This window comes from Anopheles moucheti, chromosome 3 (genome assembly GCF_943734755.1).
Source record: "Anopheles moucheti chromosome 3, idAnoMoucSN_F20_07, whole genome shotgun sequence".
In the NCBI taxonomy this organism is placed as follows: Eukaryota; Metazoa; Arthropoda; class Insecta; order Diptera; family Culicidae; genus Anopheles; species Anopheles moucheti.
In genome coordinates, this window is record NC_069141.1 from 5072610 (window position 1) to 5194505 (window position 121896).

The 121896-nt window shown below is 44.7% G+C and overlaps 19 protein-coding genes and 1 pseudogene across 20 annotated transcripts; 6 read left to right on the forward strand and 14 right to left on the reverse strand.

The window, feature by feature from the left end:
* Window positions 1–3738: 3738 nt before the first annotated feature.
* On the reverse strand, window positions 3739–8355 carry LOC128304338 (EGFR adapter protein-like). The gene is made up of 3 exons (XM_053041516.1): window positions 7818–8355; window positions 5972–6577; window positions 3739–3936 (listed from the first exon to the last, which is right to left on the reverse strand). The coding sequence occupies exons 1-3, from the start codon at window positions 8100–8102 to the stop codon at window positions 3739–3741; spliced, it is 1089 nt and encodes a 362-aa protein (XP_052897476.1). The 5' UTR covers window positions 8103–8355.
* Window positions 8356–55249: 46894 nt separating this feature from the next.
* Window positions 55250–57102, reverse strand: LOC128304440 (putative uncharacterized protein DDB_G0291608). The gene has a single exon (XM_053041627.1). The coding sequence runs from the start codon at window positions 57100–57102 to the stop codon at window positions 55390–55392; it is 1713 nt and encodes a 570-aa protein (XP_052897587.1). The 3' UTR covers window positions 55250–55389.
* A 636-nt stretch (window positions 57103–57738) lies between these two features.
* LOC128300326 (secretion-regulating guanine nucleotide exchange factor) lies at window positions 57739–59100 on the reverse strand. Its single transcript, XM_053036345.1, has 3 exons — window positions 59080–59100; window positions 58041–58990; window positions 57739–57968 (listed from the first exon to the last, which is right to left on the reverse strand). Exons 1-3 carry the CDS (start codon window positions 59089–59091, stop codon window positions 57887–57889), a joined length of 1044 nt encoding a protein of 347 aa, XP_052892305.1. The 5' UTR covers window positions 59092–59100; the 3' UTR covers window positions 57739–57886.
* Window positions 59101–59423: 323 nt separating this feature from the next.
* LOC128300329 (uncharacterized) lies at window positions 59424–60439 on the forward strand. The gene is made up of 2 exons (XM_053036349.1): window positions 59424–59761; window positions 59827–60439. Exons 1-2 carry the CDS (start codon window positions 59539–59541, stop codon window positions 60345–60347), a joined length of 744 nt encoding a protein of 247 aa, XP_052892309.1. The 5' UTR covers window positions 59424–59538; the 3' UTR covers window positions 60348–60439.
* On the reverse strand, window positions 60377–62275 carry LOC128300322 (zinc finger protein 674-like). Its single transcript, XM_053036342.1, has 2 exons — window positions 62028–62275; window positions 60377–61947 (listed from the first exon to the last, which is right to left on the reverse strand). Exons 1-2 carry the CDS (start codon window positions 62145–62147, stop codon window positions 60697–60699), a joined length of 1371 nt encoding a protein of 456 aa, XP_052892302.1. The 5' UTR covers window positions 62148–62275; the 3' UTR covers window positions 60377–60696.
* A 562-nt stretch (window positions 62276–62837) lies between these two features.
* On the forward strand, window positions 62838–74495 carry LOC128300323 (protein pelota). 2 transcript variants are annotated; one of them, XR_008287333.1, is made up of 9 exons: window positions 62838–63078; window positions 63162–63258; window positions 63319–63465; window positions 63544–63951; window positions 64017–64086; window positions 64158–64350; window positions 73096–73202; window positions 73273–73456; window positions 74073–74495. XR_008287333.1 is itself a non-coding variant. In XM_053036343.1 (8 exons), exons 1-8 carry the CDS (start codon window positions 63038–63040, stop codon window positions 73371–73373), a joined length of 1164 nt encoding a protein of 387 aa, XP_052892303.1. In that variant the 5' UTR covers window positions 62838–63037; the 3' UTR covers window positions 73374–74495. The 2 variants fall into 2 exon arrangements, 1 of the variants encoding a protein (XP_052892303.1); XM_053036343.1 differs by having other exon boundaries at window positions 73273–74495.
* On the reverse strand, window positions 64450–70314 carry LOC128300328 (uncharacterized). The gene is made up of 3 exons (XM_053036347.1): window positions 70265–70314; window positions 67009–67922; window positions 64450–64613 (listed from the first exon to the last, which is right to left on the reverse strand). Exons 2-3 carry the CDS (start codon window positions 67656–67658, stop codon window positions 64493–64495), a joined length of 771 nt encoding a protein of 256 aa, XP_052892307.1. The 5' UTR covers window positions 67659–67922; window positions 70265–70314; the 3' UTR covers window positions 64450–64492.
* Window positions 74496–78595: 4100 nt separating the features above from the next.
* Window positions 78596–79723, reverse strand: LOC128300330 (fatty acid hydroxylase domain-containing protein 2-like; annotated as a pseudogene).
* A 697-nt stretch (window positions 79724–80420) lies between these two features.
* Window positions 80421–89292, reverse strand: LOC128300307 (maternal protein tudor). Its single transcript, XM_053036324.1, has 8 exons — window positions 89166–89292; window positions 88407–88562; window positions 86387–88311; window positions 86173–86313; window positions 85430–86088; window positions 85130–85358; window positions 84293–85055; window positions 80421–84178 (listed from the first exon to the last, which is right to left on the reverse strand). Exons 3-8 carry the CDS (start codon window positions 88255–88257, stop codon window positions 82298–82300), a joined length of 5544 nt encoding a protein of 1847 aa, XP_052892284.1. The 5' UTR covers window positions 88258–88311; window positions 88407–88562; window positions 89166–89292; the 3' UTR covers window positions 80421–82297.
* Window positions 89293–89645: 353 nt separating this feature from the next.
* On the forward strand, window positions 89646–91845 carry LOC128300318 (ran GTPase-activating protein). Its single transcript, XM_053036338.1, has 3 exons — window positions 89646–89877; window positions 89995–90317; window positions 90383–91845. Exons 1-3 carry the CDS (start codon window positions 89772–89774, stop codon window positions 91703–91705), a joined length of 1752 nt encoding a protein of 583 aa, XP_052892298.1. The 5' UTR covers window positions 89646–89771; the 3' UTR covers window positions 91706–91845.
* LOC128300331 (uncharacterized) lies at window positions 91754–92737 on the reverse strand. The gene is made up of 2 exons (XM_053036350.1): window positions 92263–92737; window positions 91754–92198 (listed from the first exon to the last, which is right to left on the reverse strand). Exons 1-2 carry the CDS (start codon window positions 92556–92558, stop codon window positions 91883–91885), a joined length of 612 nt encoding a protein of 203 aa, XP_052892310.1. The 5' UTR covers window positions 92559–92737; the 3' UTR covers window positions 91754–91882.
* Window positions 92738–92999: 262 nt separating this feature from the next.
* Window positions 93000–96942, reverse strand: LOC128300334 (uncharacterized). Its single transcript, XM_053036353.1, has 5 exons — window positions 96471–96942; window positions 96267–96399; window positions 94691–96203; window positions 93842–94633; window positions 93000–93787 (listed from the first exon to the last, which is right to left on the reverse strand). The coding sequence occupies exons 1-5, from the start codon at window positions 96794–96796 to the stop codon at window positions 93000–93002; spliced, it is 3552 nt and encodes a 1183-aa protein (XP_052892313.1). The 5' UTR covers window positions 96797–96942.
* Window positions 96943–97423: 481 nt separating this feature from the next.
* On the forward strand, window positions 97424–100599 carry LOC128300314 (uncharacterized). The gene is made up of 7 exons (XM_053036333.1): window positions 97424–97807; window positions 97877–98023; window positions 98098–98250; window positions 98313–98454; window positions 98525–99855; window positions 99927–100029; window positions 100088–100599. Exons 1-7 carry the CDS (start codon window positions 97535–97537, stop codon window positions 100543–100545), a joined length of 2607 nt encoding a protein of 868 aa, XP_052892293.1. The 5' UTR covers window positions 97424–97534; the 3' UTR covers window positions 100546–100599.
* A 187-nt stretch (window positions 100600–100786) lies between these two features.
* Window positions 100787–102690, forward strand: LOC128300320 (serine--tRNA ligase, cytoplasmic). Its single transcript, XM_053036340.1, has 2 exons — window positions 100787–102280; window positions 102346–102690. The coding sequence occupies exons 1-2, from the start codon at window positions 100922–100924 to the stop codon at window positions 102496–102498; spliced, it is 1512 nt and encodes a 503-aa protein (XP_052892300.1). The 5' UTR covers window positions 100787–100921; the 3' UTR covers window positions 102499–102690.
* A 96-nt stretch (window positions 102691–102786) lies between these two features.
* On the reverse strand, window positions 102787–105193 carry LOC128300327 (palmitoyltransferase ZDHHC23-B). The gene is made up of 5 exons (XM_053036346.1): window positions 104831–105193; window positions 104389–104622; window positions 103733–104320; window positions 103580–103655; window positions 102787–103518 (listed from the first exon to the last, which is right to left on the reverse strand). Exons 2-5 carry the CDS (start codon window positions 104592–104594, stop codon window positions 103411–103413), a joined length of 978 nt encoding a protein of 325 aa, XP_052892306.1. The 5' UTR covers window positions 104595–104622; window positions 104831–105193; the 3' UTR covers window positions 102787–103410.
* LOC128300333 (uncharacterized) lies at window positions 105177–105589 on the reverse strand. The gene is made up of 2 exons (XM_053036352.1): window positions 105408–105589; window positions 105177–105269 (listed from the first exon to the last, which is right to left on the reverse strand). The coding sequence occupies exons 1-2, from the start codon at window positions 105587–105589 to the stop codon at window positions 105212–105214; spliced, it is 240 nt and encodes a 79-aa protein (XP_052892312.1). The 3' UTR covers window positions 105177–105211.
* A 467-nt stretch (window positions 105590–106056) lies between these two features.
* LOC128300313 (pre-mRNA-processing factor 40 homolog A) lies at window positions 106057–109170 on the forward strand. Its single transcript, XM_053036332.1, has 3 exons — window positions 106057–108323; window positions 108405–108719; window positions 108798–109170. Exons 1-3 carry the CDS (start codon window positions 106188–106190, stop codon window positions 109017–109019), a joined length of 2673 nt encoding a protein of 890 aa, XP_052892292.1. The 5' UTR covers window positions 106057–106187; the 3' UTR covers window positions 109020–109170.
* LOC128300312 (uncharacterized) lies at window positions 108972–112224 on the reverse strand. Its single transcript, XM_053036331.1, is given in 4 exon segments — window positions 108972–109438; window positions 109494–109648; window positions 109722–112059; window positions 112061–112224. Coding segments are annotated over 4 exon segments (2805 nt in total). The 3' UTR covers window positions 108972–109290.
* A 104-nt stretch (window positions 112225–112328) lies between these two features.
* On the reverse strand, window positions 112329–113439 carry LOC128305856 (lactosylceramide 4-alpha-galactosyltransferase-like). The gene is made up of 2 exons (XM_053043474.1): window positions 112754–113439; window positions 112329–112689 (listed from the first exon to the last, which is right to left on the reverse strand). The coding sequence occupies exons 1-2, from the start codon at window positions 113437–113439 to the stop codon at window positions 112329–112331; spliced, it is 1047 nt and encodes a 348-aa protein (XP_052899434.1).
* A 1043-nt stretch (window positions 113440–114482) lies between these two features.
* Window positions 114483–116538, reverse strand: LOC128300324 (lactosylceramide 4-alpha-galactosyltransferase-like). Its single transcript, XM_053036344.1, has 2 exons — window positions 115747–116538; window positions 114483–115681 (listed from the first exon to the last, which is right to left on the reverse strand). The coding sequence occupies exons 1-2, from the start codon at window positions 116448–116450 to the stop codon at window positions 115318–115320; spliced, it is 1068 nt and encodes a 355-aa protein (XP_052892304.1). The 5' UTR covers window positions 116451–116538; the 3' UTR covers window positions 114483–115317.
* Window positions 116539–121896: the final 5358 nt, after the last annotated feature.

Consider the following 121896-nt stretch of genomic DNA (forward strand, 5'->3'; position numbering starts at 1 on the left):
TCGCGTAATGTTGGGCTTTCGGAAGTTTTGCAGTCCCGGTTTTGCAGTTTTGGTTTTGGTGCGAGGAAAAAAACTATGTCCGTTTTACACCGACTCGTCTGGGAAAGTTTTTTTTTCCTTCCGTAGTGAGGGGGTGTGAGTTATCTTGCACTGATGCACTTTCGTTTGGAACTATTTTTCAATTATGTCTTAATGCTCACTGTGTTGTAGTACAATCGACAGGCCAAATGCCATGAGCTGGAACGAGGAACTCAACAAAAAGCTTCATTTGAACATTTTTTATTGATAAATATGTTTTCATTCATATGCTTTAAAAGATTTATGAAAAGCGATAATCGAAACTAATTTATTGCAATTGAATAACTGCAATGATGTTTTGAGAAACTCATTTTAAACTCCATTTAAGTTAAGTTGATATCAGACATGGGATGGCAGGGTGGTATATTAGTAGAGGTGCCAATCACGACAGTACCGGCCCAAAATCCCATCTGGAGCATTCCTCCGTCCAATCTAGGACTTGACAGAAATGGCAGACCTGTACCTCTTGAGGTTGTTGTGCCGATAAAGAAGAAAAAGATATCAGACATAATAAAATGACTTTAAGTCGTATTAATATTCATAATACAAGTGGAACAATTTAGATAGTTCAAAACTTAACGACCACTTGGAAGAGCGCATACACACTTTTGAGGTCTTCATGGACTCTTCACTACCATAATAGATTTACTTACTTATCATGACAAAAGTTTAACATAAAATTTTATTTTATTTTTTTTTTCGACAAACGTATACCCAAACAAAAAAGATCACAACCACTTTAGTAAATACCTAAACCACCCGATGTAATATTTCGACATCTCCTGCAACATTACTTCAACAAACAAGAGTTCAATCACCAAAGCGCTTTCAGTCATTGCTCGAAATTGTCCTCCATTCCAGTGAGAGTACTCGTTCTTTTTTCTGCATTACAAAGTATGCCGACCGTGTCGCGCTTGTCTGCTAAAGTCATCCTCATCGTTCCATCATCATCCTGCAACACCTTGAAAAGTACCACTCGACCGTACTAACACAATAAATTCTAGCACCGTGACACACTAAGAAGCACCTTCGGAGGGCACATTCCACTAGCAACTACTAAAAAAACCCCTTTTCGGCTCTCACCAAACCCGGTACGTATCCATTATCCCGAGTCATCCTTACCGTGCAACGAGTTAAGGTTACGAGCAACCTCATCCACGGTGTGTGGCATCTGGCACCACTTCCCGAATACCCGAACGCCTCGTGACGGCAGGAAGGCAAGAACCATACACGGTCACAGCTAGTAAGTGCAAATGTTATTTTACAATTATTTCTCAAGTGGCCACGCTTGCAAAAAAAAGACATCCCCGGCAGTGAGCCGGCAGTGTTCTCGAGATAATGGGATAATAAAAACGAGCAGGCAAACACGGCGGGTTCTGGGGTTCTGAATAACAGAAGGAAAACGAAAAAACCAACAAGGAAGGATGCTTCACTCTTCTTGCGCCGTGTTTCCTGCGTGTGAATTCTTGCAGTTCCCGGGCATGTAGCCCGTGAGTAGATACACTCGAACGAAATAATGTCATCAGAAGTTCCGTCGAAAGCTTTACCGGTTCGGGTACTTAACTCTCGCCGGTCCGACTTTGAGTAGGATCCCTTTTTATATTACGCCCCCAGTCGCTGGTAACTTGCCAGCATACTAAGCACCCCACTCCAGGGAGATTGCTTGTCCAACGCACACGGCCAAGTTCCTGCGCGTCCCCAAGCATCGTCGAAAGCAGCCCCACAAACCCGCCTGATGACAATTTAACATTATTTACCAACTGCTTTGGACAATTTAGCCACAACTCGTTCCCAGTGGCCAACCGCTGAGGTGGGGGTTCGAAAACACTCGCCACAGATGCCGCTTCGGGGAAAGAATGGGTGACCTGCGAACCTGCTGCGTTTTTGGGACGTCCGAAACAAAAAGCTTGTTTGGATCAACGTCACGTTTCCATCATTATTATCATCGACGAGGGGCAAGCTTCCGGGACATTTGGGAGAAAGTCGGGCCTGGAAAGCTTGAAATGATAAAGAAGTCAGCCCGTTGCCGAACCGTACTGTTCGTATTCCATTCCCGTCTTCCATCAAGCATCCTCAAGCATTCGCGGAAACTCACCGACAAGGAGATCCGTTTTTAATCAAGCACTTAGCTGAGACATTATTAGCGCCAAGTTCCGCCGGGAGTTTGGTAAGTGTTAATCTGACATTTCCAAAGTAGAAGAAAGCAATACTTCAGTTTTAAGTTGTACGCATCGGATGAAGAAAAGCGGAAAAGAATCGTTCTAATGTCTACATTTGAAGTCTATTTCCGGCGACAGTGAAGAAGCGATGAAGAGCTGTTACCGAAAGAATAGTGTCCCTTGCATGGTGACGAGTTCCGGTACTTGTGGAATGTAATCAAAAACTCGTTAACTTCAAGCGCGTCGCAACCATCGCGACAATAAAGAGTCGCTCAAGAATAATGGTACACTTTTTATGATACGCTGGCCAGCTTTGGACGATGGAAGATGATGGTGATGTAAATGTTTTGTAACGTCAAACCCTATGCCATCGTTGTCTATCGTTGTGTGGTCGCCACAGGAAGTGGCGTAAAGATACAGAACGGAAATGAAACGACCCGTTGTGCGAGAGATGAAATGCAAGATAATGTGATAACGTGAAACTAAGTACGCAAATTGAATGTGACCTCTGACAAACCAATTCGGCAACGTTGGGACACAACGTAAGGGAGGAAATTAAATCTGCAAATAGTTTTACTTCGTGGACTTGGAATGGAGCTAAAGTTTTCGGATTGCGGCACGATGTACAAACACCAAACTGGCGTACTTTCGCTATGCTTAACTTTACAAGTCATTTATTTATCCGTTTACGCCAATGTACGAACACATACATATATTTATCCACTTAGTGTATACTTGGGAGGGGGATACGCGTACGCAGTATATTCTAGGGCACATATTCCAGTACTCAACGTCCAGCCGACGGTGGACGTTCCGTTCTTAAATCAACGCTCAATCTAAACAAACGATTGTGGCCGCTCTATACCCTCGTTTGCGCTGTCTTCTTGATGGCAACAAAATAGCAGCAGCAGAGAGAGGGTGGTAACGTTCGGTTCTCTATATCACAATATCCAAAACAGGGCTACTGCCGACGAGAAGAAGGATCACTCTTTACCGTGCCTTTGGTATAAGTACCGTACTGAATCGTGCCACAACCTTCAACCGCCAGCATCGGCTGCTCTTGACGCTTCAGTACATTTTGATTGTTATTCTGTTACCAGCCATGGGGCCAAGACGACAGTAGCCTTTTCCCCGCGCAGTACTGGCAACCCGTACACATGTTGGGAACTTCCGCACCGAAACTTTCCTGCAAGCCGCCATCACTCCGTCACAGGCACTATTTACACGCAGCTATTTGACACGCTATTTACAAACTCATCAGGAAGCTGACTTCCACAGTGCTGATGCCGCCGCTCGCATCTAACCTGGTCTCCATATGTCACCACCGGCGTAACCGCGGGTGATATCACCCGCTGAACCTCAATACTTTCTCAGCACGAAGCGAATGAGGCGCTCATCGTTCCTGGTCGACTAAATTTTATCAAAATGTTCCAAAAACACCTACTTCAGCTTCCGGGGTTCCATCCAGCACCCCCCGCAACACCGCAGCACCGCAGCCTAACTACGAACAGATGTCTAGGTCGGAGAACAGCTTGGAGAACTCGTTCAGCGCGCTGAAGGTATCGTAGTCGTCCGTGTGTTTGCACTTCATCGGGATGTTTTGCGGTCGTGGCAGTGACAGCGGAACCGGAAGCATCTCCGGCATCACCGAATGGTGCGTTATCAGAGCGCGCAGCGAGGAAAATTCCTTCGTGAAGCCCTGGGAATGAGAAACAGGTATGAGGTATGAGTTTTATTTCGCTACGGGACGGGACGAGTTCGTGCCATGGCGGCTGTGTTTTCTTAACGGTTAGGAGTGGCGTGTGGCGCACGATATGCGTGGTATGTGGATAAATCCAAACAAGAATGTCAAATTCAACACGCTTTTCAAGATTGCAAGGGAAAGTTTTGTATCCAGCGGTATTGCGAAGGGAATGTTGTGAAAAACGATTAGGAATTGAAGATACAACGCGATTACGCAACACAAAACAAAGAAGGACAGCCATATGGCCATACATACTTCTCAGCAAAAAATGGAGGAAACATACAAATATAGTCAATAGGACTGATATTAAAACACGGCAAGTAATGATAGACATTAATTGGAATTTCCTGAAGAATTTCAATGGATTCTTTAATCTGATTAGAAATCCTAGACATATGCGGATAGTGCGTTAAATTGATTCGATATTTGAATATAAATTTCGTTCGTGACGTTGACGTTTTTAACTTCCTTAACAATTCTAAAACTTTACTTTGTTGGTTATATTATTTAAAAAATATAACTAAAACTAAAGCTTGAATTCAACGCCACTAGTAATGAGCTTAAATGTTCTCCCAAATACATTATTCATCCATCGATGTCGCTATGCGTTAAAGCGCACAGATGAATTCATCGTTTAAAAGCAATTTTAATTTGCGCAACACCGGCGTGCGAATAAAGTTTTCGCAAATCCTAGCTCGTTTAGTTTATTCTCTCGCACCGCACCATCGCGTCTATTGCGCACTGTTCCAAACGCTAGGCTTTAAATGCATGATTTATGGAACGGATGAATGCGCACACATATATTCATTGCAAATTTATAGCTATTTATGCACCAATCCTTTGCACCCGCCACAGCTGAGCTGTGAAATGGAACACACACACAAAAAATACTAAAATGGATGATAAACATGTTTTTCAGCTCGCTACCCTTTTAACTTGGTTTCAGATTTCCGAACACGTCCAGACTGGTGTCCCACTATACAATAGCGTGTGATTAGCAGGACACACCGTCAGGGCCCGGCATGTAAATAAGCTGCAAATGACACCCATTTATACGTCCAGGAATACATTATTGGTTACAAATTGAATATAATGTTCCTATCCAACAGGAGAAGGAGTGTTTAGTGAAAGGACTCCTAACTCTGGTCCAGATTCAGTTTTAAGTTAGAAAGCTCTTAAAACTCTTAAAACGGCATCTGTCAAAGAACCCAGATACAAGGATGTCTCCACTTTCCACACTTTCTTATTCGCAATCAAAGTGAAAGGAAATAAAGAGAATAAATGAACTTTAAATGACCGTTTCAAAAACGATTACCATTGCACGAAAACAAAACAATTAAATATCAATCGAATTAATCAGATATGAAGCGCCCAAAGTCCCATATGTTAAAATGCTTCTATAAAACCTTGTGGAAAGTATGATCTGGCACTCTGGTGAGAATTATTTTGCTGTACGTAATATACCCACGATCCACTTAAATCAGCTAATATTCACGCGAGGGAATGTTTCCTTCCGGTTCGTTAAACCTTGTAGCCGTGATTAGTAGCTGATGTTGCTACAGAAATTACATTAATTTGAGTCACTAACTTTACGTCCATATTAATCCCAAATTCCTCACCCGACAAGCGTTCGGTAAGCTATAATGGGTTGCCTTTACGTCGCGCTGACCAATTAAGAGACATTTTCCAACGCTTCATAGTCATTTAGAACAGCCCTACACGGAAAGCGTGTAATTTAAATTTCGGTTTTCCCCTTCTGCTGTATGTGTGTGTTAGTTGGTGTGTGTGTGCAGCAACAGTCTGACATTACCCGTGACCAAAATTAAGCTTCCGGTACAAATCCTGCCGGAAATAGGTACCCACGGTAATGATGATGCAAAATTGCCACCTGTACTCACACACGCTCGAAAAAACCCCCATACGATGCAACCGCGTTTGAACGGACATCCCCTAAAGTCCCACGCTAAAGGTACGGTGTGCAATAAATTACCTTAATTTTATATCCACGCTCGGTTTTCATAATTAAATAGTGCACCACCTTCGGACCCGGTCCGGGTGGTACGCGCAAGGATAACGCGAAGCAACCGTGCTTGGTGGTGCTTCGCCGCACGAGAAACGCACCGGGGCTCTGCTGCGTCAGCACCTCCAGGGATAGTTCGCGCGGCAGTCCCGCCTGGAACCAGGACGCCCGGTTCAACTCCTCGCTGTCCTCGCCCAGGCTAACGCTGTTTAGACTGTCGGCATGTTTCGGTGGCGTTACCGTCGGGAAGCGCTTCGGGCTCGAGCTGGCACTGTTTGTCTGTCGGATCAGGTTCCGCTTGAACTCGTACTCCAAACCGTCGGCCACCGTTGTCGTCGTCGCCGGTACCGTCGACACCGTCGTTCCAATGCCGCCGGGCAGTAAACGTGTCGAACCGGCGAACGATTGCTTGCACGAGTCGCCAAACTTACTCGACACGATCTGGTCCAGCGTGTAGATGTCCTCGGACAGGATGTCGTTAAGCTTCTTCTGCGGCGAGGTGGGCGATGATTTATGGCACATCAGCGGCAAACTTTCCTCGGTGCTACGCAGAAACCCGAGGGCGAACCGTTTGATCTGGTGCGGCGCAAATGGGTCGGAAAATGGAAAAGAGAGATGTAACGTGCACTGGGCATTAGAAATTGGCGACCGACGGCATTAAAGCCCGATACTGGATGGCTGAAGTGCGATATCGCGATTTTGGGGCATGGTTTATCGCGCACAGCACTGCGTGATTTGATCTACCGTACGCACTTGGATCGGTACTGCATAACCGTAAGCGCCAAGGGCTATTTGGCAGAATGTTTGCTTTCGGTCTGTCAGAACCGAACCGGTCACATGTGTGTTTTTAGCCAGGTTTGAGAAACAATATCAATTACCATCATTTGTCTCCCGGTGAAGCTCGCTTGTAGCTCACCACCGTCTGTGACCAGACGACTACAGATGTTGATTGAGAGCGAGATAAATGGCAGGTCTGCTTATGAGAACTGCAAACCGAGATTTCAAAATATGGATGGTGGGCCCTTTTTGGTTTGGTAGCAGTAATTTGTCCAGCAATTGCTTAGGCACGTATCGTGGCGTCATGTGAATAGTGGTCGTGATTAAAAATCCAGAGAGTATTGTAATAAATGAGCCTGTAATGTCGTACAATCTTGTACCATCCATCATGTATGTCCGATCTCGCAGTTTAAAGGGCATCTTTCTAATTTCTCCCCAAAATAAATGTACAACATTAAATACTTATTCAATACAGTCTAACTAGGAAAAGTATGATATGCGCATTGCATAGCTTTAGGCGTTTATCAACATGTGAATTATTCTGATTATTTGAGAGCTAAGTCGAGTATTTTTTTAATCTTTGCCATCGTTATATTAAATTGCTTAATAACAAATCATGTTGTTTTCAAAATCATCGAACAGTGCATTAACATATTGAAACCCTCACTATCAACAACGTAATATTGATACCGTCAATATGGGAGCACGGTCTATCTTTAAGCAATAAATAATATTTAAATCACGAGTTACAACTGTAACGACATCAAAAGCCACATGTTACGTCCCATAATACTGAACCTGAACCACCAAACCCCGTGCCGACCCAAGCGCAGCAAACCAAATCGGCCCCAAATCTGACAGAAGCAATCCTGCAGGAATGAATTTATCTTGCGCTCAGTTAGCACCAGCAAGAAACGCACGTTCTTGTAAAATAATCCAAACACACGACTTCGTACGGCAATCGGAAAACCGAGCTACCGAGTCCATCTGTTACCGTCGCTGGATGCGGCGAGCATATCCACCCAATAAAATCACTTACCAGTGCCGGTTTCTCCATGAACTTGATGCAATTATTCATCTCGCCCGTCGGCGACCCGCTGCTATCCTCGTCGGATGAAGTGAGCAGCAGTGGATCCGCGGTGTAATTTACATTTTCATCGCATTTGTTATACGCGGCGGTGCGGTGATGTTGGGGCGTTTGCCGGCCTGGTAGGACGTCCGGCCCATCCAGCAAGTCGTAGCTGCACTTGCGTGGATGCTTGCGCTCCATTCGCTCCGTACTGATGGCGGTGGTTGTGTCGTTAAAATATTCCACTTCCTGCATGTCCGAACAAGCGCGGAAGGGGCTTTTTTCCTTTTCTTTGCGACGATCGTGTGTCCCGTAACCCGCAAGGGCACTATTGTTTCCCCGGGAACGGGAGAACGGGTCTTTTTTGTCTCCCCCCGGTCGTCTCGTTTGCTTTTCGCTTTCAATTTCACAATTCCGGTCCGGCTCGGCTGGTCGGGTTAAGCTCACTTGTTCCGTCGCACAACGGCAGGATCCGTACTACTCAGCACACTGGGGTGCAATATCCAACCCAAACCGACCGCGAACCAAGTGCCCCAAGTTCTCCTGGTGAGCGTTTAACCGATGCCACCTATTGACTAGTTTCTCGAACCGGATGTCTATCGCGTTCTCTTTTTGTGCAACCATACACTTTATCCCTGCACCGGGAGATCCACTTTTACTAGCCCTATTCTATAGCAATACATTTTATTCAAACCCCTGCCAAACAATCCACCCAACCACCACCCCGAGGATCCACTTGAACCATCGGCCTTTTGTTCAAGGATTTGTACGGGCCGTGTGGGTCGGTTGGCGATCTTGTTTAAAATTATTTTCACTCTCCACCTGCACGTGAACTGCAACGCGAAAGTGGATCAACTGTGTTTCTGTGATTATTTGTGTTTGCGTTCTTTGTGCCTCAACATTCGTCCGGCGGCCGAGCGTACTCATCGGCTGACCGATGCTCGGAAAATCTGTTTCACGGAAAACTCTTCCGCAGCACCATCACCACACGTCCCCAACCATCTTACGTGCGGACTTCGATTGTGATCCTCTTTTTGTGTGCGGGGGTTTTTTTTGTTTGTTTGCAACGCCGCTTTCCACTGAATCCTTCTGCAGGGATACACGCTTTTTATCTCCTATTAATTTATTGCTCTCTATCATGCGAACCGACACCGGAACCCGGGATTGGAAGAGCTCGCAACCGCAACAACTACACCGCCGGAGCGACACACGGTGCGCTGGTCCTGGCTTTCTTTCGGGGCACGGGTAATTTATTCGTTCCCGTGCTCGGTGGCTTTTTTAAAGATTTATATTTTTACCACCACCCTTCAATTGCACCACTAAACCACCATATATTCCGGCGGTTCCATCTTTTTTTTCTAGTTTAATTTTTTCCAGCCACTTTAGTCCGCGAGGTCACAAACTGCAGACTCAACTGCAAATCTGCTGTAAACCAACACCAATTCATCCGATGAAAAATTCTACGCCTGTGGAGTTTGTTTTCTGCGGTGGTTGTCTGACTTTTTTTTCACCTCACTTTGTTATCAGCCCATCCGTTTTGAATTTTTCTTCAACTATGCTTGCGCATGACTTATACGATACTATCAGCCCGGATTACAATTTATACGAAATCACTCGTCCCGGTACGGTGGATTTATTTTGAAGGGGTTTGTATTTCACCGGCCACAAAACACTCGCACCAAGGTTGATTGGATGAGATTATATATCGCGCGAATGGAAAGTGCAGTCTGGAAAAAAATCATAAAAGAGATATGAAAAATCGTTAGTGCACTGTTAAGGTAAACCATCAATATCTATCAATTGAAGGGTGAAGAGGAAAATAATCTATGGTTTTTAGTTGCAATGACAAACTTAAATATTTTTACCAAATTTTATAAAAATGCAAGCATTCCACAAGTGGTTCTATAGTTTCTCAATAGTTTTAAAATACCATTTTCTACACTATCTTCATCTTTGTTAATAATCTCTGAAAGTTTGAAAAGGATCGATTAACTATGTAATTTCTACAGCATTTCAACCATTATGTTTAACATTTTTTATTGTACTCTGGTCTGACTTTCTCCTATTATGAGCGCCATTATCACTATTTAACAACAAAAACTGTAAAACCTCATCATATTGCCATTTGTTTTCGACACCACGTACGGAACCGGAACTGTACAGCCAATTAGATGTAATTTTTATTATCACGCTCAAATCGGTTCTGCTGTTAACACTGATTAGTAAATTCCACAAACCAGCTATTGCGTCCCTTTTTCTAACATGAACGCTATTTAAGGTCACAAAAAACAGAAACTGTACCATTACAACACCACCTCCCGTTGTGTTTCACGCTTCGAAAAGCTTTTTTCCCCTTAATCTCCACTCGCTTGGGTGGAAAAGTGTCGTTTTCTCAGTCTTTCTCCTTCTTTTCGCGTTGCAATTATTAAACAGAAAAAATAAGCAAAATGTTTTCATAAATTGATCCTATTTACGGCACGGTGTGTGGCAAAATACACCATCACAAAGTTTGCATACGCTGCACAAACACACCCCGGTACTGGTGCTGGCATTATCCTGCGCTCAAACGAAATACCGCACAAGGTGGGTATGGCACACCGGCAAAAGGATAATAAGCACCAGAAAAATGGCACTCGAGGAAGGAAAAATCCAACGCTAATTTGTTCTCACTCCGCTGCCAGCATTCGCCTTCCCTACAGTTGCATTCAGCGTGGTTTGGATTCTTTTCTTGCATCCGCGAAAAGACGCTCCTTTCCACCTGTCCGGAAGGTTCGTCGCCTAATAACCCCCACCAGAAAGGATTCGGGGTGTCAGTTAGCGTTTCGCGCTGGATGGCTGTGCACTAAACGTGCATCCTATTCAGGTTTGCCTTCTTCAATTTAATGCTGCCACCCACACCTACACAGCTTAGCATTTCAGCACACCAAACTACCAATTGAGCAACCTTTAGGTAGCCTTTAACCCGCTTCTCATTCGACTTAAGCCACGGAATGCGGGGATGAGTGTGACTCGTAGTGATATCTCGCCCAAACCAGCTATACACGTCGCATGTGCAATTTGTGATCTTCTTTTTTCCCGTCAGCTGTATTCCGATGCACGTCAGTGGCAAACAGAAGAAGAGGCAAAAAAACACGATTCCGAATAAGGAACACCTCCGATCGACCGTATCCATATCGCGCGAGTTGGTATAATGGAATGGATTAAATCTCATTTCTCGCTCTTATTCCACTGGGGTTGCACCGTCCTTCGCGATTCATGCGATGGGTTTCGGTTAGCTTTCTTTAATTTACCCCCGACCAGCTTAAGTATCTCATCAGACTCGTCTGCCTCATTCAAGAAGGGTTGCTCTACGGGAAAGAATATACAAAGAAAGAACACAAACTTCTCAGCGCCAAACGGCACCCGTCTAGCCTGTACTTCCCGTTCAACGAGGACTTCTTCCGAAGCACACCAATCACAACTAAAAATTCCAAACCACACTACCTAGCCTTCGTCTACGGACCGAGTACACCAGCAGCCCGGCTTCCTGTTTGGATTCATTTGTAAGGATTCTCCAATTCGTGTGCAACTATTTCCTGCCCGTTTGATTCCATTTTCCACCGCACGAACAATCCTCCAAGCTTCGAAGCTTCGGGCACCGTCCAGAAAGAAGGGTACGTATGAAAACGATCGTAAAGATGAAAAACAACTTCTGCACAAGTCTCTGTCGTAGAAGTGACGGTTTGTAAGAAGCTCAATGTGACGAAAAGAGGAAGTAAAGCGAATGGAGAAAAGACCACCTTCATCTACAACTTCACGAGGAAGTGGTTTTCTTTGAAACACTCTTCGTCGGTGGGGCAAGCAAGAATCGGAGGAAAAAGTGCAACCAACTACCGGTTGAAATGATGTGCTGCATACTCCAGCACCGACCGCGTTGGGGATGGAGAAAGCAACGAATGATGGAAGAATAAAACCACCCCGTACCCGGTACCGAAGAGATTCTTCAATAGCAGAGATTAAACTCTCGACTGCTCGCTGCCTTGGAAAGATGTAAAATTAATCAAGCGAAATTGACGGAAAACAGCAAGAGGTAAATGAAAAATAAAACTCCTCTGCCCCACCCGAACTGTCCTGCATTTTCACCGCTTTTTACTGCAAATAACTCGAGAACGGGCAAACGAGAAGACGGAGCAAATCCACTACCAACTGCGTCAATCTTTCGATACCACACTGTAAAAAAATGGGAACATTCCGTACGTTGACGTTCACGGGAAAATGTGCTTCAAACACGCGGGGAAAAACCTCGGTCACGAGAACCGGTGTCTGAGTTAATTACAAGATTTGCAGGACTTCAAACATGCCCATATCATGCCCGATAAAGCAAGATAGCACGGTAAACAGTGCCACACAATGAAACGGGAGATAAGATCGGTGAAGATCGCATTAGTAGAATGCGCGGCAACGCTACGAACGGGCCGCAATTCAGCTCTAGAAGGACGTGCCCTGTTTTTGCCCTGCAGTGGGAGATATCCATTCCCCTTTTTCTGCACTACGGTAAAAATACTTTGAAGGATGCTTGTATGCATGCTCTACGGTTATCACGGCGCGAGGTAGAACGGAAACCAGCGGTAAGTTTTCAAGCAGATCAATTTAATTATGAAATGAGATGCTTGGGCCGTTGGATGGAGGCTCCCAGTACCCTGTGACCTGCGGAGATGATGAGCATGATCCTTGGGAAAGTATCCTTGAGAAAAGGTGCCGCTTTACCAAGCGTGAAAAGCTACCTCGTTCAATGGTTCTTGAGGCATCGTCAAGATGGGTTTGTAAGCAAGGAAAATGTGTTGTCATGTTCGGCGTGTGCTTCGAGTATGAGAAATCGCTTCGAATGTTCTGATTTCAAAAATACGACAACTCCTCTCGGACGGCGGAGACAAGGACTTTCCGGTCATCAACGGGCACCATTCACCTCATCCCAAACTTGGTTTTATACCTTTTGTGGTAGAAAAGGTCTTTGCCAAGTTTGATTATCATCGAAAATTTATAAGCTGACTCGACTCGGGTGGTTAATTAAGGCTATTAATTATTATTACTTTGCAGAACATGATTTAATTATCATATAATTATGTTCTCTCGAATGATAATGTTATTCCAACAAAATGTAAACCCTTTATATTTAAACACAAACATTCTTTTTATCATTGCAGTTCCTCTTTGCTGGTTCAAATTACTCAACAAAACACCTAAAGGTAAGCAATTTGTACAACATTTAATCGATTCTCACTCTATTGCCATCTGTATGCTTATAAGGAAGATATCAGGATTAAATTATTCACATATCGAAAAGATGATAAACATTCACATTTTTTAAATTTAAATTCTATATTTGCACCATAGCTACAAACAAACCATTTCAAGATAAAAAGCAATGTCGATAAAAGCAAATGAAATTGATTTGGAAAGAAATTAGTCCATTTCAACCTCCTAATAAATAACCGTAAAATAGCTCCATCGCTTCACAATAGCTCATCTACTCTCAGCTAGGGCGGTACATTATTTAAGAGCCCTTTGGACCATCATGCCCATCGAAATCAGGTTGGTCCAGCTAGGAGCCCCTTACCCGTGTGCCATAACTTTTCCACACATCTCGTAAAACCTTCTTCCGAACCCTCGCGCATGGCTTTAAACGTAGCCTTCCCTTTTTACACCCAACAAAGTGGGTACGATTTCCTGGCAATTTGTTTTCATTACCTACCTATTGCACTCCGTATCGTTGCTGCATGACAGTTACAGAGCGCTGTACACCATGCACAAACCATGAACGCTCAACATCGCACATGCACCCATATACTGCCAATCGTAAACATTACCCAGACACAATAAATCGAATACCGGTTATCACACATTTAGCAAAAACGATAACATTAATGGCTGGGCAATGGCCACACGGCCACAGACATTTCACTGGTTCGGTGGGGTGGTTTACCCCCTGCCTGGTGGGCTACTCTGAATCCGACGCGTCGGCAACGATTTATCCGACCTCCCCTCGCTGCCCGCTAAATGGTTTGGAAAAGCCGGAAAAGCTGTGAAGTTAAAGCGAACAGCAGAAAAAGCCGTTCCGGTGTGACGGTGTGAGAAACTCCGGAAGTGAGCAAACCACCACACACGTGTCCCGGGATCGGATAAAAGGCGGTAGGACAATTGCGCGATAAGATCTGTGAGCTGTGTCGTTGGGTAGAGGCCGACAACCGAGGCCTTCGGTGAGATCATCATTCCATGCTTGCTTGTTAGCAGCGCTTGCAACCGAATGAAGATGAGCCTTTTTTGTAGTTAAAAAAGTAAAATACAAAAAACTGAACAACCACAGTCACTTCCAGACACTGAAATGGTTTCTTGCTTGGCCATTTTGTTCCCCGTGTTCGTGCGGGATAGAGTGCCTTACATTCTCCAGTGACATGAGCTCCACGGGGAAATGGAAGAGGATGGTAAGAAGAACCATGCTAGAAAATGGGCTATCACCGCTTTCTTGTGGTCGTTCGTGCCGGATCGCCAACTAGCTGACCACTGAAGGAACAAGACAAGTCGCATAGAAACACAAGCACACTACTATCGCTCACACGCGTCGTCGACCCCAGTCCCGTGGGAGATGAACAATGAAGACATGCGAGAACCTTACGGTAAAGCCAACCCTAAGCACGATAACGAGTGGACAAAACCTCTACAAAAGAAATCTTGCCCCACTTCCTTCTTCGCCGTTTGTTGTTCCCAGCATGTCCCTTTCCGCTCGGTACCACCCTTTAGTGTCCAACCAGGCCGCAGTTAAAAGTCATGTTAGAACTGACCGTTTCGGACCGGCTCGGTCGAAGGAATTTACGATGACGACGATGAAACGGTACGGAACCATAACCGAAGCACATGCACTGGGGTTGGATAAAAATAGCCAAACGTACGGCGGGGGGTTTCGTACCATTTTTCCTCGCACTACTACTTCGTTGGCATTTTATTCTCCTAGCCATCCGACTCTTGCCCTCAACCTTCCGTACCTCAACACAAAAAAAAAACCTTCCGTTAGCACTTCATCTCCCGGCTAAGGCTGGGGCCATTTGTTATCAGGACAGGGCGGACAAAATTGAAAATATATGGCCCATTAGGACAAGTGTTCCCTTCCAGCTCCCGTGCTTCTTCGACTGCGTTTGCCACATATCCCCGTTAGATCAAATTCTTAACACAGTAAGCGGTATCACACACACACACACTTACACATATGGTAGAAAAAAAGAAAGAGCAAAAAAATGGTGCTTACTCAAAAACCACAAGCAACCTTCTACCGTTGTTTCGCTGGCGTCACTAGTTTTTGCGTCCGCCATTCGAGGAGGACCCTTTTGAGAGGAATTTTCACACTAGCGACTCTTTCATCGAACACCCTGAAACGGTTCTAGCTAAGCAGTCATCTTGAATGGGACATTCCAGATCCTTATTCCCAACCGCTCCCACCAGCAGAGATAATTGAGTCATTTAATTACTCGATGGACGGAAACCAGCACCCGCTGAACGATAGCCTGCCGAATTTGGCTGTCTTCAAGCCATTGCGATTATTGACTAACACTCACAACAACCTAATGCTTCACCCTGTCAGATGAAAGTACGAACCCGGAATCCGGAACGGTCAACGTAAATCCCCGTCCCAAGCTGCCACCGCCAGACCTGAACGTTCCATTTCCATGCCCATTACGGGGGTTGTTGCAAAACTCACTGCAGTATCAATTTGCCAAATGGAGTGGCTGATGGCACATCGTATGTGTGCCACACAAAAAAGGGGCCTTACATTTCCACCCTTCCATCGTTGCGGGCATCAAAGCGAGTAAACGACGCTAAAGTTGGGAAGAGATTTTCCCCTTGATTGAGCCGGCCATTCAGCAAAACCGATTGAACCGGTCCCGTGTTCGCGACACACTACATGCTGCCAACGTTAAGAGTTAACGATACCAAAAATTGGAAACCAAATGTACTAAACATCATGCACGATTAGAAACAGAATGTACTATGGGCGAAAGTGGTTCCAGTGGATGGGAAAACAAACCTGCCTCACTTGTTTCGCATGGTTCAAAACATTTTATGGTTGCATGTTTATGCATGTTTCTTGCAACTGGTGAGAACAGCAATAAAGGATCAAAGTTTATTCTTGCTTTAATATAAAAACAAACAAACTCCAACGACTTCCAGTAAAATAGAACTCTTGAAACAATCCGCATCTTCGTGTTGGCAACACTGTTCTATAAAGGGAAGCAGTAACAAATATTTAAAATGAATTTTTCATTGTTTTTTTGATAAGCATCCCACATTCAATATTTCACTCTCCGTTTACACTCACTCGTTTGATGCTCTGTACCCTTTAACAAGGCACCCCCCTGTTCGGATATGACTCTGAGTGGAAAATCTAAACCACTCTTCGGCGTACACGCTGTGGCAAACTTCTTTTTTGGTCTACTATAAGCTTGTTCACAAAATATTATTATGAACGAATGCATGTTTTCCCCTGTTTTGCCTCTCAAAAACCATTCGAGAAAATCGACAGTTATGGTAGCGTGTGGTGGGGCTTTTTATTAAATTTTATTTGCAAAGGCAACCAGATCAAACATGACGAACTACTAACCATTACCATACAGGGCAACGATGTTTATTTCACGCTGGAACAATGTTTTCATCATACGGAAAACTCCGCTCTAAAACATTTGAGATTGGAAAAAATAATTCATGGAAACTATTATTGAAACGTTGTCAAAATTACTTTTCATGTTAAATAATTACACTAGACACACCGTTAGTGTTTGCAACAAAATCTCTTTTAGATTAGGATTATTACAAAGTTTACATGAAACATGTGTTGGAGGTGGATTTCCAAGTATATTGTTTGCTTTTATTGCACATCATATTCTAATATGACCAACCTTGACCGTTTTTGTTCCAGTACCTTCATAAAGCAACTGAAAAGCTTCTCATTTTCAGAGATAAATGACACATTTTGTAACGAAAAGCAATGTTACTTACAATGAAACATTTTCCTTCATAACGTCTATCGAAGACAAAGAATCCTTGGGAAAGTCTTTCCAACCAACCATGTTCCTCCACTCAGTAACAATGATTGATAATGCATCGGTCAAACTTACCACTACGGCCAATCAATATGCCAGTGAATAACGTTACAGCCCCCGGAATCCTCTCCTATACCACACTATATTTTTTGCAAAAGAAAACTTCCTTGAGCAGTTCCGGTACCACGTCATCTCGGGATTTCCGACCACGTCTAGCATTCTAGCAGTCCTTTTCAATATCCTGCTCAATGTTATTTTGTTATCCCAACCACTCTAGCCTTAGCTGTGTGAGGCTAATCGTTGCTGTAGTGTTAGTGTTGTGACTGGTAACGCAAGGAACTGACTAGTCAGAGTATTTCATCAACATCAACATGACAGGAAGCCATCACCGGGAGCGACAATTTGGTTCCGGGCTAAAAGCAAAACAAAGTTCCCTTCCAGCCAGTCAGCGCGTCAACTATATCAAGACAATGAAACTGTAAACAAAGTCAACTCGCTGAAAAGACTGGGATGGGATAATGTGCAGTGCTATTCAATCCATTGCGAGGCAAAAAAGAACATAGACAAGACATAGAATATTACATTCATTTCCGATATTCCTGAAGACAACCTGTCCCCAAGATACTTCAACTGTCTGTCCTTTCTTTGTCGATAAATCGAGGAATATCGTACTACAACTCTCGTCAAGTCTGAACTCCAAAACTTTTTTTTTAACATAAAACCGGGTGCAATTCCTGGAAGAGTATAAAATTTTAGGGAGAAGTTCCTTGGAGAATTGCCACGAAAAGAAAGCAAAACAAAAACAAACCCACTATCCCTTGTCTAAATATTGATTGGCTACTTGCATCACTGTCGCCATGCTCTTGTCGCACATACGACAGAGAATACCACGCTGATTCAATCAAGAAAGGATCACCCGGATACGGGTGCAGCGGAGTAAACCAACCAAAATAAAGGACCAGAAAATGGTTCTTTTACTCCAGCAAAAGCCCCGACGGCGATGCCTCGAAACAAGAACTCCTAGAAGAATTCCTTTTGCTGAGAAGATTGGGGGACTGGCATCGCAACAAAAAAATGAAGGGTAAACCACGACCAGCATCTCATAAACCACAATTCGATAGCTGATAGACGTTTGACATTAATTCATTTATCACCGGCTAAACTCGCCGCCTCGGCAGCTCTCGCTGCGTCTCCGTCTTCGAGCAGGGTTTTGTCTGGCCAGTCGAAGCACGACAGCTGGTCAGATCACTTTGCCAACGTTTAACATTAACCATTCTTGGCATCATGCTGCATAGATTGATTTCCGATTCCCGCCCAGAGTTCAAAGCCGCACTCCGGCTCCATTACAGTCTCGAATGATGAAAACGCCACCGCACGGATCCCTCCCCACGAGGATCGGCATGGGCACCATTTTGTTCGCAATAAAATTGATTAAATTGAAATCAAATGCAGGAACGGCACAATCTGCGGGGAACCTGAGGTTGGCATTTTATGAATCACCACCGATTCATCCCACGCCATGGGTTTGGGGCCACCGTGCCCGAAGAAGCAAGCTTTATGTTTTGCCAAACAAATCGTCCCAAAAACAAACAGGATGGCGATAACCCGAAGATTGGGGTTATGCGGTTCGGTTATCGTGGTATAAGGTGGTAGATTTTACGACACATCAATATTCCTTTTTCTCCATCTTTTTTTGTAATATGAATAGTCGGGAGAAAAGTTGGATTTAGTATGTCTTGACGAGGCTCCGGAGCAAGTTATACCTTTTTAGTTATATTTGTAATATTTGTAAGATATATAACATTGCAAACATCTATTTTTGATGTACTTAAGAACTATTTAATTTTCAATATAGCTCCAACTGGTGACTTTCGTACTTGAAAAAAACATTTTTAAGTAAATTCAATCGGTCATTAAATCACTATTTCTCATTATTATATTCAACTCAAATACGTGTTATCGCAAGCAAGATTCAAGTTTTTTGCCATTTATGCAGTACTACTTACAGCACTACAAATGGAAACAATTTCTCAACTCCTAACTATATTTATAACACAACCATGTTTAACATGATTGCGCATACCTTCCGCACCGACACCTTCACTTACTTTCTAGTTTCAACGAAGGTTAGGTGTCGTTGCTAAACCACTTGTAATGCACCATCCGAGTCAAGGATATTATAAACTTTCGCCAGCTCGAATAACAAGGACGCTCGTTCCATTCTCATCGTCACCAACAAAAAGCGGTTTGCCTGTTGTTTCAATTACAGGTACCTATTTTCACCCACTTTCTGACTCTCCCTGTTCTATTTTTTTTGTTAGTTGCCATTCAAAAACCACAACAAGGATTTTCCATTGCTCACTAATCCTTCCCTTCATAGCTTGTAAAAGGGCCCAACTTCCCCCAAAGTGCAACAAAGCAAAGCTGCAGATGCACCAGCAGCTCCAGCAATCTCCATTGCAGTAATCGAAACATTCATGTTCGTTACTTATTTGCGGTTTATTTACGTTCCGGTGGGACTATAACGCTTCGGGGAGTGTACAAAAAAACCACCATCCTTGTGCCGTTTTTTTCTCCGCTCGTTCGTGTTTACATCATCTGTTCGTAGAATAAGAACCATCGGATTGGAGCTTCAAACACCTGCTCTTTAACCACCAAAAATTGGGACCAACAAAAACCGCAATCCTTTTGCACCCATTGCCAGGGAAGAAATGCATCCAACCGGTCCGAAGCACGAGAAAAGTCAGAACCTTTTTTCCCTTCAGATGAAGTTGCTATGCTCCACATTCTCTGCAGTTGTGACATTATGTTTTTACTTTGCAATAGCTTACTGGTCGTACATTTGACAATTGTTTATGGGGATCACAATGCAAACGAGTGCAACGCTACGGGGAGCTACAGGAGGGGGAAAAACCTCACTCATCCTACACCACATCATCGGTTCTGCGCCATATCGTGAGTATTCATTTTAATATTTTCCCACCAACTTTTGTGAGCTTTTCGTTTTACAGTGAAGAGCGTTTTTTGAGCGTCAGGCACCAACAAAAATGGGTGGAAATAAAACGAGCACGGAATTGCTTTCTACGCTATCTGCGGTACCAAACAGTTTCGTTCGGTAGAAACTATGCCTATATTACACAAAGCCCGAGGCCATCTTTCATAAAGCCAGACGGATGGGATCCTTAATTTTGGGAATGGAGTGAAAAAACCATCCCACACCTGGGCTCGTTTCGCACACTGCAGCGCTATCCGGGTCCAGGAACTCTGCAGAAGCAGAAAATCTGTATCGAGAGCCATCAACCCATTTCAGCTACAGGGTGTGAATGTGTTTCCCATGAAACGAACACTCTATGGTGCAGTTTTTCTTTGGAGCTTACCATTTTTCCCGCCAAACAGTCAAACAGCAGCAACAACATGTCTTATTGTTTTTCCGCATGCATTCAGTCGCTGGGAAAACGTGATTCGCGGTACCCCACAATGGAATGTAAACGCGAACTTTTGCGTGATGTGAAAGAAGGATATTCGGACCCATTTTGTGGTGTACATGTGTACAAGGGCGGTATGGGCAAGGCCGACCTACAAATGACCTAAAACCATTGGTATCCTGCTGCAAAACGGACCATGAAAATGCAACGGGTGAGATTAATTTTTACAAATTTTTAGAGTGAAATTCGTCAATTAAAAAGAATTTCAACACATTGGAGTGTAAACTCCCAAACCAAAAAATTATAATAAAAACAATTAAAACATCACAGCATGTTTCACCGTGAGCTGATTTCAGTCCGCAGGATTTTGATGAGCGAATTGCATACTTTTAGGCGACTATGCGTTATCGGGTTTTTGGACGCACACATGAAACAATTTATCTGGAACAAGAAACACACACTCAAACGCAACCCCCAACTTTGGGCACATTTTTTATCCACAACTTGGCTCATTGTGCCACAGTACAACGGTGAGAACGTTTAAAATGAAAAACGATACTTTTACAAGCTACTACTGTAACTGCCGATCCGCATTCCCGCGCTGGCACCAATTCGAAAGTGCCTCCAATCACGCTGCAGATACGGCCGAGATGCAAATGCACATTTTCCTTTTCCGAGAGGCCAAGAGAACGCCACAGTTGTAGATGGTTTATGTCGGAGAGGGTGTTTTTTGCTTTCCTTTATGTTTTGTTCACCTTGTGTATATTTTTAGCACTCTATTCACCGGACCGAAACTCAATCCAATCGTAGGACACAGCTTTCGCATCGCTGCCGGCATCCTTCGGAGCCCTTGCGTACGCGGTCGGCAGCCCGGTCGGCGGGCAAGTTTCTGCGGGAAAATGGCGATATTCATTACCGTGCTTTCGTGGACCGGTGGACGTGGTGCAAAATGCAAACACGTAAAAGGTGAAAACACCCGTTGTACTAAAACGGCAACAAATGTGAAACTTTAAACACACAATAGTTCAACGGGGTTTCCCCCACTGTACCGCAGCAGCAAAACAAAAACGATTGCACAGAGTGTCTGCAATGGAATGAATGGCCCCCGGGGGCCACTACCGCGATCCGGCACGGCCCCATTGGAAAAAGGCAGGAAGTAATAATCGTGCTGCCAGCGCGGGTATTCATTTCCATCCGATTTTTCCTGTTGCATTCGCGAGCTTTTATCATCGCGCAAATCTCGCTTTTAACAACGCTGAATTTTGTACATGCGTTTCTCCATGTGGCTGTATGCTGTTTGTTGCCGGGTTTTGTTTTTCCTCTTTTGTGTGCTATTGTATTTCTTCAACTGTGGTTATATTATCGATTTACTTTGTATTTAGTGCTCTGTTTCGCACAACTCTTTGACCTTTTTTCGATGGTTTGCACATTTGAATAGGAATTGTTTACTTCCACTTGGCTATGACATTGCATGAGCATTCGCAAACTGCTGCTTCTTTCCCCTTATGCTGCAGTTTCTGGAGAACCATTGCATCGCCTTTGATGGCGGAATATGGGAAAAGTTTTCCTAATGGCAGATGAGGAAAAACTTTTTTCCCCTTGTTTGTCTCTCGAGCAACCCCACGAGCAACTTGTTGGGCCGTGGATGGAAATTGGATGTTGCTCAGTTGTGTGAAAACCACACGCATACCCTCATACACGTTCGTCCTGACGGACGGCAAAGTTGGAGAGTTTTGCAAATCAAATGTATTATTGAGCAGAGATATCACTTCCAAACCTCAAGTCACTTCGAATCACCGGCAAAACGACAATCGATCGACCCACACGGTGAACAGTGCCGTGACGGAACGCTAGTAAAGAATCTTTGCAGAACAACAAAAACTATAAGAAACGCTGCTAAAAACAAGAACACCCAAGCAATACCAAACTTTGTCTTCTGCCGAACTCGGCCGCATCCGTACCGTTACCGTCGTAAATGAAGTTTGGGACAAAGTTTCGAGCACGACCACCCCCGAAATCGGAACCGAACCGGAAGAATGGCAATGGAAAAATCACCAAACGTTCAGCAAACTTATTCGTAAGGGAGTAATTCGGTGGACGGAGCAAATGAGCCGTACCTGGAGCTGATAGTTGCATCAACGGAAAGAGATCTCGATATCGTTGCGCAGCCAGTAACGAGCGGTCGGGAACTGTTGTGTAACAGATCTATTTGCATTACAATTAGCAACGTGAAATATAAAGAGAAAAACATATCCGTAGAGAAAGATCGCCCCTAGCTTCGTGTAACGGCTAATGGTGGTAGCTCAAACAAAATTTGTTTAAAGTACATCAATAGTTCAAAAGAAACTTTCCTGAGGATTCCCTTACTTTGAGAGGTTTACTAACAACAACAACTTCCATGCTTTTATAGCGCATAACGAAGATTTTTCTTGGCATACAGATCTTGTAGGTCTGGGTAATATCTACCATTTTAGAGGAATGAGATTTTATAATGGTTCTGTCGTGTGGAAAACAAGCACCTCTACCTTGTACGCCCAAATTACGGACGAAGAGCCTTACATGTGTATTCATAATGCAATATATACGCCTCTGAGACTTGGACTTTATCCAAAACTAACGAAATCCTCTTAGTAGAATTGGAGAGGAAGATAGCCAGAAAGATTTTTGGCCTCTTATATGTATGAAAGACAATAGCTGTACGACGAGCTCACTGTCGCACAGCGAATTAGACTCACAGTGCTCCAGTGGGCTGATAATGTCATGAGAATGACACCGGACCAGACCAAGATCGCGAGGCACCGTTGTAGCGCTTGATATGTAAACAAGTTTTTTCTATAACACTCATAACGATGATTGCAAAACCTACCATCAGCCTGAGTGCCTTTTTTAAATAATCCTCCATATGAAGGGATTACATTCTTGACAGTGTGCATTTTTTTCATAGTTCTAAACTTTTCCATAGCACAAAAACAAACAGGATTGCATCCCAAATGGCGAATGCCTATTCAGACCGTACACAGTCCAAGCCAGTCACGTACACGATTGATGCACTTTCGGTTAACTTCATTATGCTTCCCACGCGTTACATTTGCATAGATGCGGACGTGTGCATACGGCTTAATTTTCCTTTCCACGGCATAACAACGCGCAGGAAGAAAATCCGAGAACTTGGTGCATTCATACCCGTACGGTAACAGCGAACACACCATGTAATTATAATGTTCTGCTGCATACACAAAAAAATACCTTGGCACACCGTACCAACTTACAGCAGATAGAGATTTAATCCCGTGAAAAAATCCCCACTACACTCAGCCCCACATTCCAGCGGTATTTCGCTAAAGTTCTCTGGAAAAACAGTCCTCGACAGTTGAGCATGCCGGGAGTCTCGGTACCCGCCATAATCAATGATAGGATTAAATTTCACCAAACTTTTTAAGTAATTAGAAAGCCATCCGTTGCATACATTCATCCCTGTTGGTGGCTCATCACGCAAAGCCTTTGCGAGCCGGTCGCAACAAGCGCGAAAGTTACCCGGACGCCCTTAGCAGTGTTGCGCAGCGTTGACAGTGACGCACGGTAACCGATACACTGAGCTTCAAATTTTACTTCCATTTTCCAAAAGCCAACTCATCCCCAATGTCATCACCGTCATCATCATCATCATCGTCATCGACGATATTATCACCTCCTGATGGATGTTTCCTATTCTAACCGAACTGTGAACAAGGAAGGTCCTCATTTCCATCTAAACACGGAACAGTTTCGAAGTTTTACCGACAACCCCGAAACCAAGGATTATTAAACGCTGTTGCAGCGTTGTTTTAGGCGTGTGTATTTCTGTACGTGTGTGTGTCGAGTCAAGCTTCGATGCCCGTCATACAACGTAATTCACAGGATCAGTAACGTTAAGCAGATTTGAGCCAACACTGCGTATTTGTGATGTTTATGGTCGGTGGAGCTGTAACGAAAACTTAACCACCGGAAAATCCATATCTTTGATAATAAAACACTTTCGGCAAAGTGAGTTTTTACCGTTCAAAAAAATGAAGAAACCGAAAACTTCCATAATATACCTGCCACATCCAGTACCGTTTAATCACACCGTATCGTGAAATGAAACGTAAGCGATACGAACGTAAACGGTTCGACGTGCCTCAAGTAAAGGGGTTGAGTAATATCGCGGTTTTATCGTTTCAACCGTAGTGAAGCGTTAAATCCCGGATACTTCCCTGAGCACTTCAAACGGGTACTACAAAAAAGAGACACCGACAGAGTGAAGGAAAGAGAAACGCCTTTTCTCTTCAAAACAACAAAGCACTAAAACTGTCCACGTGACAAGTTTAAAAAGGGTTCTACTTGTCTGCATTTATTATTTGAAACGCTTTTTTATTATCCTAAAATATTAAATTTGATGATAATTTTAACTTATTTCAAAATAACATTGAATGTAAAGCATAATAAAGCTATAAAGCTTGAAAAGCTTATTGGTAATCTAAGAGAAAATGTTTAAGCCAATAGTGCTTGCAGATTGCATACTTTAAGGCTCAATATACATAAATATCTTTTATAATTCATAATTATTTTTTAAACGTCCAAAAAAAATCATAACCATGATTTTAATCAAAATATTTTGCTAACAACTGGATAGAAGAATGCATAACAAAACAAATTATAACACATTATATTCCTTGAAAGCATCTTCGCGAATTTTTCACCCTTCGTTAGATATTCTTTGCGTGAAAATGTTTCTTTGGCCATAAGCAAGGACACTAACAGGGCACAATTATCTCTTTCTACTTTTTCTCCCTTCGTCGTCACCGCCTGCCACACGTCTGACATGGACGCAATGGATTGGGTGATTTCAATTTTCGTAATCCTAACATAATTAATATCAATTTCATTACGACTGACTAGGAAAGTAGTAGTAAGGGACAGCGTTACAAAAAAAACCCTGGCCAAAACAACTCTCTCCTCCAAATCATTATCCCTTGTGTGCGCATCAGTACGCATATAGAAAAAAGGGTCCGGTTCCCGAGCACGAAAAGACGTGCCAGAAATTATACCCCACAAAAAAGCAGCAGGAAACGGATCCATTTGTTTCCCTCCCAGAAAAGAGGTTGGGCGCCAATTTCCGGCAAGGATTTCTCCTTTTTCCGGTTGAAAGAACTTTCCCCCGAGACTGCATCACCTGACGGAGTAAAAAGGCGCGCCTTGTAAAACCTCCCAGCCCGGAGAGTTTCGTGGGTTGATGTCCTGCGTTTTTTTTTTATATACCCTCTCCATCCAACAACGGAAGCCTATCCTCCCGGTGCTGCTAATTCCTTGTATAATGTGTTTGGGTTTTTCCTTTTTTTTACTATTTTTGGCAGGCGGTTAGGAATGCTCTTAGGATGCGGTCGAGCCAATGTCGAACAAACGAAGCAAGAAAATGAAAGAATCGGTAAAGAACCGCACAAAAAGGGGCATCCTCATCATTGCCGCCATCGGTCGCGAATGTTATTAACGTTCATCATCATCATAATAACAATCAGCACCATTACTCTCCTTTGGTCTAACATTGGAGTGAGTCTTCTTTTTTTTCTTCAACACCATGCCCACAACTGGCGAACGGATTACGGTCGATTTGCCCCAACCTCGGTCTCGTACAAGGTGGTGTGGCGCGTGAAAAATGAATTATGATTATGCATAAAATAAATTTCGCCTTCGCCTTTGCATACCTTCAGGCGCTTCGGTGAGCGCCCGAGTTACAGTGATGCGGCAGAAAAACCGGCTTTGAAATATCATCGAAAAATTATCGTTTACTATTATTACATCGGCCGCTATGTGCGGTCTCATTCGGCTAATGATAATTGCCGGGTTTAGCACAATTAAATTTAACCAGAAAACCTGCCTCGTAAACAGCACCACTTGCAGGGGTTTCCCAAGCCGCCATCAAACGGAGAGATTAAAGTTAGTATAATTAAATCAAGAAAAAAAACACATGAAATATGTGAACCGAGACGCACGAAACAGGTGATAGAAAAGGAAAAACCCAACCTCACAAAGGACAGCGCACCATCCGAGCGCGCTTCCGAAAAAGAAAGACAACCGACAATAAAAGGCTTCAAATCGCATCATCCGCCATAGTTCACGGAACGTATTATCGTTCAACAATGGACGTCCGTTTTGAAGCGTAAAGCGTACCAGATTATATTCATCCAATGTAATTAATTGCCATCATCGCCACAGCTTCTTCCGTGGTGCACGTTCAAACACACGCCAGCGGACTGGCCTACCCGGATCCCTTTTTTTGTGTCATTGTAATATTTATGAAAATTCCGCACGCCAATTGGGGAATGTCAGTGCGTTCCGGTTTCTGTGCGCACGGGGCGAAAAAAGCAAAAGATTTCGATGTGCATTTGAACGAACCTTTTAAAAACTCGAACTTAATATTTTTTTACTATTTTTACACACACACAAACTCAGAGAGCTTCTGTTCCATTTGATAAGCTTTCGTGCATACCATTGTAAGATAGAGGAATTATTCATTACCATTAGCGTGCGCTTTTAGTCCAGCGCTCCCGCACGGCGAACACTGGAATCGCTATCTTAACGACGGAACAAATGAATCGCAGTAGCCTGCACACCCTCGCCACAGCCGGGATGCAGTGCGTCCGCGTTTGTCCCGGGAAAATTAAGCGACGATATTTATCGTTCGGACGTGATTTTATGGGTAGTCATGTTTCACTGATGCTGTAGCAAAACGGCAAAACCACCGTGTAAAAAAGGGGTTTTCTCCCCTGGTGTCCACTCCCCGATTTCGCACGCCACGACCCGAAAGGGCTTCAGTGTAATTAGATGCATCCTCAGGTTTCCAGGGAGCAATTATGACGAATTAATGGGCTGCTGGTTGTCGTAATTGTATGGCGAAATGGCGAACGAAGGAAGCAGCAACCACCAGTTTTCCGATAGTAAATAATCGCTAGGACACATGGCTAGGGCGAACACTCGAGTTGGATGGTCCTTCACTACCCAACCGAACGCAGACCAGTGTCCTAAGTCCTGCTGTAAGTAGTAGCACGCAACAAAAGCTCATAAATAATAGCCTTTCAATTTTCTTTCCCCTGTTTGTGTGGGGTTTTGCATCCACAGTGGTGTTGCCCTTTTTTTTTCAATGTCCCTTCACTTTAAAGTGAAATATATAACGAACATCTCTGCACCTCGCTCTGTAACGACGTTGAAAGGACCTTTAATTGCGCATCTATTGACAAGCGGTTGTCCTATTTAAGTCGTTCATTAATTATCGCTTCATTACAACGCACACTCATCATTGGTTTCATTCACTGTCACCTTCCACCGTCTTTGAACCTCATCCACCTATTGGGCCGCATAATGAGACCATCGTTACACTTAACCTACACTATGAGTGTAATTCGCTAACATCGAAAACATACAGTTTCCTTCTGTCGTATACCAGGAATTCCTTCACACAATTAAACAGATCGCTGTAACTAAAGGATAACTAAACTACAAACTAAACCACCACAGCCAATTAAATCACTCAATGTGGGTTCATTTGTGTCAAAGCGACCACACCTGACAGGTTTCCTAGAATTGTGGTACACACAGAATCAATATGTCCCTGACGATATCAAACATTCAACCACTGTGTTGCTGCTGTGAAACTCTGCCAAATGGCAACTCAAACCATTTCTCAAACAATCTCACCCAAACCCCCGAGAACCTCGTCCCAGTGATCGTCAACATCTGGAACGGTTGCTCGTAGTTTGCCCAGTACCGAACGCGCTAAGAAGCTTTTGTGTGAAGCAATTATTAATTACAGTCTCCTGCACATTAAAGTGTGATACCGACCGGCTTCCCGAGGAAAACTCATTGTGTTGCGTCGATAATAAATGAGCTGCCAGTCGGTGAGCTGCCAACTCATAAGGACTTTACCAACCACAACACGGTCGCTGCTCGGTAAAACACACTCCGAAGACACTCACTCTTCTTCAAACTTCAACGATTTGTTTCCCCGATCCGAGACGCTTGGGCTTGGGCGGCAAGAAGCTACCAAACTCGTTAGTCAGTTGATCGAAAGTTAAGAGCCGGCTGGAGTGGATTGTGTTCATGGCCGAACGCGCCATCACAACGCACTCGTTGCTGTGAAGGGAGAAACTTCAAGAAAGGCATCGGGATTACAAAAAGTAAATACCATTCTCCCACCGACCGGTGCTCATCTTTCTCCTTTTGCAAAAGGGATTAAATGCCCCGCTGGGACGAACGCACACGATATGGTGCAATTTTCCACCTGCAGGTCTTCCTCAGTACATCTCAATTAAATCTCATACGTGATGCAGGCAATTTCTTGGATCCTTTTGTACTCGCCACTTTAGCCTCCATAAACGATCCTTTTCGCACAACAGCTTACCAATCCCTTCGCTCTAATTTGGTGCCGTTTACTCGAGCTGGCAAATTGCACCGACAATGTCCTTCCCATTGTCATCGGTTCTGTTCGGTTCGGGAGCAGGAGCCGCCTGCAGTTCGCTGCCTAAAGAACTCCATGCGACTGGGGACCAAAATTTAATTCCCATTTCCTTGCAATTCTAATTGAATCAAAAGCCTGCGTTTGTGGCAGACGGCTTTATGGGCGAATGCCCCGGCAGGGTTGGGCGCAAGATATCACATTGACTGTGATCAGCCCGGCCCGGCACCGTACCGCAGCAGAACTTCACCGATACCGACGCGATGCAGATAATGTGTGTCAATGAGTAGAATGTAAATAAAGCGGGATGATAATTATAATTATCTACGCTTACTTGACGGTAAGTGGATTAAAAGAGGTAAACGCTTTGCAAACGCTCTGCAGCAGCCTCCTTCACACAGAACCCGTATCACACAGCCGCCGTGATTATGTCGGATCGTTCCAAGCTCGACTGCACCGGCTGGTAGGGCGATGAGGATGATGATGATGATGATGCGCCTCGTAATCAACTACAGCCTGATGCAGAATGTGCATCATGTGCAACCGAGAGGATCAAGTGCTTATTTGGCTTTCATCAGACCGATCCGCTACCGTCATGCCGACGCTTATCACCTATGTTGTCAGAAGCTTCCCGTTAATAACGACCACAAAAGGGATGAACGAAGCGTTGACGGTCCACCGTAACGAAGCGTGTGGCGTAGGAGGAGTGTATTGTTTATCGTAAACAAAAGACCACCATTGTTGAGATGTTTGCCGAACTTATCTTTAACCGTTTGCTGCCTGATGGAAACTTCTCACCGGTTTTCCCTGCGCGAAGAGTTCCCGAATGTTCTCTCCCATCTGTCGCCCTATGGTAAATATCTCAACCAGTAATGATTCACATTTTGCCTCATTCTATTCATCCTTGTCAACTCACATTATGTAACGGCTAAAATACAGAGTGAAAGCTTTCCCGTTGACAAACACTGCGCTCACAACGTGTGTCCACATTTGGATGGGCGTTGATAAACTTTACCTTTCGGTAAAGCCCTACAGTCCCACACACACGCACATGTATGCAGAAGGAAATTTTGTAACATTTTAGTAAAGAACAACTTTACGTGCTTTTTTCTTAACAGATTTCAGGGTTTCTTTTTCCTTTCCGTGCAACGCTTGTTGCTTTGATGTTTCGCTTTTGCTAAATCGTGGTACCTTCAAAGTCACCATAATGTCGACTACGACCGACTCCTCCGCCTGGTCGGAGATGCGTTTCTGGAAGTGGAAAAGTTCAAATGGCACACTGAACGTTAGCGAAGAAAAATTGCCTAAAAGTGCAATCCCAGGTAACGCAGCACAAAACAGCTCAAAAACAGTCGTTCAAAGTTCAGCGGAAGCCTGACAAGTACCCGCTCTCGTTATGCTGTTTCTTGATGCGCAAATTTAACTTTGCCGTTGCGTGGTGCGATTGAAACGTAGAATTGGGTTGCTCGTTCGGGTGTTTTGGGGAATAAAATTTCGTTCAAAACATTTTCCGCGTTTGCAGGAAATGTTTGCCAATTTAAACGCCTGAAAGTAGGCAACATTTGAACGTGATAGCAATAATAAGGCTATACTACTGCTAGAAGTGATGCAGAAGATTAAAAATTAAACACTCTTTTGAACGGAGAGTACGATATGTATATTTTCTGTGCATTGTGTTCAGTTCGACAAACACTTCATTCAAAATCATCTTAATATTACTCACAGAAAATTTAATGCGTGAACGACTGGGCGTCTCCATCGTTCAGCTAATTGCGTCCCAAAACATCTACACCGTGTCAAACAAGAGCAATAAATAAAATGTTGTAGAGAGCTCAAGAAAAACAATTCCAAATATGGCAATTAAAATATTTCATTTCGCACCAAATGCCATCCGATATCATCAGCACAAGCATTTCCATTCGCAATAACGAAGCGTTACCTTACCGAAGCGAACAATATTCCACCCAAAAACCGATACAACGCAAATAAATCATAGACCGTGGCGATACGCACCGGAAAGGCAACAAAATATGATTTCATCACCCTGTGTAGCGTCGTGGCTCTCGAAGGCCAACGATGGTAATATTCTACTCGTACCCCAACAGCCCAACATAACACTCCCGGCATAACAAATTTCCACCATTGACGAAAGTATGCGATTTGTATTTCTTGGCATTTTTTTTTCTTGCGTTTCCAATCCAGAATTATTCATTCCCGGTTTGCCCCATCCTGTGGGTGACAAAGCAAAAGCGCGCGTAAAGCACTGACAAGGACAAGGGCAGAATCGTGCATAATCTATTACCTTTTCTGTTCCCAAACGGTTCCTTCCTGCTGGAGGGAATTCTTGCCAAGAACGAAACAACAACATTAGCAAAAAAAAAACAATCGTCTCCATCGTCACCCTCTCTCTCTCTCTCTCTCCCTCCTTCTACCACCTATTCCCTCCGACCAACATGACTTTTTATTTCTATAGTCGTTGGGGTCCTCCGCCCCAGAAGATCCCCGTGGACTGGCGAGCGCGTTCAAGCGCAAGAAATGTGTATTGATGAAAAGCGGGAAAGCGATTTATCGGAAAAGTTGTACCACCAGCTCCCTGTTTTATTTTTCTTCTATTCTACAGTTCCGATTCCTTCCATTCCGCCTATTCTGGAGGGTTCCATTCAGCCAAAACGCTCGATACAAGCCGGTTGTGGCGGTCTGTGACGATTTATTTTTATTACGCTGGAAAGAAATTCCAACTACATGGTGCCGTGGCACGATACGGACCAAAGTGCGCTGCAGACCACCAAGACAAAGAGCGTCATTTTGCCTTTCACTATGCTTTAGTTATGCTCTTTTTTCGCATTTTCATCAGTGCCCCACCAATGCGGGGCGTCAAAATGATTCACGGTTCTGGTGGTGATGCAAAATGATATTCATAAAGAATTTTTGTCGCTTTAATTTTTCCTGTTCTCAGGTGAAATAATTGCAAAAAAAGATCAACGAAACAGTGTAAAGCATTTTGTATCCAATAAATTCTCCAGCGTTGCCATGTTGCTACTTCCTTTACAAGAAACGAATTTAAGAAATGAAACAAATCTGAGTCTCTCATATCAAACAAAAACTAATTGTAAGAAAATAACTTTGAATAATATTTTATGAAGCTTCTCTCATATTTCAAATATCTTCAAGCGCACAATAACATTCAAATATTGACAACTCCTATAAAATTGTCGTTAATATCCATACCTCCATAAAACGCTTCTAATATTGATCTTCTTTATTTGTTCGCTCTTTTCTCCCTGTTTTTCCAACAACCTGCTTTTCATACCTTCACCCATACCATTCGTCTATCAAATCAAATGCACAGCGAATATCCATGCTGTGCCGTTGACAATTTTCCGACGCGGACAAACCGTCATCACGCCATCCTAGCCTGGGTGAAAGTATGAAAGTTATAAACAGCTATTGATTGCAATGGCTCGATAGCATTACAACGCAGCATGGAGCCACGCGGACAAACTCCGCAAAGGAAGAAAGTTCTTTTTCCGTCTTTACGCCCGTGGCACAAATCGCGAAATCGAGCCTATTTTCCATCGCGAACGGCCCTTTGCACAGTGAACCCAATGTACGGCACGTTACATTGCTCCGAGAGTGCTCTTTGCTTTCTGTTGATTCATTCCTAATCGTGCCTAGCTACCGTCTCGCGATGAAGGACAAATCGAAATAAAACCGTAACAAATCCCCCCGATACATGGCGGAGCCTTCATGGTGGCTCCGTGTACGCGACTGCTTCGGGATTTATTTTCCCGCCCGCCTTGGAGAACCGTGTCTTTATCTGTGTTTCGTTTTGTGCTTGCCATTTATTTATCCACTTCCTTTTTTTATTGGCTCAAATAATTTGATAAAGATTTGGAAGCGGAAAATTCTGTCGACACAAGCACAAGACGATGGCCCAAAGAGGGTGAATTTTGCTTTTCCCCCACGAAAAAGTCTTCCTCGAAAAGATGAATCAAAAATGGGTGGCAAGCTGGAACACGCAAAGCTGAAGATAGAAAACAGAGAAGACAGTTCGAAGTAAATCCTAGCCCATCTTCATCGTGTGCACCCTACGCAAAGACGGAACGAATCTATTTGAACCTTTGTTTGCATCGATAATTTATGGTGTCACGCGTGCGGAATACACCCAGGAACGGCACCATGGGAACTGCAAATTTGTTTTTAATTCACAACCACACGTGTCAAGTGTCATCGCGAGCGGGCCCATTGTGCGTGATAACAGGGAGAAACAACAAAACAGGGACAAATGATATCTTCGTTCTTTGGTATTATTTTTGCATGACCCTTTTTCAAAAAGGTTCCAGAGAGAATTCGCTTCCTCATTCGGTGTAACTCTCGGGGTTCAAGTCTCTCCCCTCCCGGTGTCGGTAGTGGCGTAATTGAATTTTTAAACCCAATCCACTTACTTATCTACTTTTTGGCAAGTGATTACGAGCTTACTCCACTTGCACATCGTTCCAAGACCAAGGGAAATTTATTGCAAATATTGTACGAACAATGAATAATCGGCTTTTAGCCAGCTGGTAGCGAAAATCTCTGCGTAGCACGCAGTTGAGTAGCAATATCTACAGTGTGTTGCAAAAAAACACATCGACGCAATGACGTTGTTTTTTCGGGAAAAATAATATTTGCAAACTACAACTGTAGGCATTTTTAAATTACTCTGTAATACAATTAAAGGATTATTTCAACACTTGGAAGCGTTAACACTACTTTACATAAATTGTTACAAAATAATCAACCTTACACCACCGAGGAAGAACGCACTGTACCTCTAAAACTGCAACAGCCACACCACATCTGAACTTAATCCCACCACACGACGCAAATGCACGCGTCTGCGATAAATTAGCTACCATGTTAGCGTACACAAATTAATTAATTTATTTGCATACTCCTCACTGCACTGCTTCACGAGATTAAGAACCCGCCCGCCGCACAGCGTGGAAGGGTAGGTAACGGGATGGAAAGTTTTTAGCTATCGCCGGCCAACAAACTTCCCAGTCCCTGGGCTTTGGTGCCCAAACATCTCAACCGACACGTTCCGAGGATTCGAGAGCGCGCGGTGGAAATTCGTGGAAAATGCATCCACCCCATGCCATAATAAGAAGGACCTACCCTAGTGTCGGGTGCTGTCGGGTTCGCAACCACAGTACCCGTGGCTCTTCTCCCCTGGTGGGGCCGTCGGTATTTAAAACGGAACATCCTAACCGAAGAGGATACTGTAATCAGTGTGGTGTGGTTGTAAAAGTTTTTGCGTGCCTCATCTCGCTAACCGGTTGCCGGCATTATTCACTAAACTGTCTTACCTTCCCTCCGCTGGTCGCTGGCTGTTGCTGCGTGGATTTTCCAGGCACTCCACAATTTTCGGCTACTTTTTTTTGGTCTATCTTCCCATCCACCGTAAACTCAGCCCCGTTTCCAACGGTATGGCCGGGGTGGTTGGGCTGGCACACTGGGTTTTCGTATGCTGCTCGCCAGAAACGCTGTAAAATGGGATGAACAGGAAAACTCATAAGTCAAAGTTTATTTTCCACGCGATTTTATCTTCGGTGCTTTTGCGCTGTTGCATCCGGGTGGCGCGTGTGGTGCGAGTCTTTTGCACTTCTTCACGGCTTTGCCCACCAGCAACGGGAAGTCAAAAATGTTACTAAATCTGATCGTTCAAGTGGATTTCCTAGGTACGGTCCCGAGATGCTCTCGATGTTTTTTTTTGTTTGTCTCCCAAGCAAACGCCGTCTCCGTCCAGGAGTTCTGGATTACGGTGCTCCCTTTTTTTTTGTTGGCACCATTTTCATGTGTGAACACGCTGCACAGAAATCAACGTACCGCACACAGAGATCGGTTCGGTGGAAATTCTATCCAGAAGCTGGCTACACATTGCCACCCGGCGTTCCTTCCGCCCATGTGCTCACCTTTCACACTTCACTAGATTCAGGAGAAAGTGGATTGGTTGTGACTTTTTTATGATGTCATTTCAGAAAACCCGGAACTGTCCGAAACCGTGTCGTTCGTGAGGCAACAGACATTGGCCGTGTGACATTTGATGTTCAAGCCGTTCCGTGCATAGAGTGTGAGCAAAAGGAAGCCCACGAACAAGACGCAACCAATGGAACGTGGTAGCTAATGGATTAAAGATTATGATCGTGGACCGTTCAAGAACCGTAAAGTGACTGCTGTGCCGTGTGCTTCGCGGGTTTGGTGTTGTAAAATTTGCCCAATCACTCCGGCACGAGAAACTTAAATTTTAATGTCTGTACAGGCTTTGTTTTGAAAGCTTTTTCCCCGCTCACTTTAAACGGGATGACTCTCTATTGGGGGATATCGGGACCTCTGGTGACAGGAATCTACTAGAAGTAACACTTTGTTTGTCACAACAAAGATACACAACTTCAAATCACTATTTACATATGATGCATTATATAAGTTGCTACGGTCAAAATTGTTGAATGTTTCATGTTCCCTGAAATACTATATTTATCAGAATTTTTTAAATATATTTCAAATGTAATTTCTAATTATACACGTTTATCAAAGATGGCACTGTATTTGGCAGTTATTAACTTATTTGACAACGATTAACCGAGAATTACGATATCTTTATTTATGTTAATCTTACACTAACTTATGCGATGTCATTTCTTTCTATTTTAAACAATTTAATTATTGTGTTAAACCTGGGCAAGTAAGAAATACTAATTTAAAAGTAATAAAACATAATTTAATACTTATCAATGAACAATACCTTCCATATTATCAATTTTCATAAATAGCGTGTGTTTTATCATAGAAAATATTCAACTCTCCAACGCAATGTAAAACAATGGTCCTTCATAAATCTGTTTTTTTATGCATTCATAACGAGAATATTATTTTTCTTTCATCTTGCACCATCCAATAGCCTCCCATTTATTACAAATAAACGGTCTCTTTATCGCACTTTATACCACATCCGGAAACTCAACCATCCGGACTTAATAACAACAACGACAAAAAATTCCAACAAACACACACACACATACACATATACACGCTCACGGCATACAAAGTGATTTCCTTTTGCGCCTTTAATCATTCATTTTGCGCCCCATTTGCATTGGGCGCCTCCTGCACAAACAATGAAAATGCATCATTTAGCCGTGCATTTAAGCTGCACAAGCTGCACATCCGAACAATTCCATCATCGTAATCGATGTACCCGGTGTGCCGGCGGCTTAATTAAACTCTGTTTTCATAGAACACAATTCAATGTGGCGAATGGTATTAATAATTCAACAGGACAGATTGTGGAGGGCCTTGGTAGCTTGTTAACGATGAGTGGGCATTTTAGAGAGGTTTTAAAACATTCAAGTGATGCTACAATGTGCTGGTTTCTGGGTCTGTTACATTCCAATGAAGTTGATACATTCATTTATTAAATCATAATTTCCTTCGCTTTGTTCTTCGCACGGTGCATGTGTACATAATGTAGTTGGGAAATATGTACGTATGATCGCTTCAGTAGTTTGGGACCGGAATGAGCATTACCTGTGCTTTCCTTCTGCTCGCACATCAGATGGTTTATGTTGACGAGCTGTTTCCCTTTCTCTGTACACCTTTTCGCCGAGTGTCCAACGTGCTGACGGTAGGGTTAAGTTTACTCATCACTTTACCATCCCCAGCATCATGTCGGCAAGCTGTCACCAGTGTCAATATTGGACTTTTCATTAACTGGAAAGCATCAATTTGGGTCATAAAAGCCAGATTTCAGCCAGCATTCCGGTTTTCCCATTTTCATTCCGTTCAGTGCATGGTTCGTCCTACAGCACAGCCGACCGGATTGTCTCCTGTAAAAGGTAGCTTAATGACAGAAATGGGCTACTCTCTCATCCGCTCCACCATCAAGAACATCATCAACTGGCTCGTTATCATCGTCATGATCTTCATCGTAATTATTATCGTTATGATCTGAAAGTAATCTCAGAAGTTTACCCGGCAAAGCCCGGGAACATATTTTGCATTTTGCAAACAACTACCAACGTCCACATTTCCACTATTCCGTATCACGGTCACCGTCGGAAAGCGCTAAACATTGTACACAAACTGCACCAAACAGTATACTTTGGAGGGGAGTTTTTGTTGCTCATGAAGCGTGCACAAATATTTGCCACATCGGCTTAACCATAAACCTGACCTGTCCCATCGCCTCCCATTGGGCCGCTCTTCAGTCTCGGTGAAACTTTTCCGCCTTTTCCGGTAACCGATAACTTTGCCATCCGCGTCCGGTTTCGTGATTTCCTCTTGCCTAGCAACAGGCGAGGGTCCCATTCGGCACTGCAACAAGATGCAATAGCCCTACAGCGTATCTCACAAGGACGCATAACTTTTGCGCCAGGCACTGACCTCCATCTGCGCTACGCTCACCTGAACGCTAGCTTCCACGGACACAAGTCTTCATCCATTGGTAAAACTTTTCATCTTAAATCATTGCCCCCGTACCACACGCGTGTAACAGTGCAGTTGGAGAAGGAGTTGAACGAGTTATGCAACGCACCTCGCGTGCGCTGGAGTGAAAGTGCTAGGACTTCTGAGGGAGAAACTTTTGCTTTCTTCCACCCGGATCCGAGAAAGCCAGACGGGAGCGACCCACCGTCGTCGCACAAAAGCTGGTGGTATAAATATTAAAAATCATTGCCCCACGCTGACCGGGTGCCGAGTGCTCTCACTTCTAGGTTGCATTATTATTTACGATTTGCTTGCCCCGCCATGACTTCTTGTCTAGGGCTCCGTGACAGCCCAGCCTGAAGAATGTCATCCCCACGCTCGGGGAACACTAGGTAGATGGTAGGGTTTCCGGGAGAAATTCACTTCCTTTCACTCGAAAAGACCCTCTCAAACCGGAGGTCAACCGATGTTGGACTTTCCCGGCCACGGAATCCATTTTGTCTTGGTACGACCCCGCGCAACACAGCGTTCACTCTCGCTTGTATCGATGGCAACTACTCCAAAAGTGCACCGAATGCACTCGGAGCACTCCTGCCAGAGTGTAGTAGACATGGGAAACTTTTTCCATTTATGACTTTACTCTCACACTCCTCGATGACGAACAGCGGTATAAAGGACTTCGGGCCCCGAATGCTCAACGCTGAGAGTTGCCCCGTTCAAAAACCTTCCGTTTCAGCTTCATTGAGCTTCGGGCAGCCCTCCCACGCCAGGGTACTTTCAACCGCAGGAAAGTAATATCTCTTTACGCACAGTCAAGCAGCAGTCGCACTCAACAACTCATCGTTAACGGTGTGCACTTGCTGTGGGGCCCTGTAGCACCGGACCATGTTTCGGGTGGAATTGATGATGGAAAGTTCAAAAATTGTATTATGAATCACGTCCGCACCTCGGGATGTTACGAATAGTAGCTCCTACGGGAAAGGGCATTGAAGATGCCATAAATTGTTGCAAGAACTTTTGCCATGAATTGAAAAATGTCTCAAAGCAAAAGAGCATCGATGAATTATTATTCCGTTGTTTTCTGGTGGGAACTTTAACTGATTCTTCCACACAAAATAACTAGTAAAGGTAAGTTTAACGCAACAAAATTAATCATTTTAATGGTTCTTACAAATCAACACAATTTGTGATGCAAATTGCATAACTTTAGGCATTCTGTAATTTAGAATTAACTGCTTTAGAATCTATTCCACCAAAAACCTTGGGCACTAACCTCCAGATATCCTGTCTAACGGAGAGCAACTTGGTAACTACTCCTTATCAAATCGGCACTACGATAACAAATTTTTGTAATGGAAGGAAGAAAATGTGTCCGGCTCCTCAAACGAGACAAACTCATTACCACAATTGCCTTTGAGACATTACATATGCTCCGATAGGATGTCCATTATGCTTTTTGCGTTGTCAGTAACAACAACCACATGCGACGGTAGGGTGACGGATCTCCACATATTCAACCCATATTGTCCTCCCTTGTAAAACACACCACTCTGCACGTCGAGTAGGGAGCAGCCATTGTACTACGCTCCCTAGACTTGATTATTACTGAGCACACAAATGCGAATAATGTGGCAAGTGATAGCAGAAATCACATCAAAGAAATCCACTCCCAACCATTATCGCTCCAGTACCATTCCATCAGGCCAGTCCGAAAGAGAACGTAGAAAAAGTAAATTAATTGGGTACTAAATGGGAGTGTGTGTGCTAAAGGAGAGCTAGTACACAACCTTTTTCGATGCACTCCAACCACTTCGCCCAGTAATTGTCCAGTCAACTTAACGTGGTGGATGGACGACTCGAACGAACGCAAGTACTTTGGGATAACCGTTCAGATTTGGAATAGTAATTTAGTTAGGTATTAATTAAATCACTCGCAACTGAAACTTTGTCCACCAGCACTGTCATCTGGCGGTGGTTCGCAACGCCAACGGGCAAAACCCGCTAGGGATTCCGTACAATCAACATCGTTACACGAACCATAGCACAGGAAATCATGACAATTGAATCATCCACATCACAAGATTACAACCGGTCGGGTTTGGTTGGTTTAGATGACCGGCGAAATTTCGCCACCATTGACATTCAGCCATGATCCGGCAATGAATGCTGTTAGACCGTTCCGTTCATACTCATCCATCTACACATCCCGACAAACGCGTCAAAAGCGGCTCATGATTTATTCCCATTTCCACATGGCGTGAAAAAGGACGCCTCTTATGCCCCATGCATACACCAGACGCCCTTCATCTGCAAAAGCAAACGCAAAACCATCAGTCAAAGCGCTAATGTAAATAGGCTTCCACGTAAAAGCGCAACGCAACACATAGATTAGTGGAACTGAACCTACCGGGAACCTACCGGGGGAAACACGACCCCTCGTTGCCCTGCTCAATACGGCAGTCGACAGCCCGGGCGCCTTCGTCAAACAGGGCGCAGTAACACACATTATACCGCCTCTTAGCTACTTAGCTTCCTTTCTTACAATTCGCCAATGCATGATCCGCCGTGCTCCGTACATATTTACGAAACAATTAGTGCTGTCAGTATCAATTTATCTCGAACATGAAAACTTAATTCCGTTAAGCAGGATCCCGTTCGTACCTTACGTTGCGCAACGCTCCACACCGCTCCATGTCGTTAAGATTACGGTCCTGGATATGGGTTTCGGATGGCGTAGAAGCCACATTCATAGCCGTGAACCGTGTGCGGTACAGGGAATGACTTTGCCAAACATCTCACAAGCGAAGAATGCGTGGGGATTTTCCTCGCATCCGGGCAAAACAGCAGCAAAGCCCTTTGGACTTTCCACACACGGCACGGGAACCTTTTTCCCGGAGCATAAGAATGTTTCTTTATAAGCCCCAAAATGGGAACAAGCTGAAAAGTCTGCATCGCGCCACCGTACCGATAAGCAGCCAGAATTCCATCCGCTTCCGTTTTTTTCCGGTCAATGGTACCCTGTCACTCAACCGTCCATCGTCGTTACGCAACTGAAAGGAAATCGAAGTGAACGCGCGTCCGTGGAGCCCTGGAGGGATGCCTTCCCGTGATCAAACTGTTCGGTACGATTATTTAAAACGTACCGTCAAGAAGCCGTCCGTAAGGCAAACATTGGAAAATCATCCCAAAACACTCGGTCACATTCACGGTGGATGTGTTTTCATTTCCCGGAAGATGATTTCCTCTCAACAGCTGCGTATGCGTAAAAGATTCTTCACCGATGGTGCGAGATGCGCAGTCCATAAGTAATGGTCCATGTTGTTCAAATTGTGTGCGTCTTTTTGGCAGTGTACTAAAAGCGAAACAACAAAAGAATCAGGGTTTGTTTTTCTAACTCTATGCCTCCTTTTTATTTGTTTTTATTTGGTAGCTAAATGGCTGGAAGTTTACGTGAAAACCTTTGCCTTTCCATGGGTCCAATGGGGTAAGTGTTTAAGCCTGTCAACCTAGGGACCATTTTTGGTCCTTGATTCTTCTCTCCGGTATTGTGACCCATTGTTAACAAATTGTCGTGGGTGTTTGTTTGAGCGGAAGATTTGTTTGTCGGACGGCATATTACCCAGCATTTTTATTCAAATTGAAATATTTTAGCCTAATTTATTATCATGTTTTTTCTCCTCAATTGCCAGTCTTCTGTGCAGCAGAAATGATAAATACCTGCTGCTATCGAAAGCTCTCTGTTATTTCCATTTCAATCTTCATCCACCCCATTGACTGAAGGCTCTAGAGAGATTTGTCGCTCCTTGGGGATACGGACCAGTTTCCATCAATTCCATGTTTATCATACCAACCACACCCTGCCAGCAACAAGTTTCTGTGTTCCATCGTAAATAAGCTAAAATTACGACTGTGCCACGGCTACGCTATCCCTACGCCCAATATCTCTAACTGCACTTCCGGCAACGGCAACCCTCACGGCGTACCATAATGCAGTAGCTGTTTACGGTGCAAAACGCACACCGTACAACCAGAACCGGTGCCATTTGATAGCCCGCAGCCACATCATCATCATCATCATCATCTTCGCCATCATCGTGAACATTGGCTATATCCGTACGAAGACATAACTACCAGCCCCAGCTCCTGCCCAGCGTAAGAGCTATTCGAAACGGATCACCTCCGCCCCAAAAAGAAGCAGACCTTTTAAGCGCACGAAAAGAAATAACAGGCCCCGTCCACGAAGATAAACTTTACCATCCAAATCTGCGTACCCGTGGCTCGTGCGGAATGCCATCATCGGTATGCCTGCCGCTTAATGGCACATGAAAAATGAATATCCAATCTTTCACTAGCAGTTCACTTTACGGTGAACGAGCACGAGCCTCGCTGCAGGATACCGGCCGGAATACGCATTTGCGGAAGTAGCGAACGGCTCACAGCTCGCACGGTTGTGTGCTACGGTTCGAATTACCATTTCCCCGACGATGACACGGTTTACGGCCCTCACAGGCCAGGGTGGATAAGCGAAAAACAGCCGTAAACCGATATCTGCTCGGTGTACACTCTCGCAAACCAGCGATAGATAAGGCACAGCCCGAGCGCAAAGATTATATCGATGAGTTAATTCTTTTCACAGCCATGGCCTGGTCTGGCTCATGTTTGGAAAGCGGCTCTGCCCATTGTCAGACAGTCAATGTCGATTTACTTTCACGAGCTGCCCGTGGCATTTCGCTCGGGTTGGGTCCAATTATTTTCTTTCGAATTTTGATTTATAAAAAAAATTATGCCTTCCGGTACAGTCGCGGAACCAGACTGGCGCGGAAGCACACCATTAGTGGATGCTTAATGCCTACGCACACAAGAAGCACAACCAGCACATGGTGACGTCCTATTCAATTAGGATTTAAGCAACAAGATGATGGCAAAGTCATAAAAATGGTTTGATTGATTGACATTCATTCCCGGTTGCGCTGGGTAACTTCTGAGCAGTGCCTCGAGCAATTCATGTCCCCAAGTGGTACAACATCACCAAACCACCGTAATAATCTGCAGCCGTACAGACACAAGGCCCGCCAGGGAAAAGGGGTTGCGATACAGGAAAAAAAACCCAGCTTTCCACATCATTTACTCTTGGAAAATTTCAAGAAAGTAAGGTTATGTGTTCAAACCCAGTTCACTCTCCCTAGTTCCTGTCACTTCAACGCTACCGCTTCCCACTTCGATAATCGACCACCACGCGGAAAGTCGGATGAAAGTGTAGTGGAACCCGGGGACGGAGACTCTCAGACCCGGCGAAAATTTATCATTTACAGACAACAAAGAATGACAGCGTGTCAGCGTGGCACTGACAAACATTGTGTCCTGGCGGTGGTGCTGTGCTGTCTGCCTGGCGCACAACCCGGAAGCGGCACGGTGTGGCGAAACTGTATCATGAGCATCGTGAGCAGCGATAATGGGTGGAAGTAGAATTTTTCCACCGAAAAAAAAACAAACATTAAAGAGACCTACGGTGGGTGGCCCAGGGCGGATGGTTTACGCCGTCTGGACGAGACGAGAGAAGTTTATTATAACTGAGATGGAGGAGAGCAAAAAAAAAAGTCTCAATTCTCCCTTCACTATATACACCCCCGAACAAATTCACCCCCGTGAGGGGTTTTTTCTGTTTGTTTCGTCGTCTATTTGTTTCACTGTCCTTTTTTTCAAACTCACACACTCACACACACACACACGTCAGGATATTATTGGGCGGCTTTATCGTTGCTCATTTGGTTGGGCATTAAATGGGGATTTTTTGTTGTTGTGTGGCGTTGTGTGATGCTGTGGGCCCGTTTTTCCGGCTTCTTTGCAATCGTCCGTAGTGGAAAAATGAGGCAACAACGAAAAGCTGTCGAAGCGGAGGAGTGAGGATGAGCTGATGTCGACGATGACGCGCCCGTATGATGTGGTCGCCTTGTGGAAATGACATATTTCCCTTATCCGTGCACTTGCCGCTTGTTCCCCAGTCTCTTTGCTGCGTTTGCTAAACGAACGAAACGAATTTTTTATACCGATATCGAAGAGGGCCATGCTTATGGAGCTGTAACGCCTTCGTGTGGTGTTATTAGGCAGTTAATAAGATTTTGGAATGTGGAAGATATTTGAAAAAGGAAATTCTTTCACTCCTCGTGAAAATTCCAACGCTGCCCATATCGCTCGTTGGAGATAAGACTTGAGAGACTAATCGTCTTATTGGGCGAACGATAAGAGGATTACCTTGAAGATTTGAAACATTTTAGGGAAATAGTCCCACAGACATTCAACAATAAATGAGGACTCGTTTTACAATATTTTTTTAAATTAAATAGTACTCCAGGGGACTTACTTCGGCAACTGCAACTGTGCTGTACAGCATATTCTTACAATTTTGAATGATGCTATGTTCTTCACAAAGTTCTCTGCTTGTTTCACAATGTTTCACATTCAATGTTTCACAAAACAATTTTCATGTTTTCTCCTCCTTGTCTTATGACCCCTCGGGCATGCCTGCATGAAATCAGGCTCGTATGTTCTGGCGGCGAATGCATAAAATGCAACATGGTAATAAAACTTTCCCACCAAATTGTTCCTCGAACACGATACCATCATCATCATCATGGTATCGGAAACCTTCTCAAAAACTTCCACCCTGCCATAACGCTTGTGGGCAATTTATTAATACTAACACCGCCTCACTAAACGCCGACCTTAACACCCAACGGATAAGTTCAGTCTCTAATAACCTCCTTCTTTAGCTCGCCATTTTTTTGTTTCGGGTGCACACGCTTGGCTGATCAACACTACTCATCCCATGTTAAGGCTAACTAGTTCCATCCAAATCAATGCTGCTGCTACCGAACCATTGAGTTTTTCTCTACATCAACCGAATGTCGAACCAACCGCCTCCAAATAGCCGAATTCCTGCAGCAGACGTACGGGCAGGTGATGAGGTGATTGCCATGCCGCCATTTTCCCATGGCTTCACTGAACCGTACCATCTCGGGGAAGGATTTCGGTTTTCCGTGACGGAGAAATTAACTGAACTGTGTAGCGCAACTTCATCCACGGCTCCATCGTCTCCACCCCTGCCCTTGGTTTGGGTGCAAGGATTCACTGGCCATAAAAAAGGGATATCCGAGGAGTTTCGCAGCCTATCCGCCAACTTCTGTACTTTGAACCTGCCTGTCTAGTGTGGGGGCCCTTATCGATGACTCATCCTTATGGTGGGCGATACGATGGCGATGATATTTGCAATATCCGTTTTTTGTCCGATCGTTAGCTAAGGTTCCACATCGGAAAGTTCCCACACAACCCGAAACCTTTACTGCGAGGAAAGGAGTCCTTCTCACAGCGCGTTGTACACCGTACACATGGCCCTGAATGGTACGGCGACGCTATAATCGATGGCAGCACACATACTAACCGCAGACGCGACGAACACCCGTTCCCATCTGTTTGTACAAGGAATTACCGGGATTGTAGTCTGGGATCTTGCTACGGCTCTTTTTGTAGCTTATGCCGGCACGGTGACTAAAACACCACCGACAGGGCACACCGATAAAGGACAACGCCAACTCCCACGGACGAGGGAGCCATGAAGGAGTTCCGGAGGTTGTTGCAAAAGTCGTCGCAACTCGAGACTAAATTTAGCGTTCTTCGCCCCACTACACATGGAAGAACACGACTAACTGCCGCTGTGTGTTGCAGGTACAAACCGTGGACCGTTCCCAAGGTTTCTTCCACGCGTTCAAGGTTCCGTTTGCTAACCGCCCTGTGCTGACGAGGCGGAAACAGTGGCAGAGGATTATCATTCCGAGATCGAAATGTAATATCTTATCAAAATAAACCGTAAGCCGTTTTTATGAACTTCGATCCGCGTCATCTTTGGAGAACTCTTTTCAAAAAGCGAAAAAAAATGTCGAGCCTCCCTGCTGCGTTACGAAACGAGAATTTCCTGGCTCAGCTGACATATGCCCCGAAGATAGCATAAGCCGTCTCGCAAACCATAGGTGTACAAATAGGCCCGGCGGATTGGTAGAATTATAATACGCCGGCACGAGCGCCATCTCGCCGTATGGCTTATGGTTCGAGTTTTGATATTCGTATGACGGATTAGACTTCACCAGTAGGCAGATTTCCCAGGCGATGTTTCACGTGCAATATGAATAGGTAGCACCGACAGAACCGCAAATGTCAGGACGAGAGTTTGGTTTTGTTGAGCTCCCCGTCTCTCTCAATCTCCCTGGATAAAAGGGGGAAGTTGATAAAGGCCCCACAGGGAATATCATAATTCTCTTCCCACATCCGGCAGACTATTTTGGGTGAATGTGTAGATGATGGAACGTTTATTAAAATTTTAATTCATCATCTTCATCGTTTTCCACCCGACCGGCCGGCCGGGATGGGGTACCTCCGGCTGCCGCCACCAACTTCGTCCACTGATTATCAAAAGGGAATTTCCATTCAATTCAAGAAATGCATAATGATAACTTCACTTCCCCGTACTCCGGTAGGCCCGTGCAGTCGATCCAATCATCAAAAACCATTTCCCACCCGGGGATGGTATCGGTATGGGTGGGATTTATTTTTGGTGAGTCGTATTTGCATCCGCGCTTTATCTTGCACCCTTTAGTGCACGGTACACCGAACAAGCTTCCCAAAACCTTTCCACAGATATGCATTTTGAGGGGTAACACATTTCGGCATTCCACCAGTAAGTCCTTATGCCCGCATGGTTTGGGGCGGGGTGGATGTTCGTTTTTTGGAGACAGTGGTTGAAGCCAGCACGCTTTGTGCGGGATATTTCGGTGGTGCACATATGTATGTTCAGTCATTACGAATATTTATTCATATGATGATGGGGTGCTGGAAGCAAAAGAGCGACGAGATGGAGCTCGTAATCTGACACCGAACAGAAACCTCCAACCCATGCATTTGGGGCGGAAGATGCGGATACTGCTACACCTTCACGTGGCAGGCACCGAGCAACCCCAAAAATGAATGAATGAGTTGCAGCGTTCGGGAATGAATGCAGATGGCTAAAACTGTCGGTAGACAAACGTTGATACAAAAGCAAAATTTGGCCAAGCCAAGACCCAAATGTGAGCTTTCCAAACCCTTCGCTCTGTCTCCGCGTTTGCCGTGTAAGGACGGCACAGAAATATGCATCCGGTACCTAGCGGTTAAAGTAATATGTAAAATAGTTTTACCTTTCCATCTTTTGTTTCACTCACCTTCACGTTCGTGCCTTTGTTTTCTTTTAGTTTCCTGCATACACAACTAACGCCCATTGTGAATGCATTTCCCACCCCACAAACACACACACCCACACGGCACGGAATGATTGCAAACACCAGCCAGCACCGGGACATTTGGCTATTTGCTTTACGAAAAACCGGAAGAAAAAATCATAAATCTCCCACACAACAACAACACAACACACTGCACAAACACTGGTGGCTACAGAACGGGCCACAATGGGATACACCGGTATGGGTTAAGCCGAGTCCCGTAGATGGACTCCACTTGGACCATCTCGATGTCGACCGGTGCAGACGACGACCTGTCCTGACTGCCAGTCATCCTTAAGTAATAAATGACGTTGATACGTTGGAATCTTAGCACCACGTGTATGGGATCTTGCCAATGTGCCGAGTGCGGGACAACATTGCGGTGACGTGCGGGAAATGCACCAACCATTTCCATTGCCTTCGGGTAAGCCGTAACGACACTCCATCTTGTTGCTCCGCAACCGAACATCGAGTGATATTTCATATGCATAAATCTAATGAACGAATGGAAGTAGCGGTGGAAGGTCTACGAAGGGTGATCTGCCCAACACGGCATGACACGACCGCTAACGTGAGCGTGTTGGGTACACGCCGTCATACCGATCGTTAGACGAATGTGTAAAACAGTACTTACTTCTTAAATGCATACTAAATCGTTGCACAACAAGACGAAAACAAGCCCATTTTAACGATCGAGGCTTAGAGATGCTTGTTACCATGCAGGGATGTGCGGAGAGGTAATGCTATCGCACTGTTAACATCGGCCACTCCAGGCTCCGGTTTAGGTCCTTTTCTTCCAAACGGCCCCAGTAAACGGAACCAGCCATCCGGAAAAATCGCTCCCGGTACGCAGTGCTCTCGAGTTTATCGGATAGTTATCAAAAACATGTTCGAAAGATGTAATCCCACGGACCCCAATCGGCTCCCATAAGCTCTCGCCCATTGCACCACAGAGCGCAAGTGACTGCGACATGTGGGCCACATTGTGAGATTATTTATGGCTTCGAGGGATTATATTGTTACGATTTGGAGTACAGCAATACGGAACACCAAACACTACGTAAATGTACTTGGATTACCGTAGCTGTCTGAGTGGTAGCCTCCCGTAGGCTGTGGTTTGCACTGGCATGGCACATTGAACAGGAACAATAAACAGGGTACGGAAATGTTACAGTACATCAATCGAGGTTACTCGATTCGATTGGACATGGACATTGTGATTTTATTGTTTTACGCGCAGTGGTGTGCGTGTCAGAGTCCCTTAAACAATTAAAGCTTTAAGCTATTCCAACGTGTAGGCACCGAATAGTGTCAGATAAATTTTTATCATGCACTTTAGACTGATTGCACCACACCTCGGTGTTTGATTTATCAATTTTAATTACTTCTGACACTTCCCTTCCGACTACGCATCAGCGCAATGTGGTACACTATCACGCCATCAGATTCCAATATGCAAATATTTTGCCATGTCTCGCTGGCTAGAGATAAAGTTGAGCTGTATTCTCCGTATTGTCGAACATGACAAACATAAAAAAACGGGTTTGTTGGTGCTGTGGTTTCCCTCTATATCTGTGGGCCAATATTTGTGGCACAATATCCACCAACATTCCCATCGATTGCCCACAATAGGAACAATCTCATATCGTGCCCACTGCAATACAATGGTTTCGATTCTTTGCAATCGATATACCAAAATGTGACAAACGAATGAATAAACTGCCAACGAATCCCCACTCCCCGCCATTGGTTCCAATATTGGAGACCTTTGCTGGCGTAATCCTATCCCGTCGCGAAATTCTACACCCTCGACCACCGGTCAATAAGCAATAACTGGTCGACCAACGACTCCGAACAAACCCGCACAGAATCGAAATGAAGGGATTAACCGGGATTGTGGAGGGTATGGGGAGTTGGTCCGAGCAAGATGGTCCGGCCCAAAACAGTACCAATATAAACCCGCGGCTGTTGGTGGCATTTACAACATGATTTACGGGCCCGTCCACTGCCACCGTCGCGAAACTCGGCCAAAACGGCAAAGCAATCAAAGAAAGAGATGTCTACAGCCGGGTTCAATCGCTCTAATCCCCATCTAAAATCTGGCCGTCTATTTTTCGGCAACAAACGATTGTGCAGTTATGAATTTCGGAAAATTCTCGCCCTTGGCTGTCCTCCGTCCGGGTGTTCATTTATTGTTCCGCAAATGCAAAGAAAATGCGCACCCGCCAGATAGGTAGACGCAGTCGAAAGGGCGAGAACTCCAGTGCAGTGTGAGCACATCTCTTGCCGGACATTCGGATGCCGAAATTTATGACGGATGATGAAAACGACAACAAAAAACCCCCCGGCCATCTCTGTTCCAATGCGAGTGGCCAGTAGCGATACCGGATGCCTGGAACTCCCACTCCGGTGCATCCCATCGCTGTACGACCTGCCGGGCTGGACGGCAACGCACGTCAATCCTTTCCGAACGACACTCTACACGACATGCGACTTAATCATAGTGCCGTTTTCTGGGAAAACAGTACTAAAAACCACGGACCGGGATCCGGTACGCACACACGTGTGCCGAGAGCCATGCCAACACTCCATCATTGGAGGACAGCCAGCCAGGCCCGGGTACGGCAACAATGTCATCCCGAACGTTGCTCGACGATAAAGCGACTATACTTTCGGTTCGGAAACTGTCTGGACCATCCAACGGCAACGTCCTCGTCGAAACGTAATCCTAAGTGTGACATGCTCGGCTGTTTCCAGCCCCGAAGAAGATGAGTTTGAGTAAACAAAAACCCCCATCCCCATACCGCTGCATTCACGGATGGGTATGGCCAAAAACCAGGCACGGTCGTGTGAACTTCGCCGGTACAGGGATTCAACCAGCAGAAGAACTGAATAAAAAAGAAACAGCTCACCTCCAGCTCACTGACGAGCAGCTCCACGAAACCCATTCGCAAACGGAACCTTCACGTTCATGTTCGATTTTGATTTATAACCCGTGACGGGCGCACGCGACCCCCCATTTTTGGGGCGGCAATGTTTGGTGAAGAAAATTAAATTGAACAGTATATATGCATTTTACCAGTTTTGACAGACAAACAGAGATTCCACACATCTTCCGTACCAGATCTTGTATACGATGCCCGGGTGAAGTTCGGGAAGGTAGCCGTCGGTTCCTAGTGTGTTTGTCTGCGAGTTGATAGTGACCGAACGGAAGTGGGCAGTACATCATCCATGTCTGCTTTCACATCCCGATAGATCAAATGGCAGCATTTTGATGGATTTACGCTTGTGAATGCATCTACAGATTGCAGTGATAAGCTTCAAGATTACTGAGAAGCGTTCGAGCTTCGATGCATTTGAAAAGCTTTAGGTAAACATGCTTATATCTACACAATTTCCAACATCTAGTGCCAAAAGACATCAAATTTCATTAAAGATATATTTCGCAATATCACTTGGACAAACGGTTCGCACAGCGAACTAATGACGCTACTATCGGGTACTACTATCTCACATCTCACAAGGAGCAAAAAAAACCAAAGCTAATTCACGTGTTTCTTCCCATTGCCATCCTGTCAACATGCCAATTTTCTCGTTTCCAAGTGATCCATCAAGGACACCCTTCGAATCGTCAGCACTGTCCTTAATTTGTGTCATTTCGCTTTGACGTTTCATTCCGTGCCGACTCCACACGCCAGACCTGCCCGGCTTCTAGTCGCCCCACCGAGCGATCCTGCCTGTCCCGTTGGGTATTTTGCACTGTGAAGTAATTGGACATTCTCGCCCACACTGCCTGTCCCGCACTTGAACGGTAAGGCACTCGGTATCAATAAGAGCGGAAGGCACTTTACAGCGAACCGTACATCAGCCCCGTTGCATAGACCGGTGTTTGCCGAGGTTGCACACCGCCTGCAGTACGAATCGGGTGTTCCCTCCGCCCCCCCATGACTTCGGACACACGGTCGTACACAGAGGTCGATGCGAAATTGATTACGCTCTGGGTAAATATTTCCCAAGTCGCCCAATGCCCGACATGCGGTCCGGGTATGTCCGGTCTCGAGTATTGTAGTTGTAGCGACCGACTGCATCCTTATCGATGGAATCTCCTAACGCTTCCGCTGCACCACAAGTTAGATGCAATTATCTTGAAATGCTTACCTTACGTGGCCCGCCTTAGGGTGAGGTATTGGCTATTCGATGGCATTGCAGTACCCAATTTCCAAAAAATCCTTAGTAGTTAGTGAGGTCCATCGGCTGGAGCTCTACACAGTCACTATAACAAAATAGCCCAAAACCAACTACTGCTTGGATGCGAGGATGAGTTAACGTGGCGCTGTTGTCAGGAACTACACCAAATATCCTAAAGTTCACATGCTTTTCTACACACTGCGAGATGTCGACTGTCACGAATATCGCACTGAAGTGACGACGACATCCACTAGCAACGTCCACTTGTCACGATTGTTACAGGACGACTAAACGAAACAAACTGCGAACAGATGAACCATTATCATCCGTCACGGGAAGGAATTCTCTGCCCCAATCGGAAAATTGGGAGCAATATCTGAAAGGGGAAAACCCAGCGCAAGGATCTAGCTTCCGAGCGAGATGGAGAATATCACAAACAGCTTGAAGAACAGGGACACAACTCGTGGTGAAACAGGTGGCAGTTAGCAGTTTGCGAGAGTTCCAGCTTTTGCTCTCGCCCCTTGAAAAGCGAATTCTCTCGCGCGGTTTCTCCTTAGTTCCCGGACAGCGAGGTGTGCTGCCGGGTGGGGCTTTGTTGATGTAAAACCATATGTTCCGCTAGCCTTCTCGGAACGGTGCCAGGGAGAGAGTATAGCCGGAAAAACAGAACAACAACGCATCGCACGGGGACGGTAAAAACTTTCGGCAAACCGGCTTACCACGCGGCTCGGGTCTCGTGCGTTTGCGCAAAGAAAGGTAGGGGAAAGAGAGCATATTTATTTACTCCTTAGTACGCGCGTTTCGCGACGTTTTCATTCACAAGAAAAACCCGGCGGTTCCGGATTCAGACTGCTGTTTTTTTTTCCTGCTTTGCCCGTACGTGGAGACGAACTACCTCTCGTCCTGAATCACTACTCGTGAACTCGTTCACCCTCACACACGAGCCAGAATTGCATTATTTATACGTGTGCTTTAACGTTTCAGTGACCATATGGGTCGATGAAAATGACACTTTACAACTCCACTTTGCTACAAGTGAGGACGCAATCGTGGAAATCGTGCCAAACGCATCCCCCACATAAAACGTCCTTCCGCAACGAGAAAATAGGCCGGAAAAGCCAAACCGATTTCAATTCCTCTGATAAGCGACAGCATGCATGTTAAAAGTCGTTTTTAGACCTTCAATTGCGCGTGTGTGTGTGTGTCTCTCTCTACCTCTCATTCAAACCTGACACCCATCCCCGGAAATGATGTTCCCGATTCAATTTCCTGCATCAGGCGTCCACCGTTTTTTACCCAATACCATCCGCCGAACAAACCACGGTTGACAGTTTTCATTTCGGGGACACGGGCCGCACATTTCAAACGGAAGCTGTCAACCGCGCAAGATAAAAAGGAAGTCCGTGTTGCTATTTGCTTCCCGGGCCGCGCACTGTCGACCGATCAGAACCATCCACATTGTTAGACCATACCGGATATCGCAACTCCCTTTGCGTAACGCTCCATTATGCTAATTGAAATTGGGTCGAAACGTTTTCTGCGGCCGGCAGCATTGAGTGGCCCCGCGGCTTTATAGTCGATAAGCCGCAATGAGTATGGCGAACGGTGCATTTAGAGCCTCATTAGAGGTCCATTAGCACATGATCCTGCCAGCCGGTGGATTGAGAATTGGCTGAATGCTTTGCTGTAAATGCGTTCGATTAATTAAAGATGCTCGGTGAGAAGCTTTCATTGACCCAGGATTCAACAAACTGACAGGGACAGGCATTTTAGGCCAAATTCTTCAACAATACGTTCGAAACGTTTCATTTTACCCAGCTTTTCCAAGGGGGGTCTTCAGATATCTAGTGCAATAACACCCTCATGAGCATTGGTTAGCTTAACGCCTAAAAGGTAGGCAATCCTCATTACAGAACGTTCACTCCACGTGTGTTCCTAGTCAGACCCACGTGTGTTACAGCAAACGCCTTCATTTGCTGTAAAACTTCTCAAGATGCTAATGAAAAACACACACCCATACACTGTAGAACCGAAACGGAATCTGCACCACCCTCCACTAATTGTGCTTAATAATTGTTAATTGGAAATCAATGATGCAAGGGCCGATGAAAACCAAACAAAAACAACAGTCCCCTAATCGAGATGGTACACTTAACATGAATAAATGAGAGCACAAATTAACGAACCGAACGACAAAACCGTTCCAAATGCAAGCGGGTGGATCAACGGGGTCGTTAGCATCAGCTTTGTCGCGTCCCCCGTGCGACTAGACGGACAGACGGACAGACAGATTCTTACCCACATTAGCGTTAAGCGAGCAGCTAAAAGGAATCGTCTTCACAAAGAGCAAATTTATACTGCGCCCTATAGTAGACGGTGGGGTGAGTTTTGCTGCTAGTCCGTTTTTTTACATTCATTTCCATTTAAAAGAAATTCGAATCATGCTGATGTCTGAAATTTAACTGTAATACAAAAAATACAACAACAACAATGAGCTGTTTTATTTGTTTGCAGATGGTCATTGTAGTTGTTGTTTTTTTCTTCCTCCCTCGATTATAGTTCCATTTCTTCCTCGAAACCAATCGTAAACCTTTCGATTTTCATCGTGGTTTTTGTTTCCGCATCATGATTACTACAAAAGCTATACCCGCTAACCATCGCGGCCAGAAAAAAAAAACAGATTGGAAATATCGTCCCGGTTCACGGTCCGGGAGCCGATAATGTTCGTAGAATATGCAATCGAAGAAGGAAATCCGAATAATTAGAGAACCCAACGTGAATTAATTTTGCTTTTATCCACACAGCGTCCGGAGCACGAAAGCACGGTTAGGGAGAGAATGGCATAAAGCGAGGAAAACGAAAGCGGAAAAGATCGATTCCTTTACCCAGAGAAGGCGATAACATCCCTTGCCTGGATGAAACGTGAAAGTGTTATCAGCAATCTCAGCATGGAACGGGAAAGAATCCACTGCCCGGAAAGGGTAGGGCGAAAGAATTCTAAATCTGTGTCAATACAATGGAGAAGTAGCTGCCCCATCGAAATCCTTTCACTCGGATGCTTTGAGGTCCTGACGAGAAAGATTCTTGTCGTCCGATAGTCGGGCAACACCGCGTGATTAAACGGTGATATTACAGCTCTGGAAAAACGAGATAAGGGGCTTGAATTTAGTAGTATTAATCATTGCCAAGCACATTGTTGTTCAGTGTTTTCAACATTTTATTTAACCAAAAATATAGTTATCCTCCTCTCGGTACGATATTTCAATATATTTCACACAACTAAAAGTAGCAAATAACCATTTTTTGCTCCATACACCATGCTGCTCACCATTCTTTTTTAGAGATACATTTAAAAAAACTTCACACAGTCCTCTAAAAAACCCCCGAAAAGACTCAAACGCCTTTTCCATCCCCCCAAAAAAAAAAGGAATGATTTTGTAATTAGAGCACAAAACCCCTACTAATCGCCCGGCAGCGTAAGGGTTAGAGGCTTAAAGGCAAAGAAAATCGATTCCGACCTAATTCTATTAACGACCCGAAAGGATTGTGCTTATGTTTTAACGCAAGTGTCGTCGGAAGTATTCAGTCGTGAACGTCGGTAAACAAATACGTGAAAATCGAGTTGGAATTTCGGAATTCAAACACTGTTCCGCAAAACATAGCGACAGCAGCACAGAACAAAACATCACACCAGGAAGAGAAAAAAATCAATCGTCATGTTTTACGATGCAACCGGGCAGGGTTATCAATTAAAACGCATCAACCGATCGGAAGCTATTCACCCGGAAAGCGAACTCAATTGATCGTGAACCTTGGCGGAAAGGCCAAAGCACGGGACGAAAGGAGCACTGGCGAGTTTTACAAAAATAACTACATGCTACATAAATAAATACACACGCAAAAAAAAAACACATCCCCCAGTCCCGATAGTTAGGTTGGCAGAATTCAAAGGGTTTTTGCTGTACGTCTGTTGTGGGCCTACCGTTTACAGCTACCGTACCGCTTTCAATACGTACGCTTTTTTTACCCCATAACCCAAAATCCGTTTGGTTTTATGTTCGATTTGGCCTTTGGAAAGCTGAATTGAAGCTTTTATAACCAATTGGTAGCAAAATCACACCAGTATGGATGCCAGCATTCTTCACTAACGAAAGGTTGCAGTCATTCAATAGCAGCATTTGGGTACCGGTGAGGAGGATGGAGGGATGTTGAATGTATTTTCCAATTAAAAAACACCTCTATGAACATGGCGAGAGGGTTTGATGAATGGAGATCAGGGTTCAGTACCAATTTTCCAATTCAGAAAAATTTCCCATTCCCAGTGCTATTGTGTATAGTTAAAAGAGCCCTGTCCTAAAAATTAAACCTAAAATAAAATATATTAAACAATCATACATAAAACGTTTGTATCCGCATCCTCCACGTTTTATTAAATCCTCTATTCTATTCCTCCCCCAGAACATCAAATTAAATACTTAGTCAATGCATCGTCGTATCCCTTTTATCACATTAATTTATTCGTCCCTACGCTTAAAACATGATCAGAAAGCCTCTAGCTCTTTGTCAATTATAATAACTTTCCCTCAAAACTTGAACCCCTTTTATCAATCCCTATCTACTTATCGTCTACAAATTAACCGCCGTTGGTGTCACGTAGTACATGCCGACATCGTTCATGGGTGTTGTTGCCGGTGGAGGTACATGGCTGTAGTAAGGTGGATGCGATACCACCGGCTGCCCCACTGCAACTGGACGACCATAGTTCGGCACCGGTTGTACCATACCCTGGTACTGCATGTGTGGATGATGATCGATGCTGGCGTACTTCGGTGGATAGTAATCGGGTGCAATGCTGGGCGTGATACTGGTTGCAGCTGATGGGGCGACCGTTGTCGGATTGTGCCGTATGTGGTGATGGATGAAATTTTTGCTCGGCGAACGTCCCTTCGTTGGTGATGACTTTTTACTGCGATCGGGAAACTTGCGTGAAAGCTTCTGGCAGAACAGTAACCACAGCGGCGTTGAAGCAGAAGTCGGTGAGGGTGGTGTTGGTTCCCGCGTTGGCATGGATGCCATCGGTTGATAGCCGAGTGGGTAACCGGGATGATGGTAACCGTCGTGATACACTGGAACTGGCGCGTATCCCATCGGTGTGACGTAGTGTTGCTGCGGAAGATGCTGATGATGTTGATGACCGGTGTAGTAGGTTCCGTGGTAGTAGTAAGCAGATGGATGATGCATGTGCTGCATGTAATCACCGGCTACCTGTGTGTTGGGCTGTGGATGGAACTGTTGCTGGATGAACGGAGTTCCGGAAATTCCTAGCGTCGCCGGACAACCTTCACACTTGCGTCCATGTCGACAGGGGGCTGTATCAGGAGAATGTGCCTGTTGCTGTTGTTGTTGCTGCTGCTGCTGCTGCTGCTGCTGTTGATTATGATACAGACGATAAAGGTCTTGCTGGTGCTGTTGAAGATACTGCTGGTACGGTGTTGGTCGTTCCTGTGTAGCCTGATTCATGAGCTGATACTCGTGTCCATAGCCCACGATTGGATAGTAGAACTGACGCATCCAAACTGCCGGCGGTGGTGGATTTTTCTCCAACATTTTCTGCTTGATCGCTTCCGGCTTGGTGTAGGTGTAGGCCGGGAACCAGAACGGTGTACTGTTGCCCGACACTGCCTCCGGGATCTTCGGAATGTACTGGGGCCTTACGGTCGGATTCTCTAGGTCGCGCATCCAGCGCGAATAGTACGGTCCATCCTCCGGTGTATCGCCCACGTACAGACAGCAACGTTCCCGATGATCATGATCACAGTGGAAGCAGTAAGCCGGGCTCGGAGTCGAGCAGCGTGCCATCGGGATGTTATTGTTCTCACTCAACATCCGACTCTCCATTCGCAGGTTTTCCTCCACCCGGCGAATGTCACTAATGCATGCTTCCGCCGCATTCGCCATCGGTTCACCGTCTGCGAAGGAATTGTTAAGACGCGAGTCGATCAGATGCCGGTGTCGGGACCGGGATTGACGGTGACTCGTAAGGCTCGGAGGTGCATCCATGCTCTGCCAGTTGTTACTCTGAGCTGTGTTGTACTCAACGAATCCACTGCCTAACGGTGCCGTACTCGTCGCCATGCCGCTGGAAAACACTTCCGTCAAGTGTGGTTGAAACAGGGTGCCATTCGTCATTGTTCCGACGCGTTGAAGATCACTTTGCTTCGCTTCAAGCGTACAATGTTGTTGGTCTAACTGCTGTTGCCGTTGCTGTGAGCCGACTAACTCCGAACTTGTCTTTATATTACACTTGGGCGACGCTTCCACACTGCTTCCTAGGCCCATCTAGTTAGCAAACGAAGATCACACACAAGGACCAAAGAGTGGTCGAGATGTTGCTCGAATAACGATCACAAGAAGAATGGTGCTGTCGTCCACCAAGGCGTTGGCTATTAAATCAAACCCCGTACGTTCTACCTTCCCGGTCGATATACTACCTGTACTCCGGTGTATGCAAAATTCCGAACGCAGGTTACACCGAGCAAAGTCTCCTGCAGCCTAGGTAGCAGAGGTACAAAAACACAGCTATAGAGGTAGATTCTCCAAACGATAACTCAGGAAAAGGAGTTAGCTAACTTCTCCACTCCAAGGTAATGGAAAAGTAATTCTACCAACATCGAAGGCGTGCCCGTTGTTGTTCTTCGCTAAAAATTGCCATCACGTTCAATATTGCCCCCGGGGTGAACGATCCAACATTACGATGTCCACGGGTTAGGTGATCAACAAATCTCCAAATATTTGCTATATTGGCTTTTCTTATGCCTATTGTGTGCCTTGTTCGAAATTTCGTTAACATACACTGGTGTCATAAAACGGTAATGGGCTCATACTCCGTTCAAGCCCTATAAACGATCGTATCCCGGAGCACAAAAAAGGCGTTCCATGAGTTATTACGAGCGTACGAACTATTATTCACTCGGAGAATTGTGCTAATGGTGGGTTATTTTGATAGTTCTGTGTACCTTTTTATTGCGTTCAGTTTCATCTCTGTATTCATGCCCGTTAATAAATGGGCTCGATGGTTCGTAAATGTCTCGTGGCTCAACGACGGTCAACAATGAATGATTTGCTACGTGAATACCATTGTAAAACCAGCACCACATATCACTCTCGATACGGGCAAGGGAAGATCTATCGCTGTTGGTACCCATCTGCAAAGTATAAATAAGATAATATCAATATTGGAGGCAGAGTTTTATTTTAATGAAGTTATTTTAACTTACACATTTTCTGTTCCTCCCGTTCCGCAGTTACCATGCTCGTTCCAGCCCCAACTGTAGACACGTCCATCGTTCGTCAGTGCAACACCATGTTGTGATCCTAATCGTAAGTCCTTCACCTCCATATCATTCGTTTCAAGTCGAAGCTTTTCAGGCATTGCAGAATTACCCGATCCCGGTCGTCCGAGTTGTCCATAATTGTTTCGTCCCCATAAGTATATCGTACCATTTACGGTGAGACAACCGGAGTGAGTCCATCCCGATTCTAGCTTAACAACATCTTCCGGTAATATGTGTTCATCCAAGCATTGGCCGTGTTTGTTGTCTCCGAGGCAGTTAATTCTCCGATCGCCAATCAGAAGTACTAAATGATTGTCTCCACTGACCACATCTCGAACTAATCCTCTTTTCGAAAGATATCGTATCGTTAATTTCGTTGCCGGTTCCAATGGGTAATCCTTTGATAGGAATTTACACTTTCCCAACACCCATACTTTTCCACTTTCCATCAACACAGCCATGTACTGTAAACCGAATGCGACCCTCAAAACTTGTCCTCTCTCTGGTAGGGTAAGCCGCGTTGGTATCGGTATATTTTTCACACCTGATTCCGCTATCTGTTGCCATACGTTCGATCCCCAGACAAATAGCTCTCCAAAAGCATTGATCCCGGCCGAAACGTCCCATCCTGCAAACAACTTTCGAAAGCCATATTCGCCAACAGGCTGAAAGTGGATACAGTCATCCAAATGGCCCACTCCTAACTGTCCACGATTGTTCCAGCCGCAGGCATATAACCGCCCGTCGGTTGTTCCTATCAATATATGACCTCCGCCAGCAGCCACACATTCTATTTCTAGGGCACGAAACGGTACACCATCGATCAATGGTTGTGGTTTGTCACATTGCTCCGTTGCATAGCCAAAACCCAGCTGGGCATGGCTATTAGCTCCCTACGAAAAAAAAGCATAATGGAATTAAATCACACGTAAAAACCAATAAACTAGCACAAGAAATCCGAGTTTCTCGCAGAATATCCTACCCAGGCGAACATGCGTGTTGTTTTGCAGGCCGTTTGTTGTGATTCTACCTTTCGTTGAAAGTGTCAAAACTGCCAAATTCAAATTAGTCAAAAGGGGCTGGCAAGGTGTTAAAAAGCACGGCAGAAAATGTACCTTTACTTCTTTTTAAACAATCGTTTAGGAATAAAACAAGGCGTTTTACCTGTGAATAAGCTTAAAACTAAAGGTTAAACTCTTTTGCTGCCTGTTTTAGTACCTGTGCGCACCGTGCTACAATTCCTCACTGCATGTGCGCCAAATAAGCCCCTTTTCTGTAACCCTGCTAAAAACATCTGTTTGTTTACATTCGGTTCGATCAGGCAGGAAAGAAAATAAGAAATAATTCAAAGGGTTTATCTTGGTTCGCCGACGTTTTAATATCAATTATTAAACTTTGTCTTAAGTACGTAATCTATTTAGTGATACTTTTTCGAACAAAAATGCCCTGCATGTTCGAGAGCTGTAAAACAAACCGTCAAACGATAAAGCAAAATAATCAGGAAAAAATTCGCTTCATATCATTCCCCACTACGGATTTCGCAAATGATGAGATGAGAAAACTAGCTAAAAAGCGGCTTTACTGGTGGTGTCGAGTGTGTGGAGTAGACTACACTACGACGCTCATCAATCAGCTTCATATTTGTTCACGGCACTTCTTGAAAGGTAAGGCTCTTAGCAGAATGATACGCTTGGACAGCTGGAAATAATTGAATGATATTTCCCCTCAGGAAATTGTGCTCCGCTTTGGGACGTCCACAATCCAGACTGGATACCAAGTTTGTACATTCCCCAACAAGCTCGTCAACCAGTAAATGTAACAACGGAAGAAAAGTGCGAAGAATTCTTACGAAACGAACAGCTTACAGAGGAATTGATCGCAAACCCTCTGCTTGACCAAAAGCCCGATAGTTTCGCGCTTCGATCGCTGTTAATTGATGAGATCATTGCATACCCAATCGGGCGAACATACTTTCTGTTAGACAATGAAAGCGATGAATTGAAAACCGCCCCTTACGACGCTAAGCAATTGCCAAAAGAGCTAAAGAAATGCCTCTCAAAATCAACACCAATTGGGCGCATGGTACTGGAACCGCATGCACCGCACTGTCCGCCGCGAATGTTTTCTTTCAATGACACGGTCACAGAATTGGACCTATCCGTACCACCCCGGTGGGAAACGGAAAAGGTCATCATGCGACTGCAAAACAGTATGCTAGAGCTGATCAATGTGCTGAATGAGGAATGTTAATCGACGATAAACCGGTGACCAGCTTGAAATCGATTTATTACTTTACTGAAATTTTATTTTAAAAAATAAAAGAGAAATGCGACAAAGCGTGTGAGTATTATGTTTTGTGCTTGCTGATAACGAACGACACAGGGAAACATTGGACACACTATTTACGATATTAGTACGAACGTAATGTGGGGCTACTGTTTCCCTAACGGAACGCGTTCCCCCGATCTACAACATCTAGATCTTCAGCCTGTCCAGCCACAACAAGCCAATACGCGGCAACACTATGTTTTTTTGTTGTTTTGCTGCTGGCGCTTTACTTCAATTGAAAATGGTACTATTCGGCAAAGCTTCTACTGCTTCAATCCGAACGATTCCTATGCTGATCGAGGGAATGAAAGTATAATTTTCCTCGCGAGATAAACGTTTCCGCACAATCCTGGCAACGGTACGCTTTGACGCCGGAGTGCGTACGTTCGTGCACGAGCAAATCCGCCCGAAATCGAAATCGTTTCGAGCAATTCGAGCATGTATATTTTGCTTCCAAATGGTCCGAAGGAAACTCAACATGCTGCTGAACGTTGCTGGCTTCATCTTCACCATCCATGACTTCTTCCTTAATCTCCTGCTTGATCATCGTCACTGGTGGTTGCTCGTCGATGGGTTCCATCATCCTCACTGGTGGTTCCTCATCGATGGGTTCCTCCTTAATTATCACATCTTTCTCTTGCTTTACTACCACCGTTGGTTGGCACTCGGACTGATTGACTATTCGTGTAGCTGCCGCATTGTCGTCTTTCCTTTCTCTCTCTTCTCTTTCCCTTACCATCTGGCACATTGGATGCTCTTTTACCTGGGGCAAATCTTTCTCACCACTGACCGATCGCCGAGGGATGATGCAATACTCGAGCATTATACCTGTACCGGTCGCTAGCCTACCATCGGCCGAACAGTCGATCGTACCACTGCTATGCTCGATAATATCATTCACATCCAGCGCCTCGTAGAAGCTATCGTCCAGTGTCATGGTGCTCTCTTCAATTCGGGGCGACCGAATAATGTTGATGCTCGGCTCAATGTTTGCAATGTCCAAAAACTTCTCGTGTTCCAGCTCGTGCAGCTTCAAGTATTCCGCCGAATAGAACTGCTTCGAACAGTGCTCACACTTACCTACCGGTTCCTTCTTCACCTTGTACTTCATTGTGTACGTCTTCTCGCACTTTGTACGATCAAACGTAATGTCGAAGATGTCTTCGCCTTCCTCTACCGTACAGTCGAGCTGCACGATGTGCTCCCCGTCACCGCCCTCTTCATCTCCTTCCTCACCAAAGTCATCCACAAACCAAGCGTTCTGTTTGAGATTCATTTCGGAATCGGCTGGTTCCTGGCGTAGATCGATGTCACATTTACCCTGCTCTGTGTGCGATTTTTCATGCAGCTCAAGAAAGTCCGAATTGGCAAAGCATCTGCCACAGTCAAAGCACCTGTACAGCAGACTCTTTCGTAGACGCAGCTTTACATTGTACGTGCGGACCTTTGTCCGATCGATTCCATCCGTTTTGTCGGAGCTTTTCTGCAGAGATGCTATTTTGGCAAGCACTTCCGCCAGTTTCTAGCAAAAAAGCAAAAGAAAAACATCTTTTGTACACCTCGGTTCCAGCAACAGAACATTCCATTCCAACTGTTTCTTACCTCTTCACCCGTCTTCAGCGTTCGCTTCGATCGGTTCCGATACTGTCGGATGGGGTTGACCAGTGGTTCGAAACTTTCGAGCGATTCCATCTTAAAGTCCGTGCACGGATCCTTTGCCATCGTTTGGACGGCGGTGGGTGTTGCAGGTGCAGTTGTTTAACGCGACCCAGCGCTGTGTTGTAATTCGTGTGCGTCTGCTCTTTCTTATCCTTTTTTTTCTTGTTATTCCTCACGTCACACCAATCAACCAAGGATCGGGCAAGGATTCGCAATCGAGAAGAAGCAACACATCAAAACCAAATGTAAACAACACTCGTTGTCACAAAAGTGCAATTTAAATGCCACAAAAGCTGGGTGATTATGCTCGATGATCCGATTCTTCGATTTATTTCTTACCGATCGGAGTGGCCCAAATGGAAGAAAATGAAAGCAAATTCACTTAAATAAATGGTTTGGTTTGTATTGTAATCATTATCGATGTTAAGTAGTGGCAAAATAATTTTATGAGAAAAAAGTTCACACAAATCGGTTGTCTTCCACGCGATTCTTTTTGGTCCCTTGAATCCCTGATCTTTTTGAAGTTCACCTGCTCTATTCGGGATATTCTCTTCAATAAGCCGTCTAATTAATGATCAAAAATTATTTCACAATACTAAAAACACTCAACTCTTTTCAAATATGGACACTAATGAAATAAATAGCCAACGCTGAACAAATAATAGAAAAGCTGTCCGAACATGCTCTACTTCGTTTCAACAGAAATGTCAAACAACGCTGCTGCATGCTGTGGTCGTCGCTTTACGCCCTGACACTTTACCAAAACAGCAAATATTTTCGAACGTGGAAACTTTCGGTCGACGTGCTCTTGATGCGATCAAAACAAATTACCGGCAAAAATGTGCAGAACTTTACCGAGAGCAGCCTACCGCCAGCACTATTTGTGACCGCCTAATGACTAACCGTAACTAGAACCCAAACTAGCAAGCCGACAACACAGTGTATCTTCAACGATGAAGCTGGTCCGAAAGAACGTCGACAAAACGGGTGATGGGTGCGCATTTACCTGCATTATTGAACGCTGTATGATCAGGGTGTGTGCTAAAACTTCTCATTTGTTTCATTAATCCATTGCAGGAGTATAACCCTGGTACCCGAAGAACCGGAGGATATGTGGCATGCGTACAATCTCATCGCTGAAGGCGATCAAGTGCGTAGCAGCACTATTCGAAAGGTATGATTTGGATTTAGGACTATTAGGGAGGCTATGTGAACTACTCTTCCTTTCCTATAGGTACAAAATGAAACCGCTACAGGCTCTTCTAGCAGCAGCCGCGTTCGAACAACACTAACGATTGCCGTCGAAACGATATACTTTGACACGCAGGCACAGGTACTGCGCTTGAAGGGTCGCAACATAGAGGAAAATCAATTTGTAAAGGTATTATCAATTAGTAGGAAACTGTGAAATGCTGTAACATTTTCCCATCACCAATTACGCTTCATATCATGCTTGCAGATGGGAGCATACCATACGATCGATCTCGAGTTGAACCGCTCATTCACACTCATGAAGCCAGAATGGGACACGATCGCGCTGGAACGCATCGAAATGGCTTGTGATGTAACGCAAAATGCGGACGTAGCCGCGGTGATCATGCAGGACGGGTTGGCCCATGTTTGCCTGATAACGGCCAGCATGACGCTGGTACGAAGCAAGATCGACGTGGCGATTCCACGCAAACGCAAGGGAAACGTCCAGCAGCACGAGAAGGGTCTGAACAAATTCTATGACGCCGTTATGCAGGGTATACTGCGGCACGTAAACTTCGACTTGGTGAAATGCATCCTGATCGCGTCACCCGGCTTTGTGAAGGATCAGTTCTACGAGTATATGTTCCAGCAGGCTGTAAAGACTGACAACAAGGTGAGTGTTGGAAACGAATTCGTTCATACGCAGACGATTTGATCAGTTTGTTAATCCCCTCCCAGGTGCTGATAGATAATAAAAGTAAATTTATGCTGGTTCATTCATCGTCCGGATTCAAGCATTCTCTCAAAGGTACAGCAACAAAAACCCATCTAGAACTGCATTTTTTGCTAATGAATCATGATTTTTCGTTACTATTTCAGAGGTGCTACAAGATCCAACCGTGATCGCAAAAATGTCCGACACTAAAGCGGCAGGTGAGGTGAAAGCGCTGGAAACTTTCTACAATACGTTGCAGTTCGAACCGGCAAAGGCTTTTTATGGCAAAAAGCATGTTTGCAAGGCGGCTGACGCACAAGCAATTGAAATGCTACTGATTTCGGACAATCTATTCAGGTCAGTGAAACGCTTTTGTTTTTTTATTAATACGTTATTATTGCTCTACGAGATACTTCGGATCTGTGGAGAGGAATTCTAAAGCTAGTCCTTATGAAATAGTTGTAGGAAGTGTTTGATATCATTCATTAAGTTGTATGCCTTAAATTTGCAATGGTGGCAGTACGAATTGATCCATGCGCTGATCGTACCCAAAGATGTTCCGATCGTAGCTTCGCTGATTCATTAACCGATTGTCCAGCAGTTTGTGATGATTGGAATATCTGGAAAGACAGTAAAACAATTAAATTAGTAAATGAATTGATTAAAACGCACCTCGCAATCAAAGGATACTTAGTCCTTTATCAGTTCCTTGACACTAAATCATTAAATTATATGTCAATGCTTTCAAATCAAAGATTTATTGGCTGTATAGTAGTTTCTCTCCATTCCAAAAGGATACATTGGATGGAATTAAAAGAAGATAAATATACCATGACCTTATCGTTCTCTGCTACCCAGCAACGATACATATAAGGCACACTTGAACGGCGGGTATGCGATCAATTGTTATTCAATATCAGTTGTCTCCCGATCGCTTCACTCTTCCTATCATGGCCGTTTCACGGCAATGTCTTACCCGCACGCTGCTTGCCCAAAAAAGGTTACACTTGTGTTGCCTCCCAAAATTAAAGTGCCAACGAAAAACAAAGCTGCTAGCGAATTTCGTTTAATGTATCGCATCCGCAAAAGGGAAACGCTACTCTCCCAATATCCCTCCTTCCCCGGTTGAAGATGAAGAACCAATTTAACAGTAACCAATCCCAATTGATTGAATGTCTTATGCACTTAATTTGATTACCGACTCAACGACGTGGGAGACGTATCGATTGTTTCGGTCACGCTAGGGTTGTTGAAGTTGAATTTTGGAACCGCCTTCACCACCTTTAGCGAGGATAGTTTCTCTTGGTGGGGTGGTAATCGCTGCTTTTGAATTGATTGGGAACACTACACACCCTGTAATTATTGTTTCGCGAAAGATTCGCTGCACTAGAGCATGCGTGTATGTGTCTGTTGGGTTACATTGGCGAATAATAAGCATACGTCATGATGGTAAATAAATTGATCAATTGGCCGGAGTAAGAAGAGATTCTTCCGCTCTAGACGGACCGCCAAACGAGCCACCCAATAAACACGCTGAAGTGATTCACTTCGGGAATGGCACGCTAATGGAGCACCCGGCGGGGAAAATCTCAAGTACTCCTGCAAATCTTAAGCACGTCGAATCGATAAGCCACTTAAGAAGCTCTTCTATTAGCTCAATTACTGCACGATGCTTATCGCCAAATCCTACTCCAAGCGAAATCAAAAGCAAGAGATTCTTAATACACCGAAAAATTCAATTGGTATCAGTGTAAAACGTGCGATAAGAAACAGTTAGTCGCATATAAAAAATATGGGGCGGCATTTCTTGAGGGAGAGAACAACATTATGTCTCTTCTTATCATTTCAGTTGTCATATTTGGTCAACATACGACCAAAAAAGTAAGCCCCGTTTTGCCAGCTCAGTACGAAAGATACTTCCGCTATTTCTTGACTTAACGATTGTCGTTACATCAGTACAGTTCGATAAGGCACTGCTTTACACGGTGGTGGTTACGCTATCGGTGCATGTTTTTTGCAGTACCGCAAGCTTTACGCGACTCTCTTGGCAATTTTCCTTGTTGGGTATTTGTATCGCTTGAAGTGTTGATAGTACGATACTTGCCATTGGAACTCTTGGAATTTGAACAATTCGTTGATCCTGCTAGTAAAGATGTCCGGGATATCATTAACAATCCACATTCGTTAAAAGCAAACTTGTTTAACAAGTAAACAAGTAGTGTAATTTCTTTTTAACAACTTTGAGGAATGCAGGAAGATGCATAGCGTATGATACTTAATAATGCGCTAGGAAAGATATAGGTTCGCTATGTAATCGAAAAACGTACATTCCATTCATCAATTCAAACAAACAAGCACCCCGTTCAGTTGCCATTCGAAGCAAAACAATCCTCTGGGTCACTTTCGAATCTGGGTTTGTTGATGTGGACTATGCTAAAAACAATGACGGGATCACCCTCTTCCAATTCATTATGCAAAAAGCCTCACTGTTTAGTGCGATTTAAAGCAAAACCCCGGCAATAGTAACGCTGACCCAGCAACACCATATACACTACACTAACCTGAAACCACCATCTGCGTTGTGTGACCCATTTGCATACTTGCCACAAGTGTTTTTTTTTTGCGCTTCGTTTTTTATGTGCCAACGATAGTACAACGGCCAAGGCACATTTGTAGCGCGCACGATTTAAACTGGTTCATCCCCCCCCCGTACCACGATGGGGTTGAGCACCCCCGTTGAGCACCAGGTGTAAAGTTGAAGTTGTTCTACTGAGAAGTTAGTAGGTTTTTCAATGCAAATTGATCCACAAACGAATTTATCTTTACAGTGCTATTTAACTTCTCCACGTTAAAAATTTAAAACACTATGTGATTACCACGATCAATCAAAACCCCACGGTATATTGTGTGAGTGAGTCAACGTCTTATCTGAATAAATAGCAGATGGGGTGTGAAAAGTAAAAGCTGTTTTCCCTGCTGATTGCTTAGCTGATTGACTCCACGCACGCAACCTACCTGCACGGTTGTTGTAGAACGAGCGAACTTTCGGCGACTTCTGGAGATCCCGCACTGGTCCGTTTTGTGCTGGTGGTATTTGGCCGGTACTGCTGCATACTGCTTCGAGCGGTAAGCAACCGTGAAGAAGTCGGTGATGTAGTTGATCGACTTCGATCAGTCGGCGGCCCACAGTACGAACCGGAATTTTGATGAGCGCTAGCCACGGAACACCACCCGCTGGCTGGTCCAATCGAGTGCCGACCGGTATCAGTCGCACGAGTTGATCCTGAAATGTGTGGGAGCGCTACACTACAGCGACCTCCGGTGGTGCTGTACCTGGGTATCGTTGTTATATCATTTTCGTTTTTATTACTAGCTCTCCTGCTGCTGGTGACGATGGATCCGTGACGATCGCTATTACCGGTGGGAATTCCTCCTCCACCGCCACCACCATTCCGTACCTTCAAATTGTGTAAGCATTTGTTGAGCTTGCTTTTTGTAACTTCATTGTTTGATTTGCTCTCGCTTAAACGACCGTTTCGATGCATCGCAGTGAAATGGGACGTTAATATGGGCCGTCCGTTAGTACCGATGAAGTAGTCCGGCTTTCGTTCCGATACTGGTAGTCGACTTACTGCTCCTCCACTGGTCTGTGTGCTGGATGGCATACTTTCAAGCAGCAGAATCGTCCACTACCTTTTAGCTAAAGAATGGAATTGTTGCGGAACTTCAAATGCTTTCCCACCGCTTCTAGCACTTTACTTCAGCTCACTGACTCCAAGGTCATCGACTCCACGATCTCGGGCACGTTGTGCATCGGAGTTGCCCGGCCAGATCTTTTCCGTTTCGGAGTCTTATTGCTGAAGCTCGCTGTTCGCTCGAAGCGAATCTCTTGTGTGCGTTATGCCGTGGAGAAAAGGTTGAAACCACCCCTGTAAGCGTTTTGAAAGAATAAGCAAGAGCAAAAGAAAAGGTAATTCAGTATTTTTAAGCTCGTGAATCGTTGGAAGGATGGAATTGATGCGAGAAGCGCAGGGTGCACTGTCAACTGTTGGGCAATGGCAGTAAGGCAGGCAATGGAACCTTTTTGGAAAACAAACTGAGATGAATATTGAAACAATTAGCTGCTGAAACTACTAATACTAATACTTAAAAAAACACTTTACAATAACTCACTTAAAGGCGCAAGTCATTTGTGACTTGAATTAACCATAGCAGAATACTCAAGTTTCGAATAGACATTTGAAATTTGAAGTCGAACGTTACAAACCCTACTATGTGATTAAATCCCTCTTGTTAAGGAGATCGTGCTTCGTTGACTCGCAACCCTAGACGATCGAATAAAAAACCTATCGTGAGTGAGGGAGATTCTTAAACTCATTGATGCAAAACAGACCCCTCTCTACCATATACACGCTATCTTTAATATCTCTAATTACAGTGCTACGATCTTTCCTGGTCCAATTATACGTCTCCCTTTTGCGTTGGTCTACGTCTAACGGAACCGTAATGTTTGTGTCGTATTGAATATTCTTTTTATCAAGTGCTCCCTTCCGTTGATAAGGGCATTGTCGGGTTCCGACCAAATGCAACAGTGAAAATAAAACTGTTACTTTTGTACAGGAAGTTCAACATGTGATAACTATAACTGACGTACACAAAGTGATCTACCCCCTCTCGCAAAAAAGAAACGGTCATCCTTCACAAGTATTTGTCACCAAAAGCTGCGTTCAGCTGCGATCATTACATTACCGGTTGACTCAGCACCTTTTACTTCGCATCTCAACACGGATTTTACACGAACGCTGTGTACGTTACGTTGTGGAATTCCAACAGACCTTGACAGAGAGAATTTAACTCGGGACAGACACTAAAGGACGCGATAAGAATTTTAATCTATCATCTGTAGACACATCAAATGCACAACAACTCAACAACAAATCATGGGCAGAAACGTGTTACCTACACTCTATGCTGCTCTAGTGTAGGCTGCAGGACGTGGCAAACACACAATAAACAAAGACAAACAAAAACCTGCCTGATCGTCCAATCTGAGTGACTTTTTAATGGATCTATGACACGGCAAGCGCACGAAATGTATAACCGAATTGTGTGGGGTTTTCTATCTCGAGCGTGTGCCTCCTTTGTATATCCAAGATTGGACAGGATTTGCGTACACCCACTGTGTGACTCTTTGGGGCGAACATGATTCTAGAATCACGCACCAAACGGAACCAAGAACGTGAAGAATTTGTTCTGTCTCTGTGCCTGGTGCTCATATTTCGCTGAAAGATCACTGTAAGAAACACCATCGTGCAAAGAAACACACGAAGTAGCAGGCCATGATGCATTCTATCACGGTAGTTCTGTTTGTGTTGGACGTTAAGTACGGAAAGGAACACGGTCATTTGTCGAACCGAGTACAGTTGCAGTTAATTACCAGTTCCAGTGATCTGCGGCCTCCTACGGCTAATTACAAGCTGTAATGTGATAAATCTCCGCTCGATCTTCGATTCATTAGTGGTGGAGAGTGGGTTTAACGATCCATCTGCGCATAAGTCCACAGTTCCACATATTTAAATTGTACTTAAAATTCCCTTATAGCTGGGCGTCCCGGTAGTGTACCAAAATCCCACCGGTAGCCAATGACTGACTCTTCGGCTTTGCGGAAAAATAAATCTAGTAAGCCAGAATTGAGACAGGCATGCCTCTAGTGGATCGTTACGACAAGAAGAAGTTTAAAACTCCCTTTTCACGATCACTATGATGAAAACACACTACCGCCACTGTGTTGTGGGTCGTTATTATGTCGTGCGGATTTCCGCACCTTTCCCGCAGAGAAAGCCCCAGCATGACAGATCACTTCGCTGGGTTGATTTTTTCCGCAGTGCTGGCTACAGTTTACATCAATTAACCAACAATCGGGCGACGAAATCTCGCTCGGGGTGCAACTGAAAACCATATGTGCGCATCATTAGCCGTCTGGGAACCGTGGTAAGGAGAAAAAGAGACAACCCAGCGACATAGAAAGCATGGAACCACCCGGCGCACGCGACTTTCTCCACTCTGGCGCATTAAAACACCACACTCTCTATACACCCAAAACACGTGCCCACAATAGGGCAACAAAGTCGGCGATGAAAATATACCACACCACACAGTTCCTGTTGGGGCTCTGTTGCTGCAACTGCTTTTTTAGTGTTCGTTCACACGAATTTAAATCGTAATACGTGACTTTCGCGACAACCGAGCTTTGAGAAACATTTTTGTTTACCTTTTTTGCTGTTGTTTGATGTAACTTTTACTTTTCTTGGCTTGGTAAAGATACGCGATTTGACATTTTCTTATTTACACACTCTTTCTTTATGGCTACTGTGCAGTTGATTGAGATTCTTATTTCACTTTTCGATGAGTTAAATGTTGTCACCGAACTGGCATTCACTGCGAGGCGCTTCCCTGTGTTGTTATGAAACCCGGAATTAAAAGGTTGGAGTTTAGTCTCACGGTAGGCTCCCGCGGCACGTTTAACCGGTTGGTACGATCCCGCGTCCGTTACTATTGTTGATGTTCAATGTGGCAAAGTACGCGCGAACGCAAGCGGCCGAAGCGCAGTAATGCTACTAGTGATGGGCATTCGGATGATTCAGTGAATTTTACACGATTTATTTTAGAATAACATTAATTTTTGATTAATCATGGATTAATCGTTGATTTATCTTGGATTAATCTTTCTGCCAAAAAGTTTAATTGGATTAACGATGTTGAATACGAACTTTAATAACTCAATCGAATTTTATAATGATTTCCGTCTGCATGATTCTTTTAGTAAATTATTAATCTAGTATAAAAAATTTATAGAAACAAGTAATGTATTGGGAAAATACTATCATTATTTTCATAATGTAACATTTAATTTTTTTTGGATTCGATTTGCCCATCTCTAGTCCCCGCAAAAAAATCGGTAGTCATACCGTTGAGAGAGAAACGCTAGAGCTATGGGCTATGAGAGAGAACGAATGAACCGAACCGGTTCGCTCGCGGCATTTTCTCACTCTCGCTGTTACTCTTGCTCATCCAGCTGAGACCGGTTTTCGGAATGTATGTGGCGGTAAACCGGTTCAACAGCGGATTCCCGTTGATCTACATAGAAATCGTGTGGTTCTGATCTTTCATATAAGAACTGATAAAAATTAACATTATGATGCTCAAGCGTTCTATTGAATGATCTTCATTAATGGTGATTGTGAAGGGCTTTTGTAGATCTAAGCCTGTCTCAATAGACTTGGGATATAACTTAAATGTTGTTCATAACAGAATAAGTTTGCCAAAATAAAGACTTCGCTTTTGCAGTGCATCCACTACGCTACGGTACCCGCTAATAACTTAAGCAAACATACCTCACAATCAATTACTATCCCATTTTTAACGGTCCCATCCCGCATAAAACCGGTCTCTACAGCAAAAAGAAGGACCCTTCCTTCTCCAGCAAGTAGCGCAACGGTATTATGTTTTGTAACGAGAGCATCACCGTGTGAGTAGCGACTGGCCACAGCAAAAAATGGTAGCTTTCTTGCTTTTGCTGGACCACACAATCTCCAAGGTGACGGCACGGAAGATATCACCTCTTTTGCACACAGATTCGCTAGGGAGGTTGGGAAATACAGGTACAGAGGGCTATAATTACTTCAACCAACAGTCCGCGCTGCAAGGCTCCCGCCCGTAATCTTCTTTTTGGCCGCACACGTACGCCCGGGTGCCCTAACATGGTGTCCAAATTATTTTAGACCATATTTGAAGATGTCGTTACACTCTATCTTTTGAGAAGAGTCATTCATATGAATCGCTAGTCAGAAGTCATACATATCAGGAATCGATTCACAAAAGATTCATGAATCTTCCGCGGATCAAGCCCCTTGGTGTTCTAAGGCGGAATGGTAGTTGGGCACCCAACTCATAGCTGGAGATCATAAATTTTAGATGATTTATGAATCTTTAAGGAATTGCGATTCAGATTCATTCATTCTGACTCACAGATCCATTCAGATTTATGAACCAGAATTAGATTCACCCAAAGCGAATAGGAAAATCTGTACAGCATATCTCGGCACCAGCATCCAACAGCATCAGAATGCATCCCTAGGAATGCAATGCTCTCTGCTAAAGGAGGTTGTTTCACCATCTACACAAACACACCTGCACAGACACACTTTCGTTTTTTGAATCGATTGCTGTAAACAAATTAAATCTGTTCACTTTCTGTAAGATTTACGCGACCCGTGTTTCCCCGAAGCAGAAGATCGCGTTGTTTATCCGCTTCTAGTGCGGATCGATTTTAGGACAAGGAACACACCGGCTGAGACCTGAAACACGCGGTTTGATGCCATAAAGCACACATGGTGCGGTTTCTTCCACCTCCACCAGCACACCACCAATCGGGCGACGATCGTGTCTCGTGTGTGCTCTTCTGCGTGGTCGGAAAAATGGAAGCGCTAGCAAGAAGAAAATGGGGTTGAAATTTGAAAATCACGGGTGTTATAAATAGAGCCGTGTCTACCCTCCTCAAATAACGACACCGCTCATAAATCGTCATCGTTGCGATGGTCACGTTTTCCGTGTTTACTAGATTGCGAGCTAAGCTATGCTACTTAATCGGTGAATAGATCAGGTGATCGTGCTCAGGCTCCACATTAATCGATTTCTAGCTGCTTTATCAGGAACATTTGAACCAATAATACACCTGTATTATTACACCTGTACACCAGCATTAAGAGAAATGCTCTTTAAAGACAACATATTGGGTGTAACCTTTAAAAGTGATTCATCGCTCAAATGGCTGTTTCGACGCAGTGTCGGCCTCCCTATTTTTAGAAGATCTTGACTTGCTTGCTTTCCGCGATTCGTAATGTCTCCTGGCGTCTAAGACGTGATGGCGTCTGGGTAGTTCCAATCCCCGTTGGACGTGCCAGATTTCGTCACAAACATATGCTGTAAACATTGGCCCTCACTGATGCTACCAATGGGCGCGTTGTAGATCATTTGCACCCCGATTTGATTTGATTGTAAAAACATTTTTTCTCACCTCTTAAAACCTCTTGCCTTTTATAGATGTCAGGACGTGGCTACACGCAAGGAATACGTTCAGCTGGTGGAATCGGTCCGTGATTCGGGTGGTGAGGTGAAAATATTCTCCAGCATGCACGTCTCGGGTGAACGTAAGGCGCTATCATCTCTTTATACTTGTAATGTGCGGAAATGTAATGAAAATCCGTTCTCTGGTTTTAGAACTCGCACAGCTAACCGGTGTGGCAGCAATCCTGCGATTCCCTATGCCAGAACTCGAGGACAGCGATAATGAAGGCAGCGACGGTTCGGATTCAGAATGAACAGGGAGCAGAAGATTAATACCCAGACACGGATGTCCTAGCCGCCCGTACGCGCATATGGCTTAATGGTGGATGGCTTAATTGTACGTATTCGTTTTAAAGTGTAATTATGCGAGGTCATATAGGTCATGTAATAGGCACCAATAGATTCAGAGGGTTTGTGTTTTATATTTTTCATGTCAGCAATGTAATACTTTAAATATTCAAACTAGTTACGGATAAAGTTCCTTCTACAACTTGAACGGAATATTAGCCAGGGGCGCACCATTAGGCGAATAAACGGTTGACAAGAGGGACAGCATAAAGGACAAACTCCACTAGCAAAACAATTAAAACAAGCAGATGGGGAGAGGACTTTTAGAAACCTTTTTTCTCTCATGCCTTCCGTTAAATCCTTTACTGGTTGTTGGCAGGCACTCCAACAGGCTGCTTATTCCGCTCTTAGGAAGATTCGTCTCTGATGCTTACGCTATATTTTTTATCAACACATTAATCAAGAATACAGAAAAGAAAAGATCATAATTGCTGACTACAAATTAACATCAGGGACACAAGCAATATTAGCTAGGTATTACATCCACTAGACGACAAGCTCTGTTTTGCGGTTCTAAAATTCATGTTGGTATAAAAGTATGCTCGGCCCTATTAAAAATTTCAATTTATTCATCCTTTTCCTGTTCTATTTTTGCCAATGATTAGAAAGAAGTTACGGAAATGAGCAAAAGCACAATCAACCCATTTGAATTGCCATGTTACTACCATTGATATTATACGCGATCACAGCAAAGCGGGATGACAAAACGACGTGTAGGATATTAGGGAAATGAAATTCAACCGACCTCAGGATGATAGCTACACAGAATGCGATTTTATCATGTCTATACTGTAAATAAATGTACCGTTCCGAACAAAATGGAAACACTCAAAACGATAGCTACATGTTGCAGCCTTTTAAACTAGGAAAAGTACTTGAAAGAGATCATAACTCCCAAAACATGAATAATAATGTACAGAGCTCTACTCCCACTCGCAACAGTTCTATAACGATCAGTAGGCGGAATTGGTTGCGCGAAAAAAAAGAATACATTCATCCAACTTCAAGCTTGCTTCTCTGTTTTTTTTTGTTACACAGTTGAGAAATTGTATCTCCCTAATTGTTTAAGTATTTGTTCACTTTGATACAACTAGCTAATCGGCCCGGTTACAGTGCTATGAGCCCCGGGTTCTATTAACCCGTTTATGAACATTGTACAAATATGTATACATTTCTAAAGATGATGTAGCGTTTTTGTATTATTATTTAAATAATTTCTAGTTGAAGTGAATTAAAACACGAATTTCCGAAAGAAAAACAAGATGTTATGTGACTTCTGTGAAGAAAGAAACGTTTTTTGCAATTTTCACTCACTCCGCTTCGTTGCTCCGCGATTATTCCAAACGCCATCCAGGAGCGCCGCATCCATCACCATTGTTTTCATTTTCAAACTCTCCCGTGCGAAATCCCATACAAACCAGCCGTTTTCAGATTTTCGACACCAAGAGAGCATCCAAGCCATAGAGGCAACATCAATTCCCCTGCAGCGTGCTCACAGCTGTTCCGCTCTCACATGTTATCATCGAGCGTCATACGAAATCCCATACAAAACAGCGGTTTTCAGATTTTCGACACCAAGAGAGCATCCAAGCCATAGAGGTAACATGTATGCCCCTTCAGCGTGCATATTTCGTCACCTGAGCCATCACTACCCATACTATCAAACTCATGAGCACGATCGCTTGTGTGAGATGGATGAAACGGAAAGCTTTCTTCAGCTCGTTCAAACTTTCCGTCGTGTTGATTTGACGTTTTGAATGTAAATAAGTTGTTTACGCTTCGCAAGCTTGCTGGACAATGCGAAAATAACAGTGAATAGTACGAAGAACGTGTAATTAATCTACTTTCCCGAAGTAGACGATTTCCCGTAAGAAAATAGTGACACAGAAGTAGTTGTTTTATCGTTTGGCTCGAGTGTGACAGTGCTACGGTGTTTATTATAGGAAGAACCTACCGGATCGGTTGGGGAGGGTTTGTCAGCTGCCAATAGCGCCTCTACCACCACCGGAGTTGATTCTTCGGTAAGAGTTTATTCCTGCGTGCATCCCGGTTGCAAGAAGCTGTACTTCAATGAGCGGCTTCTAACAGAGCACGAGAAATATCACGGTGGAGAAGGAAGCTCCTTGCGATCGCCACCAAGTGACAAATGAAGATGGAAAGAACGTTGCAGCAGGAGACAGTCAGGACGTTCCTACACACGCCATAGTCATCTGAATGCGCACGAGCTGCTAAATACCGGTACACTATCCTTTCACTGTCCGTGGGCCGACTGTGGGGCGGCTTTTGCACGTTCGTACGAATTGTAGCACACCGTCAGGAAAAGAAGGAAATTCGAAACGTTACGGCGTTGTTGAAAATGGTCCAATCGGGTTCGAATGCTAACGGTTAGGTAATACGATAAAAAAGCCTTATTTACACGATAAACGTTATTTCATTATGTTCACAACTAAATGTACAAAATCCAAATCGACGAACCAACTGAATAAAAAGCGATTTTATGTTTATGAACACTGTACAAATATGTATACATTTCTAAAGATTATGTAGCGTTTTTATATTATTATTGAAATAATTCTAGTTGAAGTGAATTAAATAACGAATTTCCGTAAGATAAGCAAGATGTTATATGACTTCTGTGAAGAAAGAAATGGTTTTTGTAATTTTCACTCACTTCGCTTCGTTGCTCCGCGATTATTCCAAACGCCATCCAGGAGCGCCGCATCCATCACCATTGTTTTCATTTTCAAACTCTCCCGTGCGAAATCCCATACAAACCAGCCGTTTTCAGATTTTCGACACCAAGAGAGCATCCAAGCCATAGAGGTAACATCAATTCCCCTGCAGCGTGCTCACAGCTGTTCCGCTCTCACATGTTATCATCGAGCGTCATACGAAATCCCATACAAAACAGCGGTTTTCAGATTTTCGACACCAAGAGAGCATCCAAGCCATAGAGGTAACATGTATGCCCCTTCAGCGTGCATATTTCGTCACCTGAGCCATCACTACCCATACTATCAAACTCATGAGCACGATCGCTTGTGTGAGATGGATGAAACGGAAAGCTTTCTTCAGCTCGCTCAAACTTTCCGTCGTGCTGATTTGACGTTTTGAATGTAAACAAGTTGTTTACGCTTCGCATGCTTGCTGGACAATGCGAAAATAACAGTGAATAGTACGAAGAACGTGTAATTAATCTACTTTCCCGAAGTAGACGATTTCCCGTAAGAAAATAGTGATACAGAAGTAGTTGTTTTATCGTTTGGCTCGAGTGTGACAGTGCTACGGTGTTTATTACAGGATGAACCTACCGGATCGGTTGGGGAGGGTTTGTCAGCTGCCAATAGCGCCTCTACCACCACCGGAGTTGATTCTTCGGTAAGAGTTTATTCCTGCGTGCATCCCGGTTGCAAGAAGCTGTACTTCAATGAGCGGCATCTAACAGAGCACGAGAAATATCACGGTGGAGAAGGAAGCTCCTTGCGATCGCCACCAAGTGACAAATGAAGATGGAAAGAACGTTGCAGCAGGAGACAGTCAGGACGTTCCTACACACGCCATAGTCATCTGAATGCGCACGAGCTGTTAAATACCGGTACACTATCCTTTCACTGTCCGTGGGCCGACTGTGGGGCGGCTTTTGCACGCTCGTACGAATTGCAGCACACCGTCAGGAAAAGAAGGAAATTCGAAACGTTGTTGAAAATGGTCCAATCGGGTTCGAATGCTAACGGTTGGGTAATACGATAAAAAAGCTTTATTTACACGATAAACGTTATTTCATTATGTTCACAACTAAATGTACAAAATCCAAATCGACGAACCAACTGAATAAAAAGCGATTTTATGTTTATGAACACTGTACAAATATGTATACATTTCTAAAGATTATGTAGCGTTTTTGTATTATTATTTAAATAATTTCTAGTAGAAGTGAATTAAATAACGAATTTCCGTAAAATATACAAGATGTTATGTGACTTCTCTGAAGAAAGAAATGCTTTTTGCAATTTTCACTCACGTCGCTTCGTTGCTCCGCGATTATTCCAAACGCCATCCAGGAGCGCCGCATCCATCACCATTGTTTTGATTTTCAAACTCTCCCGTGCGAAATCCCATGCAAACCAGCCGTTTTCAGATTTTCGACACCAAGAGAGCATCCAAGCCATAGAGGTAACATCAATTCCCCTGCAGCGTGCTCACAGCTGTTCCGCTCTCACATGTTATCATCGAGCGTCATACGAAATCCCATACAAAGCAGCTGTTTTCAGATTTCTGACACCAAGAGAGCATGTATTAGCAGGAGGTACAATGTTTATCCCTCCAGCGTGCATATTTTGTTGCTTGGGCCATCACTACGCACACTATCAAACTGATGAGCACCAACGCTTGTGTAAGTGAGATGAAGTGAGATGAGATGTTGATGGTATGCGTAGTGATGGCCCACTTGACAAAATATGGGGGCATACATGTTACCTCTTGCTAATACATGCTCTCTTGGTGTAGGAAATCTGAAAACAGCTGATTTTGTATAGAAATTTCGATCCAGCCGCCGGCGATTTTGAGCGCTAGATGAGGGAGACTTCCCATTTCATCCATCTCACTTGCGCTGGCGATCGCTCTCACAGAAATATGAAAACAGCTGGTTTGTATATTTTGCATATCTAAAATTTATTCGATTCATTCATTATCTTTTTTATGTTATGATAAAACTAACGATTCCTTTTTAAATTTTAAATCCATTGAATTTGACTCGAAACTATGTACAATAAGAAAAGAAGCAGAAGAGGAACGTCATGCTCCATACAAAATGTATGAAATACCCGGGTATGCTGGTTGAAAACTTACGCGGTAACGTTTAAAATAAATGAAAATTAAATACTTACTGCTTGTTTAAAATTACAATGTATACACCAAAAAATCGGAAATGAGTTTATTATCCATGTTCCATGTAGAGAAAAGGTCCAAGTAAAATGCCGAATTGTTTCTATGTTTCATGTTATTGAATACATGAGTTTGTAATTAAATAGAACAGCTAGAAAGACGAAACAACGATGAATGTTTTGGAACGAGGTATTCCTTACCACCCTCACTCATAAGCTTTGGATGGCAAACAGGTGGCTTCGGATTAACTATCCGGCTACAACTCTCGGGCCGATTTAATGCCTCAAAGTGTACGATGACGCTGGTGCTGCTTTGACTTCCGGAACTGTGTGTCCGTCCCGTGCAACCAATCGAGATACCCGAACGTTCCGAAGCACTCAGTAAATCTATAAACATACAACAAACATTCATATAAAGCTTTGCAAGAATATCCCTCATACAGCAGTTTAGCTTGATGATTTATACTTTGCGTGATGATAATCGTGGTCCTCGGGGCTGGGAAAGAACGCCAAATGGTAGCCACAATGATCCCGAATCGTGTTAAAGATTACCAACGGAAACCAGATAGCAGTGGTGAAGATGTGCGCCTTCATGAGCTATATGCCGATCATTGGCGGGATCATGTTGCTGATGATGTGCCCGATCGGATGGCAGTACATAGCGGTCCAAGCAAACGGTGCCGTCCATTCGTGGTGCTTTTTATGGACCAGTTTGTACAGTGGCTTGAGGTGCAAGAGTCGATACACGTAGTAAAATCCAATCTCGGCAAAGAAGACACACACACGACAAGATCGCGCAATATCACACCCACGTCCGGCACCGAATTACGGATTGTTCCATAGTAGCCAGCAAACGTTACCGGGACACCAATCACCGTTTGATTGCACAAGATTGTCTTCACCACACACCGCAGATCATGCGATTCTATCGGTTCATTTTTACCGGGTTGCGTTTTGTATCTACGCAAAAACACTGGCATGTTGATGATTGGTTGTGGAACAGAACTTTCACATACGGCCTGCGGGATGTTATCGCCTAAAAGTCTCGACAGTTGGTTCGCTGCAGCAGATCGTTTCTTACGTAATGCAGCAAAGAAAAGGCACCACTGTCCCTGATCGCCGCGGACGTGGGCACAATACCGCAGGCCCGAGTTGTCCAGAAGAACGTTTCAGCTTCGTGTAATCCTCCTTTTTCCGGCTTTGATCCACGGTGAACGATACGCCTTTTCGTTGGCTACAAGGATCGCTTATCGTGCGTAGCGTACAAGTGCGGGATGAAGCAAAAAGAACTTATTGCAGTTATTGGTACGCAGAGCAACCCGTTTTTTGCCGAAAAACAACCATTGGCGGTGCGAAAATTTACACAATGGAGTAGAAATCAAGATGGCCTAGGCATACCATCAAACTCATCTCACTTCATCTCACTTACACAACCGATGGTGCTCATGACTTTGATGGTATGGGTAGTGATGGTCCAAGTGACAAAATATGGGGACATACATGTTACCTCTTGCTAATACATGCTCTCTTGGTGTCAGAAATCTGAAAACAGCTGTTTTGTATGGAATTTCGTACCAGCCGACGGAAATTTTGAGCGAGAGATGAGTGAGACTTCCCATTTCAACCATCTCACTTGCGCTGGCGATCGTTCTCACGGGTTTGATAGTATGCAATGCAATAATGAATGGCAAATTTATTCCACGCTGCAGGTGTCGCTTTTCTGATTTTGTCACTTGACAAATTTGTCGGCATTTTGTCAACGCTCGTGGCCCTGCACCTCATGGATCAAAGAATGCTATAAAACATGGTCAATTGTAGAAAAAGTTCAATAAGTTAAAGCTCACCTCAGAAATCAACAGTTTTCTTTTTTGTTCATCGCCTGAAACATCAACATGAGCGAAACAGGTTTCTAAGAAATTTCGCTGATTGTTACCGAAGAAGTAAACCTTGGAAACTGTACCTTGGGCGAAAAATCGTAGAAGGCATTGGACAAATCAGGAATCGTAAATGTACGTAAATCGTAGAAAATGTGATCCAAGTAGTGGCGTTATGGTTCTCCTTAGCGCATGCAAACGTTTATATATAGATAACTTTATTTTCGTTTTTTTGGACGTGGTTTAGTACAATAGTTGCTGATTATAATTGTAACGAGCGATTGCTAAACTATTTAATTTGCGTTTAGTGCGTTTTACGCATCATTCATCTTTTTCACGATGGTTTGCTTATATCGTTTCGGACAGAGTAGTCCAGATGCCTACTGGATATAGCTTATTTTATGCACCGCAATGCTGCAACGACAGTTGAAAAGGAGAGCGGTAGTTGGGGAAATTTAGTTCTCGTTTGAAACATCCCCTGTTGTAAGGCACTTCTTCTTGAACATTTTTACAATTGTCATTGTTTTAAAATGTTGGTGCCGTTCAATGTAGAAAATAGTAGCATAATAAAACGTAGATATTCTCAACTACCAAACATGCTGCCCATGGAGAACATCGACCTAGACACATATGTAATGTAAAAAAAGAATATTTAGGCTGGATGCTCTTAGCTGCCTCATGGTGTGTAGAGGTAGCTGGATGTATGAGTTATTGGAAGGCACATTTTCTATCCATTTGAGTTTGTAGTTCGCGAAGACACTTTCACTTTGTTCTATGTTGCATTACAGGGTTTCGAATCATATAAGGGAACATTTCAACTGTTCGAGGGATACAACTCATAGGGGATATTTTAAGTAACTAAAGCCAAAGAAATTTGCAATCATAAAGGGGAAATGTGCAAACATACAAGATAATTTAGCCAAAAACACTCTGAAGATCAATTTGTTAATTGTCTTCCTTTGTTTTTGGATGCATTGTCTACGGTTTGCTTAAATTTCCGCATTATTTTACTATGAAAATTAGTTTGTTAATTAACAATTGTTAATTAGTTTAACAACAACGCTTCATGCTTCGCACATGTCCAAACACATGCTTTTGTAAGGGAACAGGAGAGGTGAAACAAAGATATTTGCAACTGATAATGCATAACATTTTCAGGAGCAACAGGCGAATACGATTTGAACAAACCAGTCAAAAATGAGTTCAGCTTTCCCAGCTTAGTTTTATGCTTTTTCCTGTTGTGATGGTTTTTTTTGTTTAAGGTTTTCGGTGAAGAAATGCAGAATCTGCTTACCTTTAAACATTGAAGAAAAGACATTTTCCCTTTATGTTTGCAAATATCTCTCCATCGATTGAGAATATTCCTCAATGAACTGCACAATTCCACCAAACGGTTGAAATGTTCCCTTATATGAATCGAAACCCTGTATGCACCATTCCGATTCATTGTTAATAAATTTGCTTACTTCAACATAACCCCTATCCACTCACTGAGAGTACAATTCATAATAATTGTTATATTAATTGTTCCTTTTTTGTTTGTTTTTTAACATTTTTGCTCCCATTTTTGCATCACGTTTTACAATTCTCAACCAGGCGGTAAATAGAGTAGCTAGTTCAGTGTTGTGAGTGAGTAATAGGGTAACAATGTGCATAAATAGTCGTGATTTGAAATTGGGATGCATATGCGTTCATTTAAATTCGTTCGAGTCTATTAATTCGTTTCAGTAAGCAGGAGAGGAAAAATCTAACCTATGAAACAAAAACAACGTTACGCGTATGAGCGCATATAGTGAATTCACAAAAAAAAAAACAAAACAAAAACAACTTTGTATCTCTATAACTAATCTCTTATACCGGGGCTTCGATTCTTAATGTTATGTGTAGAGAATTGTTGTTTTCGATTCATCGTTACCGTGTGAGCAGGGAAAAATCTTAAAACGAAACCTTCATTACTGTTCTCCTCTTGGTGGTTTGAAGCATCTTGCAACTTCAAGCAGGAAACGGAATGATCGGTCTTTTCCCCCCGGTAACGGTCGTTTTGCATGTCACAGCATGCCATCGCACAGCACATCAATTGTCTGCATTCGTTAACTGCTGACCCAACGATGGTGGAGCGGATTCACAGTTCTCCAGAAACTCCAGGTCACTGTGTGCCCTGAAGAACACCTGTTTCGGTTTGGCTCGCCGTATCGTTTCTCCCTTACTGCTGCTGCTGTTTTCCGGCATAACGAGATTACAAAACGAGTCCTCACCCACATTGTCGTCGACGTCTTTCTCTCGCAACAGATCTTCCACGTTAACGCCATTGGGCGTAAACAATCGTATGATGAGTGGATCGCAATCGTTACGCACAATTTCAAACGTGAACACAACCTTTCCCAAATCGGCCAGTTCCGTTAGACGACTGCGCAAGCGGCTCCAACGGGCTGCACCGAGCGTCACCTCATCCGTTGGCAGATAGTGCTCCAGGCAGCACTTCTTCGCTAACCGGGACATTTCCTCGATGCTGGGAGGCATCTTGCGCAGATCCGTTGCTGCCGCACGATAACCGTAGTCAACCAGCAGCACTAGATGGTACGTGGCCTCCCCACCGTGCACCTCCGACAGGACGAGCGCACGACAGTACTTACCGTTGTGTAGTAACTGCGCCAAACAGAACAACCCATTTCTTATATCACCCTCAGCGATCGGTTCACAGTGCTTTGCTTTGGCCGCTAGCAATTCGTCCATGTTGCGCAGCGCATCGAAACTGTTGTTGAATTGGATGAAAAACTCAGCCGGTGAGTTCACGTGGCTAATGTGCACCTTGTCGTCTTCTAGCTGGTAACTATCATCGAGCCTGTTATCGTCACCCAGGAAGAAACTGGAACTCATCACGTCGTTCGACGAACCAGGTCCTTTTTCGCACAGCGCAACCAACTGGTCCACAATATTCCGTCCTTCGAGGAACAGCTCAACGGTAGCAAACGATGGTCCGGGGCTGTGCAGCTGTACGGTGAACACCGTCTGGCCCATTGCCGTCAGTTCAACAAACTTCTCCTGTGCTGCTGCCGACCAACTCTTCACGTTTTCCGGCAACCGTAGCGCACACTTCGTACAGAGTCGCGTCAGCTCTGCGATGCTCGGTTCCAGCTGTTTCAGCTTCTGCACCGTAGCACCATTTCCGTAATCCACAAACAGTACCTTATATGTGCCCGGTTGCGGTATGGACAATACCTGCACTCGATACCACAGTCCATCGTCCGCAAACTCTGCCAGACATATCAGGTCCACCTTCGGATCGTCGACATCGGTAAACTGGCTCACATCCGCCAAATAGTTGCCCATCATATCGAGTGGATTAACATCGCGTTCCAGCTGCAGGTAGAACTCATCAATCGATTCTGTGTGGCTCGTAAAGCATCGCTGACCGGAAGGTACGTACAGCAAGCGGGTGGCCAGCTTTTTCTCCACCAGCATCTCGGCAATATCCTTCTCACTGCTACGCACACTGATGTAGTGCACACCTTGAGCTTCGGCCAGAAACTGTACCTCAACCTCAACCAGCGCACGTAGTATTGTGGTGGCAACCTCTTTCCATGCAGCCATTTTCTTGCGTCCTCTAGCACTTCCTACTGAACCACCATCAGCACTGACAACTTCCTGGGACATGGGTTGTACAAGCATGGCGCACTGTTTCGCGTAAATTTTCCACTTCATCAGATCATCGTTGATGTCTCGGAGTGTACTCTTCTTGTTGCTTGTCACGATGTCCGTGTGACCAAAGTCAACAAACTGTATGATCAGATCATCGTGACTGTCGATGATGAGGGCCCGGTACCAGAGATCATCGGCCGAATATTGCGCGATGCAGTAACGATCGGCAGAAAAGTCACGCAAAGGTGGTAAGGACGATGCAATGATTTGAAGAGTCTCTTGCAGTTGGTTTAGATCTTTTTGATCACTTTCAAGCTGTTTAGGTGAAAGGGAAACAGAGAGGGAACGGCATTATTAGAATCCATATATAGTTAGTATTATTAGTATAAATTGTTCCAAACAATCATGAAGAACACTTTCAACACTAACCTGAATAAATAACTGGCTCGGATTATCGACGTGACATATTCTAGCCTTAATCTTCTGATGCTTCGCCTCATGATCCTCGATTGATGGCCGTACGGGAGCTCCGGGTGTTGGTGTCGATGATTGGCGCTGATTGAGTATGGTCTCATAATCCAAATCCGCCACCAACTGTCGATCCTTCAGCACGCTCACAATGCTATAGTCATTCGAGGTGATGTCCACGATCCAGATTCCATTTCGAAACTCGACCACTTTAAGCGACAGCTCGAACAATCCGGTCAGCCCACTGATTTCCGTCTTGATGTGCTCCTCTTTCACGTCAACGATTGCTGTCATCGGTAAATATACTCGATGGGCAAACGCACTGTATTCGAAGAACTGTGGTTCAAGAACCTTCAGCTCACTGTGCTTCATCTGCTCGCGGTACCCATAGTCTACCAGTAGCACTTCGATCTTTTCGATATCCTGCAACGATACGATCTTTACACGATACCAGTTACCGTCGTCTTGTGACTTGGCGGCACACACTTCATTCATCGTCAGATTCGCCACCGGCACTAACTCTTGCTGCTTTTCGTAAAACTCGAACAAATCGTTCGCCATCTTGGTGATTTGTTCATTCCAGCGCGCATTCTGCACATACAGGCAGTTTGTGCTTTCTACGTGGGTAACGTACACGTTAAATGCACTCATCAGCACTGGCATATCGGTTATCGTTGGCTCAGGTTGGCCCGTTAATGATGGTATCAGCAAAGACAGTATCAATCTACAATTACAGAAAAGAAACGTTAATAGAAAGGTATATTGAAAAAACAGCGTATTTTTTGCAACGTGACGCACTTTTCATCATTCGATACATCGACCACTTGTGCCAAGCAGTACTGATTGAGCCATTGTTCACGGAACTTCACCATAGCATCTACCGAAACAAGGGATGAATCACAGCCATCATGTCGGCAGCTGAAGATGGCCTGATGTCCGAGCAATTTCACGCGAAAATCGTTTAGACTTTTAAGCTCTACTAGCTGCACCTTTAATGTTTGTCCCTTCAAACGGCCGAGATCTATGTCTGTAACATTAAAGAGGAAAAAAAATCTTTAAAAACACTATCTCACCCATAGCATTCCTTTGAAACCTTACCAACATAAACCTGTGCGATGAGATCATCTTCCAGTAGATGCTCCTTGAGATCACGTCCGAGCGAGTGAACCTCACAGTGATACTTGCCGTCAACACGCTCCAAAAACACTGTTTCGAACTGTTTGTCGTTGCTAATGTACGAATCGATGCGGTTCTGTAGCTCTTTCACCTCGCAGCGCAATCTAACATCAGGCAGGGCACAGGGAACAGCCATTGGAGCGAGCCGGGTAAAGCGACGCTCCACTAGCCACAGATCGTTTATCGATAGGGCCAGTTTGTTACCACCGTCGACTAACTCTACCTTATACTTTTGAACGGACTCGTTGTACTTTAACACACGGCCGCGATAGAACGCATTGTGTTTTGGGTGACGTACGACAACGATTGAACCGGTGGAGGGTTTCCCGGCCTTTCCGCTGCTTTGTTGTTGCTGTTGCAGCTGTTGCTGATGTAGTTGCTGATTGCTCTTGTTTCGATAGTACTTTTGCAATTGCTTCATCATATCATGGTACTTATCCTCATCCGATCGTAATCTTACGTAGAATTGTTCCGGCGAGTACCACCAGGAGAGAACGACTTCGAGCTTACTGTTCATCGTTACTGCATGCTCCGGAAAGGTACTACGGTACGGCATAAATTCATCCGTAGATTGTGCGTTGCTAGGAATAGAAATAAATTGAAATGGAAATGTTAGAGTGGCCTTGGAAATGAGTACGTAGTCTAATCAAATATTTCAACATTACCTTTCCGTAGCAGCCACTACAGCGTCCATTCTGTTTCGTTCGTTTCGCTTCGCTTCATTACCGGCCAACCCTACATTCGCCGGAGGGCTATTTGGATCTGCAAACCGATCATCGTGTTCATAATAGTACGGCATTTGGACTCTGTAAACGAGGTTGAGTGTGTCAGTGTACAATATTTCCAACTTATGGTTTCATTCCACATATTTTCCCTTACCGGTCCTTGTTGAACCTTGGAATGTCATTACGGACTCCTGCCGTTGTTCCTACATTGTTGGCAATTCCCGGATTTCGCTTTGCATCCTGTTTGTTGTTGCCTGTCGAAGGGTCACGTTGGTTACTATCACGCCCATATCCGACACCACCACCCGAACGATTATTGTGCGGAGGAGTTTGCACATTGCCACCCGTTTGCAAATCGTACCCCGAACTTTGATTTCCCGGCAGTGGTGGACCACCGCTCCATTCGTCGTTAGTCAAATCGATACAGTCTCCATGGCCAGACGAAATGCCACTGGACGAAAGAGGCGCTTTGGCTGAATCGACTGACGTACCCATTGGATCAACTCCACTTGCAGCACTTCCACCAGACAGTCGTTTGTTTTGCTGCTTCTGAGGATTGCTCTGAGGTTCCTTTAAGAATTTTCCCGGTGTGTTCAACTTCAGCAGCTTCTTCGACACGTTCAGTACCGGCGTTTCGGATTCATCCAGCAGGTTTACGATCGTTTTTCCGTCCCGTATGTCGCACACGATCAACTTGAACGGTTTGCGCTCTCGATCCGCACCTTCCGCCAGCATTTCCAGCTGATCTGTAGACAGATCAACGCTGGTAGATCCTTCGAACCCTTCCAGACAGCACTCGATCGCTTCCGGCCGCTGATGGAGAAAATCCGACGACAGCCGCTTCAGCTGCAAACGTTGCGTCGTGATGCTAGTGCCATAGTCGACCAAACGCACCTTAATTTTAGGATCCGTTTCAAGCACCTCCGCCCGATAGATATCGTTTGGATCGAGGCTGACCGCGTACACATCGCCAACGTTCACAACACTCGGAATGACACTGCCACTACCCTGATAATGCACTATCAAATCATCCATCATTTTATCAAACGTAGCCACATTGTCCAGACGATGGACGAAAAATTTCGCGCAAGATTCAATGTAACGGATAACCACCCGGTAACTGGACCCACGTTGCAGACTTCCCGGTGGCAGATACTTGTAAACCTGCTCCTGGCACTGTTTTTGCAAACGTAAGAATAGATTATCGCCATTTTCGTACAGCTCACAGTACGACACGAATGCTGCACCCTCCGGGGGAGTAACTTTCAGCTTCAGCACCTTGCCTGCGATCATCTTGGAGAAGATACCAGCAACATCAGCATTCACGTCCTCGAGCCGGCGCACGTTTGAGAGTGCAAAGCGTGTTGAGAAGATCTCATAACGCAGGAACTCAGGTGGAATCTCGTACAAACTGCTTGGATGCACCGTTTCCGAATGGCCATAATCGACGTACGAAACGGTACAGTTACCATCCTGACCTAGCGCTGTGATGAGCGCACGATAGATTGTATGGTTGTGCGAATAGCGTGCCAAACAGGCCATTCCGAGCTGCAGCTTCCGATTGATGGAACGTAACGGCACCCGTGCCAAAGCAACCATCATTTGCTTCAGTGCAGCTTCCGCTGAAAGTAGCTGCACCATGAACTGTTTCGGACCATTCTGCACGTACGAAACGGTCACCTCATACAAAGAGCCGACTGTGAGCGTACTGGCATTGAATGTTAAATTTCCCGGAGAGAATGCAGCATTTGATCGGCCCGCGCTGGAACCGTGCGATCCATTGGTCGGCGTACGTAGCACATCGTGTTTGCGCGACTGACTGCTCGATCGTTGGTGAGTTTGTGCTGACAGATTTCCGTGCTGATTCCCATTGTGCATGTGACCCGCACGAGCCTGGGTGGATGTGTCCACCAGATGAGGCGGATAGCCAAAGTCACCGAGCGCATTCCGCCCGGCATTTGGTGCGGTACGTAACGAACGTGCTGGTTGCAGATTTTTTGCCACCTGGTAACGATTAATATTCATATTCGCGAAAACGTTCGGCAGCGTCGTTGTCCTACTATGAAATGTACTGCTCCTCTAAAACAAAAAACAAAAGCAAAAATGCATCGGAAATGAACGACGTGACTCTTTACGTGGTAGGTGAAAGGTACGCAACCCAAATCAGGACTTACATAGCCAACCGCAATCCACGGAAGGAAATCGAATACTACAAATCAACGTGTTGCCGCAGTTTCTTCACTGACGATACATTTTCCACGGAGCTTTCGGAAGGAGATTGTTTCCCTCCCTGCTATCTCTCTTTCCCTTGCTTCGTCGGCTGGAGACTGCTAATATGAAATCGAGGAAAGCAAACACAGCGCGTAACTAGGGTGCAACACTACAATGCGAATGTAATCAAACGAATGCGAAGAGAAAACTGTAAACGATTGAGATTTTTTGTTGCTTGTTGCTCTTTTAAACGCATCACTTCTCTTCTGCTCGTTTTGAACGCTTTTCCACAATTGCTTGTACTTCAATTTTCCGGGCAAAAGCGAAGTTATAGATAGACGAATGCGACCATGAGGAACAAAAGAAGAAATTAACCGCAGCAACATGTACCGTTGTCATGGTTCGCACAGCTTTCTTGAACTGATCACTGAAAGCAACGATCAATCGATTACGGGGGCGGAATGCCTTGCTACTGTTTGATTTCCTTGCATTGTTCTGAATCGGCAATGCCTTACGCTATTGTAATCTTTTCAATATTCGATAGAATACTATATCGCACATAACAAAACGTGGCGCATGGCCTACTGCATATTGTACGCATTCCAATGCCGGAGCCATTGTACTTTTTCAGACCCTGAGTCTCATACCGTTTTTTTCTTCATATCATACGATTCTGTTGACTAATTGTCATAGTCACACTTACGGGTATTCGGTTTACTTACCAGCAAGTTACAAGTGACGATGAGCACAAACGTTTCCGTTAGTTGATCGCTTTAATTCCGGCTGCCACCTGGTTATAGTTCTGCACGTATATTCCGTAGAATCGTTTCGTCGAAATGCGCCTATCCGATGGAATGCAACAAATGATAGTGAAGAAAATGAAGTAAGCAAATCTGCCAACCACCGAGTCGCAATTGTTGGAACGAGATAGCAATACGAGAGTGAAAGTGGTTCGAAATGGCCTTTATGTAACAAATGTACAGAGACTAATTTTAATAAATGGGATATGGGTTTGCAAAATGCATTGCTTAGCAAAGTGCACTGTAAAATCCCGAAAATTGCTGCAAAACAATAAAGAAACTCATTCGTTGAATTTCGGGCAAGAAACCAAACCACGGGCATAGCTCATTCGAATGTCAGCCAAAGCGGCAAACGGCCACAAATTTGACAGCAGCAGTATCAAACAAAAAGAAACACAGGTAAACATAACCTCCCGCTCGTTTTATGCCGACGAAAAGCATCCATCGACCGACAGCATAATTGTTTGGCCGTGAAGATAGCGCATTTTAGTGAAAGTGTAGTAACTGTTCAGGAGGCTCCCTCGACAAATGGCGTCCTTTAATTTGACTTCAATAACGAGCGCACTGTCCGATCTTGATCAGCACGGTGTGAAGTGGGTTGGCAAAGCGTCAAAATGGGGAACGGAAGCGGAAGGTAAATGCACACCTGCCAGTCGCCGGTAAAGGCGCAATTGCACTGATGGTTTGATTTATTAATATTTATGTACGTTGTTTTTCACATCTTTTGCATTGCAATAATGATCTTCTGCAGCCAAAGACTTGATAGATGCGATAAATGCCTGCAAGGATATGCGTTTCCTGAATCTGGAAGGAAACACATTGGGCGTGGAGGCGGCAAAAGGAATCGGCAAAGCGCTGGAAAAACATCCCGAGTTGAAACAAGCGCTTTGGAAAGATCTGTTTACCGGGCGCATGAAGGAAGAAATTCCGATAGCACTGAAGGCACTGGGGCAGGGTATGATTACGGCTGGTGCACAGCTTACCGTGCTAGATTGTTCCGATAATGCGCTCGGTCCGAACGGAATGGTTGGACTGGTGGATCTGTTAAAGAGCTCCACGTGCTATACACTGGAGGTTTGTATAGTAGCATATAGTCGCTGCTTCCTGAGTTCGGCGTAATAATGTATACTTTTTTGTAGGAATTAAAGCTAAACAATTGCGGGCTGGGTATCCAAGGTGGAACAATGCTCGCCGAAGCGCTGCTCGAAGGACACAAAGCCAGTAAGAAGGTGGGCAAACCTCTCGCACTGAGAGTGTTCATTGCAGGAAGAAATCGTTTGGAAAACGCAGGCGCTAAAGCACTGTCGGAAACGTTTGCCACCATTGGTACGCTGGAGCAAATTGAAACACCGCAGAATGGTATCTATCATGTGGGCATAACAGCACTGTCCGAAGCGTTCAAGATGAACAAGAATTTGCGGATTCTGAACCTAAACGATAATACAATAGGGCCGAAGGGAGCTGCGGCATTATCGATCGCACTACAGGATCTGCCCAATTTGCGGGAACTTAACTTTGGAGATTGCCTGCTGAAAACTAAGGGAGCAACCCTGATTGGAGAGGCTCTGCACGAGGGACACACTGAGCTGGAAGTGATGGACTTTGGATTCAACGAAATCGGTCCCGATGGTGGATTTACACTGGTGAACGCGGCCGCCAACAAGGATAAACTTCGCTCGCTCGTACTGAACGGTAATCAGTTTGGTGAAGAATGCTGTGATCAGTTGCAGGAACTGATGCGGGACTACGAGCGCAACGGTGTGATGGAGCTGGAAGAGGACGCGGGTGACATGGAAGAAGAAGAGGAGGAGGAGGAGGATGAGGAGGAAGAGGACGTGGAAGAGGAAGGAAGTGAGGAGGAGGACGATGAAACGATTGACCAGGACGATGAGGAGGACACCGACGAGGAGGAAGATGCGGAAGAAGCTCTTCTAACCCGATTGAAGGAACGCAGCACAAAGGCGAACGGCACCAGTACCGATACCGCGCTCGATGTATCTACCGTCTCGATCGATCTCGACTCAACGCTCCCGAACACGGTCGATTCCTTTATCCGGCAGCACTATCCCTCGGAAACGATGTTCCAATCGCTGCCAGACAAGGATAAAGTGGCAGCTTTCCGCGAGTACCTAAATGCGGTTCCAAAAGACGATTACTTAGTGCACACAGCATTCACCATCATCAAGTGCTCCGAGCTGTGCGAAAGCCAACCGGAAGCGCTGGATGTAGCGCTAGCCCTGTACAAGGATGCTTTCGAGTTTGCGAAGACAAACAAACGGCTGAAGAGCTTGCGTGACTTCGTGCTGATTCAGCTCGGCTTGCTAAAACCGGAAGATCGAAGCTACCAGCTGAAATATAATGTGCAAACGTGCCAGCGTGCGCTACGCGCCGCTATCCAGCAGAATCTGATACCGAAAGAGGAGACCGAAGTGTTCGAGGCATTCCTCAATCGCGTAGGATAAACCTATTGAGGTGGGTCTTGAGTTATGTACATGTACATGAGATTTCTTTTTTACTTTTTATTATTTAAAACAAGAATTCCAAAATAAAGATAGAAAAAGGGATAAATCTCGCTTAAACGTATCCTAAGAATGATGTTTCAATACTGATAACATGCGTCTCGTTACAATTACTTCACGCTAATATTCCGAAACGTTCCAGCAAGCGTATGACACGAAACTTGGCTGCTGTTCGTGGTCCTCCCTGCGTTGATCGTTTTCGACTGTTTGCGATGCTACCGGTAAATATCTGCGGCGGAATTCGATTTTCGTACAGTGGATGATCGTTTCCGTTTTCAGCTCTGCGTCGACGCAAGGATATGAACTCGAAACCATCGACACGGGAACCATGCGTGGCACGTAATACGCCATCGATGAAACGGCATTATCCTGACAGTACAGCCGTCCGATTGCTAGAAATCTTTCCGTCGATACCGATACGGTTTGCTCATTCCGGCTGTAATAAGCAAAGGATAATGACCTCATTCATAAAACTATCGAACGGTGTGTTAAACACTTACAGCGTTACGGAGCATCCTTCGAATAGATGTACAGCCAGCTGTGGGGATCGTTCGACAGTGTCCTCCGAACCTTCATTCGGTGTCGCTACTGGCATGTAGATGCAGGCCGCAAGGTTGCGACGCTTGCGCGATGGGTTGACGATCGGTAGCAGCAGCTCATTGTTGTTCTGATCCGCAAAGTGGTTCGAGTAGCAGGAGACAGTGGACGAGTAGCGTCTTCTGCGCATCCGGCTACTGAAAGGTGTTGATCGATCCACATAATTCATGCGAATCATAAAGGGGTGCAGCGATGCCATAATTATGGACGATAAGTTACAGCTTCAATAGCAATGGTGATTTAAAATATAACAAACGTATTGCCACTGTAGGCTTCATTAATCAGGCACTAAGTAGGACTGTCAGTGTTCTAGCAGAATGGCCGGGTATATGCTTCCTCAATTATAACTTAATTCGTGTCATTTTCAAAACAAACGACCAAGTATTTTAATCATACTAAGCAAGTTTAATTGTGAAAAGAGCAAATTCCTTTATTGTGAACTGATTTTGTTTCAAAATCCCCAGAGGAAATAATATTTTCTGATTGACATCCCTGGTTATGCACAATGTATGCAGGATCCTGGACAATTTACAGGGCTCGCTATATTTGATGTGTTTTTATTATCTTTACACCTTAAATATGCATCTATTATTTACATTCTTTGAAAAATTTCAACTCAATAAACATGCTTCTTGAAAGTTCATGCATGGTCTACCACCAGTGGATTTTCCTCCGTTGAGCGTTCGGACGACGGTGCACGCCGACGCTTGAAAATTTGCATCAACACACTATTACCACCGATCGGTGTGATTCGTCGTATCTTGCGTTCCTGTTGCCGCACACCTATCTGTATTTGTCCAGACGGCACAGATTGACTCACTGGTATTCCATTCAAACCTGTGTCCGTGTCAGGTGTAACAGAGGACGAAGTTTGCATTACGGATTCACTGGAATTGTTAGACGATATTAGTTCAAGCAGGTTAAGCCGAATGAATTTAAGCTGTTCATTGCGCATATAATGCAGTCTCTCCAACTGCTGATCGATGTCCATCCGTTGCCCCTGTAGCTGCATTATTTGGGTGTCAATATGCATCCTGCGGCTGTACAGTTCCATCGTTTGTGTCTCGAGATTCTGTACTATGCCGTCTGTTATTTCGCTTAACGACTGCAATCGGGCAGCGCATTCGACGGGTAATGGGGCTGCGAAATGATTCGCAACATTCGGTGTCTGTTCTTGTGGATGATTAGTGCTAATATCAGGCAACGTTTGGCTCTTATCCCCGGAATCACCTCCCAAGATATATTCCTCGGTCGGTATATCGGTGGTCGGTTGTGGCGTTACGATCTTTTCTATTCCTTCCTTGCTTTCCGCGTTCGACTCAGCAGTCGAGAGATTCCAGACGGGCAGATTACCATCGGAACAATTATCCGAAGGCGCACTATTTTGTAAACTTTGTTCTAATGTTTGGGATGTTGCAATTGTTTCTTCTTTGAGGTCAGTAAGAGATGTAGCGACAAGCGGTAAGTCGGGGCTATCCTTACTGGTTTCTTCATTTGTTGCACTTGCCGTTACGGCTGCGGCTGATGAACTCATTTCCTCTGGGCCCGAGATGGAACAAACGTTTGTAATAGTAATATGGGTTTGTGCGTTCACTATTTCCGGTGCGTGATCGTCAAGGCCCTTGCTCAAATACTGATCATACGCATTATTCAGTATATGATCTTCGTTAGGCATTTCTTCTGCCGATTGCAATGATAGAGTCTGCACTATTCCACTCACAGGAGGCACTTCCGGATCAACATTTGCCATTTCAGAATTATTGGCCGGTTCAAAACGACTCTTTTTACGTCTCTTCTTTTTTTTGCTCAACTTTGCAGCGGGGGATGGATGATTGGTTAGAGCATTATTCGTCTCGTCTGCACCGAAACCTTGTTCCATATTTCGAATTTGCGTAGGAGCGCTTGCTACAGTATCATTTGATGGTACGCTTGAACAAATTGTGGAAGGCAGGCAACCGTTTTGCTGGAGAAGCTTTCGTTTCTTGGGTGTGTTTCCTATCATAGCAGGAAGTGGTACTGGCGGACTAAGATCAGGTAATAGCGGCAGTGTTACTGGTGCCATGGATTGATCTTCAAATGGCGTTGTATTATGCACCAGGGGGCCTTCACTAGTTTCCGTGGCTTGATCTATGCTCAATCTTCCGCATTTTCCATCTGTTTTGTTCTTCACATGCTCTAGCACTACAGGTTCAGTCCATTTCTTTATCCCCAACTCATTCGTTGTACGATTATTTGGATTCATATTGCACACAGGTTCGGTTTGTTTCTTGGGTGAAGAAAATGAAGTAAACAGATTGCTGGAATCGAACATAGGGATATCTTCGTGAAATTGAACATTGGTGGAATTCAGTTGTTCCTGGTGTTGCACCGTGAACAACGCAGGACTCTGAGATGGATGAGCATTATTATTGCAATTTTGGGTACTTTGCAAGTGAGGGCTACCGGCGTTTGATTTGCTGTTTTCAGTTGAGAGCAGATGCTCTTGTGTGAGCAATCTAATTCCGAGGTCATTTGTACTGTCCACAGGAATCATTGTTGCTAATCTTTCATTGGCATTTGGAATATCTTCGTGTAATAGCCCTCTTTCCGATGTAACATTTGTTGGATCTTCTTCTGGTACCTGTTGACATTCAACGCTTTTTATACTCGGTTGTTTATCCAAACGTCTGTTTAACTCTTCTACCGTACTAACTCTTAGCAGCAATACATTTTTTACGCCCGAATTTACATCTCGGAGTATAGGGTCGACATTGTTGGATGAAGTCACTTTCAAATTGATATTGGTATCTTCCCTCGCTGATTGTCCGATTTGGGAAATATCGTTTAAGTTTGGAACTGGCGTTTTTACGAATGATGTTGCAGTTGTAGACTTTGCTAAGTCCGAAGCAATATTTTCCTCACCGGCGTTCTTCGAAAGCAGAACGGAATTATTATTCTTAGGAAGCAGTTTGGTCACTTTGGACTGCAAAGAAGGTGCAACTGGTACTCGTAAAGAAGCACTGTTTCTGACTATTAGATTTTGCGACTTGCGTAACATAAGTTTCTTGGAGTGTCCTGGCGTCAAAGGCGGGAACTTTGTGTTTTTCGTGAACATTTTTCCCGGAGCTATGTTTTGTTTCACATTACTCGCAGTAGAACTGTGTTCGGTAGATGGGGTACACACTAACGCGTGGTGCTCATGGTCGTCCTTTGCTTCTGGCTCATTAGCATTAAATGGTGAGCTTTCCACGGCAGTCGGCAGCTGTTCATTGGATTCAATCGGTTCGGTTTGTGACAGATCGAAAAGATCTACGTCTAACGCTTGACCGATTTGTTCCAACAGTGCAGGGGGTATTTTGTTCGCGTCAATTGCTTCGTCCGACTCAACAGTACCATCGTCTGTTACAAATGAGCTTCCGAGCTTCCCCAGACCGAAGTTCTTCAGCTGTTTTCGTACCTCGGCTCGTAGCTTGCTCTGGGCGTGTCGGTTTAAAGCCGTCTCGTATTTTCCGGCGGGATTATCGATCATATGCTTCAAATCGTACTTGCTCATGGTGGAAAGTTGACTAAGCAGTTTTTCCGTCACCTGCTCGGCGCTCTTTTGCAACAGTGCCGAATCAGCCGCACTAACCGTTGCAACTTTATCACCAATTTTACTAGACATGGTATTTTTTTCTTCCTCCTGTTTAGAAGTTTGCGTTGCTTCGCTGGCCGCTGCATTGCTAGGTACCGCTTCAGGCGCTTCGTAGGGTTTGTTAAGTGCCGTTGCTTCACTCGAGGAGGCGGCAGACAGCATCCGCATCGCTTCATCAGCAATTAATCTGTCGATGAATGACATCGGTCTTTCCAGTTGCGATCGGTCGTTCTGTGAATGCAGAGGAATGTGTCTTAAACGGGACCACATTAACTAAGAACAAATGAAACAAACCTGATTGCAGACCGAGTTTATGTGTTGCAAAATAATACTAAAATTAGATTGCTCGGTACATGCAGAACTATAAGGCGCAGTTACCAGTGGCTGAGGCTGCATAATCCATGGATGTCTTTTAGGTGTGGGCATGCTGCAATAAATCAAACTTGTGGTGTAATAGACAAGAAGTTATACAAAAATGGAATTCGTGAATATACTCACACAGTGGAGCTACTATTGTTCCATGTACTTTTACTGGTGCCCTTTCCCGCATCATTTTCAGATGACTTCGGGACTTCGGATTTTTCGCCTTCATGTTGCTCTTTTTCGTCGGAAGAGTCCGGCTTTCTTTCGCACCTGTACCGGCTATGATAGTAGGAATTAAGCCCAGTATAGGGGGTACGATTGTTGTAATATCTTCGGTCTTTATAAGACCGATATCCTGTAGGCGAGTCTGACACTCGGTTACGATTTCGTTCCGCAGAATCTCTGCCGCTGAACTCGGACCTATTTGGCTTCCATGGTGTTCTTTTGTCATGGGAGCTCATGATAAGGATTTTTTTAAGGTGGACTGCAAATATAAAAGTTTTCGTTAATAACTTGCTCCTTAATGTTCCCCAAGGTGAACAACAATGTTACCGCTTTCAATCAGTACCGTGACGCGATGCGCATTCCCGCGAAGAGGTCGGTCAGAAACGTCCTTGGGGTACACACTAGCTGTTCGCAGTTAAATTCACAATTCACAATTCAATCCATAAATTCACACAGTAACAATATATCGCTTATTCTCAAAATTCAACTGTTATTATCATTTCTTTCACAGAACTAGAACGCACCGAGCTATTCAGGAGTTTGAGACATGTCAAACGCAGAATGTTTACGATTGTGGGAACTTTAGTAGAGTGTGTGTGTGTAATCAACAACAGAAGGCACATTTCTACTGCGATCGGTCAAAATAGACGGTACGAAAACCAAGCAAAAGAGATTAAAAATAACTTATTTATGGAAATATTCCGTGTAATTTGTTTCATTTTAGAAATTAATAAAATTTCCAAACTTCCATACATACTGGAATTTTCCGGAATTCGTTCGCTAGATCTTGTTTACGATTCTAAACTGACAGCCACATCAATCAAAGTGGTCCGATTCCAAAAGGTGCCCAGGAACAGTTCTAGCCGGTGTTGTTGTGTGGGAAAGAAGTTATTTTATCAACCAACAAATGATACGGACAGTTTGAAACGCGACCACAACTTATTTTGCGTCTTTTGCTACTGTTTACTGTGGGAATGCGGATGACTGGCACTATGAAACCTAGTCCGAAAAAATCCTCTTCGAAGGTGAAACAACGCACCAAGTCGTCCAGCAATAGCAGCAGCAACAACAACAGTAGCATCCTCGGTACCAATCAGCAACTCTCGGCCGGTACATTAGGTACTTCCGCCTCATCATCGAACGCCAATCAAACTCTACAGCAACTACATCCACCCCAGAAACAGGCAATACCGCAGAGCGATTCCTCCGGCAACGATGCATCGAACATGGGTTCTTCCAAAGAAAAGGTGTGTCGTCTGGCAGCAGGGTACAATTGCACAGCAGATAATACAACAAGGTCGTTTTTTGTTTTCCAGTCTTCCTATAAATCGTACGCCGGGCTTAGCTCAAGATCCGTGCGCACCGCCTGGGAGCAGCACGATAAGCAGGAAACGGAGGTAGCTCCCGACGTGTACACCAAGCTAGCGGAGGATGCTACCTACAAACTATGGGAACTGGCCAACGTAAAAATCGCTTCGCAATCAGCATCGAAAAGCGAATAAGTACTCATAAGAAGGCCATTTTCATATCTTTACAGAACATAAAAACATACAGCCGTCATTCCAGTGGGCGTGTTACATTTGATCTGGTCAACGAGGTGCTTAAAGATTCCGATGTCCCGCCGATAGTTGGGGCAAACAGTCAACCCTGGGATAAGATCGAATACGATGGAGCATACTTTTTCAATTCGGTCAGTGTGATGTTGGTACCGGTAGTAAACATACACATAAAAGAAGTATCTCTTCATTACAGGATGAAGTTCTGGATTTGCGTGAGGAATACATTAAACACATATCGTTGGAGCAACATAACGTGCCGGTACTTACCACCACCTGGATGGCCGAGGCAGACATTGCAGAGGATCTCATAGCGATGCACAACAATATATGCGATTGTATGTTGTCAGGAATACGGTAGGAGGAAACTAGTTTTCAATTACTTATTATTACACGATCGTTTTGTAGCAATTTTCATCGGAGACGAGACGTGTTTTAATACGGCGATCGACATACTGCAGTATAACCAACATACACCGTCTTTGATGAAGTTGTTGCTAACGAAAGCGATCGAAATGCTAGGCTTCGAGTATACGGAGGAAACGTTGCGTCGAGCATTGGAGTATTTGGAGGCGCTGGTGCAGAACTGTCACGTTGCTCATTCGGACCTGACGTTGGAGCTAAGTCTGCTCAGCCAGCTGTTTGTTAACCTACTGCTAGGTCCTGCCGGCTTCGTTCATGCAAAATTACTGCAGCCCAACGGGCTTGTCCATAGACCGGTGGCAACACTCACCGGCTCGGATCCGCAACATCAGCAGGACCAGCAGCAACAGCAACAACAGGTGTTGGACAATATGTCGCCACTTTTTACCAACCCGATGTCATTGTTGGAAAACAATTTACCGCCAGCGGAAGATTCGAACAATTCCAACTCGAACGCAACAGAGGAACTTTTACGCAGTATCGAAAACATAAAGGACGGTGCGGATGGGATCGATCTCAACATTAAGGACGAGTATGAAGCTCTCTTCTCGATGGTACAAGGGCTGGGCAAGCAAGAAGGTGTGGATGAAAGTATGGTAGGCACGGAATCGCTTGCCGAAGGCGTGGTAGATGGATTTCAGGTGAAAACCGAATTTGATCCTGATGCTTATGATGCAACTGCGTCAAACTTTATTGTACAGCAGGCGGCTGGAACGGTAGTGGGATCGGGTGACACCACCGAACATTCGAACGCACTGCACGATTCCGGTTTGCTGACGAATGAAATGCTGAACTCTCTAGCGGCCAGTGCTGCCGCTGCTGCTGCTGTCTCGGGTACAGCAGTGAACAATGATGTGACGATGTTTGATCTCAAACCGGATACAAGTAAGAGCAAGAATGATACCGGTACACCGCCCACGATCATTGACGCAGATCCAGAAGAAAACGTAAGCCTACCGATGTCGGAAAGTAGTGACGGCGGTGGCGAGGTGAACAATCCCAACTCGACCACGCTGGAAAGCGAAAACATCACTACGTTGATATGTGAGGACTATCTCGTGGACAGTGTCTGTCGGGTGATTGGGTTGTGTGCCAGCAAATGGGGCTTTGTCGAGCAGGAGTGCACCTTTCTGCTGGTGGAGCGTTTGCAACGATATTTCCAGGAAAGGAAAACAGCCACAATCGATTACAACTGGTTGTCGCGCATTTTTCGAGGTCTGTGGGCGATAGGAGAGTTTGCCCTGCGAGAACTGCTGCCCTATTTCTATCACATCGACAGCCAAACGATCCCGGAGTATTTGGTACCGCATTTTTGTGTAAGTTGGGTTCCAAGTGTACAATATGAGTAAATGGATGTTAGATTTTAATTGTACTTTTCTCTTTACAGACTGCAGGAATTTTCATGAACGGGCGGTCCGATATCTTCTTCTACGAATATTTGTACGACATTTGTGGCGATAGCTTGATACCGTTCATGTTTTCATACGATCGTAAGTAGTGATGCTGCTTGTATAGAAACTATTGGGAACTGATTTTGCTATCTTACAGAATACATCGAAAAGCAGTACTTGAAGTTACACAAGAAAAGGTTAAAAGTTTTGGCCACCAAGGATTGCTACAAAGTGGTGTCCAAAGTAGTGCCGAAACGGCTTCCACCCTACACCTCTCGGACGACGGCAACAAAGAACACACTTCAGGCAGCTTTTGAAGAATACACTGACCAAAGGTTGCCCAGCCTAACTGTTTCAAAACAAACTTCAAATCCCAGGATGGGATTTAGATTCCCGGGTTGCCGGTCGCTTCCGTTAAAAACAACAGCATGTGCTCTGCAGAAAGAAGCGTCATCTCAGAGTGCCGAAATGAGCGTTGTTGGAGTAAAACAAAACACAGCTCTTTTGCGTTCTTTTAACTCTAAAATAGTCGTAGCCAGACGACGGTTACTTGCTCCAGTTACAAACGAACCACAGAAGCAACACCTGTATAGCTTTGGGTCATGCACACTGTAAAAGTGAGCACACTATTTTCTTACGGAAGTGAAATCAGTGTACCGAAATAAGTAAACGCCCTTAATTTTAGACAATCGTTTTAAAAAATTCATTTGCATTCGAAAGAGGTTCCTGCGGAGTATTTTGACTTCCAAGTTATCGTTTGTTGCACCGAGAATTGATAGTTCTGTCATTTTAAAAATCAAAACAAATGCACCCTGCTGTCAACCACGCTGAGCATGTCAGCCACGTTTATTGCAAAGCTCTGCACTGAGGATTTCGGTACGGCGTTGCGGCATTTGCGGTAGAATCGGCTGAAAATTTCATCATCCCGCCCAGAGCCCGCAGTTTTGAAGCAATAATTCTTGCCGACATATTTTTATTGTAATTCGTAAAGATGGTGCTAGATTTGGACCTGTTTCGTAGCGACAAGGGTCATGATCCGGAGAAGATCCGGGAGAACCAAACGAAGCGATTCAAGGATGTGGCACTTGTCGAGACGGTTATCGAGCAGGATAAGGAGTGGCGCCGGTGCCGCTTCAATATGGATAACTACAACAAATTGAAGAATCTCTGCAGCAAGGAAATTGGCGATAAGATGAAAAAGAAAGAACCGCAGGGTGATGAAACCGAACCGGTGCCCAAGGAGGTGGAGGATCAACTGCACGAGATGCAGCTAAACTCGCTGAAGGAGCTGACCGTGAATCAGATCAAGAAGGTCCGTACAATGATCGATCAGGCAGTGGTGGAGAATGAGCAGCAGATGAAGGAGGTGGAGTCGAAGCGAAATGCCGCATTGCGTGAGGTGGGCAACCATTTGCACGAGAGTGTGCCCGTGAGCAATGACGAGGATGAGAACCGGGTGGAGCGTACGTACGGAAACTGCGAGACGCGGCTAAAGTATTCGCACGTCGATTTGATCGTGATGATCGACGGTATGAACGGGGACAAGGGTGCAGTTGTGTCCGGTGGACGTGGGTACTTCCTTACCGGTCCGGCCGTATTTCTGGAGCAGGCGCTGATCCAGCACGCACTTCACAGTCTGCACGCCAAGGGATACACGCCACTGTATACTCCGTTCTTCATGCGCAAGGAAGTGATGCAGGAGGTGGCCCAATTGTCCCAGTTTGACGAAGAGCTGTACAAGGTGGTTGGAAAGGGTAGCGAACGGGCCGAGGATGGTACTGTGGCAGACGAGAAGTATCTGATCGCAACCTCGGAACAACCGATCGCTGCATACCATCGGGATGAATGGGTTCCGGAAGCTTCGCTGCCGATCAAGTACGCCGGGCTTTCCACCTGCTTCCGGCAGGAAGTGGGATCGCACGGCCGTGACACCAGGGGGATCTTCCGGGTGCACCAGTTCGAGAAGGTGGAACAGTTCGTGCTGACTTCGCCGCACGATAACAAGTCGTGGGAGATGATGGACGAAATGATTGGCAATGCGGAAGCGTTTTGTCAGTCGCTGGGCATTCCGTACCGTGTGGTGAACATCGTGTCCGGTGCGTTGAATCATGCCGCGGCGAAAAAACTCGACCTGGAGGCATGGTTCGCGGGTTCGGGCGCCTTCAGAGAGTTGGTATCGTGCAGCAACTGTTTGGACTATCAGGCGCGCCGGTTACTCGTACGCTATGGGCAAACGAAAAAGATGAATGCGGCCGTAGACTATGTGCATATGCTAAACGCGACCATGTGCGCTACGACGCGCGTCATCTGCGCCATCCTCGAAACGCATCAAACGGAAACGGGTGTCAAGGTATGTGAAGGCAATCGGTACGCACGAGTGGAGCTATTAATCAAATCCCATGTTTTTTTCCAAAGGTTCCGGAAGTGCTTCAGAAGTACATGCCCGAGAAGTATCGCGAAGAAATTCCGTTCGTTAAACCAGCACCGATCGACGTAGAACAGGCGGCCGCGGAGGCGAAAAAGGGAACCAAGAAGGGTGGTGAGAAGAAGTCCGGAACGGCAGCATAATCTGTAGGCTAATCGGAAAAAAAAACTTTACTCTAGCGACAATTTAAGCACATACAAGTTGAAAACTGTCGTCGTCTAATTTATTTCAAATCTACTCAGTTCTTTGAAAACCGCTGGATGCATTTAGGAGATGCATTTGCTTTGCACGAAGCTCTATTGAAATAAAGTCTCCCGTTTGTTCTCGTGGTCGCTTTCGCAGCCGCTGCTCAAGTGAATCACTAAGCAGACATGTATGGGCGTTCCCTTTTTACCATTTATTCCCCGATCCGAAGTAAATTGAACATCGTCTCACATCGTCCCAACATGAATATATGAGATTAAAATTTTATTGTGCAATTCTTATCCTACTTATCTTTTTTAACATTTCATGTTAGTAAATCACGCCCCTTTCTTCTGCGGATAGGGTCCTACAGCTAATTTAAGTTGGAACCAGGCAACAAGAGCTAGAAAAATGTACACGGGAAGCTTTACCTTCGCCGCCTCATGGTGTTTGGTAGTTGTTCCGAAATTCCGAATGATGCCTACAACAAAACGAAAGACGCACAACACTACCCTACTGCAACACTCTGGTTCTTATTCGCTTGTTTTGAGGGGGTTAGTATTAGTAAGGAATAATATCCCAAATGTGTGTATTGGAGATTATGTAAACAATATCATAATATATCAGCTATTACACTATTACGTGTGAGACAAAACGTACGGTTAGCTGGCTAAGTGGAACTAAACCGGGAGATTATTCCCCTTCGTGCTACTATTCGGCATCTGTAAGTAGGAAAAGTTCGATCCCCCAGCGACGATACTTCAGCTTCAATGTAAACTAAATACAGTGTTGTAAAGAGAAAATAATATACGGTACACTCTCTACGTAGGACAGTGTGCGATAAATACAAAAGGTAGGGAAGGATTTTCCATTTACTGGCCAAGGCAAAAAGCTTTCCAATTCCAAAAGCAATTCCGTCGTTTTACATGATCTCCACGGCGCCACTCGTCGAAAGAGGTGCCAAAGGAAATGAAGCAGACCTGGAAAGGGAAAAGCAAAATTATGATGCTTGAAATTGAACACCAAGAACCATTCACAAACCTGTTTCAGTATGGCGACGCTTATAGCAAAAGCCATCATTAGCGCGTACAACGATCCTGTGAAGCAGAGGGCAATGCTAGAAAAATAGAGCAGGAGACAAGAATTAGTGCTCGCAAACAATCGTTTCGATAGTGTTTGTTCCACGGAGCTTACTCATATTGGAAAAATATGTCGTTACAGTCGTTCGGCATCATCACAATTATTCCGTACACCGTAAAAATCGGAGTCGGGCGACAGACGGCCGTCATGGAGAGGTTGGCAAACACTAGTAACGCCAACAGTGTAAAGATGCATCCCGCCAGATACAGTCGATGGTTCGACTTGCCGATGCAACAGTTCAGCCACACATTGTGATGGTCTTGCCGTACCATGCAGACCGAACAAATCTTGCAGTGATACGTCCTAGGTGGCACGTACTTACGGCACAGCTGGCATGCCAGCCGGCCACCTTCCGTATCCGTCGAACCATCATCCGAATCATCACGATCGGAAAACATAACGACCTGTGTGTCTTTCGGAATTTTACAATTTTCCAGCTGTGAATTCACGTCCGGCAGACCGGCCAAATCACCAATGGCGGCCCGTTGCTTTGCCTTGAACAGACAGAAAAAGCCCAACGTCATCAGCACGACCAGGCCAATGTTTTCCTGGGGCAATATTTCCAGCAACGGAACCGTCAGCTCGAACAAAGCGAGCAGATACACACAGCTTCCGAAAAACCATACAATGAAGAATTTTGTCCTGAAACCAAACCAGAGCAGATAAGATTATTGTTGCCAACTTTCCAGCCAAAAATACGCGCTTCTTACTTGGATTGAATCCGTCCGCTAAACCGCTTAATGTACATCAGTACAAACGGAAGTAAGAAAAGAAGGACCAGGCAGAACTCTTTGCTAAACGCTGTCAACAACATTGTCGCGATCAGTATCACCAGCGTGACCACACCGTCGAGCGTAATTTGCTTTGCGCCACCACGCCATGGAATGCGCAAACGGTCCTGGAAGGTGAGCAGCATGTTTCTGGCTGTTTTTTCGGTCAGTTTGCTGCAGGACAGAATGGAAAGAATTGGATTAGTATTATTAGAGTTATGAGCCGCTATGGACACACACAGGGAGCGAAAAAGCATTCTGATTGATGGACTTTGTGAGAAAAGTTGGAGAATAACATTCTCACCTACGGGGCAGCTGATTGTTAGTAGTAGAAAGTAGAAAGATAGTTGGAAGATAGCGTTGTTTGCTTCACAATATTTACCCTCGTTTCTACGGGAACGTGTTACCGGAATGGGGAACCGTTTGCCGGAGGAGGCTCTCGGAGGAAATGTGACGTCCTGCGTATCGGGAGCAAACGCAGCGATGATGATTCAAGCCAAACCCAAATGAAACTGAAGTGGTGGTAATATCAGCAGCGAGCGCGTAGCCGGCTCTCAAGTATTTGGCCGTTCCCGATGATACACCAGAAGTTGAATGCTCGAGCACAACACAACGCACGCAGAAAAAGGGCTCGAAAGCAACGCTTGCTGGGCAGTTCTGTACTCCGTCGCCTATCTCTCGCTTTGCTCGTTCGAAAATCAATTCCTATGTGCTGCTCCACCAAACCGATCGATCTCTTCCCTTAGCTGGGAGCCTAGGTTTTTTATTGCACACTCCGCAGAATGTACATGGGTTTTATGGACATCTTTGTTCTGCTCTTGCTGCAATCGGAACAACCGTGCAACTAAGGGGGAAGGGAAAGATACGAATGTGCAGTATTCAACCGTACAGGAACGCACGGGGGTAAGGGAATGCGCTTGGACTATATGCACACCCTGGGGCAGTTCCAGTGCACTTACCTTCCCGTGTTCGTTTCGCTCGTCGAAGCACTTTGGGGGTCGAAACAGCAGCAGCAGCAGCACGTTACCAGCAGATGGTTGCGCTCATGGTTTCGATCGAAAAACTCACAACAGCACAGTGGATCGATATCGGTGCGGGGATCGTAATCATAAAAATCTGCCTCACTGTAGTGTGATCTCATGCTCCCCGGGAACGAAGATGTTTGACTTTTTTTCGGTCACCCTCCGCGCTCTCTAGCTCTCCCTCTCTTGCTCGCTTCCTTCTCTTTTGTGCTAAAAAAACACAAACAAAAGATTGCCGGTCGATGAAGATAGGTTTATGCTGCACAGTTCGGCGATCGATACGACAGCACGGTGAGAGCCCGATGCAGCATATGACCCTGCCGTTAATGCCGTTTGTAATTCCGCTCTCAAGAACTGTAATTTTCAAAACATTTGACACGTATGAATCGCAAAACGGAATTTTTTATAAACTATCGTCATATTCGTCAAAACCGTTTTTTTGTTGCAATCAACTGTTTCTCGTTTCGTGGTTTAAAAAAAATCTTTGCCTGTCATTGAACCGACCGGTTGGCCAACCGCCGTGCGTAGATTGAACCGCAGGCTCTGATACAACCCTGCGTGCAAACTGTCAAGAGTGGAAAATCGGGACGGGACGCCTTTTTCGCGGACGAAAAGTAAAGAAATAAAACACACAACTACTGTGCGAAGGTCGAGCGCTGTATTTACGGTTCCGGCGTTGAAGCCCTGCACAAGGGACATCTTCTTCATACCAGCAACATGTCGGTGCCACCGTTGGCCGGCGCCCAGCCATTTGCACCGTCGCTGGTGTCACACTTCAACATTCCCCCGCCGGGTTTCGGTGCTCCCGGTGGGGGTGCAGGTGGTCCGGTTGCTCCTGTAGCTACCGCAGTGGCCCTTGCTGCTGCGGCTGCTGCTGCTGCGGCGAATGGCACGATTCTAGACCCGGCTGCCCCTGCCGTTGCACCTGGTGCACCGCTGGCGACGGGCATCGTCGAATGGTCGGAACACAAGACACCAGAGGGCCGTACGTACTATTACAACAGTATCACCAAGCAGAGTTTGTGGGAGAAACCGGACGAGCTGAAAACACCGGCAGAAAAGCAACTGAGTCAATGTCCATGGAAGGAGTACCGGTCGGATTCGGGCAAGCTGTACTATCACAACACGGTCACGAAGGAATCGCAATGGGTAGCGCCGCCGGAATATGTGGAGCTAAAAGAGAAGGTCGCCTCAGAACAGACAGCAGCCGAAGCGGCAAAAGCTGCTGCTCTGAAAACATCCGCCATGGCAAGCAGCATGCTAATGCAGTCCGTGGTGTTGCCCGTCGTTTCACCGGCCGTGGCCGGTACTCCCACAGCAGCCACATCGAGCACCGTACCAGCCACCGTAAGTGAGGTGCCAGTTGGGCTGAGTGCACTCGCAGGTGTAACACCTGGATCGGCCGAAAATTCATCGTCCGCGCTCGATCAAGCGATGGCAGCGACGCTGGCTGCCATAGAGGTCCCGGACGATCCGATTGATAAACGAGACGATGAATCACAGCCGGGCCAAACGGACGAGGAGCCGGCGATGGAGTTTAAGGACAAAAAGGAAGCGATCGAAGCGTTCAAGGAGTTCCTGAAGGAGAAAAATATTCCCTCCAGCTCATCCTGGGAGCAGTGCGTGAAAATAATCCAGAAGGATCCGAAGTTTAACGTGTTCAAGAAGCTTAGTGAGAAAAAGCAAGCGTTCAATGCATACAAAACGCAGAAGCTAAAAGACGAACGCGAGGAGCAGCGACTGAAGGCGAAAAAGTCGAAAGAAGAGCTGGAGAAGTTTCTCATGTCGTCGGACAAGATGAACTCCACGCTTAAGTTTTACCGGTGTGACGAGCTGTTTGCCAACCTGGACGTGTGGAAGTCGGTGCCGGATCAGGATCGGCGCGATATTTACGAAGATTGCATTTTTAACCTGGCCAAGCGGGAAAAGGAAGAAGCGCGCGTGATGAAGAAGCGCAACATGCGAGTGCTGGGTGAACTGCTCGAGGCGATGACCTCCGTCACGTACCAGACGACATGGTCGGAAGCGCAGGTAATGCTGCTGGACAATGCGTCCTTTAAGAACGACGTCAACCTGCTCGGCATGGACAAGGAGGATGCGCTGATCGTGTTCGAGGAGCACATCCGCGGCCTGGAGCGTGAGGAGGACGAAGAGAAGGAGCGCGAAAAGAAGCGCCTGAAACGCCAGCAGCGCAAAAATCGAGATCAGTTCCTTGCTCTACTGGACACACTGCACGAAGAGGGTAAGCTGACGTCGATGTCACTCTGGGTGGAACTCTATCCCCTAATATCGGCTGATTTGCGCTTCTCGGCCATGCTCGGTCAGCCCGGTTCGACGCCGCTGGATTTGTTTAAGTTCTACGTAGAAAATCTGAAAGCACGATTCCACGACGAGAAGAAGATCATAAAGGAGATTCTCAAGGAGAAGGAATTCATCGTCGTGCGGATTACCACGTTCGAAGACTTCGCGACGGTAGTGTGCGAGGATAAGCGTTCGGCAACGCTCGACGCCGGTAACGTCAAGCTGACATACAACTCGTTGCTCGAAAAAGCGGTGGCAGCGGAGAAGGAGCGGCTGAAGGAAGAGACACGCCGCATCCGAAAGATGGAGAACGAGCTGAAGGGTGTGTGGCTAGAGGCCGGTCTGACCGCGGTGGACAGCTGGGACACGGCCCAGAAGCTCGTCATCGATCGCGAGGTGTACGAGCTGTACGAGAAGGAGGATAAGGTAGAGCGGCTGTGGGAGGACTATATCAAAGAGACGGAGGATTCTTGCAGTCATCACCATTCACGATCGAAAAAGTCGAAAAAGAGTCGAAAGCACAAGAAAAAATCCCGGTCCTCATCCAAATCGGTAAGTCTGATTGTGAGCCGTCTCTTTAACGAACGCTAATGATTTTTGTTTCCCCTTTTTCGAAACCGATTTGCATTCCAGCTGTCGGAAGCGTCAGATATTGAGTATGAAAAACCATCCTCTAAGAAGAAGCGTAGATCCCGCTCACGAACTCCACTTACGGCTAGCGACCTGTCGGAGAGTGAGCACGAACTGCACGACGAACCGCTGCATCATCATAACGACCATCACGGTAGCGAACGGTTAGATCGTAAGCGGAAAAAGAAGAAAAAGCACCACCGTAAACCGTCCCGCACGCCCTCCTACGAAGAAGTGCTTGTGATGGAGAAGAATGGCGGTGGTGGTGATGGTGCGTCACGTTCCCGGACACCCTCACCAGAGATAGAGAAGAAAAAGGTATGTAAATAGAATTGGAGCGTTTCGATCCGTAGACACTGCCATTTCACACAATTCCATTTTCCCTCGTTCGCACAGAAAAAGAAGGACAAAAAGAAAAAGGACAAACGCCGAACGTCCCGATCGATTAGCCGGGCTAGCAGCGGTGGCCGGATTCGCAGCCCGCTGGATGAGGGTCATCGAAGCCGGGGCGACAGTAGATCGTCCAAAATGGCGGACGATGCGGCACTGAGTGAGTCGGAACTAGAATCGCAACGGGCCGCGCTGTTGGCACAATTGAACGAACAGATGGACGAGTAGAGCGCGCGTGAAATCGCACCACGGGAATTTGCAAACACGAATGCACATAACCGACCGTGTCTTTTCTAGTTCTTGTACGAAAGATGTGGTCAAGATGGGGTGTTTATTTTACGCGAAAAAGTCTATAAAAAATCAGTTCTACACAATCGTACACCGGGTGGTAGTAATTTGCGTTTTGGAAGGAAAAAGTTCAAATCGACTAGTAAAAGAAGTATATCCTTAAAGTAATGCTTGTAAAACGGCTAAAAGTTCAGACTTATTTAAGTTACGTTTAGATATCTTCCTCGATCGGTTTGTAGTCGGGCAGTAGCTCCCAAATCTTCATGCGCCAACGTTGACGGCGCATTTCCGTTTCCTTTTCGATGCGAAGGATAATGTGCAAACGTTGCCATCGTTCAAAGACTTTCCATTTCAGTTGCCTGTGGAAGGACACGGTGAGTATTATGGTGCTTATACAGCGATCATCATGCTTACCATTCATAGTGTGAAGCGGCGTGGGATATTTTGCCCTGCAGTATCATCAGCGATTGTTTCGTCTTGCCGATCCATATCGAAATCACTTTCTCAGCCATCCGCACCTCGTACCAATCGATGGCCACCTGCAGCTTACAGCGTTGCTCGTGCATGTACTGAAGTGATAGAATTTTTTGGTAAGAATGGCGTTTACACTACTGTTCCAACATATAAAACTATATCGCATACCATCTTCCAGTGTCGTATAGCCAGCCGGTAAAGTTTGTACTCGTGCAATCCATCGGCCAATGCTTTCTTACTTTCCCACAGTGCGTTCGTGTGGGACCACCATTTGCGGAAATACTTGCGCTTGTAGTAACGCCTTCGATACGCAATCGAACGCCGCTCATTCTCATGCCGAATACCCAGAAGCAGCTTGAACGCGTGCATTCCAAAACGTTTTAACTTTAGCAACCGGAACTCCTTCGCAATCTGGTTGTTCGCGATCCACGCCTGCCTTTCCTGCTCGCGGATAATCTTCTGCAGCTTTTCTAACTTGCGCTTTTCGCGCATCTCCCGGTAGCGACGCTTTCGGGCATCCTCATCCTCCTGCCGTTTCGCTTCCTCGGCCGCCTGCTTCGCATCCTCCCGATCTTTCTCCAAACGCATTCGGCGTTCCTTGGCCTCCTGATGCCGCTGGCTGCGCTCCAGCGCACGCTGCTGCATCTTGGCCAGGAATTTTGGTATCATCAACCCCTGTGCCTGCAGCTTGCGCATTTCGTCCTCCTCCGAGGTGTCCGCCTTAATGTTTCCCACAATCTGTATGCACTTCGCTTTCGCGCGCAACCGCACGTGCCCGGTACGGGCTGCCTTCAGCAATTCGCTTTGTATCTCCATCTTGGAGATTTTGGACGCTTCGGAAAACTTGGACAGCTTCAGCTCGGTAATGATACGTTCCTGTCGCTCGAGTTTTAGCTTCTGCAGCTCAATAATATCTTGCTGCACCTTTAGCCGGTGCTCATACTCCTTCTTGACTGAGGCAGGCTGGACCGGGTCCGGTGCCGGTTTGCCACCACGCATCGATCCCTTCTTCCGGCTGTGTCGGATGTTGCTGATAAAGTCATTAATGCGCTTTAGCTTTTGCTCGCGCGTGCTCGTTACGCCCGCACCTTTGGATATTTTTTCCAAGATCGTGTACTGCAACCACTTGAAGAAGTACTGCTTCAGGATGGCACGATCGTGATTCTGCAGATAGCCTTCCTTCAGCGCGTTACTGATCACTTTACGTGATTCTTCCGTCAGCTCCACCCGATCATCCTTACTGTCCGGGTCGGGTTTGTAATTCGTAACGCACAGTTCACTGTAATCCTTTAGATCACATTTCCGCACCACGATCGGATCCATTTTGGACAGCTTTTCTGCGGACGGTGCAATCTCCAGCAGTTCGGACTCTTCGTCGTCATAGTTGTAGGCCAGCTTTTGTCGGCTAAAACCCGAACTGCTGTCATCTTCCTTCGAACCACTTTGGGACGTATCGAGACGGGATATTGTGAGGCATTCACTGCTGTCTGTTGGCAGTGAGTCGCGCTTATTTCCCGGCGTTTCCTCATTTGCACCCGAGTGATCCGCAGTGCTGTCGGTTGATTGGAATTCCGTCTCATCGAACTCGTCCACGTCCGAGTCTAACGACTCGAGGAACAGATCGTTATCATCAAAATCATACTCCGAACCGAGCGAAAAGGAAGAATCATCCGCGGGGAAGGTAATCACTTCGGTGTTTCCAAACCTCACAATCTTGCTATCCTCATCCTGTTCGGCAGGAACTTCTTCCGATTCGTGATGGTTACCGTTCAGGGGATATTCTACCATTAAATTCACCTTTGTATCCTCGTTGATATCTCTTTCGACCTCTTGCTCTTCACGGTCAACAATCTCTTCGATCGTAGCCGACTCCTTCAACGCCTCAACAGGTTCATCTTGGATCTCCTCAAATAGCTGCTCAGTTCCCTCGATGGCACTCTGGTAAAAGTGTGTCGTGTACCGTTCACACTCTTCCAAGCTTTCGTAAATCATCCCATTATCAATTTTCGGTATGTTTATGTACAGGATGCTACGCTTCTGGGTGCTAACTTGCGTCTTCTTGCCCTGTCCTGCACCGCCCATCTGTTCGAGCTGTTTGCGAAACTTGTTCAGTTCATTTTCGCACAGCGTCAATTCTATCGAACGGTTGTGATTTTCCAGATTTTCCTGCTGGTACGCTTTGACCGGATCGATGGAAGACTTGGTGCGTGCTTCCTCCTTCCGGCGTATCATCTCATGCCGAATATCCATCACTAGCACCGGATCCAGAATTGGTTTCGTTCCACTGCCCGCACTCTCACCGGACATTAGCATCCTCAGCTGGTGTTCATCGACAAAATCCATGTTGATGAACTTCTTCACCGTCTTGGACGTGACGGTCAGATTGTTCAGGTGCTTACGGCGGATACGATCCCAGCGCGTTTCCTTCGCCCGTGCCTTCCGCAACAACTTCTCCAGTATCACATCCGGATTATTATCGCGGTCGTTCTCGTTGGCGGACATCGCAAAACAAAACAGAACGATGAAGAATGATTTATGAAAGGAAATGAATTGGATGAAATGAGTTGGTGCCTTTTTTCGTCGATTGCTTTGCTGCTTCAATGTTGTCGGTAAACAACAGTCTGCCGGTTGCTACGGACAACGAACTTGAAAGCAGGGTCGATGGCGCCATGACAGGCGTTACGAAGTCTACCATGTGATTACTATTGAGGTTCTTTGGTTGGACAGCGCATTTAAAAACAACTATATTTCTAAACCATTTCAGCCTTTCAAATGCTAAAAATCTCCTTCATTATTTTCGTACACCCTTGGACAGTAAGTTTTCGCTATCATTTGATAGCCCGTCATTTTGCCCACGACTGGGAGCTTCCGGCTGGTGCGGTGCAGCATATGGACGATCATCGCTTTCGAAATTCTGCGCTTGGCCTCCTCCAACTGGCCGGAATCGAACATAATGTTCACGTTCGTTACGTCGAAGGGATGAAAGAAGCTTTGCGTGTACACTTCCAGCAGTCCACCACAGCCACCGTCAATGACCTCCTCCAGGGAGAGCTTCTCGCAGGCTTGCACTATCTGATAGGTGAGCAGAAACGAACCGTTCCGGACGTTGGTTTGATTTTCAAAATATTTAAAATTACTAAAAAAAAAACACAAGAGATTAAATAGTAAATGATTGGACAACAGAACAAAAACTCACTTACTTGAGGCACCTCTCGGCAAACGTTTGCCCGTAACCGTGCCGTTCCAGCCCTATCACCGACGAACCGACGAGTCGCGGAGTTTCAGCGCCGAAAAAGTTGGGATTGTAAAAATTGAGCGTCTTCAGCGTCACTACATCAAGATCGAGATATATGCCACCGTATTTGTACAGCAGCACCAAGCGCAATATCTCCGACAGATATTCGGCACCATCAGCACGCTGGTACAGTTTGTCCGATCTGATCACTTGCTCGACAGGTGTACCTTGGGCAAAGCGTTCCAAGTTTAACCATCGAAAGTGGACGTTCGGTAGTTGGGCGAGCGTTGGTAGGCCGGGAAATCGCACTCGCCCCGGATCGGTAATTTCTTTCCACGAGGCAAACAGTACGATCACCTTCCGGCGTGGATTGGCACGTGCAGCGGATTCTATCGCACACGCTTGTCTCGGTTCGATTGTGACAACGTGCTTGAATGGTGCGGACGTTTCGATAAAGTATATGCTGCTGTACCGGTGTAACGCTTCGTCAGTGTCGTACGACCGTAGAAAGCCTGCATCTTCTTTAATCATGTCCACGGGTATGTACGATCCTTTAGAATGCCGGTGCGGAATGTGCAGGATGAGAATAAACAACAGAAATGAACAAATGGCATACCGCAAATAGCGGTACCAACAGTTGTGGGAAATCATTTCAGGCACTGGTCAAATTTACGGCAACTGGTTAAGAGCTGTGGCTGTGGGAAGATCGTATCGCTGTCGCTTACTCGACATAGCACGTTCAACTGTTCACGATACATTAACTCTGAAATTACATTTGGGAATACGTTGATAACCCATTTTAAAATTGTTTAAACAGCTTTGTTGTAGTTGATACATTCAGATCGTGCTATTTCCAGCTGAAAACATTTTGCATGTATCGTAATAGGGGGAAATTCGATACATCTTCACGAACAAGCGTGCAAAAGAAAGATGCGAATTAATGTATGCAGCAACATGTTTGTTTGTTGCATTTATGTCCCAAAACTTCGGAACACACAAAGGAGGGGAATGTCGGATATTTCCATAAAGTGTGCAGTTAGTTGGTTTCGTTCCAGTTTAACTTTATAACTACATGTAATGTAACTATATTTGTTAAATAGATGTGATATGCGTCGATAAAGAACGTTTGAAACCATGTATTACAAACTATCGATGGACAACATTATTATGTTTTTATTCTTGCCTCTATGTTAGTTTCAAACTTTTATGTTTTTGTCGTATTAATGATGGTCAGTTTTTTTATAAAAAAATATGCTATTAATTACAAAACATCCATGCGTATTAGTGCCAGGGGGGTTTCAAACAATCTCAATTCGTCATGTTGCATAACGATTTTAAAGAGTTTGAAAGTGATTCAAATACTTATTAACTACGGGAGTGGCCATACTTTCTTTACACTGTTGCATCGTTGTGGTATACAAAGGAATTGGGTCAGGAGATTTTATTGGATAGGCAACAGGACAGATGGAATATAGTAACGTCAGGAAAAATTGACGGACTTTAAATGACGAAGATAAAAAAAAGTTAAATAAACCCTAATACGGAGCGGCCCGGTGGCATGATGGTAGCGGAGCCGGTCTTCACACGAACGGACCGGACCAAATCCCATCCGGACCAATCCCCCGTAGCAAGGACTGACTATCCGGCTACGTGGTAAAATAAGTCGATACGGCCAGGCCGTTCTAACGAAACAAAAAAAAAAAAACCCTAATACATTGGATTCCCTAGATATTCAATTGGCCGCTTGAACCAAAATTTAAGTGTTAGCTTCTAGCCTGTGGCTAGATGAGATTTTCAGTTGTTTGGTTTCGGCCATTATTTTTATCGCTTTAGCGATCTGGCGGCTGTGTAGGTTGATCGATATTAAAAAAGGAATAAAAGTTAGTTCCAGATAGCTGCAAGACGATCACGATATCACACGATCACGCACATTCACAACAGTTGCCTACATCGAAAGGGAAAACATATTGTGGAATGTGGAAAGCATTCTAAAAAAAATGTCTGTTGTTACAACAACAAAAAGTCTTAAACCTGTGCTACGACGGATTCGAATAGTTTGTAACATGTATTGTTACTAATACTAGAAAGAATGCAATCATCTGTGCAAAATGAAATAAGAATAAATAAGTAAAGTGATAATAACCTATTTGAAAGTGTTGTTTGTTTGTTTCAGTCGATGAAGCTGCACCTGAATATCACGATTAACTGAGTGTTTTTTTGCTGTTTCAATTAAACCTCGACGCAAGCTAAAACGGTGTAATTGAACAGTTTAGTTACTTGATATGATTCAAATTAATGTAACACTACATCAGCATATGCAACTAATTAACTTACTCAAGAGCCGTTATTGTTTGTTCGAGCAGTATTAGACTATTAGGCACCGGTAGTAACAATTCCCTGGCAATTGGATGCATTTTCGCAAGAATAACGTGCAACATTTAGTTCCCGTATTGCAACAACTATGCTTTCGAGGTTAAAACATTGAACAAAAACTGAGGGAAATGAATAAGCACATAAATGTTGGCAATGTTAGAAAACGTCTCCACAAGATCTGTACACCTTTGGACAATGTTTCTCTGCAAGCACACCATAGGCCACCCGTGAACCAACTTGCACCGGATGCGTCTTACTAAACTTGTTCCACACGTGCACCACGATCGATTGGTTGAGCGTTACAAGCGCCTGTTCGAGGTATTGTGCTTCGAAAAATTGCTTGTAATCTTCATACCCGATCGCGTAGAATGCGTTGATTGGATACACCGTAAAATGGCGACACCGTTCCCGCGTCATGTGGACCGTCGAGCGGGTGTGGCAGTACTTCTGCAGAACGCGTGTCACTACCCCGGGGCCATTGTTTCCCCAATCCTTACCGTTGAAGTTGGCTAGCAGATCTCTAAAAGAAGCGAATGCCGTGTTACAATGCGAGGTTAAGGACAATCGAACATGTACATCACCTACCTAACGCACATGTCCGCCAGCTCATGACCGTGCCCTTTTGGGTGGAAGTTCATCACACCGGCAGCAACCCACCGGACCGATTCAGCACCAGCGTAATTTGGTTCGAGTTTCTCGAACGATTGCTGCACGATCACGTCCAAATCAAGGTACGTTCCACCGTACTTGTACAGGGTCAGATAACGCATTACGTCGGACAGATGTGAGTTCATGTACAGCGAACGAAATATTTCCCCATTCTCCATCCACTCTTCTAGCGGCGTTTCATTTGCGTACGTCGTTAAGTTAACAAAGCGCAGATGTACGTTCCGGTAGTCGAGTAGTGCATCCAGTATCGGTTGTGCCGTCTGGTTTCGGAATCCCACCGGTGCTGCAAACAGTACGTAAATGTTCCAGTCAGGATTGGCACGAGCTGCCGATTCGACTGCACATGCTTGGCGAGCATTCAGTCTAACGATACCGTCCTTGGAGCAGGAGGTTTCATGAAAGAAAACATTCCGCCCGTCGTTGGTTGGTTGCGGTACGGACTGCTGCACATCGTCCAGCAGCTTTTCGTCCTCGAGATCGACACCATGGACGATCTGGAAGCAGTTGTGCACCGGTGTATCTGGGAACTTGCTGTACACGACGTAGATAACACTCGCCACAAACAGCAATCCACAAGCTATCCGACGTCTGTATCGCTTCGGTTGTAGCCAGAAAGACATCGGGCGTATTTTTGTGGAAGGTGTGCGTATCTTTGTGTATCTTGTATCACCGTGACGGGGAGGTGTTGTGATTATGCGAATTAATTACATTTCTGTGCAAAGAGCCAGTCAGTGCGCTGGTTGTAAATAACATAAACATTGTCGGAACTAAATTATATCGCACATGTTTATCATAGCGCTTCAGTACTTGAAATCTTGCAGTTCAAATTTGTCATTTTCAGTTTTAGTTCAGAAATTATTTTCGGAATACGGTCGAAGATGTAACAATTAAAAACACATTTTGTTTTTGAACGTGTCTAGAAATAAATAAATAGTTAAATATCCTATGTTTAGAATACGAGCATGTAACGATAAAATTTGATGTCAAGTACTGACCACTATGCTGTAAACAGGGCCAACGTCGTTCAGATATTTAAGCTCAATTTGAACGAAGGTGAAGCTTTTTAACGAACAGCTTGATAACCCGAAATCAATTTTGGCGCAAATAATATTCGTCTTAGGAAATGTCCAAAGGTTTGTACAGTTATTTTTCGTAATTGAAAAATTATCACAATAGTATAGAAATAAAATTCAACTGCATTGATTTTGACACAATTTACTAATTTTTACATATTAGTACATATTAATCGTACTGCATATTCGTGGTGATATGTAGCTTCGTTTAAAATAGTGCAGTGTTGCGACAACGTTTTACGCACGCAACTTCCATATATAGATATTTCCGCAACAACTTTAAAACCGAAATTAGATCAGATTTGACGTCAGTGATTAACAATGTGATACTTTTAAATGTTCACTAATGGTGCAGCACTGTTTATCGCCGGGTTTTAATGGTTTTAATTGAATGAAAACTTGGAGTTGTTTTCAAAATAAGCAAACTCGTGGTCAGACGCTACAAATTTGGCACCTTTCGTAAACATGGATATCCTTATCAAAGTGACATGGAAATAAATGGAATGATGCACATTTCACGCTGCCGTATGGTTATTGTAATTTCTGGCTAGACAGGCCACCAAAACGAAACAGCCAAATGAGGTATTGACGGTGACCGAATCAAAGTTTTCAACACCATTATTGGATTTACACTGCCGAATTTTGGATTTACGGTGGCAAAGTGGCTGTTAAAGATGCCTCTAGTGAATTTATGATGACCGATTGGCTGTGTAAGTCCTTTTAAGGTATTTAATTACAAGTCTAATTACCACTGCTTTTACGATGAGATTTATTCTGCTTACGACGATGTTAACAATACTCGTATACCGCACAAATGGGTTATAACTGCGTACAAACAATGCAAACAAAATGCAATACGTTTGTGTGTGCTATGTGCGGTCTGTTAGCAATTTAACAAGTTAATGTTTTGTGCGTGTCTCGCATTCTTTATATTTCGAACTGTGTTTCCCAATAATTTCACACTTTGTTCCATAATTTTAATAGTTTCACATACATAGTTTTGAAGTACAGCTTATATTAGATAAGTAGTTTTGCATTAAACTCCTGACTTGTTTCACATTCTTTGCACTTTAAATAACAAAAATTTTTAAACACTGAATTGAAGTTTTCAGCCAAGCCATGATTACACATCAGCGTTTCCCGCTGGGGTTTTCGTCTGATTGACGAATATAACCCTCTGTGGGTTATTGTCCACATCTGGTAACTAAAAATTGATAGTTAGTCATTTTCACATTTGGACATTTGAGGTTTGGGGACATACCCAATATTTATTCATATCTATTGCAGTGTAGTCGCCTCTTTTTTCATTCGTAGCTTCTATGAAATGAGTTTTGAGGGAAAAAAATATTTAAAAATGAATTCAGACCAATGACTTCAGTTATTAACCATTGCACAAATGTGCTAATAAGAAAATGTTTCATTTCATTATTCAGTACTGTAATAATTGTTTCTGCAAACTGTGTACAGATGATGCACAACCCGTACATCCCCGGTCTTCATTTGTGGAGATTTCCCGCGTGTGGGCTATCGCGAAGAACTCGGCACGAAAGGTTAGTCATGGTGATCGTAAAATGTGAACAGCGAACCTAACCAACCGCAGCAGCCGTGTAGCTTCCGCGGAGTGAACACAATCAGCTGTGAGTACAAAACGGTTGCATCTAATCAAACATAAGTGCGAAACGTGTTGTTTTACTGTATTTTTTTTTGCAATGCCACTCATAAGGGAATCCCACCCCATAGTTCCTTTTTGAAGGTTTTACATGACCAATCAAACAATCCTCATCTTTAAACGATTAGTGGTTAATTGTCAACTTCCTGTCTTGTTAGCAATATCTTGATCTGCAAACATGATACCATTCCGCAATGTTTAAAGTTCTCGTAGATTTGCGGTAGTTTGTAATGTGCATGTTATTCCTGATACATAATATAACCCAAACTGAGTCATCTAGTCTATAAATCACGCCCAACTGGTTTGGTGTCTAGAGCTGCTTCAAGCATCCCCTTCCCAATACCGTCGGATGTGTTTAAAGTGGCAATCAAAGCCAACGATTGCGATCTTTGAAAGCTATTTAAAAACGCAAACTTAAGTGTTATGTTTCATACAATAGCTGACAATAGCCTGTCAGCGGTCAGGTAACTAATGGCAACGGAATTTATGAGGTCAGTTCGAGCGCCATCTGTCAACCGGCTCTTGGTCTTGGCTTGGCTTGTGCACAGAATCGAATGTAATTTATGGCACGATCAATTGCGCATCGCCCGCTTCAAGGGATATTGATTATGCGTCGATCGTCTCTAGGCTGTTTGCAGGTGGTGGGTTTGCTTTCTGCATAAGCACCAGACGGTTTAAAGTCTCCTCGAAAGTTCGTTTTTGTTTGCTTCTTTTACACAAACTTAATCAAACCGTACGTGATCGGTGACAGGAGTCGAGCAAGCCAAAAGTAGTAGTCTTTCCCAATAGCGGTAGCACGCTGAATGGAGTGCGTACAGACCATTGACGAAGCCCTGTGCTACCGGTCGGTACGCACAACAAGCGATCGCGCTAAAAAACATCTGATTCAACCGAATGGAGCCGCCGAACCGAACGGAACGCTTTGGCGGAAAACGTTCCAAACAAGAGAGTGAGCGTGCGAGCGAGAACGCAGCAAGCACGCGAGAGCGCAAACAGCATCCCGTTCCGCTTTTGGTGAGATTTGCCGGGAAAAGCCACCCGGACTATCGCGTCCACCATCAACCGATCCTGCGTCACCGGGTTGGGCCCTTCGAACAGAATGGAGTAAAAGTACAGAAATCTTTGGTTAATTTAGTCAGTTCGTTCGTGCTGGTGCTAGCGTTCACATCGAACATCCGGCACAAGTTGGCCGGTCGTGGTGTCTCGTGGTTTTCGAGCGTTTGTTCAGTTACATTTCGAACGTCGCATCGCTAGGTAGTGTAAGGCAAGTGTTAAAGAAGTTAAAAAAAAATTAGTAACATTAGAAACAGTGAAGAAGTCATTATATTCTACTATATGAGCTACAAATTGTTACATAAATTGTTTTAATGTTGTATAGTAACAATGCAATACAAGATACAGTAAAATACATTTTTTCGGTTTCAAGTGACAATCTTTATTGTGCAGTGAACAAAACGCCATATCGTTTTTTTTCTATTTTCATATTAACAGAGCAAATAATGCGAAAAAGCGAATAATTTAACATTCTTTAATGAGTTTTGCTGTTCTATCGGATGCATCGGTTCATCCTAAAAAAGAACAGCTCGAACGCTAAATATGCAAACAACAGAGCAAAAAAAAGCAACGGTTAGAAAATGAAACCACGAACCTGCGGTCAGTTTCGGTTTCGGATCGTGGAAAGAAATAGTAAAATGTGGGAAAAATAGAAAAAAGCATGTTCTAGGTGAGGGGGGAAAAGTAGCCAAGCACGTGATATGCTTCCGATGGCATTTAAGTAGTTTTGAGTCGCTTCGCAGAGGATTATCACTCTGTGGAGTATTATACGATGTGGCTTATCGGTATCTTTTTTGTTTAAATGAAAAGAAACACTACATATTGTAACTGCTAAGTATTTTTTGTTTTCTCGCCGATGAATGTAACAAATAACTACCAACAAAAAATGAAATTTTTCGGCGTGGTTGAAGAGAACAATGGATGAAAATAATTGTTGTAGCCCTTTTTGACAGGTCAATAAAGGAAGAAACTAACGAACCGAACTCACTGCAAAACCCGCACCTGAGGTGTGCGTTTAAAGTGTGGAGGTGGTGTGTTGTGGTGTGTTCTACTTGGTGGAAAATTAAAAAAGTGATTTAAGGTGAGTTTTCACTCGCAAGTAATTAATATTTCCGTACACAAAACAACAAGTGTAAATATCTGGCCAAGACTTTTGCGTCAGTCGGTTTCGAAAAAGTGCGAAAACAGCCGGTAAAGGCCCTTCACTCCATCGCCTAGTGACTAGTTGGTGGAGTTCGCGTAGAGGCACGGTGGCACGGTGTAGTAACTTGGCGTTGTGCATGAGCTCCGGCGGTGACCAGTTTTAACCATCTTGCAGCAAACGAATTTCAACTCGCCGAATAGCCATCGAAGCAGGTTTGTAAGCGTTTGTTTTGTGTGTTTGTTTTATTGGGTTGTTTTATCGGTACGAATAATGCCTCAGCCTCAGGGATCGATAGGTCGGTCGATCTAGTGGAGAGCGCAAAGGCAATAAAATCATGTTCAAAAGGTACACGGATTCGGACAGCTGCCGGTATGGTTTTATTGTGTTGACGGCGTGTCGCTTTTTTGCTTTTGCCGTTGGGCTCTGGTCATTTATTAACCTTCGGATGGGTTCGGAAGGCGCATCACATTATCGAGCCGTAACGCGAGTGTGATTCCCACCGCTGCGGCAAATCGGAAGACATCATCAGCTTCCTTGTCAGGTTTAAAATGTAAAATCGGAGTTATTGATGGTGTGTTATAAGGCGTGTAATTATGATCGATTTGATAAAGTTATTCTAACGACTGCAAACAAACGTTTGTTTGTTTCTGCTTCGCCTTTGACGCACTTTAGCGCGCTTTCCCTTATGATAATCTTGACAAATGTAGCGTGGCAATTGTTGGGGTATTTTTGCTAAATGACGTACATGTGTGAGAATAAATTAAGCATTATTTTAATGTTTTTCCTCATCTGACTGTTGAAATACTTTAATATGGTGCAATTTAGTGCAAATAGCCACAGTGATCTTATATGAATAAGTAAATGAAGATCTTAGTAGTGTTTTGAACAAAATGTCTCAACAGAGTTAAACAGAGACAAAACAGAATTAAAATGTCTATGTTTAACTGAAAATGTAATAAATATTATAAAAGATGTTATTCTTTGACGTTTATTATCAAAGAAAAATTGATAATCGTTATTAAATAACTCTTAATCGCCTTTTTGTAAAGCGTTAGTGAATCTACTTCTGTGAATTCGACCACACAATGCACAACCGTCATTGGCTGAATTTTAATAAAAGCCATTCA

Excerpts from the sequence above, each read along its gene's own strand:
- LOC128300333 (XM_053036352.1), bottom strand. The coding sequence starts at position 105,589 with ATGAGATCACACTACAGTGAGGCAGATTTTTATGATTACGATCCCCGC. Across the intron at positions 105,270-105,407 it reads AGCGAAACGAACACGGGAAG|CAAGAGCAGAACAAAGATGT; the intron begins GTAAGTGCACTG and ends TTCCGATTGCAG.
- LOC128300331 (XM_053036350.1), bottom strand. The coding sequence starts at position 92,558 with ATGGCATCGCTGCACCCCTTTATGATTCGCATGAATTATGTGGATCGA. Across the intron at positions 92,199-92,262 it reads GAAGGATGCTCCGTAACGCT|CCGGAATGAGCAAACCGTAT; the intron begins GTAAGTGTTTAA and ends TGCTTATTACAG.
- LOC128305856 (XM_053043474.1), bottom strand. The coding sequence starts at position 113,439 with ATGATTTCCCACAACTGTTGGTACCGCTATTTGCGGTATGCCATTTGT. Across the intron at positions 112,690-112,753 it reads TTTGCCGAGAGGTGCCTCAA|TAATTTTAAATATTTTGAAA; the intron begins GTAAGTGAGTTT and ends TTTTTTTTTTAG.
- LOC128304338 (XM_053041516.1), bottom strand. The coding sequence starts at position 8,102 with ATGCAGGAAGTGGAATATTTTAACGACACAACCACCGCCATCAGTACG. Across the intron at positions 6,578-7,817 it reads TCATGGAGAAACCGGCACTG|ATCAAACGGTTCGCCCTCGG; the intron begins GTAAGTGATTTT and ends GCGCCGCACCAG. Across the intron at positions 3,937-5,971 it reads AGCGTGGATATAAAATTAAG|GGCTTCACGAAGGAATTTTC; the intron begins GTAATTTATTGC and ends TCTCATTCCCAG.
- LOC128300328 (XM_053036347.1), bottom strand. The coding sequence starts at position 67,658 with ATGCCATCCAGCACACAGACCAGTGGAGGAGCAGTAAGTCGACTACCA. Across the intron at positions 64,614-67,008 it reads GTTCTACAACAACCGTGCAG|ATATTCCAATCATCACAAAC; the intron begins GTAGGTTGCGTG and ends CTGTCTTTCCAG.
- LOC128300314 (XM_053036333.1), top strand. The coding sequence starts at position 97,535 with ATGCGGATGACTGGCACTATGAAACCTAGTCCGAAAAAATCCTCTTCG. Across the intron at positions 98,251-98,312 it reads GAGCATACTTTTTCAATTCG|GATGAAGTTCTGGATTTGCG; the intron begins GTCAGTGTGATG and ends TCTTCATTACAG. Across the intron at positions 99,856-99,926 it reads ATTTGGTACCGCATTTTTGT|ACTGCAGGAATTTTCATGAA; the intron begins GTAAGTTGGGTT and ends TTCTCTTTACAG.
- LOC128304440 (XM_053041627.1), bottom strand. The coding sequence starts at position 57,102 with ATGGGCCTAGGAAGCAGTGTGGAAGCGTCGCCCAAGTGTAATATAAAG.
- LOC128300322 (XM_053036342.1), bottom strand. The coding sequence starts at position 62,147 with ATGGCAAAGGATCCGTGCACGGACTTTAAGATGGAATCGCTCGAAAGT. Across the intron at positions 61,948-62,027 it reads CGCTGAAGACGGGTGAAGAG|AAACTGGCGGAAGTGCTTGC; the intron begins GTAAGAAACAGT and ends CTTTTTTGCTAG.
- LOC128300329 (XM_053036349.1), top strand. The coding sequence starts at position 59,539 with ATGCCCTGCATGTTCGAGAGCTGTAAAACAAACCGTCAAACGATAAAG. Across the intron at positions 59,762-59,826 it reads TTCACGGCACTTCTTGAAAG|GAAATTGTGCTCCGCTTTGG; the intron begins GTAAGGCTCTTA and ends ATTTCCCCTCAG.
- LOC128300334 (XM_053036353.1), bottom strand. The coding sequence starts at position 96,796 with ATGAGCTCCCATGACAAAAGAACACCATGGAAGCCAAATAGGTCCGAG. Across the intron at positions 96,400-96,470 it reads AACAATAGTAGCTCCACTGT|CATGCCCACACCTAAAAGAC; the intron begins GTGAGTATATTC and ends GATTTATTGCAG. Across the intron at positions 96,204-96,266 it reads TAAACTCGGTCTGCAATCAG|AACGACCGATCGCAACTGGA; the intron begins GTTTGTTTCATT and ends CTGCATTCACAG.
- LOC128300324 (XM_053036344.1), bottom strand. The coding sequence starts at position 116,450 with ATGTCTTTCTGGCTACAACCGAAGCGATACAGACGTCGGATAGCTTGT. Across the intron at positions 115,682-115,746 it reads CTGGCGGACATGTGCGTTAG|AGATCTGCTAGCCAACTTCA; the intron begins GTAGGTGATGTA and ends CGCTTCTTTTAG.
- LOC128300313 (XM_053036332.1), top strand. The coding sequence starts at position 106,188 with ATGTCGGTGCCACCGTTGGCCGGCGCCCAGCCATTTGCACCGTCGCTG. Across the intron at positions 108,324-108,404 it reads CCCGGTCCTCATCCAAATCG|CTGTCGGAAGCGTCAGATAT; the intron begins GTAAGTCTGATT and ends TTTGCATTCCAG. Across the intron at positions 108,720-108,797 it reads CAGAGATAGAGAAGAAAAAG|AAAAAGAAGGACAAAAAGAA; the intron begins GTATGTAAATAG and ends TCGTTCGCACAG.
- LOC128300318 (XM_053036338.1), top strand. The coding sequence starts at position 89,772 with ATGGCGTCCTTTAATTTGACTTCAATAACGAGCGCACTGTCCGATCTT. Across the intron at positions 89,878-89,994 it reads ATGGGGAACGGAAGCGGAAG|CCAAAGACTTGATAGATGCG; the intron begins GTAAATGCACAC and ends GATCTTCTGCAG. Across the intron at positions 90,318-90,382 it reads CCACGTGCTATACACTGGAG|GAATTAAAGCTAAACAATTG; the intron begins GTTTGTATAGTA and ends ACTTTTTTGTAG.
- LOC128300320 (XM_053036340.1), top strand. The coding sequence starts at position 100,922 with ATGGTGCTAGATTTGGACCTGTTTCGTAGCGACAAGGGTCATGATCCG. Across the intron at positions 102,281-102,345 it reads AAACGGAAACGGGTGTCAAG|GTTCCGGAAGTGCTTCAGAA; the intron begins GTATGTGAAGGC and ends TTTTTTCCAAAG.
- LOC128300327 (XM_053036346.1), bottom strand. The coding sequence starts at position 104,594 with ATGCTGCTCACCTTCCAGGACCGTTTGCGCATTCCATGGCGTGGTGGC. Across the intron at positions 104,321-104,388 it reads AGCGGACGGATTCAATCCAA|GACAAAATTCTTCATTGTAT; the intron begins GTAAGAAGCGCG and ends GTTTGGTTTCAG. Across the intron at positions 103,519-103,579 it reads GCGTCGCCATACTGAAACAG|GTCTGCTTCATTTCCTTTGG; the intron begins GTTTGTGAATGG and ends TTCCCTTTCCAG.
- LOC128300326 (XM_053036345.1), bottom strand. Across the intron at positions 57,969-58,040 it reads ACGGGAGGAACAGAAAATGT|ATGGGTACCAACAGCGATAG; the intron begins GTAAGTTAAAAT and ends TATACTTTGCAG.
- LOC128300307 (XM_053036324.1), bottom strand. The coding sequence starts at position 88,257 with ATGAATATTAATCGTTACCAGGTGGCAAAAAATCTGCAACCAGCACGT. Across the intron at positions 86,089-86,172 it reads GTAGTGGCTGCTACGGAAAG|CAACGCACAATCTACGGATG; the intron begins GTAATGTTGAAA and ends TTCTATTCCTAG. Across the intron at positions 84,179-84,292 it reads CGAGCCAGTTATTTATTCAG|CTTGAAAGTGATCAAAAAGA; the intron begins GTTAGTGTTGAA and ends TCACCTAAACAG.
- LOC128300323 (XM_053036343.1), top strand. The coding sequence starts at position 63,038 with ATGAAGCTGGTCCGAAAGAACGTCGACAAAACGGGTGATGG. Across the intron at positions 63,079-63,161 it reads GTCGACAAAACGGGTGATGG|GAGTATAACCCTGGTACCCG; the intron begins GTGCGCATTTAC and ends AATCCATTGCAG. Across the intron at positions 63,952-64,016 it reads CTGTAAAGACTGACAACAAG|GTGCTGATAGATAATAAAAG; the intron begins GTGAGTGTTGGA and ends ATCCCCTCCCAG.